At 41.8% G+C, this 144,179-nt stretch overlaps 3 protein-coding genes across 19 annotated transcripts in view; 1 reads left to right on the forward strand and 2 right to left on the reverse strand.

Moving 5' to 3' along the window:
- Positions 1–2,340: 2,340 nt before the first annotated feature.
- On the reverse strand, positions 2,341–107,855 carry NUP98 (nucleoporin 98 and 96 precursor). Of its 12 annotated transcripts, none has more exons than XM_060105624.1 (35): positions 107,667–107,855; positions 106,883–107,028; positions 106,097–106,171; positions 93,740–93,834; positions 90,727–90,828; positions 90,443–90,619; positions 88,751–88,890; positions 87,210–87,317; positions 85,979–86,159; positions 84,207–84,370; positions 81,167–81,304; positions 79,134–79,221; positions 72,738–72,830; positions 68,441–68,581; positions 61,828–61,961; positions 58,792–58,979; positions 44,182–44,298; positions 42,434–42,732; positions 40,290–40,403; positions 39,431–39,569; positions 33,468–33,645; positions 32,519–32,683; positions 26,655–26,837; positions 25,764–25,920; positions 23,439–23,865; positions 21,872–22,101; positions 20,038–20,304; positions 18,840–18,997; positions 17,903–18,046; positions 16,988–17,130; positions 10,831–11,052; positions 6,982–7,223; positions 6,365–6,519; positions 5,202–5,313; positions 2,341–5,088 (listed from the first exon to the last, which is right to left on the reverse strand). In XM_060105624.1, exons 4-35 carry the CDS (start codon positions 93,813–93,815, stop codon positions 4,871–4,873), a joined length of 5,400 nt encoding a protein of 1,799 aa, XP_059961607.1. In that variant the 5' UTR covers positions 93,816–93,834; positions 106,097–106,171; positions 106,883–107,028; positions 107,667–107,855; the 3' UTR covers positions 2,341–4,870. The 12 variants fall into 12 exon arrangements, with proteins under 12 accessions (XP_059961607.1, XP_059961601.1, XP_059961604.1 ...); XM_060105618.1 differs by having other exon boundaries at positions 79,083–79,221; XM_060105621.1 differs by lacking the exon at positions 106,097–106,171 and adding an exon at positions 106,559–106,646 and having other exon boundaries at positions 79,083–79,221.
- A 14,651-nt stretch (positions 107,856–122,506) lies between these two features.
- PGAP2 (post-GPI attachment to proteins 2) lies at positions 122,507–136,597 on the forward strand. Of its 5 annotated transcripts, XM_060103738.1 has the most exons (7): positions 122,507–122,522; positions 125,472–125,647; positions 130,101–130,282; positions 134,170–134,422; positions 134,569–134,675; positions 135,293–135,401; positions 135,615–136,597. In XM_060103738.1, exons 2-7 carry the CDS (start codon positions 125,482–125,484, stop codon positions 135,743–135,745), a joined length of 948 nt encoding a protein of 315 aa, XP_059959721.1. In that variant the 5' UTR covers positions 122,507–122,522; positions 125,472–125,481; the 3' UTR covers positions 135,746–136,597. The 5 variants fall into 5 exon arrangements, with proteins under 5 accessions (XP_059959721.1, XP_059959719.1, XP_059959720.1 ...); XM_060103736.1 differs by lacking the exon at positions 130,101–130,282 and having other exon boundaries at positions 125,472–125,646; XM_060103737.1 differs by lacking the exon at positions 130,101–130,282 and having other exon boundaries at positions 125,472–125,646; positions 134,569–134,663.
- A 693-nt stretch (positions 136,598–137,290) lies between these two features.
- The window catches only part of RHOG (ras homolog family member G), a 12,383-nt gene continuing 5,494 nt past the window's right edge, over positions 137,291–144,179 (reverse strand). For both annotated transcript variants that reach the window (XM_060103726.1, XM_060103727.1), the window contains exon 2: positions 137,291–138,532. In XM_060103726.1, coding sequence (XP_059959709.1) covers positions 137,889–138,464 — 576 coding nt within the window. In that variant the 5' untranslated portion in view covers positions 138,465–138,532 and the 3' untranslated portion in view covers positions 137,291–137,888. The remainder of the gene's footprint in view (positions 138,533–144,179) is intronic.

Raw genomic sequence — 144,179 nt, forward strand, 5'->3', positions numbered from 1 at the left:
CAGGGCTTCCCTGGTGGTGCCGTGGTTGGGAACCCACCTGCCAATGCAGGGGACATGGGTTCGAGCTCTGGTCCAGGAAGATCCCACATGCCGCAGAGCAACTAAGCCCGTGTGCCACAACTACTGAGCCTGTGCTCTAGAGACCGTGCACCACAACTACTGAAGCCCGCGCGCCTAGAGCCCGTGCTCCGCAACAAGAGAAGCCACTGCAATGAGAAGCCCACACCCCCCAACCACCATAACTAAAGAAAGCCCACGTGCAGCAACAAAGACCCAACACAGCCAAAAATAAGATAAATAAATTTATTTAAAAAAAAAGAGTGGCAGATGTTGTAGGGATGGGTGTTGGGGTAAAAGATGCATTTTTCTTTCTGTACCATTTTCTTCAGCAGTTATTCAATCTGTTGGGGGCACAAGGTTGTCTTACCCTCAAATTACATTTAAAAGCAACATTTTGCAGAATACCTTTAGGCCAAAATAAAGGCTAAATTCAAGAGTGCTTCAAAACACATGGAAATAACACATACATAGAATAGACTGAAGAGTTACAGAAAAATTGGTATGTTTACCTGAGAAAATGTTGAAATATTTCTTATATTTAGTGTTTTAGGGTAAAAATGTTAATTTGAAAAAAATAATTCTAAAAGTTGGTGGGGGGCTTCCCTGGTGGCACAGTGGTTAAGAATCCGCCTGCCAATGCAGGGGGCACGGGTTTGAGCCCTGGTCTGGGAAGATCCCACATGCTGCAGGGCAAGTAGGCCTGTGCGCCACAACTACTGAGCCTGTGCTCTAGAGCCCACGCGCCTAGAGCCCGTGCTCTGCAACGAGAGAGGCCACCGCAGTGAGAAGCCCATGCATGGCAATGAGGAGTGGCCCCCGCTCGCCGCCAACTGGACAAAGCCGCGCACAGCAACAAAGAAACAAAGTAGCCAAAAATAAATAAATAAATTTATTAAAAAAAAAAGTTGGTGGGTTACTTTTAAAAAGCCATTTTGGAAAAAAAAAGTACCTGAACAACAACTGATTTAAGTCTCTATTTTGAAAATACTGAATCATCACATATAAAAAGATAAGGAATGTGCAATGATGAAACAGTGAAGCTTGGTCATGATTATTATTAGGTGGAAGGTTGATGGAAGCTTTAGAAAGGGTGAATCAGGCTGACAACACCTGAATCAACAATCTTAACATCACTAAAAGTGGAACAGCGAGACAGTGTCTTCCGTAGTAATGAAACACAGCACCACCTATGAGAAGGACCCTAAATCTAATCAAGTCTCTAGATCTAACCAGTGGTATATAGCAAGTAAGGGAGGTAGAAGCACAGCCAAATGTAGAAGCCCCTGGCCCTCTATGCTAAAGGACGAATGTCCCAGATACTTGATCAAATAAAGGGCATTTAAAAAAGGAGAGGGTGGGATGGGGAGGGTGGGAGGGAGGGAGATGCATGAGGGAAGGGATGTGGGAACAGATGTATATGTATGACTGATTCACTTTGTTATAAAGCAGAAACTAATATAAAAAAAACTTTAGAAAAATAAAGTTAAGTCATCCATAAAAAAAAAAAAAAGAGAGAGGAGAACTGTTAATAGATTAAAAGAGATTTAAGAGACTTATCAGCCAAATGCAAAGTGTGGACCCTGTTTAGATCCTGATTTAATTTAAACAAATCAACCGTAGTAAGATTTTACTTTTGAGACAACTGGGGAATTCGAAAATGCAGAGTATTAGTTAATATTTTGGAATTACTGTTATTTTGTTAGGTACGACAATGGTATTGTGATTATATTTATAAAAATTTATCTTAGAAATGCTTAGGTATTGATGAAATGATGATCTCCCTTAGAAATACCATGGTGAGGGACTTCCCTGGTGGCACAGTGGTTAAGAATCTGCCTGCCAATGCAGGGGACACAGGTTCAAGTCCTGGTCCGGGAAGATCCCACATGCCACAGAGCAACTAAGCCGGGTCGCCACAACTACTGAGCCTGCGCTCTAGAGCCCGCAAGCCACAACTACTGAAGCCCACGTGCCTAGAGCCCACGCTCTGCAGCAAGAAAAGCCACCACAATGAGAAGCCCACACACCGCAATGAAGAGTAGCCCCCGCTCGCTGCAACTAGAGAAAGCCCACGCACAGCAACGAAGACCCAATGCAGTCAAAAATAAATTAAAAAAAAAAAAAAAAGAAATACCATGGTGGTGCGTGGGTAGGAATAAGAATGGGGGTAAAGATTAAATAAGATTGAAAAACTGAGACATCATTTTATTTTTGCATGGGTGAAAATTTCTACAGTAAAAGATTTTTAAAAACCCTTAGGAAAGCATAAGAAATCAATGTTTAAAGCACAAATGAATATATTACAATACAGAACTCCAATAAAACTGTTAAGTCTGAGAGCTGGTTCTCTGAGACAACAAATAAAAAAAAATCTGAAATAGTTTCCTGGAAATACAAAGTAACAAAACGAGTCAAACATCTAAAAAAGAGCAGCTACGCCTGCAGGTCTGCTAATCCAACATTTAATCTCCAGACCTCTATTAACTTTGATTTTGGCATTATTCCAGCATTCTGCTGAGGAAATACTTACTTTGAACATTGTATGAGGTTGTGGATTCCACAGATCTGTTGAGATTTGAGACAACTGGTTCTTATTTTTATATTTTTGAGAAACTTAAATTTTTAAAAATGTTTCAGTGGGATTTTGAAATATCGAAGAGACGGCTTATCATCTTTATTGTTCACTTTAACTGGAAGTCTATTCTCTTTGACGCAAACAGCTTCTGTGATAAATATTTGACTTAGAGGTTTTTTTGTTTTTTTTTTTTAAAAGGAAATACCTGTCCTAAGAGGAAATACTGCCCATATTCACAGTGCTTAACATTTCTAAAGGCAAACCACTTCTAAAGCACTCACTTTTCACAAAACACCTCTGGTGAGGAACGCAGAGCAAATTCTTTGCTCTAAGTCCAGCAAATGCTCCGTGACTCACTTGCTCAGGTTCACAGTCAGTCAGAAATGGTGGGAAATTCCCAGCTGAGTAACCTTATCCTCAGGGGCCCAAATTAAAGGGAAGCCCCAGCCACTGGGAAGACCCACTCTGCTTGCTCATCTCATCGATGTCCCAGAAATCTTTGGCCTAATCCTCATTGGAAATTGCTCATATCTTCAATTTAACACAACCAACCAACCAATCAACCAACCAAGCAACCTACTCATCAGCCTCATTTGATCCCTCTCAAGCACAGCTCTGTGAAGCAGCAACATCAGGGATCATTATCTCTTTTACACAATGGAAACTGAAAGGTGAAGTGCCAAGGTTTAAAAACAAAAACCCCAGAGCAGAGAGGCTTTGAATATACCACTGGGCAATTTGAAACCCTGCCCCATTCCCCACTAGGAATCCAAGTGCATAAAAATAAATGTACAGCAGTCAGGATCCATCAATAATCACAACCCCCTCACCCCCAAATTGACCCTTATAAACCTAGCCTTTGATCTAGTCTGCAACTATTCTCTCATTAACCCACGGCCAGTCTCTCTTTAGACTGCAAATTAAACAAGGCCGCCATAAAGCTCCTTGGGACAAGAAGGCTCAAAACCACAAAAGGAAAGCCAATACCAGGAATACTATAAACATTTCATTTTTATTTATTTATTTTTTAAGAAAGTAGTTTCAGAAAAAGAGGAAAATAATCTAGGTCATATATATATATATATATATATGTATATATGTATATATATATATATATATATATATATATATTTTTTTTTTTTAATAAAACCCTTTCTGTAATCTTCATGCATAAAGACCCAGGGAGGCATGGCCATGTTGTCTGTGACAGCCCTCACACCAGCAGTCTCAGACCGTTACCTGGGGCTCCCCACAGCTGTGGGCAGCAGTGTAGCAAAAGCCCCCTGCCTCCCCCTGAAGCCCAGATCCTTGCCTGCCTCAGTGATGGTTTCACCTTCTGGGACTGTAAATGGAGGGTGGGAAATGCTCTGGGCTAGAGTGGGAGGGACAGGGAGGGCTACCCAACCTGCCATGTTTCATCCAAACTCTTCAGGCAAATCCAGACAGGAGGCCTAGCAAGATGACGGAAAAGTTCTGGGAGTTTCCCAGAGATGTGTGATCTGGTACAAAGAGTTCCTGCACAGGGAAGGTTTGGTGTTCACAGAACATTCAAGGCAGGAAGAACAATCAAGCCTTGAAGCCCCATCCCTCCATGGCAGGCACTCACTTCTACCCTAAATGGGTCAGAAGGACCCTGTTCTGCTTCCTAATTCAGTCCAACCCTCTTCTGACTCCAAAAGTCAGTGTTAATCAACAACCTACTTCAGAGACAGATTCTCCTTCCTTCTGTGGATAGTTCACTTGTTAAGGGAGGACAGTCCTAGGTCAACACATTTGTCCCATCACCTGTCCCACTCCTTCTAAAGAGTCCTAGTATAAAAGGGCAGAGTAGGAGTAGGGTAGCAGTTTGGCATCGAGAGTCACAAGATCCAGAATGGCTGAGGGAGGAAAAGCATTCCCTGGTTCTTAGGGGGTGGGGGAATTCTGCCAAAGGTGCTTTACCAATGCTTTACTGACCATTTAAAAAAAGAAAGGAAAAAAAAAAAAAAAGAATAGTCTTGAGGATGGTAAAAAAGAGACTTGGATCCTTTTTTGGGGGTTCCAAAAGCCCTTATGCTGTGTTTAGTATTAAGAAAACCGTGAACAATTGGAGGTTGCTGCTTGGGCAGCAGGAAGGGAGGGTGGATTCCATGGCTAACCCAGAGAATGGCAAATGGTGCCAATCAACTCAACGTAGGGGACCTCTGCGTAGTGAGTGTGAATCGGCATGTGAGTGTGGTTCACGGAGCCTGGGGCTCACTGGCTCCCAACAGTCAGTTCCCGCAGGTAGGACTGTGTGAGACTGCGCAGTTCCTCCAAGGCATAGTCCTCAGGCATGGGGAGCCGGCCAATGTGGGGAGCCAACAGGCGCAAAGGGACTCGCTGAGGGTCTGGCGTTGAGTCAGAGGTTGCATCAGGGGCATGCTGAAGGCTCAGTACCACCCGCAGCAGGTTGGCTACACGTTTGGCCATGTCTGGAGAAAAAGAACAGAGTAAGCACCAAAGGACTGGGGGTGAGGTGTGGGTATAATAATCATAAAGACAGGCAATGAACAGGCAGTTAAGGGGGAGGAGGCGAGAGGCTGACCTGACTGAGCCAGGCGATCCTTGGCATTGTAACACTGGATCTGCTCTATCCGGTTGCACAGTGAGGTCACTTTGGTATGTAACTGCTCTAGCTCATAACCTGAGCAATCCACCTACAAAGAAGCAGAGAAACCAATTAGGCCAAGAGGAGCTCCCATCACTCCAATCCTACCCATAGACTGACTACGCAACACACTGAAACAAGAGTGAGGTGAGGGAGGGGAAAACCCAAGAAGCTGGCCGGCAGTGCCATGTCACCACCATCCAGCCTAGTCGCTGAGGATAAGACAAGACCTTAGCAATTATACACAACAGGAAAACAATATAGTGTACCAGGCCTAGGATTGGGCAAGTCTTGAAATCACCATTCGTGAACCATGTAACGAGCAAGCTTTAACACTGCACCAAAAATCTACATAAATCTGGGTTCACAAACATGGTATTGATTTCTTAAGAGCACACAGTGAGAGGTGGAGCCCAAACCAGCACTTAAGTCTCCTGACTCCAACTAAGAATCAGCATTTAATTATGCAGATATTAACAGGAACTGTGGCTTTGTTAACAACAGAAATCAATTACCTTCATGCCAAATGTTATGTGAAACATCCTCACCAAATCTCTGACCTTACTTTATCTCTCAACCCTAAGCTTCCCATTTAAAACTAGGGGAAAAGGGGAGAACAAGGGGAGGAGACTGACTATGGACAAGCCTTAGGAATGTCCACTGTACACACTACTTGGCAATAAGCACCAAAACACATTTTAAAGTTTTGATAGAGCTGTCATAGTAGCTACATCAAATTAGCTTCATCAAAATATCCCTCCTGGGCTTCCCTGGTGGCGCAGTGGTTGAGAGTCCGCCTGCCGATGCAGGGGACACGGGTTCGTGCCCCGGTCCGGGAGGATCCCACATGCCGCGGAGCAGCTGGGCCCGTGAGTCATGGCCGCTGAGCCTGCACATCCAGAGCCTGTGCTCTGCAACGGGAGAGGCCACAACAGTGAGAGGCCCGCGTACCACAAAAAAAAAAAAAAATCCCTCCTACACTGACAGTGCTATCTCTGCCAATGAGTTTTTCAAGCCGTTGCTCAAGCCTTTGGAGGTCGCTATGGCTCTGTGGGCCAGAGAAAGGGGAAACTAGGCTGTGGTTTAAGGAACTCAGGTACCTGCTGTATATGATGGAGCATTTCAATGACCCGAATGTAGTCCAGGTAAACAAGCCCAGATGTTTCCCAGTCCTGGATTAGGCTGCTGCGCTCTGGGGGTGCCAGGTCTTCCAAGAACCCCTTCAGGTAGTCATAGTTCTCGTTAATAATGGCATCTGAAGAAACAAAATATTGACCAAAAGTGCACAGAGGAAGGACATGACAGAAAGGTCTAAGACAGGAAGAAAGGGAAAATTATGTTGGGTCAGACTTGAGAATGACAGTAGATATTTTGAAATTCTCTTAAGAAAACTGTGAAGAATTTCTGACTTCAGTTTCCAAAACAGATGTTTCTGGTGTTGCTGAATAAAACTCCCCAAATAAACAAAGAGCTTAACATAATTAGTGAATATCAAGAATATTCCTGGCAAATGGGAATGTAACAATATTGCTGTTGACCCCGCCCCTCACCCTTACCAAGCATCTTCTGCACAGAGAGCTTTTACAAAGTGTGATCTGATTCAAGTCTGCCATATCCTGTTCTGATCATCATTTCTGGCCTGACTCATCATGGGCTCAGAGACTGGAAGAATTAGGGGTAATTCCAGGAGACACAGGTCCTAGTCTGAAGCACTCACCAGAAGCTAAGTGTTGGATGACGAGTTTGTGGCAGCGATTCCAGTGCCCCGCTTTAAATAAAAAGAGGGCCTCCAAGTGCCTGTCGGATTCCATGTGTGCTCGCACTGCTTTGGCCTCATGAATCCACTCAGCAGGCACACAAAGCTTCTCGGTCAGGAAAAGCTCCTTAGCCCAAGATTCAGGGGTCTCCAACAGTTGGCAGTGCCGCGTAAGCAGCTCTCGAACAGCCTTCTCACGCATGCTATAGGAGGAAAGGTCAGTTGGGATAAATCTCATTCTCACTGATGGAGAAGGCTGCCTCAGACAGCTCACAGTGGTCCGTTAGGCAGTCTCTTAAACTGCAGGTCCTGACCCTTAGCGGATCACCTCAAACTTCACTTAAAAAGCTATCACACCAGCATTAATTTAAAAAATGAAACAGAGTAGAAGCACATTATATTTTCATGGTCAAAAAAGTCTGAAATTGAATACTCTTGGGAAGGTTGCCCACTACCCCAAAAACGTTCTCTCCTGACTCGGCTCATTTCTTTTCTTTTTAAAAATTTTATTGGAGATAGTTGGTTTACAATGTTGTGTTAGTTTCAGGTGTACAGCAAAGTGATTCAGTTATACATGTACATATATTCATTCTTTTTTAGATTTTTTTTCTCATATAGGTTATCACAGAATATTGAGTAGAGTTCCCTGTGCTCTACAGTAGGTCCTTGTTGGTTATCGATCTTATATATAGTAGTCTGTGTGTGTTCATCCCAGTAGGCTCATTTCTTTGTTTCCTTTCTCTAACAGGAGATGAAGGACTGGGATAGGGGAATTCTAGATCCACCGAGCACTCTGCAGTTTATTCCTAACCTCCACCCTGCCCTCTCTCTCACGTGGTCAATGCAAGAAAACAAAGTAGTTTTTAAACATAAGGTCTCTTCCAGGTAGTTTTTTCCCTTAAAAGTCATCAGCCTTCCTAATTCATTTTCTCTTTACTGCTAGACTTAGGCTAAACTCAATCTTTCTGCTCTCAAGGCCACTTAAATAGAGTCCTTCTTTGTCTGGGCCAAAGGATCAGTCATTTGAATTTCAGATCAAAGCTATTCTCCTCATCTTAGATTCTTTTCTCAACTCCTAGGTTTTTCAAAGGACTCCTAATCTCATGACAACTGCCTCCTTTTTTCCTCCCCTTTAGGAAATAGGATCTGCTTTCCCACAGCCAATCATCAATCATCCCATCAGCCAGCCTTTTACCATGCGAAATTTTTCATGAGTGTGTTTAAATAAACTCAGAGGAAAATTCTGGGATCATTTTGTTTCCTGGTAAGGAGCAAGAGGAAAGAGAAATTCCTTAAAAGTAAGGTTGTGCTGGATGCTTTATACTTTTAATTCCACAGTCACCTCTGAATAGAGATTAATATTTTAAAAAACTGAGGTCTAGAGAGTGTCTTTACTCAAAGTCAAAAGTGAAGTAAGCTCTACCTTAGGTCAAAGTGAGTACATGGTGGAGCCAGAATTTAGAAAGCTCTGACTACAAAACAACTTCTTTCTATGCCCTACGACATGACAGATAGTATAGTACAATGATTAAGAGCACAGACTCTGGGTGTCTTGAGTTGAAAGGCTCACTCTGCCATTTAGTATCTATGTGACCTTGAACAAAAGTTACCTAATCTCTCTATCCCTTGGGTTGCTCATCTATAAAACAGACAGTAAGAGTGTCTCATAGGTTCATTATGAGCATTCAATGAGTTGATATATTTAAAGTACTTGCATGAGATTAGATCACTCCCTAACACCATACACAAAAATAAGCTCAAAATGGATTAAAGACCTAAATGTAAGGCCAGACACTATCAAACTCTTAGAGGAAAACATAGGCAGAACACTCTATGACATAAATCACAGCAAGATCCTTTTTGACCCACCTCCTAGAGAAATGGAAATAAAGACAAAAATAAACACATGGGACCTAATGAAACTTAAAAGCTTTTGCACAGCAAAGGAAACCATAAACAAGACCAAAAGACAACCCTCAGAATGGGAGAAAATATTTGCAAATGAAGCAACTGACAAAGGATTAATCTCCAAAATTTATAAGCAGCTCATGCAGCTCAATAACAAAAAAACAAACAACCCAATCCAAAAATGGGCAGAAGACCTAAATAGACATTTCTCCACAGAAGATATACAGACTGCCAACAAACACATGAAAGGATGCTCAACATCTTTACTCATTAGAGAAATGCAAATCAAAACTACAATGAGATATCATCTCACACCAGTCAGAATGGCCATCATCAAAAAATCTACAAACAATAAATGCTGGAGAGGGTGTGGAAAAAAGGGAACACTCTTGCACTGCTGGTGGGAATGTGAATTGGTACAGCCGCTATGGAGAACGGTATGGAGGTTCCTTAAAAAACTACAAATAGAACTACCATATGACCCAGCAATCCCACTACTGGGCATATACCCTGAGAAAACCATAATTCAAAAAGAGACATGTACCAAAATGTTCATAGCAGCCCTATTTACAATAGCCCGGAGATGGAAACAACCTAAGTGTCCATCATCGGATGAATGGATAAAGAAGATGTGGCACATATATACAATGGAATATTACTCAGCCATAAAAAGAAATGAAATTGAGCTATTTGTAATGAGGTGGATAGACCTAGAGTCTGTCATACAGAGTGAAGTAAGTCAGAAAGAGAAAGACAAATACTGTATGCTAACACATATATATGGAATTTAAGAAAAAAAATGTCATGAAAAACCTAGGGTAAGACAGGAATAAAGACACAGACCTACTAGAGAATGGACTTGAGGATATGGGGAGGGGGAAGGGTAAGCTGTGACAAAGTGAAAGAGCGGCATGGACATATATACACTACCAAACGTAAGGTAGATAGCTAGTGGGAAGCAGCCGCAGAGCACAGGGAGATCAGCTCGGTGCTTTGTGACCGCCTGGAGGGGTGGGATAGGGAGGGTGGGAGGGAGACGCAAAAGGGAGGGGATATGGAAACATATGTATATGTATAACTGATTAAATTTGTTATAAAGCAAAAAATTAAAAAAAAAAGAAAGTACTTGCAACGGTGTATAAAGATATATAAAAGCATTATATAACAAAGTATTATATAAATGTTTTTGTTCTTAGTGTTATGCCATTCTGCTACCATTAACAAAAAACCTGCAACTTCATCTCATTCAAAGCACGGAGCAGAGGTGTTTCTCTGGTTTTTGTTCAGGACAAAGAACCAAAACATTACACATCTAAGCAAGCTTGTATTGGTAGATAGGTAAATACAACACTATCAAACTTGAGGGATAGGGGTGGGTGGATGGAAAGGGAAGGGCCAGTAAAGAAAAAGCAGGGGCCCTCCCTGCCAACCATGACTCCACAGATCCAACTCAGACAGCACTATTTCTGCATAATTCTAAACATGCCACATTCAAGGAATTTGTGCCTAGTTAATGGGGTTTCCCCACCCGGGCATATCTTTCCTTCCCACTTAATTATTTCCTATACCAATTTTACATGTACTTTGAATCTTATCTCTAGAGAGACTCAGAGATTCTGCAGTTCACAGAGATCTCTTCTCCCTTCTCAGATTACTGGGAGGCCTTATGATAAATAGCATAATTTGGCACTTAATCAAAGGCGATCTTCTTTCTAACGTGTTCACATGAATACAGAGACAGTCTGCGCTGCAGGTTGAACTGTCTTAAGGTTTACCACAAGGCTGGACCCAAAAATTCATTCTAAACACTTACTTGCTGAATTGAACCCTAAGAGACTGATTCCTTTGGCATTGCCCTGTAGCGCTGGATGCAACTAGTGTGTTTGATGGCTTCTCACTCACCTTGAGTTGTCAATGTGCAGGAGGACAAAGATGGCCCACTCCCAGAGCCCCTCACTTTCCAGCTGGCCAGCGTAACTGGCCTGCAGCACACCCTCACACTGCTCTGAGAGATGGGTGTAGTTAAGAGCCCGCAGCACCTCCCACAAGTGCCAGCTTAGACGGTAGTCCAAAGGATCTGCTGTTACGCTTCGAGGCTCCAGCAGCTGGTTGAGATCATAATGTCTGCAAAGGAGAATGTGCTGAGAGTTACCAAACCCAGCCAGCAGACCACCTGTACTGGACGAGTCAACTGTCTCAGCTACAGCTTACAAAACAATAAAGGCAGGCAGCTGGGAGCAGAAGCATCAGAAGCCTTACAGTCTTCCTCCTCTAGGTTCAGCCACATTACCAATCTACCAAAAACCAAGGCACCTTCTCTTCGGTGGCTCTTCTACCAGGTTTGCTGGTATTTGTTTGGTCTATTTTTACCATCCTGGTACAGGGAGTCTTCACAACTCTCTCCCTTCCATTCTTTCACTGTACTATCAATTACTTTTCTTAACCATTTAAAAAATACACGTTAATTCAAAAAGAGACATGTACCACAATGTTCACTGCAGCACTATTTACAATTGCCAGGACATGGAACCAACCTAAATGTCCATCAACAGATGAATGGATAAAGAAGATGTGGCACATATATACAATGGAATATTACTCAGCCATAAAAAGAAACGAAACTGAGTTATTTGTAGTGAGGTGGATGGACCTAGAGTCTGTCATACAGAGTGAAGTAAGTCAGAAAGAGAAAAACAAATACCATATGCTAACGCATATATATAGAATCTAAAAAAAAAAAAAGAAAAAAAAAAAGGTACTGATGAACCTAGTTGCAGGGCAAGAATAAAGATGCAGACATAGAGAATGGACTTGAGGACATGGGGTGGGAGGGGGAAGCTGGGGCGAAGTGAGAGTAGCATCAACATATATATACTACTGAATGTAAAATAGTTAGCTAGTGGGAAGCAGTCGCATAGCACAGGGAGATCAACTCTGCGACGTGCTCTGCGATGACCTAGAGGTGTGGAATAGGGAGGATGGGAGGGAGGGAAGATGCAAGAGGGAGGGGATATGGGGACATATGTATGCATATGGCTGATTCACTTTGTTGTACAACAGAAACTAACACAGTATTGTGAAGCCATTCGACTCCAATAAAGATCAAAATATATATATATATATATGTTATTTAGTATCTTTCAGGTTGTTTTACTATCTGAAGTTGCGGAATGCTACTTCACCTGTTTGTTTGAACAGCTAACTAGTCTTTTTTGTTATTTTATTTTTTTTAATTCAGTTTTATTTATTCATTTATTTTGGCTGTGCTGGGTCTTCGTTGCGGCGCACGGGCTTTTCTAGTTGTGGTGCATGGGCTTAGTTGCCCAGTGGCAGGTGGGATCTTAGTTCTCTGACCAGGGACTGAACCCGGGCCCCCTGAGTCGGGAGTGTGGAGTCTTAACCACTGTACCATTAGGGAAGTCCCAATAGCTAACCAGTCTTAATGATGGTTATTTCCTTCTGTGGCTCGTCAATCTTACTTTTGATTTTGTCTACAGTACGTATTATTCTTTACATAGAAATCCAGGTTCGAAAGTCTCCCTACAGACTTTCACGTTTTTTTTTTTCTGCTGAGAGCCCAGGGACTTCAAAGATTCTGGACCAATTTATGTGTTATGTTCTTAGCTTCCAAGTCCCAGACCATAAGAACAGTAAGAACTAAGATCCCACACCTACAAGTTTTAAAGATCTGGGCCTTGATTACCAACCAAAACTTTTCCCTTTCACCTAAGATCCCAGACATTTATAAGTTCCTAACACTTCCCCAAGTAATGAGTAGTTTTTCTTGACCGATGCTGTCAAACTGAACTCTGTGTGATGACGGAAATGTTCTATAATCTGCCTTGACCAATATGATAGCCACTAGCCACATATGGCTATTAAACACTTGAAATATGGTTAGTGTGAATAAGTAATTAAATTTAAAAACTAATTTTAAGTAGTATTATGAGAATAGCGGCCATTATACAGTGCAGTTCCTTACAGTTTATGTAAGGGTTTTAGTCATAGCAATTCTACCTTACATGAGAAGAATGCTTTATTATCTCATTCAGGCTTTGGTTTCTCTATTTCTGACACTTTGAGATATACGCTTTTCTTCCTCTTCCTTTTTTCTTTTTTTTGACATTAAAAAAATTGACATACAATAAACTGTACATATTTAGAATGTACAATTTTCATAAGTTTAAACATATATATACAGCTGTGAAACTACCACCAAGGTCAAGACAACAAGCATACCCATCACCTCCAAAAGTTTCCTTAAGTCCCTCTGTGATCCCTCTCTCCTGCCCCTCCCTACACCTACCCTTCCCAGGCAACCACTGATCTTCCTATCATTATAGATTAGTTCGCATTTTCCAGAGTTTTACATAAATTGGAATCAAGCAGTAGGTACATTTTTGGGGGTATTTTTTTTTCTCACCACTTCAAAAATAAGTAAAAGTATTTTGATTCACCATGCTGTTGCATTTTATCAACAGTTCATTCTTTCTTACTGCTGAGATAGTATTCCATTGTATAGATGTACCACAATTTGCTTATCTAATCACCTGTTGATGGAAATTTGGGTTGTTTCCCGTTTTGGACCTTTACAAATAAAGCTGCTATCAACATATAAATAGACATATGTTTTCATTCCTCTTGGGTAAATACCTAGGAGTGGAATGGCTGGATCATATGTATGTAGCCATATGTTTAACTTTTTAAGCCACCAAACTGTTTTTCCAAGTGCCAGTGTTAGTTTACATTTCTCCCCAGCAGTGTTGAGAATTCCAATTGCTCCGCTTCCATGATGACATGGTACAGATGTCTTAATTTTTAGCCATTCTAACAGATGGGTAGTGGCATCCCATGATGGCTTTAATTTGCATGTCCCTGATGTCTACTGATAAAAACTTTTCATGGGCTTTATATGTACGTCTTCTTTGGTGAAGAATCCCTTTAAATATTTTTCCCAATTTTTAAATTGGATTGTTTGTTTTCTTATTATTGAGTTCAGGGAGTTCTTTACATGCTCTGGATAAAAGCCCTTTATCAGATATATGAATTGCAAGTATCTTCTCCCAATTTGTGGCTCATCTTTTCATTCTCTTAACAGTCTGTCTAATGAGTAGTAGTTTTAAATTCTGTTGAAGTCCAATTTATCAATTTTTCTTTTATGGATTATGTGTTTGGTATCTAAGAAATCTTTGCCTAACCCACAGTTACAAAGATTTTCTTCTAAGAGGGTACTGTTTTAAGTTTGACAATTAGGTTTATGATTCATTTTGAGCTACATGACTAATAGAGATAACCAATGAAACCAAAAGCTGGAGACAGGGCTTCCCTGGTGGTGCAGTGGTTGAGAGTCCACCTGCCGATGCAGGGGACACGGGTTTGTGCCCCGGTCCGGGAAGATCCCACATGCCGCAGAGCGGCTGGGCCTGTGAGCCATGGCTGCTGAGCCTGCGCGTCCGGAGCCTGTGCTCCACAACGGGAGAGGCCACGACAGTGAGAGGTCCGTGAACAGCAAAAAAAAAAAAAAAGCTGGAGACAGACTAATCAGGAGAAAAAAAGAGAAGACACAAATACCAATATCAGGGAAGAAAGAGACACAGCCACACATCCTACAGACATTAAAAAAGAGTAAGGGGGGGCCTCCCTGGTGGCGCAAGTGGTTGAGAGTCCGCCTGCCGATGCAGGGGATACGGGTTCGTGTCCCGGTCTGGGAGGATCCCATATGCCGCGGAGCGGCTGGGCCCGTGAGCCATGGCCGCTGGGCCTGCGCGTCTGGAGCCTGTGCTCCGCAACGGGAGGGGCCACAACAGTGAGAGGCCCGCATACCGCAAAAAAAAAAAAAAAAAAAAAAAGAGTAAGGGGGCTTCCCTGGTGGCGCAGTGGTTAAGAGTCCGCCTGCCAATGCAGGGGACACGGGTTCGAGCCCTGGTCCAGGAGGATCCCACATGCCGTGGAGCAGCTAAGCCTGTGTGCCATGACTACTGAGCCTGCGCTCTGGAGCCCACGAGCCACAACTACTGAGCCCACGTGCGCAACTACTGAAGCCTGTGTGCCTAGAGCCTGTGCTCCGCAACGAGAGAAGCCACTGCAATGAGAAGCCCGTGCACTGCGACGAAGAGTAGCCCCCGCTCGCTGCAACTAGAAAGGCTGCGTGCAGCAACAAAGACCTAATGCAGCCAAAAATGAATAAATAAATAATTTACAAAAAAAAAAAAAAGAATAAGGAGGGACTTCCCTGGTGTCTCAGTGGTTAGAATCTGCCTGCTAATGCAGTGGACACGGGTTCAACCCCTGGTCCAGGAAGATCCCACATGCTGTGAAGCAACTAAGTCCATGTGCCACAACTACTGAAGCCCGTGTGCCTAGAACCCGTGGCTCCGCAATAAGAGAAGCCACCACAATGAGAAGCCGCGCACCACAACGAAGAGTAGCCCCTGCTCGCCACCAACTAGAGAAAGCCCGCGTGCAGCAACGAAGACCCAACGCGATCAAAAATGAATGAATGAATAAATAAATAAAAGAATATGGAAATGTTATAAAGAACTTTATGCTAATAAACTTGGTGACTTTGGTGAAACAGACAAATTCCTTAGGAAAAACAAACGAACAAAATGACTCAAGAATAAATAGAAAACCTCGACAGCTCTGTATCTATTAAAGAAACTGATTTTATAGTTTAAAAACTTCAATAAACTGGACTTTATAAAAATGTAAAACTTCTGTGCCCGTGTATTGGGAGAAAATAATTGCAAAAACATTTATAATAAAGGACTTGCATCCTAAATATATAAAGAACTATTACAACACAATAAAGAACTATTAGGCGAACCTATTAAAAAAGGGGGGGCAAAAGGTTTCAAATAGATTTCAACAAGGAAGATACATAGATAGCTGGTAAATAAGCACATGAAAAAATGCCTGCCACCATTAGGCATCAGGGAAATGCAAATTAAAACACAATTTTAGGGCTTCCCTGGTGGCGCAGTGGTTGAGAGTCCGCCTGCTGATGCAGGGGACACGGGTTCGTGCCCCGGTCTGGGAAGATCCCACATGACGCGGAGCGGCTGGGCCCGTGAGCCATGGCTGCTGAGCCTGCGCGTCCGGAGCCTGTGCTCCACAATGGGAGAGGCCACAACAGTGAGAGGCCCGCATATGGCAAAAACAGAACAAACAAACAAAAAAACCCAAAACCCCCCACAATTTTAATTATCTGTATTTTACCACAATAAAAGACTGTATTATTCTATAATTAATATAATTAGTTTAAAAGAAAGTATTTAAAGAAATGAAATTCTCGTTTAATTTCTTATTAAGCACACAAATGACACACCACTATGTGCCCACTAAAATGGTAAAATTTAAAAAGCTGACAATACCATGTTTTGAAGAGGATATGGAGCAATTACAGATCTTGGTGGGAATGCAAAATGATACAAACAGTTTTAGATACAAATGCTCATAGCAGCTTTATTCTTAATAGCTCAAAACCAGAAAACTGTCCATTAACAAATGAATAAATAAATAAATTTCTGATATACATATTAACATGGATAAATCTCAAAATCACTATGTTGGGTAAAAGAAGCCAGGCACAAAAGATAACATACAGAATGATCTCAATTACATAAAATTCTGTAACAGCAAAACTAACCTATAGTAATGAAAAGTCAGTCAGTAGCTGTCTGTGGTGTGGACTGATTGCAAAGGGACATGAGGTAACTTTTTGAGGGTAATGTAAATGTTACCTTGATAGTGATGGTAGTTAGATTATATTAAAACATATCAAACCACACACTTCATTATGTGTAAAATTCTATCTCATTAAAGTCGATTAAAATAATTTTTAGATTTTTAAAAAAAAATTTCATTTAAGTATAGTTGATTTAAAATGTGAATTTTTAGATTTCTAATTCCAGTTCCCATGCTCTTTGCACTCAATTACTGTAAGTTATATTTTGGTAATTTATATAGACTTACGGCAATCTGACCACATATAAAAGGGAAAGGACTCCTTAGGGCTCATGGAACCCTCGAGTGACTATAACATATGGCTCTGATTTACCTGTCACTATAGAGTTTTAGAAGGTGAAAGCAGACATCTTGAAGAGGTCTCTGTGAGTCTTGCTCCTCCTCTACCACAAAGCCAGAGTCCTCCAGGTATGAGGGAAGTGGGCAGCAGGCATATCTGTCACCCTCAGAGGTATTCTGAAGTTAAGAATTTGATAAAACAATACATCAGCTGCTAGTATGTTTCACTAGATTCTACTGTGTCTCAGTTACTCAGATGTGTATTAAGAATGGTGTGACATCCTCTAAAGGAGTGTTTCAAGGATTTTAAACTTACTTTGATCAGTGACATATTCCACCTGCCTTCAATGGACTGGCAAAGACCTCAGACAGCTCTAACCCCACCACCTTTCTTGCCACAATTCTTATTACATTCAATTTTTTTTAGTGTTCTCCTTTTCCTGACAAATATTGATAATTCTGGCAAATGATATCAAAGACAATAAAAATGAACAGTAAGAAAAGAACCAAATAATGGCATTAAAAATATTAATAATCCTTTAACCTCCAAATGGACAAGGAATATGAAATATAGTGATATTTAGAGGCAAATTTCAGACCTGCTAATTTGGGGCTACACTAAACACAAGGTCAGGCTGTATCTCAGGGAATTCCTGAAGGAATAAGACAGCATTAGGAATGAAGAAAAACCCTCCAATGTTGAGGCAGGAAAACAGCAGTAAGAAAATAAATTGTGGAAACTCATCGTACTAAACAAAATAGAAGCAGAAACTTGAAGAAGTTTCCCATTAGATTTCCTGTGTTCATTTCAATTCTATGGTACTTTTCAAAAAGTAGTTAGGAAAAAGTATTATGAAATGTGATTTGATGGTTTTTTCTCTGTAGTACTTTTCTGGCAAAACCAGAAATCCTACCAGGACTCTTGCTTGGCTATACTGGATACATATACCTGAAATGCTTCTTCATACATGCTGAGTGCCTTGGAAATGGAGGCTGTTGGTGGGAGCAAATACCAAAGATGGACAGCCAGGGACCGTTTCCAATCCAACTGTGAGCACACATTGATTTGCTTCTGCTCTGAGAGCTGCCATACCTACAGAAGACAAAATCACCATCACAGCTCTACAATATACATTACCTTGTTACTGGCCAGGCCTGCATGTTGCTCACTTACTCAAGTTGATTCTAAATGATTTAAATAGCAGTGTTAATGATCCAGATATAAAATACACAGTCCCTTGGTGGCAGGTGATAGGGTGGACTTAGACAGTAAGTGCTGAGAAGAGGTGAGAACCACTCATTGCCCACAGCTGCCAACTTTAAGATGTGAATAAATTCTGATCAGTGATTTCGTTTTTGGAAATTGACTTTAAGATGGCAAGCAAAATGGGTAGGCAGCAAGAAAACTGGCTTAAAGTAATTATGATACATCATTCATAAAATGGAAGAGAAGTGGCTATTAAAAAAAGAGAGGCCACACAACATGAAAAACGATCATATTCAGTAAATTAAAAAAAAAGGTTGCAGAACTGCTATATATAATTCATTTTATTTGACTATATAACAAGTGTAAATATACACACATATATGTCAAAATAGACTTAAAATATGTCTAGAAAGACAGACAATGAATTATGTTGTTTATCACTATGATATGGGATATGGTGAATTTTAACATTTTAATTTCTATATAACCAGTATTTCTTCCCCACAATGTACATGTTGTACGTTTAAAATTTGAAAATATTTCTTCTGAAAGTTAAATACAAGTTGCTTAGTTATACGTAACAGTGTACAATTTACAAAGATAGCTCTTTGCCTTAACCTCAAGCAATCCTGAATCTATGAGAAAGTTTATGTAAGTTTATGAGAAAAGAGGAAAATACCGGTTTTCCAGCCAAGAGGGCAAAGATGCGCAGTCTGTCCTCCTGGATGAAACAGTCAGCCTGGAGCTGATGCCAATCTACCAGCTGCATAGTAAGCAGCTCCCGGACCGACTGGCTGCCAACCAACTGGGATAAAAGAAGGGCAAGACGATGATCACCTACAAGAGAAACAGTTCTCCAGTGATACTGAGAATTTATAGACTTGGGAAAACACTTGGGGGCATTATTTTATTTCTTCTGGCCCTCAAGAAACACCTCTGACTGCTCTCTGCAGTAGTGCTAAAATACTGATCAAGAACTTAACATTTTTGGCTTGGGTAGAAAATCTTCAAAGTATTGTAGCTTAAACTAATTACATATAGATTATATAGTACACAGAGTTCAGTGTCAGATCTACTATTATTTCTGTGACCCTACACAAGGCACCTCAACTGTAAAATGGAGGGAAGTATCATTTGATTCAAAGGTCTATAGTGAAAACTGAGATGACATAAATGTAAACATGCCCAACTAGCAGGTACTATATAATGACACTGAGAAATGGCAAACTCAAACCTAGAGGAAAAACAAATGTATGATATAAAGAAAATGGTTGAGACTTTCACTCTCTAGAGTCCAGTATCTTTTAATAAAAAATTTTAAGTACAAAGGCTTGAGGCAATAAAAAAATTCTAGAGACTTCCCTGGTGGCACAGTGGTTAAGAATCGGCCTGCCAATGCAGGGGACATGGGTTCAAGCCCTGGTCTGGGAAGATCCCACATGCTGCGGAGCAACTAAGCCTGTGCACCTCAACTACTCAGCCTGCGCTCTAGAGCCCGCGAGCCTCAACTACTGAAGCCCGCATGCTTAGAGCCCATGCTCCACGACGAGAAGCCACTGCAGTAAGAAGCCCGTGCACCGCAACGAAGAGTAGCCCCCGCTCACAGCAACTAGAGAAAGCCCACGTGCAGCAACGAAGACCCAACACAGCCAAAAAATAAATAGATAGATAGATAGATAGATAAATATAATTTAAAGTTTAAGGTTATAAAAGGAAAACTGGAAGACAGTCCCTACCTATTCTGGAGGAACCGGCAATCTTCCCCGGAAGTTTATACTTAATATTTGGGTTAGAAGACAAAGGCAAACGCACGATTAAGGGGTAGGGACAGTGAGTAGGAAGTAGGCAGGGGTGCAGAGAAGGACGGTATGCCCTACCTGACTGCTGGGCCAGGGAGCAGGCCTCACTGATCCTCTTGCCCGTGAGGTAGCTGAAGACAGCCTCCACAGGGTTGTCTTTTCGGGTTAAGGAGACTTCCTCCTCAATTTGAGGTGCAGCTGTATGGGACAGCCAGCGAGAGAAAGCTCTTCTTCGCTCCAGAATCTGAATGTATTCAGTGGGCTCATCCAGCTGGCTGTCAAGCTCCTTCAGGTGGCCCCATAGAGCTTCACATAATGTCCATGTTAGGCTCCAGTGCTTCACAACTAAGGAAGGGACAGGAAAATAATGCAATGACATGAAGCCATACAATAACTACAGAGAGGGGATCACTTCACTGTGGCATTAAAAATACATAAATTAATAAATACCCCAAACAACAACTCAAGTTGATTTCCCTGAATCTGTCTCCACCTCACTCACCTGTGTCTTACAAGCTCCAGAGGTGTGTGGTATGACCGCCTGCTCACTCCATGTATCCATGGTATTTACATAACAAATGTAACTCCAGGCTCCTTTAAGCAGGTTCCTCTAGCCTAATTATGGCTACATATAGTCTCAAATTATAGAGAAAAATCCTCTAATTTCATCAAATTCTGTTCAAAAAATGCTTTAAGAAATACAAAGTGCTCTGAAAACTTGTGAGGGATTATTATCTGCTATAGGCACAGCCTAACATTTTAGTGAGCCTAAATGATACTGTTCAAAGCACTTAGGAGTAAACCAACTCTCATCTACACAATATACTATACAATAGTTACCACCTTCATTTTACAGATGAGAAAACTGAGGTACAGAGCATTAAGTGACTTGCTCAAGGTTACAGGCAAGATGTAACAGAGCCAGGATTCAAACTCAAGTAATCGGAGTCCAACTCTATACTCTTTTTTTTTTTTTTTTTTTCTTTTTGCGGTATGTGGGCCTCTCACTGTTGTGGCCTCTCCCGTTGCGGAGCACAGGCTCCGGATGCGCAGGCCCAGCGGCCATGGCTCACGGGCCCAGCCGCTCCGCGGCATATGGGATCCTCCCAGACCGGGGCACGAACCCGTATCCCCTGCATCGGCAGGCGGACTCTCAACCACTTGCGCCACCAGGGAGGCCCCAACTCTATACTCTTAACCACTAATGCTATTGCCCCTTACAAAGGAAAACAAAAAGGAAGCACTGTTTACCACCTTAAGCTACTTATAAGTATGCATTGGGAAGATGACTCACATATTTGAAGAGATAAGACAACTAGAGCAAACACAAATAAATGAACATAAACAATTCCCAAAACGTGTGATATGGAACATTCTAATAGTCCCCATTTTTCAGTAAAAGTGATGTGAAATGTTGTGTGAAACATGTAATTTTTCTACTACTTGAAATAGTAAGTGCCCAAATTAGAAAAGCCCTTTATGGAAGTACTGGTTCAGAAAAACATGATCAGAATCATTATAGAGAGGTAATAGTGAGAGAAGTCAGGAAGGGAAGTTATAACCACCAAAGTTGTTGGGAAGAACAAGTGGGACTTGAGTTGGACATGGAAGAATGGGTAGGATAGGTAGGATCTCTCTCCCCCTGTGTTCTCCGGGTGGGGTAAGGGATCTAATTTTATAAATCCACGGGATGTGACTGGCTACAGTTCCTTTGAACAGGGGCATAAGAGTAATGATAAACAGTGATGTGATTTCTTCCTGCTTGAGATTTTCCTCACCAACTCAACTACAGATAAGTGCAAGCTCAGGCATCACCACTACATTGGCACAAGGAAATTGTGTCCTCCTATGAACATATGCTCCTACTCCTGTTCCTGGGGCACCAAGGATTACAAGTATAGTCCATACTCACTTTGTGGTTCCAATAAATCTCCTGATGCTTCCTTAACCCAATCTGCATAGTCATGAATGATAGCAACTCCCGGATTGGGGACAATGAGAGGACACAGCTCATCCACATGGACAGTGCTATGTTTTAATTTAAGCTCCAGAGATGTCTGGTATAATTGCAGGTCTTCATCCAGCTTCTTCTGCCTCAAACTGAGTTTTTCCAAATGAACTTTGAATGGAGACTCAGTTAGGCTACAAGGGAAAATAACAAATAAGATAGAAAAGACAGATGGTAGAATTTTCCTACAATGAAACCTTTGTTTCGTTTTATAATTACAAAATAGGACACAAAACATTCCACTGTGATTTTAAAGAAAATTTGTTTCTTAATATCAAACTATAATGAACTTATTTGATATATATTGAGCAAATTACCTGACCCATGCATTCAGAATCCCAAGGCTTAAAAAAAAAAAGAATCCCAAGCCTTCTTAGGCCAGATTATAATAAGCATGGGAGTCAGTACAATTAGACCGGGAAATGGCTTCTGCATGTATATGGATACTATGAAATCCGATAGTCAAAAGCTACTGTGGGACACCCATTTCTCAAAACATACTTAACTCATTAAGTTATGAGTTATCAGTATCAAAAGTCATGAGGCTAAGCTTACAGATACTAAAGAACTGACTCTCAATTAAGATGAGCATACAGTTGACCAGCCTTGATCCAATTTTTAAGACTGACATTAACAACCTCTAAAATATCATGACATCAATGGATAACCTGGGTTTAGGATCAATATTCCTAATTGTGAGGTACAAGAGATGCTGTTGTTTTTTTATTTCTTCAAAATCAACTCTAAAAACTAATAATAATAGGTGATCATAGTCACTTAATCTGTAGTAAAGGTAGCACAGTTTGTTACAATTATGAAAAGTAAATAGAAAAATGTTACAAATTTTACAAAAAACTGTATGCATACTATGTAATGACTACCAGAACACTATATATATTTATATATATATATAAAATCAGTACGGTAATATATAGTATATAAAGTATATACAGAACTATAATCATACATATGTAAATATTAATGGTGGGAACTGTGTAGAGATATATAACATGTATAATTATCAGATGTCATCTTATTTCCAAATACTTGTGTATGGATTATCCACAGTTCATACGTTTACCTTATTAAGTCTAAGATACAAGGAATGTGCTTTAATGAGAATATACCTCACTTATGAAGAAATTACCAATATCTAAGTGAGAAAATAGAAAAATGACTAATGCAACAAAAAGGATGAAAACTCAAGGAATGCTGCAGCATTAGCTTTGAGTCTGTTACTTTTCCAACTAAAGTTTAACCATTAGATAATTATTCTATACTCTTCATACCTTGATGGTACAAATGGAGCTATTAATCATTTTAGTTTTTAATTATACAAATAAAATTGTGCTAAGAATATATCTAGAAAGATCACAAAGCAGGGCCCTGAACATGGGTCTCCTGGTGATGAAAAGCTTTTTCTCACCTACCATGTTGCCCTTCTCAAAAAGCATAAGAATACGTGACTCACGATTTAACAGCTACTGGATTAGGCAGGAATCCATATTCCATAGAATCAGCAATCTGATGATTTTCCAGTTCCTGAGGGCCACTCAGCTGTTCTCCACTATTAGCAAGAGTCCAGTTGGGGCCCCAACCAACCCGAAATGAGCGTCCCATAAATAGGGCCAAGTCCATCAGGAGTTTCCCCTTTCCATAGGTGACAGACTTTTCAAGAGGGACTAGGCCTGGTTGTCTGCGTGTACCCACTGTTTTCAACTGAACCTCAGGGGCTGGGCTGGGCACCGTAAACACAGAGGTCAGGGGTGGAGGGACAGACCAAGGGGATGTGGATGGAATATTCATCAATGACGATGTTCTGGGAGTGCGACACTCTTGTAAAGAGGCACTTGGTGAAAGAAAAGTTCCACTTGCAAATTTTGATTGTAGTAACCCACCTACTCAAATAAGGAAAAAAAAAAGACTATTAGAAAATACAGTCTGTTGATGAACAACAACAACCATCAAGGCTGAAATTATAGTTTTATTAAGCTACTTAAATCAGATATAGATGACCAGGAGCAGCTTATATCAGACTCTACAGAAATTCCTCTTTCACACAGGAAATCAAGGCAGGAATTCTAATGATGATGATGTCACCAACAATAACAACATTAATAACACTACTACTACTACTACTACTACTACTACTACTACTACTACTACTACTACTACTTAAAAAAACTGTCTAGCACTTATCTGCAGCAGACTCTATATAAGCCATTTATATACACTGTTTCATTTCATCCTTCAATAACTTTAAATGAAGAACATTACAGTCCTCACTTTATAGATGGGAAAACTGGGCTCAGTTAAGTGACTTGTCCAAATCCACAAAGCTACTAAGTGGCAGGACTGAGAGATAAACCCAGCTAAGTCTGACACCAATGCTCATGCCCTTATCAGAATGCCAAATGTAACCTTTCTTAGTCAATATAAAAAGTTGGTAAGATCAAAAGTCAAATCCATATCACTCCAGTGCTCAATGTCAGACTTAAGAAAACAGAAACCGGACTTCCCTGGTGGCACAGTGGTTGGGAATCCGCCTGCCAGTGCAGGGGACATGGGTTCGAGCCCTGGTCCGGGAAGATCCCACATGCCGCGGAGCAAATAAGCCCGTGTGCCACAACTACTGAGCCTGTGCTCTTGGGCCCATGAGCCACAATTACTGAAGCCCGCGTGCCATAACTACTGAAGCCCCAGCGCCTAGAGCCCGTGCTCCGCAACAAGAGAAGCCACAGCTATGAGGAGCCCGCACACCACAACGAAGAGTAGCCCCCGCTCACCCCAACTAGAGACAGCCTGTGTGCAGCAACAAAGACCCAACACGGCCAAAAATAAATAATAAATAAATTTATAAAAAAAAAAAAAAAAAAAGAAAACAGAAACCTATCTGTGATTGCATATATGCCTTTCAGAGGCATCTTGTGATTGCATATATGACTTTCAGAAGGATAGTTCTTGTTATTTTTGCCTGTTTTCCAATTTTATATATTTCCTGTCTAAAGCAAGGAGTTAGTTACTGAAGTATGAGATTTTCATGTAGTGTTCATTACGGAAAAGCTTGCTATAAATGTTTAACTGATGCTTTATTAAAGTATTTTTAAAAAGGAAAGTTAACTAGGGTACTCAAAAGAAAAATAAACAAAAATAAACATTTAGTTTTTAAGGCAATATAACAAATCTCTTCCTGGTAGTTCCTCTGGCTTTCAAACTGTTTTGAAATTACACCTGCTGAACTCCTTTGTTGATATCAATACTCTACCTCCAATCCCACATAGTTACAAGCCTACTAGAAGAGATAAGAAAAGCTTTAAAAGGTACAGGTAACTGCTGTCCTGGGAATTTGGGAAGGTTTAGGGAAAGGTAGAAATCTGAAAAGTTTTGCACATTATAAGAAGCAACATTTGCCCCTAGAAAGCAATAAGGATAGTGTTAGAACTGCACAAAAAGAGTACAGAGCAAGACAACCTGCTGATTCCTCTAAGGTATGATTAAAAATTAGGAAATCTGAGCTTACTATTTAACCCACATTCATAAGCAAATAAAAACATGCCCCACAACAAAACAAATGCTTTTTTCCTCCATACAACTTCTGCATCTGCACCAATGACCATGTTTTTTAAAAACTGGCGCCACCTAACAGGTACATTTATAAGAGTACATTTCTGCTTGGCATCATTATGTCATATGCCTTTAGGGAGTTGTTTGCTAGAAAAGTCAACTCAGCTTAGAAGAAGATATGTGAAAAGCCAGACTTTACAGCTTTCTTGCAAAAGAGCATCTTTTACAGTACCTAATGAACGGGATTTTGATGAGTGAGTTGTTGAAATGGGGAGCCTGGGAGAACAGATTTCTTGAGACGTATCTGCTTTAGAAGGAAGGCGACTGAAGCGTTGATCCAGGACCATATCTACATCTTCTTCATCAGCAAGTAATGATGCTTTCATGATCTAAAAAGGCAATACCTATAGAATGAATGTGCACCCCCAAATCCAAAGGCCATAAAAGAAAAACGCAGTTTACAACGACCAATTTTTTAAAAAGCTCTGTCTCAGGCTGTGTCCAGAGCTAGTATAATATTTGTGTGACTGACTCTGTTCCACTGTATGTGCCTGAAGGATAGAACTTATATAAAACTCCTCTGCTTTGTATATACAATCTCACCAGAGGCTGCCATACAGCAGTTGCTCACATGTCTGCCGAATGAATTAATTTCAAAGTCAAATATAAGTCAAAGGCTAAATTCATAATATGACAAAAGGCACAGGCAGGGGGAAGCTGAGACAGAGCTTAAAGAAACTTGTAACTACAATAAAAATAAATAAATAAATAAACAAATGAACAAACAAAACTCCTGTGGAGCACTTCCCAGAGCTTCAAAACCTCTCTGTAAAGTAAATGAAATTAATATTTTATAGTGCTCACATTAAATGACTTGCCTAAAGTCACACACAGTAACAGTTACAAAACTGGGGTTAGAACCCAGGTCTTCTGAATCTCACTATAGCCTTCCTCCCACGAATGGGAAAACGATGCCTAAACATGGGCCATATTCCTGGTTTTTCTCATTCCAGCAACCACTCAACGCTCTTAAGTGATTAATGAAAGAAAAAGCCTGATGTTATGAAAGGAAGATAAATATTAGTTTGGATTCCTGTTGTAGTAGGGTGGGTTAGGACTTCACCTGTAAGACATGTGGATTAATTCCCAGTGAAGATGCAATGTGTGTTGAGGCAGACACAGGTTCCTGATCCTCAGGCACGCTTTCTTCTAACATGGAATCCAAAACTGGCTCCTGGGTGATATCTATCATGTCACTGTCCAGTTCCACAACCCTCCCTAACTGCTCCACCTCTGGGCTCTGGCTCTGTAGACAGCAGAAAGATCAGGGAAGCAGCATTAAACAACACCAAATAGACACAGAGCTTCTAGACCATATTTACTTTATTCAAAATACGATACAACAATATTAGATTCTGCCCATTCCATCATAATGTGAGGTAGCGTATTTGCTAAAGAGGATTTAAAAATTACCCCCAAATTCCTCTATTAGTACTTGGGATCCAAATGAGGATTCACGGAATCACCCTTTTTAATATTATGGTCTGGAGCCTGGAACCTAAGCCAGCATCCATACTGAACATATGGTCTTCTTGAGACAAAGATTACGCCTTACTTGATTTAGTTAGCAACTATAATTTTCTGATTTACAGAGGGTTACCCTGCCCTCACACTGCCTTGCAGTCAGAAGCCATTGGAAAAGAGAATAAAAGATACAAATATCAAAGTCTCCAGTAACTCTGCATTTTCTTAAAGAAAACATTTAGATATAAATTTCTAGTTATCACAAACACTATTTTGGGCCTGGAATTTATTTTTCAGGAGACTGAATCCTAAGGTTAGCTGGGCTGTACCTGTGCAGTATCATATCAGAAGACGAACGTGTACTCTAATTTCCCAAAAGAAAAAACAAAGTTCTATTAGGAACAATTTTTATCTGGGAATAATTCCTTTATGTTTAAATGTGTCAAGAGTTAGATTTACATTTATTAAGCAGTTTTAAAGATACAGCCATGATTAACAGTCTATGGTTTGAAAAGGTAAACATTCATAAAGCTGAAACACACTGTAAAACCGGCTCAGTGCAAATTCATTAAATATGTCCTAAACTTGCATATGACCTGGTTAAAATGTTAACAAGCGGCTAAGCCAATTTATGAAACATTCTCAAATCTAAAAGTTCTTCCAATTACTTTTCTTCCATAATCTCATCTGCAGATTACTAACCTTCCACAATTTTTGGCTTATCTTTCATGAGTGGCCTATTTCATGCTAAACTTCAAATGCATGCTATTGTACAATAGGTGGTTTAAAAAAAAGTTTCATGATTTCTTTGAACCAAGAAACAACCATTAGCATAACTTTTTAAACTTTAAACTTTATTTTTAATGGTATATTATCTATTACTCCCCTGAATTCCTTTAACAAATATCCTTACTAAAAGAATGACTATTTCCACCTATAACTGTAGAAAAGTTGAGGTGTTGGAAATGTGGTGAATTGCCACTTAAGTTGTGAACAATCCCCAAGGACTGCTCTAAACAAACTGGAGGCTAGATAATGGTTAAAAGACAAAAATGATACTATTTTTTACCTATTGGGGAGGCTACAGGCAGGTCTAACTACTTTTACGTTTTAAAATTCTGGAAAAAAAATTAAAAGCAGCCCTGGTGGTGATCCTCCCATTATAATAACATGAATCATGGGAACACTCCAATGCCCTCTGGTCTGTTAACTTTTAACCAATTCACTTTTAGGAATAGTTCTGAAATTCCCCATCCTCTGTCAACCTGTCAGGATACCCTCTTCTGCTGGGCTCCCATAACACCTTGTCTATACCTATTTTATACACTGTATCATGGTATAATTCCTTGTGTGTGTGTGTGTATACACACACACACACATACACACATACATATATATATATTTGACCCACCACATTGTGAAGGCTTGAAAGTAGAGATTATAGTCTACTATTTTCTGTATCTAACACCAAGCGCATTGTTAAATTCACCAAAACACTTTGTTATTTCTACTGGCTAATGCAGTGCCTGCCACTATTGATATTGATGTAGAAAAAGCTAATACCTGTGAAAGATAAGAAGGAGCGAGTATAGGTGCAAGGAAAGGAAGGAGGAGGAGGAGGGTTTCAATTTACTATACTATTCAACAAAGGAATAACAGTAACAGCAAGAGATGCTCACTTAGAACACTTTTAGGCAGTGGCAGGATTTCATCAAGTAACTAGATTAGAGACCTAAGGGACTGAGCCTATCTTTAAGAAAGCTAAGGATCAAGGTTTTATTTGCTTCATCCTCATGCATAGACTTCAAAGCTACTGTCATCTAATAAGTGGACAGGGGGAAGTGAATTTGAAACTATGAGGACCTGGTAAACTCCTAGAAACACCATGTGTGAATTTCATTTAAGTATATCTAAGTAATTGCAACAAACTACCCCAACAGATGTTATTTTCAGAGAAATCTTGGGAGATCAGGTGCTTCCTCAAAGCCAGTACTACAAAGAAAAGTAGACAATAAAAAAAACTGGTGACACAGAAGGTACCTGAGTAAGGAAAGAAGGGGGTAAAAAAAAAAAGAAGCCCATCAAATACTAAGTTAACAGACAAGATCTACAAAATGACTCTCTTTAGATATATTGAGGGTGATGTTTCATGACTGAAACCTTTAATGTTTTTAGAAACCTCCACTCTCCAGCTCAAAAGAATCTTCCTCATGTAAACAATACCCTAAAGATACAGCATCTCTTCTTAATCCAACAGATAAAGTAATGCAATGAAGTGAAATCAAGATACCCTTATTCAACAAAGGGTAAATATCCAATCCAAGGTCAAACCCATGTTTAAATAATTCATATTGTTCTCCCAGCCAAACAGCCTAATCCAGTATATAAGTACTACTATTGCCTGCCTCCAAAACAACTCGTTTTCTAACAGCAAAGAACGTTTTATATTCATTTTGCTGGAAAATCAGCCCTGTCAACAATACGGTGTTCAAGAGCAATCCCATGTCAGGGTCACAAGGGCCCATCAAAGTGTGCATGTTTCTACACATACATTCACGGATATTACTGCAGGAGGCATAGGATTCAATAACATGAACATCTGAAAAAGGCTTGTGGCTATAGAATTATTTTATATATAATATGTATAAATTACATAAATATAAATTAAAATATATATTGATTCACTGGCTAAGTTCTAGATACCTGCCACTTTATTTTTTAAAACAAGTAAACACAAGATAAAATGGAATTTTCTCCTAAATTCTAATCACTTTTTCCTTTAAAAAACTTTTAAAGTTATTTGAATGTACTCACCGAGTAAACAATGCTAAGTTTCTGAGCAAGTCAACTAGTGTGTCTTGATGGTACTGAACACAAGTTACATTTCAGTATAAAGCTTAGGAAAAAGCTACATGTCTCTCTACCTCACTGCTAAAGATCTGAAGTCTTTCGACAGTTTCGAAACGAGGCTACATATCTCAATCACCTGGGGGAAAGCATTTAAAATATAAATATGCCTGAGCCCCAATGCCAGATACATGGGCTCTCCAAGATATTGATGCAGTTGGCTGAAAACTGGGTCTTAGATCAGCATTTTAGAACAAATGTTCTAACTACCAAACAAATGTTTCTGCAACTGCCCTAATTCACCTGTGATGAAGGGTTTTCTGCCAACATTTTCTCTAACTTAAAAGGCATAGAGAGGGAGTTCCCTGGTGGCCTAGTGGTTAGGATTTGGTGCTTGCACTGCTGTGGCCGGGGTTCAATCCCTGGTCGGGGAACTGTGATCCCACAAGCCGTGCAGCGCAGCCAAAAAAAAAGGCATAGAGGAGAAGATTACATAAAAATATAGTTACCTTTCTGTTTTCTGGTTGCTTAGATTCACTTGCTTTTTTAGGAGCAAAGCAAGGTTTAAGAACGAACTGCAAAGAGGAGACTGAGGATATTATACAAAAGATAGCAGAATAAATGTAACCATTAAACAAAACTATATATCTTCCTAATGCCTTAAGGACCCCCCCCACCCCGCTCCGCTAAAGTCAGAGAACCTGAGATTGTGTACAGCAGGGGAAAGAAAGCTATAGCAGACTGAAGGAACACTGTATCACGGAAATCAACCCCTCCAGGGAGCCAAGTGACAATGTGAAGACAGTCATCTTGACACTGGGATGAGAAGATTGCTGTTTCCAGTTTATTCAGATGGCTCAAGTATTTTCCTCATGCTAAGTAAAATGTAGGTCCTGATGCTAATAACTCAAAAAACTGTGCAACCACTGGCATTTCCCCTAACCTCACTTAGGTCACTGGGCATTACAAAAGAAGAGTTCTCCAAAGACCCCTCTTACTGTTCTAACACATTAGCCTAAATATCTAAACAAGTCTACCCATTTCTCCCTTCTGGATCCAAAAGGTCAAAGACCACCCACTTCCTCAATCAAAGGAGATATCTGGATAAGATACCTATTCACTATATTCTCTTCGCCCATCTTGATCCTTACCACCTCTCCTTTTCCTAGAACCGTCTCCTGAAATTTTTTGGTCGTCAGTTTTTCAAAAGAACTCTCACCTACTGTAGTGCCATCACAGGAATTTATTGTTATCTCTTACTAGTTGTATTCTGGAAATTAAAGAGCCTAAAAACCACTGATGGTCAACATTACATAAATTTGCTCTATCTGCCACAAGATGAAGCTTTTCTTTTTCAGCTGTATCTTTAAGGAGCCTACATATTACTTTTATTGGCAGAAAAGAAGGCTATCTGACTCTTATCCAAAGAAATACATATACAGTATACTGCAAGATTGGAAAGAGAGATTATACAAAGCATATGATTTAGACAAAATGAATGTGGGTAACTGGAAAACCAAATCCATTTACAGCATTTCTTTAGTTCAGAAGAGATGTATTCTAAATAGAGGGGTATTCTAAAGGAAAATTATAAACATAAAAGTCAACATATTTCCCATTTCCCACTTATATCATACCCTCACCCTGTACGCGCAAACGTGAACATACATACACAAAAGTCTCCAAAGTGCCTCCCAAGAAATTATTTAATCAATCATAAAAACCGCACATTTCAGCAGCCATAAGAATTGTAGCATGGAAAATTCCAAAGGTCCTGCTTTTAGCAGCTGAGAGGTAGAGGATGCTTTACAAAGACATTTTATATCAAGTTGTCTTCTTTGAGATGAGTATGGCAGCACAGAAAAAAATTGCTATAACCTGACTGAATGTAAACAACATCCAAATGAAAGTAAAACTCTCTTATGAGTTGGCAAAGAAACTACCTGATATTTAAATTACAAACCTTTCCTTACAAGGACAAAAGGTTTATACTGGCTTAACAATACTGAAAAAGAGTGTGGTACAGGTAATTGCAATAAATGATGCAGCCCCTACTCTCCCCAAGCCAACAATTCATTTGTATTCTAAAGCTTTATGTATTTTCATAAAGATTATGTATTGTCAAAATACAAATATCAAGAGATTACCTGAAGTATAAGCAAACAACTTGAGAAAAATGGAGTTAAAAACCCTTGCAGAAAGCTAACCTGAACTTTTAAAAAAAACATGGAGGTAAAGAATAAGATTAAACTGCACATCAGGTAGTCAACAAAAGTCGGGTTTACTTTGCATCAACCCACACAAGCAAAATACTATCTTAAGTTGATCACTGAGCAGAGAATTCAGCAAGTCCAAATGAAGAGAGAGGGAGGTGTTTAAGAATGACAATCTGTAGAAGGAATGATCCAAACAGCAAGAGAATTCTTTGAATCTCTCAAGTAAACAACAGATGCCAGTACCACCTCATGCCCTCCCTTGTAATTGTCTTAACATGACTGCCAATACATTTGTACTCTTCAAAGTTCCGGGGTCATAAAACAGCTTTGTACTAGCTGAATGACTTGCTTTCAACGTCTGTATCATGGACTCCATTCAAATTCATTGTCCCGTCTCTACCTGGGGCGGAGGTGCTGGTTTGCCATTAAGAGCCATCTGGAATGGGGTGGCCTGGCCTGCAGGAGGTAAAGGGGCAGTCTTCAACTTCTTTGTACTAGTTTTGGATGGCCGTTCCTCCTCCTCTTCATCAGAATCCTGAAGGCCATACTTAGAAAAATGAGAGACCTAAGGAAGAGAAGAATCCAACAAAATCACTTTTAACACTGTTATATTCAGAAGGGCTTCCATTATACTTGCCCTTGCAATCTTACAGAATTAGCTTCAAAAAAAAAAAAAAAAGAGAGATCAAAATATTTAAAGCACAATGAAATGTCACGTATCACACTTTACTGTTTTTTTTCTACGATTTAGATGATGATTGGTGTACCAGTTGCTCATATAATTACTAACTTTCTATATTAATACAGGAAACCAAATCCAGAAGAGTCATTACTATTTTCGGTATATATGTATATATTGCGTGTGCGCGCACGTGTGTGTGTATGTACTGCCTAGTTGTTCCCTACCTACACAAGGGCCTTCAACAAGCTAAATAATCCAACTGGTCTAGAAGAGAAAGAATCCACTGGACTAAACTATCAAGGAAGGGAGGAAGTCAACCTCTACACACCCAGAAATCTTTAAAAGAATAAAAATTATTTAGGAAGAGGTGATCTACCAAGAGACAAAAATTCTGCCTGACGTCCCCAGTGATGCCACAAATTAGAAAAACACACCATAGAAGTATATCTAAATGGTCGTAAGATGGGGTGTAGAACTTGAATCATGTGCTCAAAAAGTTTATAATAGCTCCTTACTGCTCTGGGGTTTAATGAGATGTATAATTTGAAGTAAATTATGATGGATTTCTATATCTATTTCCTAATTTGTAGAAATAGAATTTAAAAAAGGATCTCTTCTAACACAGTTTATAACTACAGTTTATAAGAACTAGGTTAAATGACTATACCTTAAATACCCAAGAACCAGTTTCAGGACGGTACTCTTTGAACTGAGCTCCCTGTTTCCTTGAAACTGCTTCCAATCTTCCCTCATAGTTGATATCAGCAAGTCGATCTGGGCTCTTTATTAAACAACGAGATGTTTTATCTGTTGGCCAAACTCCATCCAATGTAACTTCAGCCTTCCTGTAATGTACAATCAAGTAAAGTGTAAATGTTTCATATTTATGACCAGAAAGCCAAGTAACACATATATACACAGCAAATAAAGGTACCTGTGTTACTGTGGAATTATTCCGCAGGTGTTTCATAAACTTGAGTCTTGTTGGCTCCTAGGTAGATGGGCTTAAGAGTAAGGAATTACCCCCACATCAACTAGCTAAATATCTGGTTCAAGAGTGTCAAACCCCACTTACTTCAAACTACCATGGTACACCAATTATTTCCAATCCGATTTTTTTAAAGTAAATTTATTTATTTATTTATTTTGGGCTGCATTGGGCCTTCATTGCTGCGTGTGGGCTTTTCTCTAGTTGTGGCAAGTGGGGGCTACTCTTCATTGCGGTGCATGGGCTTCTCATTGTGGTGGCTTCTCTTGTTGTGGAGCATGGGCTCTAGACATGCGGGCTTCAATACTTGTGGCTCACAGGCTTTGGAGTGCAGGCTCAGTAGTTGTGGCGCATGGGCTTAGCTGTTCCACAGCATGTGGGATCTTCCTGGACTAGAGCTCAAACCTGTGTCCCCTGCATTGGCAGGCGGATTCTCAACCGTTGCGCCACCAGGGAAGCCCCTCCAATCCGATTTTTTTTTTGTGGATGGGGGGCGGGGGGAGGAGCCTGCATTGGTTCTTCGTTGCTGTGCTGGGGCTTCCTCTAGTTGCGGTGAGCGGGGGCTACTCTTTGCTGCGGTGGCTTCTCTTGCTGCAGAGCATGGGCTCTAGGCACGCGGGCTTCAGTAGTTGCAGCACATGGGCTCAGTAGTTGTGGCACACGGGCTTAGTTGCTCTGTGGCATGTGGGATGTTCCTGGATCAGGGATTGAACCCGTATCACCCACACTGGCAGGCGGATTCTCTCTTATTGATTGATTGATTGATTGTCTGTGTTGGGTCTTCGTTGCTGTGCGTGAGCTTCCTCTAGTTGCGGTGAGTGGGGGCTACTCTTAGTTGTGGTGCGCAGGCTTCTCGTTGTGGTGCACAGGCTTCTCGTTGCGGTGACTTCTCTTGTTGCGGAGCACGGGCTTCAGTAGTTGTGGCGCACGGGCTTAGTTGCTCCACAGCATGTGGGATCTTCCTGGGCCAGGGCTTGAACCCGTGTCCCCTACATTGGCAGGCAGATTCTTAACCACTGCGGCAGGCAGATTCTTAAGCACTGTGCCACCAGGGTCCCCAGTCTGATTTTAGTAACACTTAAGCTATGCATCCTCGACCAAGTCCAGTGTTAACAGTCCAGTGCAAAGACCTAAGTCTTAGTGAAGGTCTCAAAGTGCTATTGTACATAACAACAACAGTAGTAATAGCAGCAACTACCATTAACAATGAATGCCTGCAGAGTGAGGTATTAGGAACATCACAGTATTAACCATTAAATAATGAGTGTGAATTGATGATAATAATGGTAATGTAATCCTTCTAACAGCAATATTTGAGATCAAGGACTGTGTCCTATTCATCCAGTATGCCTTGCATTTAGTACAGTGATTACCACATAATAACAGATGACTTTTTTTAACACTAATTTTTATTGTGGTTAAAAAGGTATAACAAAAGTTATCATCACCATTCTACTGTCTGTTTCTATGAATCTGACTCTCTACATGCCTCAAATAAGTTGACCCATACATTATTTGTCTTTCTGCAAGCAACTGGCGTATTTCACTTAGTATAATGTCCTGAAGGTTCATCTGTTCCGCAGCATGTGTCAAAGTTTCCTTCCTTTTTAAGGCTAAATAATATTCCACTGTGTGTACATACATTTTGTTTATTCACAGACACTTGGGTTTTTTCTCCCGTTTGGCTATTATGAACGGTGCTGCTATGAATATGGGTGTGTACATATTTTTTCAAGACTCTATTTTTCAATTCTTTTGGATGTATACTCAGAAGTAGAATTGCTGGTTCATTTTTAATTTTTTGAGGAACCACCATATACTCTTTCCCATAGCAGCTGCACCACATTTTACATTCCCACCAACAATACACAAAGGTTCTAATTTCTCCACACTCTTGCAAAAACATGCTATTTTTCTTTTAAAGTAACCTCCTAAGCGGTGTGATAACTCACTGTGTGTGTTTTTTTTTTTTTGCAGTACGCGGGCCTCTCACTGTTGTGGCCTCTCCCGTTGCGGAGCACAGGCTCCGGACGCGCAGGCTCAGCGGCCATGGCTCACGGGCCCAGCCACTCCGCGACATGTGGGATCTTCCTGGACTGGGGCACGAACCTGGGTCCCCTGCAATGGCAGGCAGACTCTCAACTACTGTGCCACCAGGGAAGCCCCTCACTGTGGTTTTGATTTGCATTTCCCTAATTATTATCAATGTTGAGCATCTTTTCATATGCTTGTTGGCCACTTGTTTATTGTATTTGGAGAATCATGTATTCAAGTCCTTTGCCCATTTTTAATTAGATTTTTTTTAAATGGTTGAGCTACAGAAGTTCTTCATATTCTGGATATATTTTTAAAATTAATTAATGAATTTATTTATGGCTGTGTTGGGTCTTCGTTTCTGTGCGAGGGCTTTCTCTACTTGTGGCAAGCGGGGGCCACTCTTCATCGCAGTGCACGGTCCTCTCACTATCGCAGCCTCTTTTGTTGTGGAGCACAGGCTCCAGAGGCGCGTGCTCAGTAACTGTGGCTCACGGGCCCAGTTGCTCCACGGCACGTGGGATCTTCCCAGACCAGGGCTCAAACCCGTGTCCTCTGCATTGGCAGGCAGATTCTCAACCCACTGCGCCACCAGGGAAGCCCCATATTCTGGATATTAACCCCTTATTAGATATATGATTTGCTGGCTTTTCATTCTGTTGATTATGCCCTTTGATGTACAGAAGTTTTAAATTTTGGTGTAGTCCAGTTTATTTATTTTTACTATTTGTTGCCTATGCATTCAATGTCGTACCCAGGAAATCTTTGCCATATATGTTGTGAAACATATTCTAAGAGTTTTATAGTTTTAAGTCTTATGTTTTAGGTCTTTGATCAATTTTGAGTTCATTTTTATTTATGGCATAAGGTAAGGGTACAACTTCATTCTTCTGTTGTGGATATCCAGTGTTCCCAAAACCATTTGCTGAAGAGATTGTTCTTTCTCCATTGCATGGTCTTGGCAACCCTGTCACCATTTAACCATATATGTGTGGGCTCTCTATTCTGTTCCATTACTCTATATGTCTGTCTTTATGCCAGTAACACACTGTTTTGGTTACTGTAGCTTTGTTTTTCAAGTCAGGAAGTGTGAGTCCTCCAGCTCTGTTATTTTTCAAGATTAGTCTGGTTATTCATGGTACCCTTGAGATTCCATATGTTTTAGGATCATTTTTTCTATTTCTGCAAAAGATGCAGTTGGGATTTTGATAGGGATTGCATTAAATCAGTAGACTGCTTTGGGTAGTATGGATATCTTAACAATTTTAAGTCTTCCTATCAATGAACATGGGATATCTATTCATTTATATGTCTTCTTTAATTTCTCTCAGCAGTGTTTTGTAGTTTTCAGTGTACAAGTCTTTTGCCTCCTTGGTTAAGTTTATTCCTAAGTATTTTATTCTTCTTGACGCTACTGTAAATGAAACTGTCTTAACTTCCTTTTCAGATTATTGTCAGCGTACAGAAACTCAACTGTTTTTTGCATGTTGATTTTGTACCTTGCTACCTTACTAAATTTGTTTATTAGCTGTAAAGTTTTTTGTAGAATCTTTAGGCTTTCTACATATAAGATCACATTATCTGGGACTTCCCTAGCATCCCAGAGGTTAAGACTCCACACTTCCACTGCAGCGGGCATGGGTTTGATCCCTGGTTAAGAAACTAAGATCCCACATGCCGCATGGCACGGCCAAAAAAATAAGTAAAAATTAAAAAAAAAAAAAAGATCACATCATCTGTGAACAGAGATAATGTTACTTTCTTTTCAATTTGAATGTCTTTTATTTCTTTTTCTTGTTTAATTGCTTTGGCCCGGACTTCCGGCAGTGGCAAAAGCAAGCATCCTTGTCTTGTTCCTCATCTTAGAAGAAAAGCTCTCAGTCTTTCACTACTGAGTATGATGTTCACTGTGGGTTTATCAAATATGGCCTTTTTATGCTGAGGTAGTTTCCTTCTATCTTTATTTTGCTGAGTGTCTTTATAATGAAAAGGTGTTGAATTCTGTCTAGGGCTTTTTCTGCACCAAGATGATCATGTGGTTTTCTTCCTTTGTAAGTGTTATGCATGACATTCATCAATTTTTGTATGTTAAGCCATCTGTGCATTCCAGAAATAAATCCCATTTGGTCATGGCGTGTAATCCAATCAATGCAGTGTTGAATTCTGTCTGCTAGTATTCTGTTGAGGATATTTACATCAATATTTATTAAAGATATTTTGGTCTGTAGTTTTCTTTTCTTGTAGCATCTTTGTTTAGCTTTGGAGTCAGGGTAATGCTTGCCTCAAAGAATTAAAAAGTGTTCCCTCAATTTTTGGGAAGAGTTTGAGGAGAATGGTGTAAATTCTTCTTTAAATGTTTGGTATAATTCACCAGTGAAGCCATCTGGTCCAGTGCTTGGGTGAAGCGGGCACCAGGGCAGGGCGCATTGACTACTAATTCAATTTCCTTATTAGTTACAGGGCTGTTCAGAGCTTCTATTTCTTTGTTTTTATTATTATTTATAAATTTATTTATTTTTTGGCTGTGTTGGATCTTCATTGCCGCGTGCGGACTTTCTCTAGTTGTGGCAAGTGGGGGCCACTCCTCGTTGTGGTGCGCGGGGCTCTCATTAAGGTGGCTTCTCCTGTTGTGGAGCACGTGCTCCAGGCACGTGGGCTTCAGTAGTTGTGGCACTCAGGCTTGGTAGTTGTGGCTCACGGGCTCTAGAGCGCAGGCTCAGTAGTTGTGGTGCACAGGCTTAGTTGCTTAGCACATGGGATCTTCCCAGACCAGGCTTGAACCCGTGTCCCCCGCACTGGCAGGCAGATTCTTAACCACTGCACCACCAGGGAAGTCCCAGAGCTTCTATTTCTTCATGATTCAATATCAGTGGGTTGTGAACATAAATGACTTTAATTATGGCCCTTTCACGTGGACCATATTAGAAGCTAGTATCTCACACTAAAATATAGAGAAAGAGTTAAGCACAGTCACAGCAGAAACAAGAAAAAAATAGTATTAAAAAGCATTTTCCGGGACTTCCTGGCAGTCCAGTGGTTAAGAATCTGTGCTTCCACTGCAGAGGGCAAGGGTTCGATCCCTGGTTGGGGAACTAAGATGCCACATGGTACGCAGTGTGGCCCCCAAAAAAAAGCGTTTCCCAAAAGTTTTTGGAAACTAACCAATTGGACCTGATGATATTAGGGAAAAGAAGTCAAAAAAGTCATACTATAGCATTTCTTTATCACTATATATATATTTTTTTCTTTTTTTTTGCAGTACGTGGGCCTCTCATTGTTGGGGCCTCTCCTGTTGTGGAGCATAGGCTCCGGATGCGCAGGCTCAGGGGCCATAGCTCATGGGCCGAGCCGCTCCGCGGCATGTGGGATCTTCCCAGACGGGGGCACGAACCCGTGTCCCCTGCATTGGCAGGCGGACCCTCAACCACTGCGCCACCAGGGAAGCCCCTATACTTTTAAATGAAAGTAGAGAAACAATAATCACACACACTATAGTAAGTCAAAGGGACAAGTTGCAAAAAAAATGTATATAATATGAATACATTTGTGTTAACAGAAAAAATTGTGATTTAGCTGATTATTTTTTAAATATGTAAATAAATTCATACCTATTTAGCCCTTCACCCACAGGTGGTTTTTGGTTATCATCTAAGTAGACAATCACTTCTTTCCTTCGGATATGCACAATGTCATCTAAATTTAGATTTGTCAAATTCACATCTCCTTCAAAATAGATTGAACCATAACCTATAAATCAGAGCAAACAGTTAAAAACTCATCCTGTACAGAGGGCAAATACCCATTTCATACTTCTAGTGATTATATAATCAGAAGGAGCAAGCAGCTTTAAACATTAATCAATATTCTAAATCACCCAGCAATTCCTTGAATGGGTTATTTCATCGATAATATGTATTAGAAGGTGACATCAAATACATTTATCTGATTTAACATGTGCATTTTTACAGCACTTAACATTATCCTCAAAATAGCCTTTTAAAATCTCTCCCCAAATATCTGTACGGCTGCTACATAAACAACCCTTAACACCTAGCCTGCAGTATGAATTAAAATACTTGAGCCCTTCTTTTAATACAGAAAGATGAGATTTTTCCCCAAGAAAATTTTATCTGTAATAACTTAATACTATGAAGTTGAACCTAAATATTACCCATCTCTTGTCAACTATTAATTTTCTCACTTAGTATTTCTTGCTGTTTACAGTATTTTAATTGTAGAAAATTGCAATGAGCCAAATACTTACTAAATACTTACAGTCTTTGTAAAGACTGTTACAAAGTTCTAGTCTTTTTGGTTACTTGTCAATCAAAGTGTCTATTCAGGCCAAGGTGGGTCCAAATGTAGGTAAAAAACAAATTTAGCTATCAAGAGCTTCCTTTACTTAATTACAAAAATAAAGTGAAGATCTCTGGCTTATACACTACTAACTCTTAAATTCACACTCACCTTTACGACCAATAGTGAAGTCAGAGACAATGCACTCTCCTTTTTCATTGGTAATTTTAGCTAGGTCATCCATGGATGGAATAGTATAGTAGCCAACCTTAGTGAGAACGATGCCTATGACAAAAGAAACAGAAAATACCAGTTGTGACTGACCTCAGGTAGAGGAATTTTCAGTAATATTTATTTCACTTTTTCCTTTTTAAAATTTTTCTACAGAATGGATAATTTTAAAAATTACCTGAAATAATCAGTAAATTATTATAAAAAGAGAAAATATATAGGAATAAAGCATTTTTCCAAGCTAGTTTTTTTTTTTTCAATCTGCTTTTCTAAGAAACACTATTCGTAAGAGAAACCAAGTGTTTTTTTAAAAAACCTCATGGTTAAGTAAGTTTGGAGAACATGCACAAGATAGTATATTACAGGTTCTGAAAACTCACAAAACAATGACATCTATTTACTTAATCCAGTGTTTCCAAGACTTATTTAACCACAGAACTTCCTTTTCATATGACACCTATTAACATACTTGCACTATGAAAGGCATTCCATAGAATACATTCTGGGAAAGACTTATTTTTTTCTTTTATTTTACACATGGAAGATGTCCAAACCCAGGTTTTTGGCTTATGTGGTAATTCGGTGGATTAGAGGTGGAGCTAAAACTCCAAAACCAATGCTTTTAGTTTTACATGTTATTGCCTTCTATAAACCTCTTGTATCTTTCAAATTTACATCCTCAAATTGAGAGCTAAAATCAAGATGAAAAATCCTACATGAGAAAGTCCCACAGTCAAATGGAAACTTAAAGGACTACATTGATGTTATTTTAAAAAGTGCTAACTAGGCAGATTTCTGAAGAAATCAAAGAAAATATAGCATGGGTATGCTTGTTCTAGTCACTCCTTGTTCCATTTATAGGAAGAGATCAGGCTAACTCGCTCTCTGAGAGGAAGAGTTTAAGGCCAATATAAGATCAAATTCCAGCCTCCAGCAATGCCCACTCACATGCTTAACTTGCTTCTCTATGGGCAAGTTTTAGAGGGTTGTTAAAGTGTCCTTGAGCATGGAATTTTAAATTGGGAGGTGGCAAAAAAGGTCAGTGAGAAAACTAGAAATAAAAAAAAATCTAGACTGGATATTTAAGATGCAGTAGTAGATGTCTAAACACAAATACAGATAACATAGGATTCTTAATGTGAAAGTATAAATTTGTTTCCTTAGGGCACCAAGTGACCAAAGATATATATGAAGGCAATAAGATAATTTAGATATAGAACAAGTTTACAGACACATCAAGACAAACTTTAAACTAAACTAAAAAAAAAAAAAAGACTAGGCAAAACTAATCTGTGTGACAGAAACGAGACTGTGGTTGACTTCTTGAGATGGGGACACAAAAGAACTTTCCAGGGTGAAAGAAATGCTCTATCTCTTGATTGAGTATATATATATGTCAAAATGCATTGAAATGAACACAAGATCTGTGTACTTCACTATATGTAAATTGTACCTCAGTTAAAAGGGGGGAAGAGGGAATGTAATGACATTTGTCAAAACCCAAATGAGATGTTAAGTCAACAGAGAAAAAAGGCAAACTTTAAGCATCCCATCAAGATACTTCAATCTTGTAGTTTATACTGTTTCATGGATTAGTGTGGAAAAACTAATCAGTTCACTGTTGGGGACAAAAAAGAAAAGCACAGAACTGAGGTGATAATAACCATAGCAACCACTAACATTTGAATGCCTATTCTAGTCAGGCATGGTCTAACTCAAATCTCAAAAATCTCATATGATAATACTGCTATAATTTTAAGTAAAAAACTAATAAACAATATGTGAGTTTATAAAGCTAGGAAAAATTATGAGGATAGTCTCTCTGGATACAAAATTTGGGATATTTAAACTATATCAGGATAATTAATAAAATGAATTTTAACTACTCCAAAGGTACAAAAAAAAGTGAATTCCAAATCAACCAAAGCATCAGTGAGAAGTGTTTAAGTGTTAACTTCCATAAAATGCAATAAAAAACATTTAGGAGTTCAGATAGCTGACTTCTATTATGTTGAAAATCAGTGACAAACAAGAGGTCTCATATGACTGGTAGGAGATTACTCAAGTGCCAATCTGAATCTGACCTGCTGGATGCATATGGTAAGTATTATTTTCTATTTCTTCTCGGTCATCCTGCAGTGACTCCTCATGAAAAGAGGCCTCTTCACTGCTTCCTTCCAGCCCATTTCGCAAGGCAGCACGCATGTTTAATGCAACAATGGTATCATCCACACTGTTGCTGCTGTTATGTTTATTTCCAGCACTCTCTGGGGTTTGAGGAATGGGTTTGGCAATAGGGTTAGTATAAAAACGTGACACAAGAGAATCATCATCTCCATCCTGCTGATGGTTTTCATCGACTGGTTTGCTCAGAAAACTGAATCTGAAAAGGGAGAAAATAAATACTATCTTAGTCCCTTGAGTAGAAATAGTAAAATGGTAACAATCAAACATTGCTAGGCTTTTACTAGCATCTGGTGCTGTTCTAGGTAATTCCATGTATTAAAAATTCACTTAATACTTACGGTAAACCTGTAAAATAGGCTATCATTCTCTGTATTTTACAGAAAACTCGGACACAGAAAAATAACTTGCCAAGGTCACAAAGCTGTAAGTGCTAGAGTTGGGATTGTAACCCAGGAAATCTGGCTGTAGATTCCACGGCTTTAACTGACCTATTTTCATGAATGAACGAATCTGAGCATCACAATATTTAGTTAAAAAGGGGGAAGGGGGGTGTCTACTATGTGGGGTCAAATATCAGTGGTGAATTTCAAAATAAAAAACTGAAAATTTAAAAATTTTGATATTATAATCAATAAGGTATTAATGATTCATTTATGAAAACTCAAACTAAAATTTTATCCAAAGAGAAAAAAAACAGGAGGGCAAAGACATATATACAAGGATTTTTCATTGAAGCATTATTTTGAATATAGGAATACCAAAATAATCTAAATGTCCTCTAATAGAGAACTGATTGAATTACCTTACATTTACAATAATGGTTACAGACTCATTTAAAAAGAGGAGGCAGGTTATTCATATTGATACGGAAAGGTGTTTACAGTAAATGGAAATAAGCAGGTTACAGAATATTATTTCATGCATAAACTCTACAATATATAAGAATATATTTATAAATAAATTTTTAAACTGTAAGAATATATACTGAACTCTTAAGAATCAGTGTATACACTTGTACTTCCTCCTTTATATATTTCTATACTTTTTTATTTTTTTGGTTTGGTTACAGTGACTGTGTATCACTTTAACAACCCCATCCAAAATGACATACATGGATACCAAAATAGTTTTGCAGAACTGAATCAGAAAAATAATTTTAAGGTCTAAAGTACTCAAGAAGCAACAAAACAACATAACTTCTAGATGCTCATATGCTGTAATATTGGGTTGGCCAAAAAGTTCGTTTGGATTTTTCTGTAAGATGGTATGGAAAATCCGAACGAACTTTTTGGCCAAACCAATACTTCTAACTTCATAAAATTTCATAGAATGAATAAATTCTAAGCTCAGAATCTTTTCTTTTCTTTTTCTTTTTTTTTTTTTTTGCAGTACGTGGGCCTCTCACTGTTGTGGCCTCTCCCGTTGCGGAGCACAGGCTCCGGACGCGCAGGCTCAGCAGCCATGGCTCACGGGCCCAGCTGCTCTGCGGCATGTGGGATCTTCCCAGACCGGGGCACGAACCTGTGTCCCCTGCATCGGCAGGCGGACTCTCAACCACTGCGCCACCAGGGAAGCCCCTCAGAATCTTTTCTAAATGAGCACAAGGCCCTCTACCAGAAGTAACCCAAATGAGAATTCAGTTTACCTCTCTCCATTTTCTGGATAATCAGATGGTGAAGCTAGATCTTCTGAATCACGATTAACAGGAGAGAAGAGATTGTTATTGTTAAGGTTTTTCAAAACCAACTTCTTAATGCTCTTCCTATAAACAGAGACCAAAAGAAAAAAAAGAAAGAACTCAGGCACACATAATTACATCAAAGACTATCTTAAAACCTTGAGTGGAAAGGGGCACTCTTATTCAATTCATATATATCTAAAATTGACCTAACAAGTTCAATTCACCAACTTATCCCATAAATATATAACCAGAACACAAGGTCTCAAATATATTACACTCTGGTGTTTGGAAGAATAAGCTAAGCACATCAAAACCAAGTAGGAAATCCCCTAGAAAATACTCTTCCCTTTTTGAACTCTACATGTCTTTTCTCTCATTAAATACTTTTTCTTTTTTGGCAGTCAGGATTTATGACTGCTCCTGCATAGAACTTGGCACGCTGCCTTGAAGGAAAATAGGATAGATGTTTGTTGATTAAATGAGAAAGGTTTCTTTAAAAAAAAGACAAGAAAGAGGGGTAGAATCCCCTGATATCCAATGATGGAAATGACCATGAATACCTAAAAAGTTCAAGTTTGTGTACACTAGGTTTATTTAAGGCAACAACCTCTACAGTTTACCAGCTTTAAGTAGAAAAACCATATAAGAGATCTTAATCAACCTCCACTTAAAAAGTCACTGGATTACCTAATGCACTCCATTCCCTCTTTTAGAAAAACCAACCACTGGGAATTCCCTGGAGGTCCAGTGGTTAGCAATGCACGTTTCCACTTCGTGGGTTTGATCCCTGGTTGGGGAACTAAGATCCCGCATGGTGTGCAGTACATACAAAAAAAACAAAAACAAAGCAAAACAAAAAAACCCCACCAAACAACCCGCCTCCCCACCCCTCACCCCCACTGCCACCCTAAACCAACCACTAAGTAGGTAGGCCACTCCCTTATTTATTCTAGTCTCAACAACTGGGTTATATAGTAGCAAACATCTAGTGTTTGTTCCTTACCTATGTATGCTATTTATACTCCTTATAGTAATGATGTTATTGAATAAGTATTAAGTAAGCCAATGAAACAGGCACTTGACAATAAAAAATTATTATTTCCATGAAAAATAAAACTTGCCCTCCTATTAATGGTAGACTAGGTAATATAGACTAATTCTCCTAGGAAGGATTACCAGAAAACTCAGAGCTCTTTCTAGGCATTAAGAGCCAACAAGATAGTAAAAAATGACTGTACCAGCAACCTGGGGGGACAGTGGTACAGGGAGGTGTCCAATATTTTGGGTTGCTTTTCTCCTGGAGACTTCTTGGATCCAAAGGGAAGGCTGAGAGGCTGATGGTGAACTTGACAGTCTTGTGGGACCAGGGAGGCAGAGATGAGTCTAGAGCCACCAAGGGGCGGGTCACTAGAAAATGACACTTGTTTTGTGTTGGGACCTGAAAAGTCTCTACCCCTGGAGTTAAGAACTAAAAGTAAAAAGCACATGGTCCTAAGTTCAGCTATGACTCATCTCAATAAGCACTGTCATTAAAAAAAAAAAAAAAAAAAAACCTCTGAAGGTCAATATCATCATCCTCGAATTCCAGTTACTGCCACAGTTTTCTTCAAAGAAGATAAATGGCTAATAACCACATAAGATACACAACATCATAAAGGGAATGCAAATTACAAGCATGAGGTACCACTTCACCCCCACCAGAATGGCTGTTATAAACAAACAGACAAACCAGAAAATAAGAGCTGACAAGGATACGGAGAAAACTAAAACATTGTAAACTTCTGGTGGGAATGTGAAATGGTGCAGTGGCTATGGAAAACAGTTTGGCAGTTCTTTCTTTCTTTTTCCCTTTATTTTTTAACATCTTTAGTGGAGTATAATTGCTCTACAATGGTGTGTTAGTTTTGGCTTTATAACAAAGTGAATCAGCCATACATATACATATATCCCCACATCTCCTCCCTCTTGCGTCTCCCTCCCACCCTCCCTATCCCACCCCTCTAGGTGGTCACAAAGCATGGAGCTGATCTCCCTGTGCTATGCAGCTGCTTCCCACTAGCTACCAATTTTACATTTGGTAGCCCATGCCACTCTCTCACTTCGACCCAGCTTACCCTTCCCCCTCCTCATGTCCTCAAGTCCATTCTCTACGTCTGTGTCTTTATTCCTGGCTTGCCCCTAGGTTCTTCAGAACAAATTTTTTTTTTTTTAGATTTCATATGTATGTGTTAGTGTACGGTATTTGTTTTCCTCTTTCTGACTGACTTCACTCTGTATGACAGACTCTAGGTCCATCCACCTCACTACAAATAATTTCGTTTCTTTTTATGGCTAATATTCCATTGTATATATGTGCCACATCTTCTTTATCCATTCATCTATCGATGGACACTTACATTGCTTCCATGTCCCGGCTACTGTAAACAGAGCTGCAATGAACACTGTGGTACATGACTCTTTTTGAATTATGGTTTTCTCAGGGTATACGTCCAGTAGTGGGATTGCTGGGTCATGTGGTAGTTCTATTTTTAGTTTTTTAAGGAACCTCCGTACTGTTCTCCATAGTGGCTTTATCATTTTACATTCCCACCAACAGTGTAAGAGGGTTCCCTTTTCTCCACACCCTCTCCAGTGTTTATTGTTTGTAGATTTTTTTTTTTTTGCAGTACGCGGGCCTTTCACTGTTGTGGCCTCTCCCTTTGTGGAGCAAAGGCTCCGGACGCGCAGGCTCAGCGGCCATGGCTCATGGGCCCAGCAGCTCCACGGCATGTGGGATCTTCCCGGACCAGGGCATGAACACGTGTCCCCTGCATCGGCAGGCAGACTCTCAACCACTGCGCCACCAGGGAAGCCCTGTAGATTTTTTTGATGATGGCCATTCTGACTGGTGGGAGGTGATACCTCATTGTAGTTTTGATTTGCATTTCTCTAATGATTAGTGATGTTGAGCATCCTTTCATGTGTTTGTTGCTAATCTGTATATCTTCTTTGGAGAAATGTCTATTTAGGTCTTCTGTCCATTTTTGGATTAGGTTGTTTGTTTTTTGGATATTGAGCTGCATGAGTTGCTTGTAAATTTTGGAGATTAATCCTTTGTCAGTTGCTTTATTTGCAAATATTTTCTCCCATTCTGAGGGCTGTCTTTTCGTCTTGTTTATGGTTTCCTTTGCTGTGCAAAAGCTTTTACGTTTCATTAGATCCCATCTGTTTTTGTTTTTAATTCCATTTCTCTAGGAGGTGGGCCAAAAAGGATCTTGCTGTGATTTATGTCAAAGAGTGTACTTCCTATGTTTTCCTCTAAGAGTTTTACAGTGTCTGGCCTTACATTTAGGTCTTTAATCCATTTTGAGTTTTATTTTTGTGTATGGTGTTAGGGAGTGTTCTAGTTTCATTCTTTTACATGTAGCTGTCCAGTTTTCCCAGCACCACTTATTGAAGAGGCTGTCTCTTCTCCATTGTATATTCGTGCCGCCTTTATCAAAAATAAGGTGACCATATGTGGGTGGGTTTATCTCTGGGCTTTCTATCCTCTTCCATTGATCTATATGTCTGTTTTTGTGTCAGTACCACACTGTCTTGATGACTGTAGCTTTGTAGTATAGTCTCAAGTCCAGGAGCCTGATTCCTCCAGCTCCATTTTTCTTTCTCAAGATTGCTTTGGCTCTTCGGGGTCTTTTGTGTTTCCATACAAACTGTGAAATTTTTTGTTCTAGTTCTGTGAAAAATGCCACTGGTAGTTTGATAAGGATTGATTGTATTGAATCTGTAGATGCTTTGGGTAGCACAGTCACTTTCACAAGGTTGATTCTTCCAATCCAAGAACGTGGTATATCTCTCCACATGTTTGGATCATCTTTAATTTCTTTCATCAGTGTCTTCTAGTTTTCTGCATACATACAGGTCTTTTGTCTCCTTAGGTAGGTTTATTCCTAGGTATTTTATTGTTTTTGTTGCAGTGGTAAATGGGAATGTTTCCTTAATTTCTCTTTCAGATTTTTCATCATTAGTGTATAAGAATGCAATAGATTTCTGTGCATTAATTTTATATCCTGCTACTTTACCAAATTCACTGATTAGCTCTAGTAGTTTTCTGGTAGCATCTTTAGGATTCTCTATGTATAGTATCATGTCATCTGCAAACAGTGACAGCTTTACTTCTTCTTTTCTGATTTGGATTCCTTTTATTTCTTTTTCTTCTCTGACTGCTGTGGCTAAAACTTCCAAAACTATGTTAAATAATAGTGGTGAGAGTGGACAACCTTGTCTTGTTCCTGATCTTAGTGGAAATGCTTTCAGTTTTTCACCATTGAGGATGACGTTGGCTGTGGGTTTGTCATATATGGCCTTTATTATGTTGACGTAAGTTCCCTCTATGCCCACTTTCTGAAGGTTTTTTAATCATAAATGGGTGTTGAATTTTGTCGAAAGCATTCTCTGCATCTATTGAGATGATCATATGGTTTTTCTCCTTCAATTTGTTAATATGGTGTATCACACTGATTGACTTGCATATATTGAAGAATCCCTGCATTCCAGGGATAAACCCCACTTGATATGGTGTATGATCCTTTTAATGTGCTGTTGGATTCTGTTTGCTAGTATTTTGTTGAGGATTTTTGCATCTATGTTCATCAGTGATATTGGCCTGCAGTTTTCTTTGTGACATCTTTGTCTGGTTTTGGTATCAGGGTGATGGTGGCCTCACAGAATGAGTTTGGGAGTGTTCCTCCCTCTACTATATTTTGGAAGAGTTTGAGAAGGATAGGTGTTAGCTCTTCTCTGAATGTTTGATAGAATTCGTCTGTGAAGCCATCTGGTCCTGGGTTTTTGTTTGCTGGAAGATTTTTATCAGTCTCAATTTCAGTGCTTGTCATTGGTTTGTTTATATTTTCTCTCTCTTCCTGGTTCAGGCTCCGAAGGTTGTGCTTTTCTAAGAATGTGTCCATTTCTTCCAGGGTGTCCATTTTATTGGCATATAATTACTTGTAGTAATCTCTCATGATGCTTTGTATTTCTGCAGTGTTAGTTGTTATTTCTCCTTCTTCATTTCTAATTCTATTGATTTGAGTCTTCTCCGTTTTTTTCTTGATGAGTCTGGCTAATGGTTTATCAATTTTGTTTATCTTCTCAAAGAACCAGCTTTTAGTTATACTCATCTTTGCTATCATTTCCTTCATTTCTTTTTCATTTATTTCTGATCTGATCTTAATGATTTCTTTCCTTCAGCTAACTTTGGGGTTTTTTGTTCTTCTTTCTCTAATTGCTTTAGGTATAAGGTTCTGTTGTTTATTTGAGATGTTTCTTATTTCTTGAAGCAGGATTGTTTGAGATGTTTCTTGTTTCTTGAGGCAGGACTGTATTGCTATAAACTTCCGTCTTAAGAATTGCTTTTGCTGCATCCCATAGGTTTTGGATCATTGTGTTTTCATTGTCTTTTGGTATTTTTTGATTTCCCCTTTGATTTCTTCAGTGATCTCTTGGTTATTTAGTACTGTATTGTTTAGCCTCCATGTGTTTGTATTTTTTACAGATCATTTCCTGTAATTGATACCTAGTCTCATAGTGTTGTGATTGGAAAAGATACTTGATACAATTTGAATTTTTGAAAATTTGCCAAGGCTTGATTTGTGACCCACAATATGATCTATCCTGGAGAATGTTCCACGAACACGTGAGAAGAAACTATATTGTTATTTTTGGATGGAATGACCTATAAATATCAATTAAGTCCATCTTGTTTAATGTATCATTTAAAGCTTGTGCTTCCTTATTTATTTTCATTTTGGATGACCTGTCCATTGGTGAAAGTGGGGTGTTAAAGTCCCCTATTATGATTGTGTTACCGTTGATTTCCCCTTTTATGGCTGTAAGCATTTGCCTTATGTACTGAGGTGCTTCTATGTTGGGTGCACAAATATTTACAAATGTTATATCTTCTTCTTGGATCGATCCCTTGATCATTATGTAGTGTCCTTTGTCTCTTGTAATAGTGTTTATTTTAAAGACTATTTCGTCTGATATGAGAATTGCTACTCCAGCTTTCTTTTGATTTCCATTTGCATGGAATATCTTTTTCCACCTCTCACTTTCAGTCTGCATGTGTCCCTAGGTCTGAAGTGGGTCTCTTGCAGACAGCATATATACAGGTCTTGTCTTTGTATCCATTCAGCCAATCTATGCCTTTTGGTTGGAGTATTTAATCTATTTACGCTTAAGGTAGTTATCGATATGTATGTTCCTATTACCATTTTCTTAATTTTTTTTTTTTTTTTTTGCGGTACACGGGCCTCTCACTGTTGTGGCCTCTCCCGTTGTGGAGCACAGGCTCCGGATTCACAGGCTTAGCGGCCACGGCTCACGGGCCTAGCCGCTCCGCAGCATGTGGGATCTTCCCGGACCGGGGCATGAACCCGTGTCCCCTGCATCAGCAGGCGGACTCTCAACCACTGCGCCATCAGGGAAGCCCCTCTTAATTGTTTTGGGTTTGTTATTGTAGGTCTTTTCCTACTCTTGTGTTTCCTGCCTAGAGAAGTTCCTTTAGCATTTGTTGTAAAGCTGGTTTGGTGGTGCTGAATTCTCTTAGCTTTTACTTGTCTGTAAAGGTTTTAATTTCTCCATCAAGTCTGAATGAGATTCTTGCTGGGTAGAGTATTCTTGGTTGTAGGGTTTTTCCCTTTCATCACTTTAAGTATATCACGCCACTCCCTTCTGGCTTGTAGTTTCTGCTGAGAAATCAGCTGTTAACCTTATGGGAGTTCCCTTGTATGTTATTTGTTGTTTTTCCCTTGCTGCTTTTAGCATGTTTTCTTTGTATTTAATTTTTGATAGTTTGATGAATATGTGTCTTGGCGTGTTTCTCCTTGGATTTATCCTGTATGGGACTCTGCGCTTCCTGGACTTGATTAACTATTTCCTTTCCCATATTAGGGAAGTTTTCAACTATAATCTCTTCAAATATTTTCTCAGTCCCTTTCTTTTTCTCTTCCTCTTCTGGGACCCCTATAATTCGAACGTTGGTGTGTTTAATGTTGTCCCGGAGGTCTCTGAGACTGTCCTCAATTCTTTTCATTCGTTTTTCTTTATTTTGCTCTGAGGTAGTTATTTCCACTATTTTATCTTCCAGGTCACTTATCTGTTCTTCTGCCTCATTTATTCTGCTATTGATTCCTTCTAGAGAATTTTAAATTTCATTTATTGTGTTGTTCATCATGGTTTGTTTGCTCTTTAGTTCTTCTAGGTCCTTGTTAAACATTTCTTGTATTTTCTCCATTCCATTTCCAAGGTTTTGGGATCATCTTTACTATCATTACTCTGAATTCTTTTTCAGGTAGCCTGAACAGTTTGTCAGTTCTTTAAAAGGTTAAGTATAGAATCAATGTATGAGCAAACAATTCCAGTCCTGGATATATACTCAAAGGAATTGAAACTGGGACTCTGATACTTGTACACCAACATTTATAGCAGCAGTATTCACATAGCTAAAAGGTGGAAACAACCCAGAAGTCCATCAATAGATGAAATGGATAAACAAAATGTGGGTTAACCATACAGTGGAATATTATTCAGCCTTAAAAAGAAATGAAGTTCTGGGCTTCCCTGGTGGCACAGTGGTTGAGAATCCGCCTGCCGATGCAGGGGACACGGGTTCATACCCCGGTCAGGGAAGATCCCACATGCCATGGAGCGGCTAGGCCTGTGAGCCATGGCCGCTGAGCCTGTGCATCTGGAGCCTGTGCTCCACAACGGGAGAGGCCACAACAGTGAGAGGCCCGCGTACCGCAAAAAAAAAAAAAAAAAGAAGGTCTGATACATGCTACAACTTAATGAACCTCTAAAATATTATGCCAACTAATGAGAACATACTGTATAGCACAGGGAACTCTACTTAATGCACTGTGGTGACATGAATGGGAAGGAAGTCCAAAAGGGAGAGGATATGTGTATATGTATGGTGATTCATTTTGCTGTACAGGAGAAACTAACACAACATTGTAAAGCAACTATACTCCAATAAAAGTAATTTAAACAAATAAAATAAAACATTATGCCAAGTAAAATAATCCAGAAATGAAAGAGAATAAATTCTGTATGATTCTCTGTATATGAAGTATCTAAAATAGGCAAATTCTTACAGACAGAAAGTAATATAGAGGTTAAAAGGTTAACAGGTTTTTTCTGGGGGAAGAAGAAAATAGGGAATTATCGCATGGCAGGTACAGAGTTTCTGTTTGGGATGATGAAGTTCTGGAGATACTGGTGTTGATAGCTACACAATATTGTAAATATACTTAACACCACTGAACTGTAATTGTATGTAACATAAATTTTACCATTTTAACCATTTTTATGTATATTTTACTACAATAAAAATTAGTAAGTAAAAAAAAACACAAGTAATTCAGGCACACATTTGTAAAAGCTGTTAAATATTAAAATATATAAATTTAGGAAAACTGCAGATGTGTTCATGTATGTTTTTGTGATTTGGAGTTTAAGGAAATAAGGTAACTGAAATATCCAAACCAAATAAATCACTATGTATGTAGAAGACCTAAATGATTAGCAAGCTTAGTTTAATTTAATATCCCCAAACCCAACAATTATGGAATAAATATTATTTTCAAATACATATGGAATGTTTATGCAAACTAACCATATGTTGGACTATTAAAGGAAGCCACAAGTTTCAAAAAACTGAAATCACCTGAAGTACTTTTTTCTTTTGCACATAAGCTAGAAATCAGTAACAAAGAGATAACTTAAAAATCTCCATGTTAGGAATTTATATTCTTGAATAACCCCAGGCTCAAAAATCCCCATGAAAATCAGAAAGCATTTATCATATAATTATTTTTTGAACATTAAGAGTACTCCATATGAAAACTTGTAGAGTACAAATAGAGCTGAACTAAAAGGAAAATTTACATCTCTAAATGCATATATTAATATTTGAAAAGAAGGAAAGTTGAAAATAAAAGCTAAGCATCCATTTAGACAAAGGACAGAAAATTAAATAGCATAAAAAGAGGGGGGAATGGACCTCCCTGGTGGCACAGTGGTCAAGAATCCGTCTGCCAATGCAGGGGACACGGGTTGGAGCCCCGGTCCATGAAGATCCTACATTTGCGGAGCAACTAAGCCTGTGCACCACAACTACTGAGCCTGAGTTCTAGAGCCGGCGAGCCACAACTACTGAGCCCGCGCACCTAGAGCCCATGCTCCACAACAAGAGAAGCCACCGCAATGAGAAGCCTGCGCAGCACAACGAAGAGTAGCCCCCGCTCGCCACAACTAGAGAAAAGCCTGCGTGCAGGCAACAAAGACCCAAAGCAGCCAAAAATAAAATAAATAAAAAATTTTTTAAAAAAGAGGGGAGAAGGGACTAAAAATAAATGTTAGTGAAAATGATAAATAAAATTAAAAATTAATGAAAGAGGAATCAGACTCGAGAGCATCAATAATGCCAGAAGTTAGTTCTTTGAAGTGGTCAATAAAACTGGTAGATCCCTGACCACATTGCTAAAATGAGAAGGCACAAAATACCCACGTCAGGAGTGAAAACACAGACATCCCCACAGATTCTACTAAAATGAAAAAGACAGTAAGGATATTTTTAAACAACTTTATGCCAGTAAGTTTGGAATTTTAATGAGCTGAAATTAATATTATAAGAACATAACTTGTCAAAAGTGACTCAAAAGAATGATGGGGCTTCCCTGGTGGCGCAGTGGTTGAGAGTCCGCCTGCCGATGCAGGGGATACGGGTTCGTGCCCCGGTCTGGGAAGATCCCACATGCCACGGAGAGGCTGGGCCCGTGAGCCATGGCCGCTGGGCCTGTGCGTCCGGAGCCTGTGCTCCGCAATGGGGGAGGCCACAACAGTGAGAGGCCCGCGTACAGCAAAAAAAAAAAAAAAAAAAAAACAAACAAACAAAAAAAAAAAAAAAAAAAAAAAAGAATGAAAAAGCGGATGTCCTATAACTTTAAAGTCAATAATTAAAACAAAACACCTTACTACAAATAACACTTCAGACTCGTATCTTCACCAGTATCCAACATCTAATGGAAGGGGGGGACAAAGGCCTATCTTACACAAAGTCTTCCAGAGAATAGAGGGAATGATACAATTTGTGAGGTCAGCCTAATTTTTATACCAAAACTGGATAAGGAAATTATAAGACAGGAACATCCAAGCCAATCTAAATCAGGAACACAGCAGGCAAAAAAGTCCCGGACAAAATTTTACATGGTGAACTCTAAAAGAAAGTAAGTTGGGCTTCCCTGGTGGCGCAGTGGTTGAGAATCTGCCTGCTAATGCAGGGGACGCAGGTTTGAGCCCTGGTCCGGGAGGATCCCACATGCCGCGGAGCAACTATGCCCATGCGCCACAACTACTGAGCCTGCGCGTCTGGAGCCTGTGCTCCGCAACAAGAGAGGCCGCGATAGTGAGAGGCCTGTGCGCCGCGATGAAGAGTGGCCCCCGCTTGCTGCAACTAGAGAAAAAGCCCCCGCGCAGAAACGAAGACCCAATGCAGCCAAAAATAAATAAATAAATAAATAAATTAGGGGAAAAAGTGTGTTTTTTTTGTGGTACGTGGGCCTCTCACTGTTGTGGCCTTTCCCGTTGCGGAGCACAGGCTCCAGAAGCGCAGACTCAGAGGCCATGGCTCACGGGCCTAACCGCTCCACGGCATGTGGGATCTTCCCAGACCAGGGCTCGAACCCGTGTCCCCTGCATCGGCAGGCGGACTCTCAACCACTGCGCCACCAGGGAAGCCCGGAAAAAAAGTTTAAAAGAAAGTAAGTTACCAAACACTATCAGGATCTATGGAGAGGGCTTAGAAGCCAACATGAAAGGGTTCCTTCTGGCCAAAGAGCGAACAACCTGGTGATCACAGAAAATATTAGCTGCAGTGGATGGAAACACAGCAACAGGGGTGGGGTGGGGGGGAGGAGAGAAGATGGTTTAATCAAATGTTTCACATGAAGAACGTACAAGTAAAAAACAAGAAACTAAATATGAAACATAAAAACAGTGTGAGGCAAATGTGAAGAGGACTGGAATCAGAAATATCAAGGTGAGACAGGTACAAAGGACAGACACAAGAAGCCAAAGAACAGAAAAGTGTCGCACAATTTGTGAAAGCAAAACTATGTGACTTTGAACACCAGGTTTCATAAGTAAAAACAAGTGACAGATTCATGTATATTTCGCCATATTTACGTCACTGCCCTCACTTGGCTTATAGGAATATAGCAATATAGGAATAAGAGTTACTTGTTTGAACTTGTATTGAACTTGTTTCCCACAACCTTGCTACATTTATTTTAGTTCAGAATTGACATACAGTAAACAGCACATATTAAATTGTACAATTCCATAAGTTTCAACATGTGTATACGCCAGTGAAACCATCATCACAATCAAGAAAAACAACATAGCCATAAATACCCAGAAGTCTCCTCATACACCTTGTAATCTCTCCTTTCTATCCCTCCAAGACCTCTCCCTCATGTCCAGGAAACAACTTGTACTTTCCAGTATTTTACATAAATGGTGTGGTGGGGGGAGAGACTATCTTGATAAATACAAGACAGAACACCAATTGGTCAAGTCATGTTTGAAACAAACATTGAAAAAAAAACTGGAAAATAAATTTATATCCACTTGAAAAAAATATATGTGTATTTAAAACCAGAAACATATCAAAATACTCTCTCTCCCTGACAGTCCTCCCTATCCCTCCTCAGTTTAAACAACACATCCTCAGAGAAGCTTTCCTTCATCATTCTGTCTCTCCTACAGTGGCAATCTCTACTTCTCCTGTCACTTGTGATTATTTTGTCAACATCTCTCTTCCCCCATAGTTTGTGACAGAGGAATGTGTCTTGTTCACAGCAACTAAGCCCGTGTGCCACAACTACTCAGCCTGTGCTCTAGAGCCTGCGAGCCACAACTACTGAGCCCGCGAGCCACAATACTGAAGCCCACGTGCCTAGAACCTGTGCTCCACAACGAAGAGAAGCCACCGCAATGAGAAGCCCGCGCACCACAACGAAGAGTAGCCCCCGCACGCCGCAACTAGAGAAAGCCCACGCACAGCAACAAAGACCCAACACAGCCAAAATAATAAAAACCCCCACAACATTGTAATCAACTATATTTCAATAAGTTATTTAAAACTTAAAAAAAGAATAAACAAACAAGCAAACGAACAAGCATATAACTTGAATAGAGAATCTGACTTAATACATCAGGGGTCGCATTTAAATTCCCTTGGGAAAGGTGCAGTTTGTTTAACAAATGATGCTGGCATAACTGGCAGAAAAAAATAAATAAAAGAACATGGGGAGTTCTGACAAGAGAAAAGACGGGTAAAATTTAAAATAGGGTGGCCAGAGTAGTATTCACCGATGTGACATTTGCGTAAAGAGTAAGACAGTTAGCTATTAGGATTTATGGAGAGAAGTGTTTTAGGCAAAGGGAACAATTGGAGCAACGATCCAAAGGCGATAGCATGCCTTTCTTGTCCTAACAGCAGCAAGGAGATTATAGTGGAGTAGACAGTGAAGACAGTAGTAGATGTGTTTACAGAGGTAATGGAACGTCAGATCTTATAGGGCCTCATTGTGCCATTCATTGTAAGGAATTCAGCTTTTACTGGGTGAAGTACGAACCGCAATTGAGTTTTGGACAGACAGTGACATGGTCTGACTTACACTTCAAAGGAATCACTGTTATAGTTGTATTCTGAACAGAATGCAAAGGAACAAAGGTAAAAGCAAAAAGATCAGTTAGCAGATACTGCAGTAATTCAGTCAAGAGATGATGGTGCCTTGGGTCAAGGTAATTAGTAGCAGTGAAGGTGGTAAGAATTGGTCAGATTCTGGATAATTTTTAAAGGTAGAACAAAGATTTGCTGATGGCTTAGATATGGGATGTATGAAAAAAGTCAATGACGATTCCAAAATTTTTGGCCTGAGCAACTAGAGTGATAGAAACGCAATTACCTGCAACAGGAAAGGCTTTGGGTGGAACAGCTTCAAGGTGGAAGATCAGTTCAGTTCTGGACATGTTAATTTTGAAATAAATGTCTATTAGACATGCAAGTGGAGATGCTGAGTAGGGCTGGATATTGGATATAAGAGTCTGGAGTTTGTGAGAGAGGTCCAGGCTGGAGATAAAAGTTTGAGAATTAGACTACAGATGATCAAAAAGTCTTGAATTAAATTAAATCACTTTGGGAGTGAGTAAAGATAATGTGATCAAGAACTGAGCCTAGGGGCACTCCAATTTTAAGAGGCCAGGAAGAAGAGGAACCATCAAGGGAGACAGAAGGAGCAACCAGTAAGATAGGAACAAAACTAAAAGAGTGGTGGGTTCCTGGAAGCCACATTTCCAGGAAAGTAAATCAAGGAAAAGTGACAGGTAACCCGTGTACTTCTGATACATCAAGTAAAGACTGTTGAGAGCAACACCACAGAAGTAGAAGCCAGGAAGGGGATACCATATTAACAGCAAAACGTGTGCTTTCCCACTCCAATCCTCTCTATTTGTATATCATATTTGTAGATCCTAAGACCTGGTGAAATTGCCCTGAAAGTTGTTGATCTGATGACTGGACTAAAAAGGGTGACTCTAAGCTGAACAATTTGCCAAATGCTGGGGACATAAACATGAGTAATACGCAGTTCCTGCCTTCAAAATAATCCAGTGATGTTCTAAAGAAATGCATAAAATCGGACTTTCCATCTTTTCTGAAGCAGCTGCCACCATACTTTTAAGAGAAAAAAAGGAGTGATAATTTTTTACACTTTATAACATTCATAGACTAAGAACTATAAGAGATGAATTCCTACTTTTTCCCCCAAAGCTTTAAAAAAAAAAAAAAAAAAAAAAAAGCTTTCCTTTCTGATTAGAAAAGTATTCGGTATTTTAAAAAAGCCTCTGTGTGTGTTTAGCAATGCATCTAGAAAAATAAACAACTTAGAAATGAAATGCCCTGAAATTATATCTCCAGAAGTTAACTACTGTTGACACTTTGGTATGTATTTTTCTTCAGTTTTTTTCCCCCATGTATATATATTAACACTCTAATAAGGCATGTTTGCATACTTTAAGTATAATTTTCAATGTTTACCAACAACTCTTCTACATCTTTCCTGAATTTATTTTCAATGTAATTACTTATTATTTTATTAATATCTATATGTATAGGAATGAAAACAAATGTGTGTACATGTATATATATTTTTTCTTAACTAGTTTGGCCAATTTGAGTTGTAAGAAAACAGTGTCTTCTGCTTAAAATAATGTAAGCACTAGCACTAGCTTATCAAAAACAAAACCAAATAACATGATATAAGCAAAACTTGAAGGATGTTAACCAAAACATGTTATGTTAACTATGATTATCCCTCAGAGTGACCGAGTTATTTTTATTCTTCTTCATGATATTCTATATTTATCACATTAAGAAAAAAAATGTATATATAACATTTGTAGCACATTTAAGTAAACAGTTTTATACTTAGTTTATATTAATATTTTACATCTAATTTAACAGAAACTCACTTGGGCATGAATGCTCCATTGGCTAAGGATGGTTCATCGTCATCTAGCCCATCAAAGAGATGTGACTTGGCTGTGCCTGTTGTTTGTAAAGCCTTCGGTCGGACTCTAGTGGCAGGGCGGGGTGTCAGTTTATAATGCGTAGGTGTCGTGAGAGCCTTCTGGGCTGCTGGATTTGTTGGTTTCAATCTCTGAAAAACAAAAAAATCAAGGAAAGTTCTAGTTTAACTCAAATATGATACTGGCCTTAAAAATCAGAAGACCAGAGTTCACACCTCATCTCTGCCATTCACCTGCTAGATCTCTCTTGGAGTCTTGGCTCCCAGAACACAAGGATTTCCCACCCAACTTTGTATGTAAGTGTGAATGCTAATGTAACTGTCTTTATTTCTCTATAATTGATTTTCATTCATCTCCCCAGCCCCCATTTCAATGGGTTTGTCTGACTTGTTTCAAAATATAATTGAGATACTGCATCTGAAGTATCTGCATCTGAAGTATATTGTAAATCGAAATGTACTAACATATTAATATTCCTTGTGCATTTCTCTTCATCTTACAAAAGAGAATAGCCTGCAGTTGTTTTGCTTTCTAAAACAAAGATGACAATATTTACATTTAATTTTAAGAAAATATAATACCAAAATAATTCTAAGCCTAATTATTTTTCAATTAAACCAAAAATCTTATCCTTCAAGAAAAACTGAGACACAGCCATAAATATTCAACTTTTTTGCAATCTACATCACTATGAAAAAATGGATAGATATTAGCTCGCATTTATCCACCATTTAATAAACGCTGATAATTACCATGAGTCAAACACTAAGAATAAAAATAATACAATTGGGACTTCCCTGGTGGCATAACGGTTAAGGATCCATCTGCCAATGCAGGGGACACGGGTTCGAGCCCTGGCCCAGGAAGATAACACATGCCGCGGAGCAACTAAGCCCGTGTGCCACAACTACTGAGCCTGCGCTCTAGAGCCTGCAAGCCACAACTACTGAGCCCACATGCCACAACTACTGAAGCCCACGTGCCTAGAGACCATGCTTTGCAACAAGAGAAGCCACTGCAATGAGAAGACCACGCAACACAACAAAGAGTAGCCCCCACTCGCTGCAGCTACAGAAAGCTGGTGTGCAGCAACGAAGAGAGAAATGAAAGAAACGAAAGAAAGGAAAGAAAGGAAGGAAGGAAGGAAGGACAGAAGGAAGGAAGGAAGGAAGGAAAGAAAAGAAAGAAAAGAAAAAGAAAGAAAGAAATTTAAAATAATAATAATAATACAATTACTCTCCCTGATTTTTGAGAGTATTACAAGTTAGTGGAGGAGACATACAACTAAATTAATTAGTCTTCAGGTTGGTTTTGATGGCACCTTTACTATGTCTCCATAGCATCTTCAGGATGTTATACATTTGTTTTCCTAAACAGTATACATGGGATTATATAACCACTTGAAATAATAATATCTAAAATATAAAACCTATCACAGTTTATTCTTCTCTTCACAATGCAGACTGTTTACACTTCAGTATCAACATACCTTCCCAAATCTCTTTTGTTATCTTTCACAATTCTGTGCCTTTGCTTGGAATGTCTTGACCTAGATCTACCAACTTCTACATATGTTCTCAAAAAAAGTTAAACCTTACCTCTTCTGAAAACCTTTATCAAACTCACCCAAGAATCTATGCTCTTCCCTCTGTGATATTTTTAAATTTTTATTAAGATAAAATTCACTAACATAAAATTCACCATTTTAATGCATTTAATTCAGTTAAGTTATAGTATATTTACAAGGCTGTACAACCACCAACCACTAAATTCCAGAACATTTCCCTCATTCCAAAAAGAAATACTGTGCCTCCCAATTCCTCTCTTTATCTCTCTCTCTTTTTTAAACATTCATTTATTTTATTGTTTTTTTTATTTGGCTGTGTCAGATCCTAGTTGTGGCATGTGGGACCTTTTTAGTTGAATCATGTGGAATCTTTAGCTGCGGCATGTGGGATCTAGTTCCCTGACCAGGGATCAAACCCGGGCCCCCCAGCACTGGGAGTGCGGAGTCTTAGCCACTGGACCGCCAGGGAAGTCCCCTCTATCTCTTGGCAAGCATGTACTTTCTGTCTCTATGGATTTGCCTATTCTACACATTTTATATAAATAGAATCATGTGGCCTTTGCGTTTGGCTTCTTTGACTTAGCATGTTTTCAAGATTCATCCATGTTGTAGCATGTATCATCACTTCATTCCTTTTTATGGCTGAATGATATTCCATTATATAGACATACAACATTGTGTTTATCCATTCATCAGTTGATAGGCTCATCTCTCTATTACTGCATATATTATACTAAAGCTGAGTAAATTTAAGCATGTATAGGTCTGATCTTCCTCACTGGATAGCAAGCTCTTAGAGAATAAATTCTTGTTTACTTTTATTAGGTATCCTCAGTGCTGAACACAGTAACTAGTCAGACATAAATGGCTAAATAATAATTTCTGTATACTGAGCAACTTACTCTATTTCTCAACACTGAACAGAATTGCTATTCCCATTTTACAGATGAAACACATTCAGAGAGGCAAAAGGAGATGCCCAATATCTCACAGACTGTAAGTGGTAAAACAGGATTAAACCAACCAAAGACTACTTTTAATGCCACAACACAGTGAGCAGAAGATCATTTCTAGAACCTAAGAGATTAAGACAAAGCTATGTAGAAATCAGGAGAAAAAAAATTTGATTTGCCACTTAAGACATTATGATGTTAGAGAAATCAGCCTCTGTGAGCCTTAGTTTGCTCAACTATAAAATGAGTATAATATCTGCCTCATATCAGGGCTGTTGAAAAGTCTCAGCCTTCACTTCCAGTTCAACACTTATTTCACTGTCATGCTGCCTTCCAGATATAAAAATAATTTATCCCCTGGCCTAGTGAAAAGCATAAATAATGTGTCTTAGAAGTTTAATTACACCTAAGTTTCTCCTACTCTGAGAACAGATTTTATAGAAACATCCTTAAACTTACCTCTTCTTTCTTCTTAGGGTCTGACATGGGATTCCGGAAGAGAGGAGAGTCCCCAAAAGGTGAGTATGTCAGACTATTGATGTGCTGTTGGAGAACAGCCTGCTGGGCAGCAGAAGCATTTGGATCTGTCAAAGCTTTTTAAAAAAAGAAAAGAAAAAGCAAGATGTCAGTCCAAGGATCCAGTGCCTTAAATCAAGAGAACTTGAGATTCTCTTCAAAATGTTCAGACTCACTCAGTGGCATTACTGGTTGAGAGCAAGGGAGCAAACTGTGAAGGAAATCAACAATCAAATAATCTAAAAGGTCAAAGATATGTGGAGCATTTCATAAGAGACAACACACACAAAATTTTACTTAGGTGTTCATTATTGCCAATAATCAAAGAAATGTAAACCTAAACAACCTTGAAGAAATTTTATATCTAACTCATTATCTATCAATGGCATAGCTATATAAAAAGGGATCAGTCTGACTTCTAGAGATGCTGCAAATTGGTTTAATGTCTAAAACAAACAATATGACAGTACACAGAGCAAGTAATGTTTTTATATTTTTTAACCTAATAATTTTAATCATGAAAATCTAACCCAAGGACTTAATTAAACTAGAAAGAAAATAAAGACATATTTGTAAGTGTTCACTGAACACCATTATTATCTGTAATGGTCAAGACTTGGAAACAACCTATGTCCAACATTAACAGTTGTAAAAATCATGATTCATCAACATGGTGGATTAAGTAGTTGTTAAAAATGACAATATGGAAATAACAAAGTATCTTTGATTTAATTTAATAAGTAAAAAATTCCAGAATAAAAAATATTAAGTATACTGAGAATATAGAGGAAGAGGGTAGCAAATGAAAATGAAAATGGCTGTTAAGGCATCCTTATATTTACTATTTGCATTTGATATTCATATTACATTTAAGTAAAAACTGAAAGGAAAAAAAGATCACCCCATTTTCTTTCAAAGTGTAAGAACAGGGCTTCCCTGGTGGCGCAGTGGTTAAGAATCCGCCTGCAGGGCTTCCCTGGTGGCGCAGTGGTTAAGAGTCCGCCTGCCGATGCAGGGGACACGGGTTCGTGCCCCGGTCTGGGAAGATCCCACATGCCGCAGAGCGGCTAGGCCCGTGAGCCATGGCGCTGAGCCTGCGCGTCCGGAGCCTGTGCTCCGCAAGGGGAGAGGCCACAACAGTGAGAGGCCCGCCTACCGCAAAAAAAAAAAAAAAAAAAGAATCCGCCTGCCAATGCAAGGGACACGGGTTCGAGCCCTGGTCCGGGAAGATCCCACATGCCGCGGAGCAACTAAGCCCGTGAGCCACAACTACTGAGCCTTCACTCTAGAGCCCGCAAGCCACAACTACTGACTCTCTGTGCTGCGACTACTGAAGCCGGCGCACCTAGAGCCTGTGCTCCGCAACAACAGAAGCCACTGCAATGAGAAACCCGCGCACAGCAAAGAAGAGTAGCCCCCGCTCGCTGCAACCAGAGAAAGCCTGTGCACAGCAACGAAGACCCAACACAGCCAAAAAAATAAAGAAAGAAAGAAAATAAAGAAATAGAAAAAAAAAAGTGTAAGAACAGACGTCATCAGACAGGAACAATGACCTACAATTGTACACGGTAAAAAGAAAACAGCAACAAAAAAATCTGCACTGTACCCTGATTGATGAAGAAACCTCTTCAGAAGATAAATATTTCAAAAAAAAATACTGATAAAAAAATCAAATCACACAAGTTACTTTAGAAATAAAAATACGTTTTCCTTTATAAACATTTAAAATAAGGCTAAAGCCAAAATATAAGATAATCTATGGAAAAGAAGTGCCACAAACAAAAAATTTTGAAAAATTTAATACAATGGAGCAGAGTGGGGGGTGGGGGAGTGGAGAGACAATAGCAGCATCAACAACAAACCCAAAACAGACAGTTAAAATAAAATTAATGAAAAGAGGTAGATCCACCATAGTCAAATTAAGCATTCTTAAAACTGGATGTATTCACTAAATACTAAAACACTGTATGTTGATATTTTAGGAGAGGGTACAAATTTGCTCAGGATTGTGAAACCCAGAGATGTCAATTTAATGATCATATAGTAAAGCATCTGTATTCAGAAAGTTCCTAAATCCAATTTAAGACTACTGGTGAGAAAAAAATACAGAAAAGTAGCCACCCAATAACATAATGTTGTTCTGTGGACTATTCAATAAGACTAAAAAATCCCTGGATATTCTTAATGAACTCTGATATTCACTAGTCGGTTTGTTACCTGATAGCCAATTATACACTAAAAAAACACTGATCAGGGACTTCCCTGGTGGTCCAGTGGTAAAGAATCCGCCTTCTAATGCAGGGGACACAGGTTCACTCCCTGGTTGGGGAACCAAGATCCCACATGCCACAGGGCAACTAAGCCTGCGCTCCACAAGTACTGAGCTCGCGTGCCTCAATGAGAGAGCCTGCGTGCCGCAAACCACAGAGCCCACGCGCCCTGGAGCCCACACACCACAACTAGAGAGAGAAAAACCCGCACGCCACAACTAGAGAGAAGCCCACGCGCAGCAACGAAAGATCCCGTGAGCTGCAACTAAGATCCAACACAGCCAAATAAATAAATATTTTTAAATAAATTAATTAATTAAAAAAAAACACTGACCAGCACTAGCTGATCCCACCATATAACAAGTATAGGTCACCCCTCCTGGGTATGCTCAAATAAAAATTCCCTCAACAAATTCAAACATACATAATTAGGAAAGTGTGTGAGAATGTCTTTATTTCTGTATGTTTAAATATGAAATCTTCTCTGTTAACTGAATTATTTCAAATAAAATACAGAAAAGAGAGCTGATAAGTTAGGAAAAATAAGAGAATAAGCAAGCATAAGCGCTAGTTAAGCTATCATTTACTGGTGTTATATTCAGTTCTGGTCAAAATAATTTGAAAACATACTGAAAAACCGTATCATGACCAAATGATTAAAGAGATAGAAAAAAGGTATAAAAATCAAGTCTTTTGAGACCAGAAGAAACTGATACTTTATCTGAAAGAAAGGCAATAGGTTACCACAAAGAAATTGTAGGAGACTTGATTTTGCTTAGCTTTAGGAGGTAGAAGTAGAACTACTGGGTGGAAATTCTATAAAGGCAGGTTTTGGTTTCTAAACAACCTGAACAAAACAATGGACTGGACTAACCTGTAAGGAAGCCACCATAGCTGAGGCTTTTAAGTAACGGACTCCCACAAGCTCTAAAGCACCTTATAACTAAGACCCTGTGATGCAAAGATGTACATTCTAAATCAATACAACTACATTTAAATGAGCAGAAACACTACTGTATATAACTGTAATATCAAATTCTTGTCAGGACCTTTTAACTGGCTTTGGGAAAAGATGGATTATTAAAAACCATTCAAAAGCTATCTATGTAAATAGCAGGTTATGGTATTTATGCTACCTCCTACTAAAATCAAAACTAAGGAAAACAAAATTTGAATATAATTTTATGATAAAACTGATTCTAATTTTCACAGAGAAATTAGAGTTCTAATTCACCTCTGCTAGCTCCAAAGACCTAACTAAAATCTATGGATAAAACAAATTAAAATATCTACACAGCCCACAATGACAAAGGATAGGAAGGTAGTAAATGAACAGATGAGAAAATATAACAAATGCCTAGAAGAAAGAAATGGACAAGCAGGAGAGAGTAAACCATATCTTGGAGTACACTCAAGGGGGATTACAGCCAAAAGGGGGGACTATCTGCCTGAAGCACAGAAAGCTGAGAGATTCAAGAAGAGTAAATTTGATGAACTGAGACTGTGGAAGGAGAGAAGAACCAATGCAAAGCATATATACACAACAACTACTATACCCTGTCATCCTCCTAATCCCTGATGCTCAACAGATAAGTCAAAATATCAGATAGAGTTCCTCTGATGAAATCAAGTTAACAAGGGCAACAAGGGGACCTGTACCAGCCCAGAGCTAAGAATGTGATATTCTAACATTTAGAGGACCCTTGGCTAACAGCTGGTTCCTGGGCTACTTATCAAATGAAATCTACTGACGAAAAAGCTCTACCCAGATACACAAGTTGCCAGTGAGATTTTTATTATTTTATTCTTAAATATGACTGGAAAGCATCACTGAGTATTAAAGAATAGGATCAAAACAAAAATAATCCTGAAAATTTAAGGAACAGAAGAATTCTAAAAAATTTTTTAATGCCAATTAAATTCAGAGTTTCAAGAAAAAAACTGCATCTAAGAACTGGATGCTTAAAAAAAGGAACTTCCAGAGAATGAGAAAGACAATAAAAAAAATCCAAAAGGATGATTCAGAAGACAATTAAAAAAAAACTTCTAGAAAGTAGAAACATGGGTGAAAAAAATCAAATGTTAAGACAGTAAAGGTCTAGGAATTCCCTGGTGGTCCAGTGGTTAGGACTCGGCGCTCTCACTGCTGGGGCCCAGGGTTCAATCCCTGGTCAGGGAACTAAGATGCCGCATGCCTCGTGGCGTGGCCAAAAAAGAAAAAAGACAGAAAGGATCTAAGCAAATCACTGAAATTTCAGAACAAAGGGACAATCCTAAATGGTTGTGGGCCTAGGGGGAACAAGTCTCAAGAATCAGAAAGGCGGGCTTCCCTGGTGGCGCAGTGGTTGAGAGTCCACCTGCCAATGCAGGGAACACGGGTTCGTGCCCCGGTCCGGGAAGATCCCACATGCCGTGGAGCGGCTGGGCCCGTGAGCCATGGCCACTGAGCCTGCGTGTGCTCCGCAGCGGGAGAGGCCACAGCAGTGAGAGGCCTGCGTACCACAAAAAAAAAAAAAAAAAAAATCAGAAAGGCATTAGACTTCTTATCAGAAATGGTTAATCTAAGAAGTATCGTCAAAGTTCTGAGGGTGAAATATTTTCACACCAGATTCCATAACAGTAAAGTGTGTGGAACAAATGAAGATGTTTTCAGAACTGTAAGTAGTCAAAGTTTACCTTTCATATCCATGTTACTTGAAGACACATTCCAGAAAATTTAGGAAATAGATAAAGAGGAAAACCCTATATCCAGGACATAGCAGTCTCCACTGAGTAGACTTGAAGGGAATATACTAGAGCAATGCTGAAGACCTAGGGAGTAATCAGAGTTCATACTGCCGCAGGAGGACAGAGAGATCAAAGAATGAGGTATCCACGGTAAAAGAATTCTAATACTACCCTTAAGAATTTGGACTAGTGTTAAGAAGGTGATAAGGGCAGGTAATGTAATGCAAGGGAAAAAAATAATTAGAAGTTCCAGGCGAAAGAAAAAGCTGTATGAGAAAAATTACTTGATTAAGTAGCAATATTTTCACAGTTATAATAAAATGCTATGCTCATTTGAAACTTAAATTTTTCTTTCCCCAAAGGAAGAAGACAGTAATTATTAGGAGAGAGTACTTTTCAACTTTATCAATACAAAAATATAAAAAGGGCAAAGAAATGAGAGAAAAAGAAGGGTAAGGAAGAGCACTATTAGCCTCACTTGACCAAGGGGACTCAAGAAATACTATCTCCTAGTTGACAGAGTAAGAAAAAGTATGTAAGGACATGGCTTAAATTTGCAAAGTATGTAAGGACATGAAAATTTGCATGGCTTCTCAAAATGTGAAACATGGATCATGATAGTACAGGAGATGAATTTAATGGTACAGAGACTCACTCCTTCCTTCTCTCCTTCCATTCATCCATCTCAGTTACTCTATATCTGCCAGGTGACATCAGTTTTTTATTTTTGGTAAAACATAATTTTCTTAAAAAAAAAAGATAGATATTTAAGTTACAAAGTAAGTTAATTTTAAATTAGAAATAATAACAAAGGTGGCAGGCAGATATAACAAAAACTAGGAAGGGGTATTCAAACGAATGAAGTATGAAAAACACTTTAATAGATAAAACTAAACTTGTGGGGGACTTCCCTGGTGGCGCAGTGGATAAGACTCTGCGCTCCCAATGCAGGGGTCCTGGGTTCGATCCCTTGTCAGGAAACTAGATCTCACATGCATGCTGCAACTAAGAGTTTGCATGCCACAACTAAGGAGCTGGCAAGCCGCAACTAAGGAGCCTACGAGCCGCAACTAAGACCTTGCACAACCAAATAAATAATTTTTTAAAAAAGTCTCAAATCCAGCTACAACAACAACAAAAAAACCCCCCTAAACTTAGGGAATTTAGTAAACAGATATATTGGGAGAAGTGAATAAAAAACAGAGGTGATAACTGAGCTAAATTCTCATCTACCATTAACAAGTTAAATATTGATATATGTAGACTTAAGCAAAACACAGCAATATAAGCACATCATTTAGAGATATAAACTTACATGCCACATGAATTAAAAGCTGTAACAAAAGTGGTTTCTTTGCGGGAGTGAACCTAGGAGTGGGGAAACAGGGAAGGCCAGGACCTATTACAAGCCCTTCTGCACTACATGATTGTTTGATGACCTGTGTGTATATACCGCTTTGGTAGGGACGGGATAGGGTGGGGTGGAAAATCAAGTCAGCAAGTTTAAGTATTAGCAAGAAATAAACTGAGTAAAGGCTTCTAAAGTGACTGACACTTACCTACTGGGGCCTGGGGGGCTCCGAAGCCCAAAGTGGCTGTTGTAGTATTAAATCCAGGGGCCCCAAAGGCTCCTGTACCAAGAGGCCCTCCAATCTTAGGTTGGTTGTTCCCAAATAAAGATGCTTGTCCAGCACCAAGAGCTATGGAGACAAGAGGAAAGAAAAAGCGCCACAGAAGATCCTTTGGATGTTACGCCAGAGAGGTCAGTTACTTAAAAATGTAATACATTTGGAAACTTCATAATAACCTCATTTCAACAAAAAATCTAATACAGTAAATGCTAACTATATGCCAAGAACTGTTGAGTACATCATATATATCATAGGCAAAATACTTAACCTCTCTGTGCTTCAGTTTCCTCAACTATAACATGAGATAATAATACATAGCTTAGATATTTATCCTACGATTAAAATAAACACATATTAAGCACTGAAGAGGTCTGGTAGATACTAACATTCATTAAATGTTAACTACTATCATCTCATTTAAACTTCACAAGCCTGAAGCAGGAACTATTGTCCCTATTTTACAGAAGAGAAAATGGAGGGTTTAATAATTAGCTCAATGTCACAAATGTAGTAAGTGGTGAAACCAGAGTTCACACCTCGATGCATCTGACAATACAACCAGGGCTCTTAATTGCTACTCTATAGTAAAACAGATTTCTAAAGAATTTTAAAATTGTCAATTCTCCTTAAATTTCAACATCTGCAAATCAAAATACTCAACTGAACCAATTAAAACGTCACCTTTTTGACTAACATGCAAGTTATAGAAAACCAAATCCAATATATCTTCTTTGAAGAGCAAAAAGTAACACTTTCAAGTATACCATCTCATGGAAACTATTTCCAACAATTTTTTTTTTTGTTTTATAAAAAGCTGAATGCCTTGTGATGAGGTTACTAAACAGATTCAAGTTTCAGCCTAAATCTGTGGATGGAATAAGAACTTATCTTCACCAGGGAGAAGGCCGCTGAAGAAACCTGTAATGTTTTAAAGCTTAATGAATCTTGCTTATGGACTGTGTTGTTGGCAATGATTTTTAAAGTGTAAAGTGGGAAGAATTTAGTTTTTTTAGGATAAGTTATTGGCATAAATTAAAAACATTTTTCCATCCCTCCCCCCACCCCAAAGAAAAAGTTAATGGCAATTTGGAAGATCTGAAGTTCTTTTTAACATACCAATGCTTCTTGACAGAGATATGGTTTACCAGGAAAATCACTTCAAACATATAATACTTGGAGGTCAAAAATATCGAATGGAAACTGTCTTGAGATTGCAACCCAAAAAAAAGGATAGCAAGTTTACACTCAGAGAATGCATACAATATAAATTAATGAGGGTGACTCCTAAATGGACAAAGCATTCCTTAACTGTCCAACGCTCACTAATAATAATAAGATAACAATATAGCAATGGGATTATTTCACCTTAAAAAAACCAGGTTTGAAACAGGGAATAAAACTTCTTTTAAAGTTCCAACCCATTAGAAACTGGTGAAAATTCCAAGAAAAACTAAAATTATATTACTCCCTTTTAAAAAAAATTTGTTTATTTATTTTTGGCTGCATGGGTCTTCATTGCTGCGCGCGGGCTTTCTCTAGTTGTGGCAAGTGGGGGCTACTCTTCGTTGTGGTGCACAGGCTTCTCATTGCAGTGGCTCCTCTTGTCGTGGAGCACAGGCTCTAGGCACGCAGCCTTCAGTAGCTGTGACACGTAGGCTCAGTAGTTGTGGTTCGTGGGCTCTAGAGCGCAGGCTCCATAATTGTGGCGCACGGGCTTAGCTGCTCCGTGGCATGTGGGATCTTCCTGGACCAGGGCTCGAACCCGTGTCCCCTGTGTTGGCAGGCGGATTCTTAACCACTGCACCCCCAGGGAAGTCCCTATATTACTCCCTTAAAGGACATAGTTTACAGTAAAAATTTCAGGATTCTTCTTTTGCCCCCAGAGAACAAAACCTCCTTACCCCTAAACAAAGGCTTAGATGAAACCTGAATATATAAAATGGATAAAAATTTCTGTTCTGGATGGGTGTGTATTTGCATTAGCCCTGAAAGAAGAATCATGAAACAGTGTAAAAATCACTATATTTCATAACCTACAAAATAATAAAAACATGTATTTTATCCAGATCAGTCTTATATTATGCACAAATGGCTTTTTATACTTAGTGAAAGGACTTACACAAGTTGAGGGACATTCTTATGTATAATAATGTCAATTTATGAATTGTGTTATATTTACAGGTAGTTGCAGGAGTCATAAGGAAGATATCCTGGTGGCACCATGGTAACAGTGGTCCTAAAAACTCCAAGGATGCTCAAAGAATAAATAAAAATGGTTATACCTCATTGAGATTTTCTAATAAATGTTAGAATTTAATTTTATCTATGGTACCTATTAGCTTTGGGTAGATTTTTCTGTGTATATCTTAGTGTAACAAACGTTACTAGATGTACCCTTAAACTTATGACTTCATGGAAAATTTTAAGAACTAAAACTTCTTAGTATTGTTACTAAGTAACTACCAAGAAAATGGCATACTATTGATAGTGCTGACAGTTAATACCTGTGTGAAACAAGAAACTGATGCACCCATGATTTAATCATACACCAAAGGATAATATAAAACATTTTACACTAAGATTGGTCACTTAAATCTAGGTGTACAAAAAAGTTATGTATTTGTACACTTAAGGTTTCTACAGTCTGCTACTCATGAAGTACCCAAAGGCCTATGTTACATGCAAATGTACTTCTGTTGAGGTATGAGTTTGAATCTCTATCATTCAAACCAAGAACCTAGCTACGTAGGAATACCCTCTTAGCTAATGACCCCCTAAAACACAGTCCAAAGCTACAATGTTATCCTAATTGTGATACCATGAAACGCAGAATTCATTAATGTGGGTATTTATATCTGATAGTCTCCAGACACATTCCTCTCAGAGCCAAAAGTCTGCTTTAACAGACATGACCACCAAAGAATTTCAATAATGTGTACTTAGTGATTCACAATTCTCGTTTCCCTACATGATCTATTGCTGCTAAGGTGGGGGTGTAAAATTCTTTATTAATTGTATTTGGCTTTTAGTTTATATGGGCAAAGCATGAATGAGGATTATATAACAGCAGTGAAAATGAGATTCATTGTCTGTGAGGTACAGCTGTTCAAGGAAAACCGAATATATTCAAATAAATAAAGAGGTTGAGGTATTACATTATTGTGGAACAGAAGAAAACAGCATGAGGAAAAAAGTTATAGACCACTTTATAATCTTAGACTACAGAATAAAGCACTGCTAATCATAATCTGAAAGGCCCAGAAGCCAAAGAGAAGAGAATGACAACTCTGACCACATAAAAATAAAACTTGTACATTAAGATATCATAAAATTAAATGATAAACAAAGATTGAGTGGAAATATCTGGTAACAGACATTAGAGCAGCATCTTATCCCAGCTTAGGTTTATGGTTCATAAGCTGTCTAGCATCAAACTACCTTGAAAAAGACCACACCAAAGTTAATTTTCCTTCTGGGATTAGAAGAGAACATGATGTCAGATGTTATATTCTGCTTAAGTGTAAGGATCACATCGTACAAAAAACTACAGCTTTTTAGTTTTTATTTCTTGCAAAATATATGCAGTAGAATTTGAGTAAGCTCAAAGGCTCAAGAAGTTTACCATACAACCCAAAAGAGTTAATATCCACAATATATAAAGCGTTCTCAAAAATAAAGAGACAATGATCAACAATGATTATGAATAGAGAACTGAAAGATTCAAATGTCCAGTAAACATACACAAGGGTATCCTTCACTGGTAATCAGTGAAGTGTAAATCAGAACATACCAACTTCCACTGTCAGGCACACAAAGATGAAGAAGCCCAACAATATGGAAAGGGTATGAAAAAATGAGCACTTTTATAAAATATGAGCAAAAAAGAAAACTGGCATTCTTTTTGGAAGGCAAATTAAAAATTGGCAAGACTGACCAAAATTCAAAATATGTGTATCTTCTGACATAACACATTAAGTACTGAAAATCCCAGGTAGACCAGAACTATCAGAGGACAAACATTTGTACAAAAGGAACAGACAGCCTCTAAGATAAATGTGCCAGGTTTCAAAATCTGGTAAAGCATATGGGAATGTTTTCTAAATCCATTTGTGAAAATGAAAATCTAGGCTTCTTATTTCCATGTATATGATCAAACAGAGGTCTTAAGTTGCAGCAATTAGATTTAGTTTTATCACTTCCTAAATCTTATGGTACAGTTCCTTACCTGTTCCAAATCCTGCACCAAGCCCGGCTCCCAGAGTTCCAGGTCCTGGTTTACTTCCAAAAATGCTATTCCCACTGGTATTTGTGCCAAACCCTAGAAGGACAAAAGAATGAGTGGACTGTACATTAACACAACTCTCAATGTCCTGTACAAGGGAATTTAAAACAAAGCAGTCTGGCCCTAAGTTTTGCATCCCTTCATTTTTTGATATTTAGAAATCCTAAATGGTAGGCTAATTTAATTTTTAAGTTTAAGTAAGTATAAACAGATCCCACAGTCTTCCTATTTACTCAATTAATTTTAGACTTGAAATATCAATTCAATATAGGATAATACCCAATATTAAAGCAAAGTGATTGTGCTTGAGCTTGGGGAACATTCCCTTCGTAAGACTCAAAGCCTCCATTCTATGTTTCATGTTTAATTAGTAGAAGAAAAATTAACCCCCCCAAACTTTCACTAAAAAATAAGACAGTCAACAAAGACACTTCACTGAACCTAAAGGTTCTTGCTAAGAGAAGATTACCTATAAAAATCTTTACAGCAGCTTTTGTTTTGAACAGATGGACCTTGTATGAATAGTAATGTGTGGCTGATCACACATGAGGAGCTTTAATGGAGTCAGACTCAATCAGCTCATAGGAGCATTCGAAGACTCAGCTAGTTGACATTAAAAAGAGAAGATAATCTATGAATAACCTTTCTTGAATTGAATTGTTTCATTATCGGAGATGATGGAGAGTTGAACAAACCATCCTTTTTCACTATGACCCAAAATTTAGAGAAAACCCTGTGATTCCCCTCTAAAATCCACAAGTCTCCCCACAAAGACACCTACACATCACATTACTGCTATTATTTCTCTTTTGTTCAGATGTGTGCAGTTTCTGTACTCCTTTTGGAGCTAAATATCAACAAATGATAATGAACATATCATTAATCTCTTTTGATAAGAGGAAAAAAACCCCAATCACTGGCCAGCAAATCCTGTTTGTGGTACACCTGAAGTCTTTTAAAAAGGTATCATGGAGGTGAACAAGTTCAACATAACAGAATAAAGGAAGTGTCTTGGAATATATGTCAGTGTCACCAACTAAGATTATACTTTGTCATGCCAATATTTGAATTTATATCTGAATGAAAAATGTCAAGAACAAAAGTTAAAGAATTAAACAGTTTGAAAACATATTTCTAATGTCATTTAAAAATCCAAGCAAGTAACCTGACTTACTTTCAATACATTTAATTCATGCATTAAGTCTTTTCTTCAATTCTCCTAACAGCTATACCACAAAAAGGGAGTACTGCCCACTCAAGCACAATCAACTTCCTTTAAAGAAAATAAAACCAAAAAACAAAAAACCCAGAAAATGTACTTGGAGATGTTGTCTTTCTGAGTTAAAATTTAACCAAAAAGGACCTTCCAACCCCATAAACAGCAGAAAACAAGATACTAGTGAACTACCTCAAACCCACAGGAGGGAAGTAAGTCCCAACTTACACTGTTTATACCACACATTTCCACAGATTCTTACTGACAAAAGTTTATCAACTCTGTTATTTCAGAACAACTTTAAAGTAAAATTAAGAACAATTAATTGATTAACAGTCAATAATTTATGACAAAGGAGCCAAGAACATACAATGCAGAATGGACAGTCTCTTCAATAAATGGTGTTGGGAAAACTGGACAACCACATGTAAAAGAATAAAACTGGACCATTATCTTACAACATAAACAAAATGGATTAAAGACTTGAATATAAGATCTGAAATCATGAAACTCCTAGAAGGAAACAAAGGGGTAAGCGAGAAAAAAAAATTTCTATCTATATATTATGACAGATGTTACTTAGACTTATTGTGGTAATCATCTCACAATATATCAAATATTGGACCATTACATTGTATTGGGTGGGCCAAAAAGTGCCTTCAGTTTTTTTTTTGTGGTACGTGGGCCTCTCACTGTTGTGGCCTCTCCCGTTGCGGAGCACAGGCTCCTGACGCGCAGGCTCAGTGGCCATGGCTCACAGGCCCAGCCGCTCTGCGGCATGTGGGATCTTCCCGGACCGGGGCACAAACCCGTGTCCCCTGCATCGGCAGGCGGACTCTCAACCACAGCGCCACCAGGGAAGCCCCCCTTCAGTTTTTTAAGTACAAAAAAAGACATATTTTTCATTTTTACCAAGAACTTTACTGAACAACATATTCACCCTTTTGTTCTGCTACCTTCTGACATTTTCCAGCCAACTTCATAATTCTATCTTCCCAAAACTTTTTATCTTTTTGAGCAAAGAACTGTTCCAGGTGCCTTTTACAGTCTTCCAGGGAATTGAATTTTTTTTCCATTAAGAGAATTTTGTAGAGACCGAAATAAATGGAAATCTGAAGGTACAATGTCTGGTGAATACGGTGGATGAATCAGAACTTCCCAGCCAAGCTTTAACAGTTTTTGCTTGGTCATCAAAGAAACATGTGGTCTTGCGTTATCCTGATGGAAGATGATGCATTTTCTGTTGACTAATTCTGGACGCTTGTCAAGTGCCGCTTTCAGTTGGTCTAACTGGGAGCAGTGCTTATTGGAATTAATTGTTTGGTTTTCCGGAAGGAGCTCATAATAGAGGACTCCCTTCCAATCCCACCATATGTACAACATCACCTTCTCTGGATAAAGACCGGCCTTTGGTGTGGTTGGTGGTGGTTCATTTCACTTGCCCCAGGATCTCTTCCGTTCCACATTGTTGTACAGTATCCACTTTTCATTGCCCATCACAATTTGTTTTAAAAACGCAATGTTTTCATTACATTTCAGTAGAGAATCGCACGTGGAAATACGGTCAAGAAGGTTTTTTTCATTTAACTTATGTGGAACTCAAACATCAAAGCGATGAACATAACCAAGCTGGTGTAAGTGATTTTCAGAGCTCGATTTTGGTATTTTGAGGATGTCAGCTATCTCCCGCGTGGTTTAATGTTTACTGTTCTCAATTATTGTTTCAATTTGATTGCTATCAACTTCAACTGGTCTACCCAACCGTGGAGCATTGTCCAGTGAGAAATCTCCAGCATGAAACTTCGCGAACCACTTTTGACACACTGATCAGTCACAGCACCTTCTCCATACACTGCACAAATTTTTTTGTGCGTTTCAGTTGCGTTTTTACCTTTCTTGAAATAATAAAGAATATGCCAAAAATGTTTTCTTCCATCTTCAATATTAAAATTGCTACACAAAAATTCACCAATTTTGATAAGTCTTTTTTCAAATGCATGCTGTCACATACAATCTAACAAAATTGTTTTAAATGAAGTTAAAGACAACTAAGTGCTATTAGAGCCATCTTACGAAAAACGAACTTTTTGGCCCACCCAATACATCTGAAATATAATGTTACATGTCAATTATATCTCAATTAAAAAAAAAACGCTTAAAATATCAGATGTCTATGTACACAAAGAGCTCAACTCTCCCCTTAACCATGTAGCATGAGGAACCAATAATTTATTACCAAGTACCATCTTATCAATACCCAAAAGATCTTGAACCTCTTTAAACTGCTCCTCACAAGTGTTGACATCCTGCTTGTAATTTCTCTCCTGAAACAATTCTATTCATTCACTTAACCTTAAACTAGTCCCTGTTAGGAATAATTACTAAGAAAATTAACTGATGACTCTAAAGAATGACTTAAGGATGTGGCAACATCAATTGTAGATGAACCTTTTCACTCTGTGGATTAATCACCATCATAACGAAACAATCCCATACTGGATAACGTGCAACCAACAATGATATGATACTACAAATCTTTGTGTAACCTTATTCCATTTCCAGATTTGTTATATGACTCATTTCCAAATCAGAAGATCATCTCTGCCCACAACAACAAAGTTGACAGCTTCCCAAGACAAAAGGAACATCAAAGAAAGTCTTAGTTAGATCTGGATCTCACTGGGGTGGTAATGGAATGACAAGCTCACCCAAGAGTAAAACAAAACTTGCCACCCTGCAACCCCTACTTGTATAGGGAATCTTTCCTCTCAGAGCCCCACTTATTCATTAATAAACTTTTAGTGAGCACCTAGTCTATGCCAGGTACTAGGTCAACATTAGGATTTAAAAACAAAAGACAATTCAAATTCAGCACATAAGTAGTGAGACATATCAAATAAAGATGAGAGTTTTCATTTTCAGATCAACAGCCTACATAAACACCTTGTCAGATAGAAAATATATTTAATTCTGAACGTGAAGTATGCTATCAAAAAACATGCATTTTCTTTCTTTTTTCTTTCTTTTTTTTTTTTGTGGTACGCAGGCCTCTCACTGTTGTGGCCTCTCCCGTTGCGGAGCACAGGCTCCGGACGCGCAGGCTCAGCGGCCATGGCTCACGGGCCCAGCCGCTCCGCGGCATGTGGGATCTTCCTGGACCGGGGCACGAACCCGTGACCCCTGCATTGGCAGGCGGACTCAACCACTGCGCCACCAGGGAAGCCCTACATGCATTTTCAAAGGGAGTAAAATTACTTCCTAAAGGGCAGAAAAAAGAGATATAAGATTGTTTATGGCCTTCCAAAGGTCCACAGTACATAAACAGACACAGTATATATGTGGTATTAAAATCTCATGGGGTGAGAAGATAATTTTTAAGAGGAAAAAGGTCTACAAAGTCTCTCTGGGGAAGAGGGAGTGACTGATTAAAAAAAAAAGGGCTGAAAAACACTGATTTAACCCTTAAGTATCTTTCCCATCTTACTTAATAGATAAGAAACAAATACACAAAATTTGATATTCATGCTAACCAAGTCCACTGCCTCAAAACCATTCCTTCATCAAGTACAGCCAAAAAGAATTATAGGTAGAATGATAATCATTACTAGGAGTGAATGAACAACCCAACAAAAGGGGTTATAAAACTCAAATCAAAACATTAATTTAGGAATTGGTACCTGACAAGGACCTATCTCTCTCCTTCACATAGTTCATATTTCCATGAACACATATAACTTTCCAATGGATGCTTAATGTAGCCTCTTTCTCCAGTACACGATCATTAAAAAACCCGCTGAAGGGCTGCTCTGGTGGTGCAGCAGTTAAGAATCCACCTGCCAATGCAGGGGACACGGGTTCGAGCCCTGGTCCAGGAAGATCCCACATGCCACGGAGCAACTAAGCCCGTGTGCCACAACTACTGAGCCTGCGCTCTAGAGCCCGTGAGCCTCAACTACTGAAGCCTGCAGGCCTAGAGCCCATGCTCCACAACAAGAGAAGCCACCACAATGAGAAGCCCACGCACCGCAAGGAAGAGTAGCCCCTGCTCGCCACAGTTAGAGAAAGCCCGTGTGCAGCAACAAAGACCCAACTCAGCCAAAAATAAATAAAATAAATAAATTTATTAAAAAAAAAAACTCACTGAAAAACTGTAACTGCTGACTTATGGCAAATGACCATATGTTTGTACTCATCTCCCACTAGATATCCAGAGCCTAATGTTGCATCTGGCACATGAAATCCTTAAAACGAATATTTCAACCACTATTTCCCTTGGTAATGAAATGAACTTTTCATATATATGAAAAGTTTATCTCAAAATATGTTGAATTTGTTTGAAAACTTAATTAGGTAGCTATAAAAGACAGTTAAAATAATAAGAATTAATGTTTCTATTAAACGAATTTAAAATTTTCCAGCATATCTCTGAAAAGTAGTATAAGGTTTTTCTGTTATTCAATCTTACATATATTTCCCAAATTTCTTCCAATGAACATGTATTCAAAAATACACACAGCTATAGGAAAACTAATGAACAATCCCCCAAATCAGAGGCTTCAACTTCCAATGAGAATCATTAAATCTCAAAAAAACAACAAAACAGAACACAAAACAACAACAGAAAGTTAAAAAAAGAATCATCTAATCTCATCTGTTTACTACTTCCCTGCTTGAAACCTGGCCTAACAGAATGCGTTATCTAAAGCAAATGTGTTTTACTTATTGTTTCTCAATTATTGGTGAGGTAATCCAAAGAAAATGATTCCTTATTTTGAAAAAAATCTACCTCCATTAGAGAACCAACATTCTGCACAGTACTGCTACTGCATGTGCTGAATGCCCCATTTTATCCAAAGCAGGGAGTCAAGAGAATATAAATTAGTTAAGGCAATTTACATACATCTCTTCCAGGCATCTCAACCCAAGTCCTTGATTTCCCTTTCCCTCTGGAACCTCATATCAAGCCACAGCTTACCTGAGAATTTTAAAATATTCCCAATAATATGAATCAGGAGAATGTGTGGTATAGTCAGTATAACTTTAAGAGAGTCAAACCTGCTTTTTATATGTACCAAAATTGGAAGTGTTTGTATTGGTTCCTAAAGTCAGGGTTGGTTTGTTACCAAAGAGCCCGCCACTGGTTGTACCAAACGAAGGAGCACTGGTTGTGCTGGTTCCAAATGTAGTAAGCTTGTTATTGCCAAACAGGGTCTAAAAAGAACACAACACAGGAAAATATTAAGTAGTATAAAGATACACTCCAAACAGGAAACAGAGGTTACCTTAGGTACACTGGATTGAGTGTGTGGTAAGGGAGAGAACATGTCATAATTTTTATAAAAAAGGTATAAAGAAGGATGAATAAGTATCAGAAAAACATACTAATCTGAGCAAGATTAACAAGACAGAATGCTCCTGGCTTGAGAAGTTAATGGTAACCCCTCATCAAACATAATATTTCAGTGAGACAAAGAAAAAAAACAACAACAACAAGGCAATCAACTATTTTTTACCTGGTAACAGAAACATTATCATGTATTTAATGTGCCAGTAGAAAGAGTTACAGTAAAAAGTTTAAACATGCTACAACATGGATGAAACTTCAAAACATTATGCTCAGTAAAAGAAGTCAGTCACAAAAGATGTGACTCCATTTATATGAAATGTCCAGAATAGGTAAATCCATAGACAGCAGGCCTGAAGTGACTTGGGGGAAATGAGAAGTGACTATTAATGGGGATGACGTTTCTTTTTAGGGTGACAAATATGTTCTAAAATTGACTATGGTGATAGCTGCACTACCTGTGAATATGCTAAAAACCACTGAATTTTAAACTTTAAAAGGGTGAATTGCATGGCAAATGGATTATATCCCAATAAAGTTGTTAAAAAATAACTTTCTGAAGCATTAATTTTCTCAATTTCTCACCTCAAATAAGAAATAATAGATTTCAATCTCCATGAAAACAACCACATGATTTGGTGACTTTTCCTTTTTTTTTTAAACTGAAGTTCAAAGCTTGTTATAATGGGTACATAATACAGACATATAGTTTCTCTAAGTGGTATCTACTATTGTTTTTTAGGTCAAGTGTATTCCTATATAGTAATTTTTTACTTAAATGACTTAACAAGGAAAAAAAATTCAGTTAAGCCTCCAGTGGCATGAAGACCTTCAGAATACCAACAATTTTAACAACTTGATCACCACCAAAAATATTTAATTAACAAATACGATACCAACTTATCACCCAAAATAGAAGTTAGAAATAGGAATTTAAAATTACTTGATTTGGGGCTTCCCTGGTGGTGCAGTGGTTAAGAATCTGCCTGCCAGTGCAGGGGACCTGGGTTTGAGCCCTGGGCCAGGAAGATCCTACATGCCACGAAGCAACAAAGCCCGTGCGCCACAACTACTGAGTCTGAGCTCTAGAGCCCACGAGCCACAACTACTGAAGCCTGCGTGCCACAACTACTGAAGCCCACATGCCTAGAGCCCGTGCTCCACAACAAGAGAAGCCACCACAATGAGAAGCCTGTGCACCACAACGAAGAGTAGCCCCCTCTCCTCGCAACTAGAGAAAGACCACGCGCAGCGGCGAAAGCCCAATGCAGCCATAAGTAAAAAAATATTTATTTATTTAAAAACAAAAAACAAAACTGATTTTAAGAGCAAAAGCACCTCAACTTAAACTCAACAATTTAACGGGAGTGAAATTTTACTAAAAGAAGTAAACTCCACACAAGTATTGAAACAAACAAGTTTTAAAAAGAACTTACTTTTTGAAAATAAACCTATTATAAGTTGCCTATTTTTAAGTTACCAAATAGCTTTCAGTTACTATCAGTATCAAATCATACACTATAACCCAAAAAAATACTTGCAGACTTTTCTTTCATTTTTTTTTAAATTCAGCATTCCTTTTTATTTTTCTTTTTTTTTTAATTAATTAATTTATTTTTTTGGCTGCGTTGCGTGGCTTGTAGGATCTTAGTTCCCTGACCAGGGATTGAACCCAGGCCCATGGCAGTGAAAGCACTGGGTATTAACCACTGGACCACCAGGGAATTCCCCAAAAGACAGATTTTTTTTCTTAGAAATTCCTTTAACAGATTTATACACATCTTCAAGTTACAGTTAACTGCAAAAACCTACCGAACCAACAGCACCAAATCCAGTACTGGTCTGCCCAAAGAGACCTGTTCCTGTTCCAAATGCTGTCCCAGTGCTGGTGTTTGTAGCTGTCCCAAAAAGACCTCCCGGCTGTGAGGCTTGGGTTACTCCAAATAAACCCTGTAAAAGGTAATCTAGATTACAAGAAAACCTACAATAGTCAGTTGTCTTTAAAAGTCTTAGATTATTAATAATAGTTGCCATTTTTTTAAGTTTATGTGACAGACATTATGCTAAATACATAGAACATTTTTTTTCTTCACAACAACCCTGAAAAGCAGGGCCCTTTTCCAAAAGAAAATAAGGCTCAGAACAGTTAAAAACTTGCCCAAGATGTCACAGCCCCTAAGTGGCAGGACCAGAAATTCCTATCTGTATCTAAGCCTGATGAGCAACACAGTCCTGGACAGCTATAAAGACTTAGTATACTAACTCTTGTGCTCTAAGAGATAACAGGGTTGCCACACAGAAAACAAAATGCCATGACAGGGTGCTTCATTTTCAGTTATGCCAAAAGAACGTATTAATACTGAGCTGGGGAATGGACTTTGAATCAAATAGCTGAAAATAATTGGCTGAAAATAATCAAGTTAATCTGGACAAAGGCAGTAGTGTAATGTTAAGTCTTCATTTGTTATGAGAAGCTCACAATTTCAAATAAGCAAAGTTTGTATCATCCAATGTTTAAAGATTTTTTTATGCATTAGTCAACAAAAGAAAAATATTGCATTAATGGGCTATAGCTGAATTGAGAATTCAACGTAGTGTTTTAAACAGCTTTATTGAGATATAATTCACATACCATAAAGTTTACCTATTTAAAGTGGACTATTCAGTGGGTTTTTTCTATGTTCAGTGCTATGCAACCATCCCCACTCTAAATTCAGAAAATTTTGATCACTCTAAAAAGAAACCCTGGACCCATTAGCAGTCACTCCCCATTCCTAGGCAACCAACCACTAATCTACTTTCTGTTTCCATAGATTTGTCCATTCTGAACATTTCATATGAATGGAATCATACAAAACGTGGTCTTTTGTGAATGGCTTCTTTCACTTAGCATGCTTAAAAGGTCCCTCCTTGTTGTAGCATGTATCAGTACTTCATTCCATTTTAACGGCTGAATAATAGTCCACTGTATGGATATACTGCATTTGTTTATCCCTTCATCACTGATGGACATTTGGGTTGTTTCCACCTTTTAGTTATTATGATCAGTTGTATACAAGTTCTCGTGTTTTCATTTCTCTTGGGGGAAATACCAAGGTGCGCAACTGCTGGGTCATATGTTAACTCTACATTTAGCATTTTGAGGCATCGCCAAATTTTTCCAAAGTGGCTGCACTATTTTATATTCCAAACAGCAATGCATGAGGGTTCCAATTTCTCCAAATTCTTGAAAACATTCATTATCATTGTCTCTCTTTTTGTTTATAGCCTTCCTAGTGTGGATATGAAGTGATATCTCACTGTGGTTTTGAAATGCAGTTTCCCTGATGCCTACTGATATTGAGTACCTTTTCATGTGCTTATTAGTCATTTATCTTCTTTAGAAAAATGTCTATTCAAGTCTTTAGCCCACTTTTTAATGGGCTGTCTTATTATTGAATTATAAGAGTTCTTAATTGTTTGGACACAAGTCCTTTGTGAGATACATGACTTGAAAATATTTTCTCCCATTTGCAGGTATTCTTTTTGCTTTCTTGATGGTATTTCCTTTGACCCACCAAAGTTTTTAACTTTGAAGAAGCCCAATCTACTTTTCCCTTTTGCTGCTTTTGCTTTTGGTGTACTATCTAACAGATCATTGCCTAACTCCTTTTCTTCTATGAGTTTTATAGTTTTCGCTCTTACATTTGATCCATTTTAAGCTAACTTTTATAGTTACCACAATTGTATAAAGAAAAGGTCCAACCTCGTGCTTTTGCATGTGGAAAACCATTATCCCAGCACTCTTTGTTGAAAGATTCCCTCCATAGTGAACTGTTTTAGTACTCTTGTTGAAAATCAATTAACCATGAGGACTTGTTTCTGGACTCTCAATTCTAGTCCTCTGATTTTATATGTCTAGCCTTATGCCAGTATTACACTGTCTTCATCACCCCAGCTTTCTTTTCTTTCAAGACTGTTTTGGCTATTCTGAGTTCCCTTCTATTCCTTTTTGAGTGTTTTTATTATGAAAGGTTGTCAAATGTCTTTTCTCTACCTACTGAGGTGACAATATGGCTTTTGTATTTTATTCTACTTTATGGTTTATTACATTAATATGAAAATATGTTGACCCAACCTTCCTAGGATAAATCCCACTTGGTCACAGTGTATAATCCTTTTTATATGTTGTTGAATTCAGTTTGCCAGTATTTTGAAGATTTTTGTGTCTACCTGTACTTTTTTTTTTTTAAATCAGGCAAAGTATCTCTAATTTTAAAACCAGGTATATCCCAAGGATTCTAATCAATAAATCATACCTCAAATTAACCTTTAATTTTATACTTCCCTAAAAAAGTCCCTAGAAATAAACTGCTAATGACTATAAGGACTTTCTTGTCTACTATCTGGACAGAAGTAGCAATTATGCAACATGGCTCTAAGTTTTAGTTCTCTCTTATTTATTTTAATGAACTAAACTTCTTTGCCTGACTCCACTTAAGGGAATGAGCTGAAAGAACCTTCTGAAATAGAGCCAGTAGTTTATAAATATTTTCTCCTATATTCTGTAGAATGCCTGGAGTCAATGTCCTAAAGGTATAGCTTCAGGACGGCCAATTCTAGCACACTAAGCAGCAATTAGTGATGAGAAAATATGTCCAGAAAGGATAAGTGACTTGTTCAATAGCCTCTCATTAAATACAGAGTAGAGTCTGGACTAGAATCTATGTCTTAACTATTCAAAGATTTTGCTCTCTTCCCTTTGCTACACATACCGTCAACCCTTAAGAACTGCAGTAGAGATAGAACTTGTTAATTTGACATGATTAGAAGCCTCATTACTTAGCTCTACAAATAAGACTTGTTTCCTTACCATGGTGTTGGTGCTTGGCTGCCCTAACGTGTTGGTATTACCAAAGGAAAAGCCAGTGGTCTGGGTGGTTATGGCCTGGGCAAATGGTTTGCTGAAGAGGCTGGTAGCCTGCTGATTCTGTTGGCCAAAAAGACCACCTGGATTTGTTCCAAATCCAGTTGTACCTTTCAGGAAAAGAAAAGGAAAAATAAATGGCAGGGGGAAATGCCAAACCTCACATTATCTAGTTACTTCAATAGTCTATGTTACTGATTATATATCTAAATTACCCTACATTCATTCATTACTCAAACTGGATAACCACTTCATTTTCCACCTTTCTTCACATAACTCCAGATTTGGTTCAGACTCTACTTTCTACAAAAATACTGACCCGGGCTTCCCTGGTGGCGCAGTGGTTGAGAGTCCGCCTGCCGATGCAGGGGACACAGGTTCGTGCCCCGTTCTGAGAGGATCCCACATGCCACAGAGCGGCTAGGCCCGTGAGCCATGGCCGCTGGGCCTGTGTGTCCGGAGCCTGTGCTCCACAACGGGAGAGGCCGCAAATAGTGAGAGGCCCGCGTACCACAAAAAAATAAAAATAAAAAATACTCTGACCCCAAGAACCTGGGCTGGGCTAAGTAATCTTCCTTTGTGACCCCATAGCTTTTGGTCTATTTTTAGACACTTAAAGTCTTAAAGACACTACACTTAAAGTCTATGTGTGTATTTTTAACCTTGTTAGACTAACTTTTTCTTCAGAACAGGGGCTTTCTCTTTATAGCAATATATCCAGCATAGGGTGTGACACAATAACAATACTTAATAATGGCTAAACTAAATCGCAGAATACCAAAACTGAAAAGAATGTAAATGCCACTTAAACGTGTATTCATTTGTGTATTTGTGTATGTAACTCTATAGAAGGCTACCCCCCAAAATGTAACTTTTGCTTGTTTCTACAGAAGCAAACTGGTGGCTAAGGGGGGAAAAAAGAAAAGACCTTTGGATATGTACGTTTTTGTATCTCATGAATTTTAAATCATATATGTATATTACTTTTGCAAAAATAACACTTTTATAAAGTAATTTAGTAATCATCTTAGACTCCCCTCTTTCACATCCCACATAAATCAATCCATCAATAAATCTCATCGGTTCTACATTCAAACTGGCTCCAGAATCTGACACTTTTACCATACCATAGCACCATTCTCTGCAAGCCACATCATCTCTCATGTGGATAGGGCAACAGCTTTTCTACCTGATTTGTTTCCACCCTTGCCCCCATACAATCTACTCTTAATACAGCAGCCTTCAGAATGATCCTTTATTCATAATCACATGACTTATCTAAACCTTCTAATGGCTTCCTGACTCAAATAAAAATTCAGATCTTGACACTGGCCCACAAAGGTCTACAAAATATATTCCCCTATATCCTCCAGTACTTCCCCTTGTCCTCTCCCCTTTGGCAAAAACTCAGGATTTCTAGACTTCTAGTTTCCTCCAACTGGAATATTCTTCCCCCAGAAATCTGTACAGCTTTATGCTTCACCTTCTTCAGACAGGTCACTGATCAAACACCACCTATCAGTGAAGCCCTTCTTAATCATCTGCACTTAATACTATATTTCTCCCCACCCCCTGCAAACATACCAGGCATTTCCTATTACTCTAGCACCCCTGAATCATTTTTCTCCAGAGCACTTAAGCACAAAAATGACAGTTATGTTTTACTTTCAGTTGTCTGTCCCTCCTCAATATGGCCCAATATGATGTCAAGTGCTTACTAGTTCCAAAGCCTGTTTTGTTCTGACCATAGGCAAAACCTGAATTTGTAGTGGAAGAACTGAAGAGTCCTGTTGCACTGGAGGTGGCTGGAGAAGACCCAAACAAGCCAGTCGTGGTACCTGCTCCCACCTGGTTCTGCGGGCCTTTCCGGCTGGCCTGATAATCCTCTAAACGAAGTTCCTAGAGTAAGTGAAAACATATTCCAAATTAATATGCAGCCAAAAAAATTATTTAGGAGGCTAAATACATGAATTTAGTATTCAATTTCTATGTTCACATAGGAACCATGATTAAAAAAACAGAAAACTATGGAATGGTTAACTTACTATCATTACAGAAAAACATTTTCAACAGTGTATAATGGATATTAAAATCCATACCATAATTACCATAAAACTACAGGCCAAAGGACCAACCATATCTTAATTTCAATTTTCTTCTATAGACAATAATACTTTCATTTAGACAATAATCTTGTCTACTCCCACCCCAAATGTAAAGATTAGCTGATTAAAAGATGGACGATTCTGAGGCATTCAGAAAACTTAGGAAAAGAAGAGATAAAGTTTAACAGTTTTGTCTCACAAGTAAGGGTGTTTCTGTATACTCCAAAGAAGCAAGCACAGTTTGGGATGTAAAAGAAGCAACAGCAACAACCAGAGATAACAGTCAAAATGTACAACGAACTATCACACAGCAACGATAATGAACAACCTATAACTTTACACAACAACATGGATAAACATCACAATGTTGAAAGACAAATTTAAGAGTATGTAATATAAGATCCCATCTATGTAAAATTCAAAAATGGGCAAAACATGGGCAGTCAGGATAGTGGTTACCTTTGGAAGGGGAGGATTGTGACTTTGGGGGCAGGGCCCAAAGGGGACATCAGGGATGCTGATAATGATTTACTTATTGTGTTGCACACTTACGACTTTGCATGAGTTTACTAAAAACACATGCATGTGCACACACTGCCCAGTGTAGTATGAGCAACAGCCAATCAGAACAGACTATTAGTAAAACTATACCCGTACATACAAGCTGAATATCATCCTTGCCTACAACAACAAATATCTATAAATAATATATTAATAAAAAAAATAATTTGGTTAATCTTAAATTTTTACATAAATCCTAAAAAATAATCAAAAACATTTTAAAAAGCTGCTTCCCAATAGAATCAAAAGGTTAGGGTGATACTCTGCAATGCATTTTACTGACCTCTAGGGACTTGCTTTCATATTCTTTCATAGCAGTAATACACTGGTGCTTGGTACTGATGTTAGTGCTAACTCCAGCTTTAACCATAGTATCTGCACCAGTTGGAGGCTGCAAAGGAAGATAAAGGAAAATCTGAAAGTCTAAAGAAAACGTTTAAGTTCAAGCTTTATAACCCTACTCTCCCAGACACAATTCTTCAACGACCGAACTCTATAACCAGTTCCCTAGGTTCTTTACTTAACGGGACAGTTTTAAGAGTGCTTGATTAAATACATTGCATTCCTGATCTCTCCCTGTATCAAGGTTATCTGCAAAAGTCAATCTCAGAAAGCTATCAAAAACCCAGGGATTAATCCCATAACCAAGCTATCCAATTATCTACTAAAATACACTTAATAATATATGCATAAGGGAAGCTTTATCCAATTTACCCAATATATACATTTAAACCTCTGAGTTCTAATTCCTACTCTGCTCTGAAGTGTCTGCTTTGTGACTGTTGTTGCATTCATGAAATATGGAAGCCTGGTTTTTCCCCCTATAAGCTTATGAGGCAAAAGGCACTAGTAACTAAAGATTTCTACTTGTATTGTTAGTTTTCTCAGTTACTGTACTTTCCAAGAGACAACACACAGCATTTTTCTCTATCATTTATATTTAACTTTATTTTAAATTCAGGATTCTAAATTCAGTATTATGAATTCACCACCCTGCCTAAGAAATTCTTCATTTTTCTGGACGAATTTTAACAAGTTTTGCCAATCCCTATTTTTGCCAGAGATTTCCATTAGACTAACTGCACTGCCAGCCTATCCTAAGTATCTCCAAAACAATCACATCAAGTAGTATCTTACATCAAGTGGTATTCCATGTATTTTCATAAACAAAATCTTTCATTCTAACCCTCTATCCAACTTCTCTCAAAAAAGCTGAAAACACAAAACTCATTTGCTTCATTTTTCCATTTCACCAAAAAAAGTTTTATTTCTAATTGGCACACAGAAACTGATGAGTTATTCCATACAGCTCCTTAAGGAGGCCCTATTTTCAATGATTTTTACAGTTTGCCCCATCATTCCTTCTTTACTTCTGTAAAGAATGGTTGACGATTCAGAGGCCAGTTATGAACACAGTAAATACAAGCTCAACCTGATACTTCTTTTCTTCTGGCTGCACCGCAAGGCTTGGGGAATCTCAGTTCCCTGATCAGGGACGGAACCCGGGCCACGACAGTGAAAGCCTGGAATCCTAACCACTAAGCCATCAGGGAACTGTAATCAACTACTACTGTAATCAACCTTGTAAATACAAATTTAATTGGTTTGAGCATAATTCAAATATAAATTATAATCTAGATTTATGTTTCATGACTCTTCCTGTCTACTATACAACTATTCCCAGATATTGTTCTTAACACATATTTCAGGAAGAGTGAGACTAAGCTATGCATAACTGGAAAGAGAAGAAATTTTATGATTCCTCCTACAAAAAAACATACAGGAGACAAAAATATTCCACAAAGATCGAAAGACAATACTTACGTTAAACTTAATAGTAGTCCCAGTAGGAGCAGCTGTAAAACTACTTGGCCCAAAGAGGGAGCCAGATGTGCTACCAAAAGGATTAGAGGTGGTATTTGTAGTTCCAAAAAGTCCCCCGCTGCTGGTACTTGTTCCAAAATCTATAAATTAGAAAGAAAAATGGGATGGTAACAGTAAGGAATTTAAGAATCTGTAAGCTATCTTGGAATTGGCCTGTGGCATTAGAGCAGCATTACTTCCAAATCCTCAGGTTTTCTATCTTTCAAATCTCCCTAGCAAGTACCTTCAAACAGGTATTTCATACAGACACACACAGTTCTAGGCTCACAACTTTGAAGTGAAACAAAATCTGAATCTTTAGTCAGCTAAGTGTCTGTAAAGTCCTTGGGCATACTTAGACAACAAGTTAGAAGAAATAGTATTCTGTTTCATTAAATATTTTATCTTATTTCTCTTGGTAGGACCAGATGCTCAATGAACTTGTCTTTCTGACAATGCCTTACCACAACAGACCTGAACAAGAGTCACAGTATATTTTATTTACATATATTATTACAAACACCCACATATAACCAAAAAGTTTAAAACAAACAAATGGTCCCATTAGGGTAACCACACATAGGTTAATATAAAATTTCACCCAGAAAAGTAATTTAGAAAAATTAGTAGGCATGTTGGTCATTTATAGAAATAAATCTACTTTCCCAAATAACTGAGTTAAAAAAAATTACATAACAGAGAATTTAACTGTTATCTAAGGAATGTATTTTTCAAAATATAAGACACTACTTCTAAAGAAATTACACATATGGTACCAGAAATAGCAGTAAGCAATACAAAGTTATTTGCCAATATTTAATATTAAGTGACATCCTAATACCAAGTTAAGAGGAATGTGATTTCTCACTGGCAGTCAAACTATTTCTTTTCTAAAAACATGTCCTAATATATAAAGTAAATAGGCATATCTCTTTTGAATTAGTATTTTAGATTGCATCTTATATCGTCATGGTTAAATATTTCAACATCACCTCAAACAACTTTCCCTTTGTAAAATACTGATAGCTGGCTAACTTACTTATTCTACCATACTAGTGCTGGGAATGGCATCAACTCACAGGGCACACCTGTGCACCTAGCAGTGTTTCTGCCTCAAAGAACTGTGTGGTGAAGTATCCCTGGGCCACATTTAGACTTAAAGAGAAAGAAGCCATCCATTAAAAACACCTGCCATGGCTAGGGAATGGAGGAGTAACCATGTCACATCCAGTACTTACCATTCCTGCTTCAGTCTCTTCAAACCAAAAGCGAAACAAAGGCAGGAAGGTGCCCCTGCAGTATGCTACAGTTAACTACACATACTTCTCCTTGAAGTTCTCCCTTCTTGACACCTATGACAGTACTCTGACCCGGCTTTTCATCTTACTCTCTGGTCATTCTATATCAGGTACCTCTTCCTCTGCATATTCCTTAAATACCAGTGCCCCTCAGACTTCCATTCTTGAAGAGATGTACCCCTTCCCTTCCAGCCTATTAAACTTTTCAATACCATTTTGAAGTTTTCCTCTCCCCATGTTTTTGCTATGTGGTGAGAAAAGGAGGTGGGTGAACACAGGGAAAAGAAGAAGAGAGAACACATTCAATAAGCAAATCAAATTGTTAGATGTAGAAATCCAATGATTTACTACTTACTCCCAAAGCCTGTTGGTTTATTTTGTGCAAAGGCATTGTTTTGGGATGAGAAGAGACTGGTCCCTGTGTTTGCAGTTCCAAACAAGCTGTTTGATGTTCCTGTTGATGTGCCAAACCCAAAGCCACCGCTTGTGGAGGTAGCTGGCTGGCTAAATGAATTGGTACCAAATAAGCCTCCTGGAGAGATAGAGAGGGGAAAAAATGGGTTAAACAGACTGGAGTCACTAAGTGAAGCCCTATACCAGCTATGAATAAACCAACTGTATTCCAAATAAAGCCCCTACCTGGTTTGGTCTGTGAATTTCCAAACAGGCCTCCGGTATTGTTGCTAGAACCAAATGCAGATGTTCCAAATGCCCCTCCACTAGTAGTGCCAAAACCAGTATCTGATAAAGCAAAATCCAGGGTCAGAATAAAATCTAAACCAGGTGGCCCAAAAAAAGAGGATTTTAATATTTCTTAACATTCTGCATTTGAACAGGACCACTGGTCTAATCCAAAAACTATTTTTTCAAAATTCCATCAGACTACTTATAACAGAGCTGATATTAAGCCACACTTTATTCATTGTCCTGGGTAAAGTAAGGAAACTTAAAGTTAAAAAGCTTATAACTTTTCAATAAGTTAAAGATGTTGATAGGTTTAAAAAAAAAGAGTGCCAAGCTACTATGAACTACAGACAAAAATAATCAAAATTTGGGTTTCCTGGTGGCACAGTGGTTAAGAATCCGCCTGCCAATGCAGGGAACATGTGTTCGAGCCCTGGTCCAGGAAGATCCCACATGCCACAGAGCAACTAAACCCGTGCGCCACAACTACTGAGCCTGCACTCTAGTGCCCACGAGTCACAACTAAGGAAGCCCATGTGCCTAGAGCCCGTGATCTGCAACAAGAGAAGCCACCGCAATGAGAAGCCTGCGCACCGCAACAAAGAGTAGCCCCCGCTCACCGCAACTAGAGAAAGCCCACGCACAGCAATGAAGACCCAACACAGCCAAAAATCAAAAAAAAAAAAAAAAAAAAAAGAAATAAAAAACTGTTAAAATTTTCTCCAGACACCGTACACTCCACAGTCTCTGGGATGAATGGTCCTTAATTAGAGGAGCACATCAGAATGACCTGGGAAGTTTTCAAAATACACATGTTCAACTTCCAATCCCAGAAATTCTAATTCCATAGTTCTATGATGGGATATATGTATTTCGGGAAAAAACCTCCAAGAGTGACTCTGAGATAAACAACAAGGTCCTACTGTATAGCACAGGGAACTATTAATGTAATCAGTATCTTATAAAATAAACTATAATGGAAAAGAATCTGAAAAAATATATGTATGTATAACTGAATCATGCTGCTGTACACCAGAAATTAACACAACATTGTAAATCAAGTATATTTCAATTAAAAAAAAATTTTTTTAAGTGACTCTGGGGGCTTCCCTGGTGGCGCAATGGTTGATAATCCGCCTGCCAATTCAGGAGACATGGGTTCGATCCCCGGACTGGGAAGATCCCATATGTAGCAAAGCAACTAAGCCCATGCACCACAACTACGGAGGCTGCGCTCTAGAGCCCATGAGCCACAACTACTGAGCCTGTGTGCCGCAACTACTGAAGCCCGCGCACCTAGAGCCCATGCTCCGCAACAAGAGAAGCCACCGCATTGAGAAGCCCACACACACCAACAAAGAGTAGCCCCTGCTCACCGCTACTAGAGAAAGCCCACGCGCAGCTACAAAGACCCAACTCAGCCAAAAATAAATAAAAATTTAAAAAAAGTGACTCTGGACTTCCCTGGTGGTCCAGTGGTTAAGAATCCACCTGGTGGGCACTCTTGGTTAAAAATCAAGAACCTAGATATATAAAATAGTTTAAGAAAAGGTCAGGAGACACTTGTAAAAATTTTCTCTAATATTTTTGTTAGGCATGATTGAGGTTTGGTAGTTATGTTTTTTAAAAACCTTCATGAATTAAAGTTCCTGGGATTTCCATTAAAAAACTGTTCAGATGCTCCACTTAAAAAGAGAGGGATAGGGCTTCCCTGGTGGCGCAGTGGTTGAGAGTCCGCCTGCCAATGCAGGGGACACGGGTTCGTGACCCGGTCCGGGAAGATCCCACATGCCGCAGAGCGGCTAGGCCTGTGAGCCATGGCCGCTGAGCCTGCGCGTCTGGAGCCTGTGCTCTGCAACGGGAGAGGCCACAAAGGTGAGAGGCCCACGTACCGCAAAAAAAAAAAAGAGAGAGGGATAAAAACAATATCGGGAAAATGCTGATAGCTGAAGCTGGGAAATAAGTACATGAGAGTTCGTTATACCATTCCTTGTGTTTTTGTGTTTTAAGTATGAATTTTTAACAAAAAGTTTAAAAGTGAGTGAATAAGGGTGCTATAGGCAACTAGTGCCATGTGGAGTGGAAGGGGAAATGGATCTCGAGGGCTGGTGGGAATTAGGGACTCTGACATTTTAACCGTTGTTTCTTATTCACAGAGCAAATCTCAGAGCAGTTATTCAGTAACTGCATTTTATTTTATTTTTTTTGGCCACGCAGCATGAGGGATCTTAGTTCCTCGACCAGGGATCCAACCCGGGCCCCTGCGGTGGAAGCAGGGCATCTTAACCACTGGAATGCCAGGGATGTCCCTCAATAATTGCATTTTATTTTTTAAAAGATTTATTTATTTATTTTTGGCTGTGTTGGGTCTTAGTTGCAGCACGCGGGATCATCGCTGCAGCTCGTGGGCTCTTCACTGTGGCAAATGGGCTTCTCTCTAGTTGTGGCGTGCAGGTTCCAGAGCATGTGGGCTCTGTAGCTTGTGGCACACAGCCTCTCTAGTTGAGGCGTGCAAGCTCAGTAGTCGTGGCACGCGGGCTTAGCTGCCCCGCGGCATGTGGGATCTTTGTTCCCTGATCAGGGACTGAACCCGTGTCCCCTGCAGTGTAAGGCGGATTCTTTACCACTGGGCCACCAGGGAAGTCCCAATAATTGCATTTTGGACTTCAATATTTAAAAAAGGATTTCCTGGTCTGAATATTAGTAACAACATTATAAATTTCTGCCAAAAGAGCCAATTAATAACAATACTTTAAATACCTTCTACTGATGATCAGAAAACCATGAAAACTCAGAACTTATTTCTCTTTTTTTAGAAAATTTTAACAAGATCATATCCTGGTCATTTTTCAAAGTTATTATAAAGACCAAAGCATAAATTAATTCCTATCTAAAACTACTGGAGTGGATTTATTCTTAATAATAGCTTAAGATTTTTCTCCCTCATTTGTTATTTTTTAAAACTTACTCTGCCCAAATGTGGAAGCTGTGCCAAAGCCACCGGTGCCACCCCCAAAGGGTGTTCCAAATGACTTATTAAACATCTTCAAAATCTTCAGAAAGCTGGAAATAAGAAAAAAATTATCACTTTGTAAAGACCACAGAATGCAATGGAATTTTTTCCAGAAAAATGTATCATTCTACAAATTTAGTTAGGCCTATTCAAACTATAGCATAACATTCACTCTCATTCAATATCCTAAAGCTCTATGTGATAAAACAGACTTCGTAAAATTGAGCTGAATTGAATTAGTATCATAATGTGAAGTTAAACTTCATATCCCATCAACAACCATCCCTTTAAAACAATGTTTTTCGACCTTTTTAAAAAACCTAAGCCTCCCTTTAATAAAGATTTCAGGTCTACTATACCAGATTTTGGTATGTCCCACGTAGTAAGTTATGTAGAATACCCATTAAAAATTACAAGGATATTCTCTTATCCCAACCACCTGAGAAGCTAAAATTTTTGTCAGGCTTTAGTTTCAACAGTTTCCATTGTAAAGTTTTTCCCCCATTTGTTTGTATATAAAATGATGTAATATTGTTCTTCAAACTATACACATCTCCTCCTCCCATCTCTAAATCCCAGAAATTCTGGTGCCCTGACATTCTTTTTGAGATTACTTCTTAACACTACTCTGTATGGTCCCCTGCTTATCTATCTTCTACCTCTCCTGGGAATATTACAGAAAACCTTTGGTCAAAACCCCCACTGCATATGAATGAGTCCTCTCCAGTATCCAAACTACACATCCAGTCACACTTAATGAATCGGATCAAAGTTCCAACAAGTACAAAAATGAAGTTTGATTTCCCCCACCTAGATCTGAATGAAAACAAGGTAAAGGTATAGTTAACTAAAAAAGTAAACACTTTCCCCCTCTATAAATTTTCCTTAAACTTAGGACATCTGCTACCGCTTACCTGCCAGCAGACAAGAAAATAATGAGTAAACTACTTTAAATATGAAAACTCAGAAAACAGTCAATCATGCTTGTTTGGATTTTAGAACAGGCATGATGGCTTTTTTATTATTTATACATAATGAAGTAGTTTTTTTCTTCTAGTAAAATCATACGCCTCATTCATATAATAGAATTAAACGTATCAATAACATGTTGAGGTGTGCCTCACCCACAATGTTCCAGTGTCCCATTAGCACTTTGGTATTCTAACATCCAAAACATTTTGTGCAACGTTGGGAAAAAGGTGAAATAAGAAATGCTTTTTATAGAAAGCAACATTCTTCCCCGTGTTCCCCTAGAAAAAAAATTCCAGCACTTAGTTCTTTATCCTAACATCCAGGAATTTAATAACTCCTTCAATTAAACAAAGCTCACTGAAACCAGTGGTTCAAGAGGGCCACATCAGAATTATATGGCAAACTTTTCAAAGTACAAGCCTCTAGGTCCAATTCCAGAAGTCAGAAACCAAAATGTCCAGGATTGGGATGTAGACATTTGCATTTTGAAAGGCTCCTCAAGTGACTCTAATGCATTCCCTTCGAACTGGAGGCTATACTTCAGGTAATCATCATTTCTCTTTCAGTAATGAGACCTGCTTGAAGTTTCCTGCCTTCCCAATTTATCAGGGGTCACAAAGTGACAGACTGGACCTTTACCATATTAATTGGTGACTCTCCCTTCCAGGGGAAATATTCTTGGAAGTACTATTGTTTTGCTTTTCAACAGTTCATTCAGAATTGACAGTTATGCTAGGGGTAAGATGTCTGGACCAACTCATTTTGATTGTACTCTCTCTCACACTGCAGTCTTGGGTCACAGCCCCTACTAAATCCACTTTATCTGCTGACTAAATTTTTTGACCTGTCACCAGTAAGGTAAAAACTGAGTTGTAATATTGTTATCATGCTAAATCTGCCATTTGTTTTCTTATTCGACCCCACAAATAGCAATCTATTCGTGTAAATCTGACATCTTCCATACAGCTGGCATGTCAGGATTCAAAAGCCTAGTTAATAAGTTTTTCTCTATGAAATTTGTCCTCATATAGAAGATTTTAGTGTTAATTAGGGTTTCAGTGGCACTAGGTTCTACAGACCAAATCCACAACTTCTAACAACCAAAATTTGATTTTAAAGTCTTATCCTAACATAAAAACCTAGTATCACACATATATTCCACAAAGGATTTTAAGTAGTAATAAAATATCCTGAGAAACACTTCACAGTTTACAAGCCCTTATATATTATCTCAACAACCCTAAAAGGATGGTATTATGCATCACCACCTGTATTTTACAGTTGAGGAAACAGGATCAGGTGTTCAGCAAGCTTCCCCAAGGTCAAAGAAGTGATAAGTGGTAGATCCCCAGTTTAACCTCTGACTTCCCATGGACACCTTCAATCCTAGGATGGAAGATACTAAGAAACAAGCAAGAACATGTGCCGTATATTAAGGAAATTCACCTTTCCAGACCCAAGAACAAGGACAATACAGGGACCAAATCCAATTTAGACTCCTGGAAAAAAAGCTTCTCACTCAAGCTCAGCCTATCTTTTTGGTTCTGGCAAGGATGAGCCTGGTTTAGCCTCAAGCCTGATCACACTGGGATTCTAAGTGTTTCTTAAAAAACTATCACCATGGAAGCAAACCAAGATTTTGGAAACAGCCTCATTATTTTTATCATGATCGTTAGAAATTAAAGAATGGCTAATACATTAAACCCTTTGCTCTTCAAACAAATCAATTTCCTGAATATGCTACGACATGTCAGTGACTCATGAAAAATGCCCCACTCCTGCCCTTACCAAACAAGGTACTAATTCATTCTTCAAAACCTAGTTCAAATGACATCTCCTCTATAAGCCTTCTCGAACTCCCTTTAGCAATTAGTCATTCCTTTGGGCTTCCATGGCACATTATGATTTGTTTACACATATCTATCTTGACTCTAGAGTGAACCAGTGATAACACCAACTACACAGATCTCCCTTTGGGACTCAAGGATTTGTTGTCCCAGCTGCTGAGAAGTACTACCAAAAGATTGCCCTCGGGCTTCCCTGGTGGCGCAGTGGTTGGGAGTCCGCCTGCCGATGCAGGGGACACGGGCTCGTGCCCCGGTCTGGGAGGATCCCACATGCCGCGGAGCGGCTGGGCCCGTGAGCCATGGCCATTGAGCCTGCGCGTCCGGAGGCTGCGTGTCTGGAGCCTGTGCTCCACAACGGGAGAGGCCACAACAGTGAGAGGCCCACATACCGCAAAAAAAAAAAAAAAAAAAAAGATTGCCCTCAACTGTCGGCCCTCTTCAGAACTGCCCCTGCTGAGAGCTGCCTCACCCAAGGTCAGATCATCTCCGGAGGATAGACCATATCCAAAAGCCAGGCGCCTTTGCTCCACCTTAGGGTAACTCTGAAGGGTGATCCTAGCTTCATACTCTCCATGGATTGGCTGAGGCCTTCATTAAGATACTATCACAATTCAATGTCTTCCTCAGCTCATTTCTGCTTCATTCTCTCCCACAGGTGGTGATCCCAAGCTCACTCTCTAATAAAACTCATGCAGGATTATCTCCAAGTCAGTGTCTGCTTCCCAAGGAAGTCAACCTCTCAACCTCCCCCGACGATCCCCTCAATACGTAATGAACTCCTCTAAGGTAGGAATAGTACCATTTGTTTACTATTCCAAAACCTAATAATGGGTCTGAAACACAGATGTACTCATTTTCTAAACTAATGATAATCATCATGAATGTGCCTTTAAAACACAGTCTAAATGATCAAGTTACTTTATTTTTTAAAAAAAATATTTATTTATTTGGCTGCACCGGGTCTTAGTTGCAGCATGCGGGATCTAGTTCTTTGACCAGGGATCGAACCGGGGGCCCCCTGCACTGGGAGTGTGGAGTCTTAACTGCTGGACCACCAAGGAAGTCCCATGAACAAGTTACTTTAGAAATACCTTCTAACTTAAAATTATGCTAGATTAATTCTCACAACAAAAGGAAGCCATGAAAGCAAAGATTCTTGATAGAATTTATCATTTAATTCAGAAGTTGCTAAAGGGAAGAGATCACAAAATGGCTGGATACAACCAGCAGACACTTCTTTGGCCTGTTATATATACATACACACATACATACACACACACACACACACACGGTATATTATACACATACATATGTATTTTGAAATGTTTATGTGTATGTATATATATATATAGAGAGAGAGTCAATCTAGCTGATAACATTTAAAATAGGGATATGTCAGAAAAATGATTAAGCAGACTAGGACTATAATCAATTCATGGCAGTAAGAGTCTGGAGCTTAGTAAGAACTGTCTCTTTTGGTCATAGCTATACTCTCTAATGTGCCACAACACCCACCCAGTATCATTCATCTCCATCAGCTGCCTGGCCCCAACAGGTTTTGAGTTTGTAACTTCTGATATAATCAGAGAAAGAACCCACACATTAAGAACTCAAGGAGCATGTAAGTGCCAAGAAATAAGAAGTCAAAATTAGGTAGGAAAATGGGCGAGAACTGTGAGGAAAAATTCCTGATGATTTAGAATGCAAACTAGGCCTTAAGGGATTAGAAAGAGAAGAGAGGGAAAGCAAAGCATAAGAAAGGTACACAGGTAAGAATGGTTTGTGTACCTCTCCTATCTGGCCTTGTATCTCAACACCAAGCCCAGTTTCCCTCATATGATAAACATATAATAAATGTACTTAACAGTTTATTATGTAGTGATGTCATTAACATTAAATTACCCAGTTAAAGGAGTGAATCAGAGCATTCTGCTAAGTATGTACCCAGAATATGGTGTATCAAGAGTAAGACACCAACAGAACATTTGAACAAAGTTACCCTATGAGAATTATTTCAAGTAAAAGATGTTTAATGAAAAAAAGGAAGTTGAAAAAGATGTATTTGGCAGATTCTTTCTGTAAAATAGAAAAGGTAATACACTGTTATTTATGGATACATATATACATAGTAAAAATAAAAGAGGGAGACTAGTTAGTAAAATAGATGAAGGTGGTTGCCTCTGGGGAGAGGAAGGGAAATGAGCCATGGGGCAGAGATTCAGAGGACCCAAACTTTTCTGTAATGTTTACTTCCTCTATTAACAATAACAAGAGATCTAGAGGATGCAGATATTTGCACTAACTCTCTATTTCCATTAAAAAATCTATTCAAAAAAGGGAAAGAAGTAATTCTAGAGACTGAAATGTGTGGAACTTCTAAATTCATTCAAGTTTAAAGGAATAGCACATATTCAAGTCTTCATCCTTTCAAATACATTAACCTGGCCCAAACTGAAACCTTCCTAGAGTAAATAATACTAGCTAACATTTGAGTTCCTACTGTGTCCCAAGGGCTGTTCTAGGTGCTTTTTAAAAAAAATTTTATTCATTTATTTTTGGCTGCGTTGGGTCTTCGTTGCTGTGCGCGGGCTTTCTCTAGCTGTGGCGAGCAGGGGCTACTCTTCGTTGCGGTGCACAGGCTTCTCACTGCAGTGGCTTCTCTTGTTGCAGAGCACAGGCTCTAGGCATGCGGACTCAGTACTTGGGGCTCGCAGGCTCTAGAGTGCAGGCTCAGTAGTTGTGCGCACGGGCTTAGTTGCTCTGCGGCATGTGGGATCTTCCCGGACCAGGGTTGAACCCCTGCCCCCTGCATTTGCAGGCAGATTCTTTTTTTTTTAATTAATTAATTAATTAATTTTTGCTGTGTTGGGTCTTCGTTTCTGTGCGAGGGCTTTCTCTAGTTGTGGCAAGCGGGGGCCACTCTTCATCGCGGTGCGCGGGCCTCTCACTGTCGCGGCCTCTCTTGTTGCGGAACACAGGCTCCAGACGCGCAGGCTCAGTAGTTGTGGCTCACGGGCCTAGTTGCTCCGCAGCATGTGGGATCTTCCCAGACCAGGGCTCGAACCCGTGTCCCCTGCCTCGGCAGGCAGATCCACAACCACTGTGCCACCAGGGAAGCCCTCTTTTTTTTTCTTTTTTAAACTAACATCTTTATTGGAGTATAACTGCTTTACAATGGTGTGTTAGTTTCTACTGTATAACAAAGTGAATCAGCTATACATACACATATATCCCCATATCTCCTCCCTCTTGCGTCTCCCTCCCTCCCACTCTCCCTATCCCACCCCTCTAGGTGGACACAGAGCACCAAGCTGATATCCCTGTGCTATGCAGCTGCTTCCCACTAGCTATCTATTTTACATTTGGTAGTGTATATATGTTCATGCCACTCTCTCACTTCATCCCAGCTTACCCTTCCCCCTCCCAGTGTCCTCAAGTTCATTCTCTATGTCTGCGTCTTTATTCTGGCAGGCGGATTCTTAATCACTGCGCCACCAGGGAAGTCCTAAGTGCTTTTTAATGCATTCTCTTATAAACCTCCCAAAAATCCAATGAGGTAGTTATTCTTATCCCTATTTTACAAATGGGGAAATTGAGACAGAAATAACTTGCCCAAGATCACAAAGTTATTATTTACTCCAGAAGCTATGCTCCTGGAGTCTAGAGTCCAGTCCTCCTTAAGAAAGAACACTGACAACTAAAGGGAAATGACTTTACATTCATTACAAATAGGGAACCTATAAGACCAAAATTTGGCAGTATTGATCCAGCACTATCAGGAGAAAGAGACACTTCTCTGGCAAACATGGGAGTTCTAGTCACCAGGAAGGTAATCTCTCTTATGGACTAACAATTTATACGGTATCACCATGGCCTCTATGAACTTTCCTACAAAGATTAACCACTTCCTCTATGGATGGACTGACTTACACTCGTTGCAATTTTTTTTTTGGTATAAGACATATTTAGAGGGACGTCCCTGGTGGCGCAGTAGTTAAGAATCCACCTGCCAATGCAGGGGACACGGGTTCGAGCCCTGGTCTGGGAAGATCCCGCATGCCGCGGAGCAACTAAGCCCGTGCACCACAACTACTGAGCCTGTGCACCACAAACAACTACTGAAGCCCACACGCCTAGAGCCCGTGCTCTGCAACAATGAGAAGCCCGTGCACCTTAACGAAGAGTAGCCCCGGCTCCCTGCAACTAGAGAAAGCCCAGGCACAGCAACAAAGACCCAATGCAGCCCCAAAAAACAGTGTCTTTCAACCATTTCAATGTATTCAATTTCCCCTTAAAATTAAAAAAAGACATATTTAGAAAGAAAAAATAAAAATGAAATAGTGCTATACAGAAAGAGACAATGTCCTTAAATTGACTGTTCTCTATGCTCAATCTTCTAATTAATAATTCAGACTGTCAGATATAAGACAGAGGTAGCCTTAATAACAGGTTAACAGTAGCCCAGTATTCTCCCACTGTCTCAACTAAAGCTCAATAAACTGATGTCCAATTTTCGTGAGCTTTGTGAACTCTGGGCATAATGACAAAACTGTTTTCTTCCAGAAAAGTGGTGGACAGGCCCTGAAACATGGTAACACCCAGTCAACTGCCAACTTTAAGTGCTATCTGAATGACTAAGCAAGCTTGCTGCTCTCTGACAACAGAAAGTTACACAAATGGGAAGTAATTTTTTCTTTCCACTTCACTGAGTTCCTTTGTATCAAACTCAGTGAAGAGCAAAAACACTAAATATCTGTTAGACAAATGGACTAGTATAGGACTTTCCAGTTTACAAAGTACTTTTTCATATAGTCTCTCATCTAATCTTCACAAAAGTACTTAAAAAGACAGGAAATATAATCACAGATAAACTGAATAGAAAAATACTAATTTTTGCCTTGGATGAGAGAGGAGGGATGGGAGTTGGGGAGAATTCCAGGTAAAAGAGATTGGCCTACTTTTTTTTTTTTTTTTTTTGCTGTACGCAGGCCTCTCACTGTTGTGGCCTCTCCTGTTGCGGAGCACAGGCTCTGGACACGCAGGCTCAGCGGCCATGGTTCACAGGCCCAGCTGCTCCGCGGCATGTGGGATCCTCCCGGACCGGTGCACGAACCCACATCCCCTGCATCGGCAGGCGGACTCTCAACCACTGTGCCACCAGGGAAGCCCTGGCCTAATCTTAATCACCTAATAATATAGCCCAGCAAAACTATCCACTTGTTTTACAGTATCCTTCCTATGATTGATCCCCAGATCAAGCCATTCCCCTTGTTAGAACATTCATTCTTCTCTCTAAATACTATGTTCCCTTTTCTTTCTAAAAATTGCTACTCAGGCCTCACCTGCTTCACATGACTGTCCCAGATTAGACCCTTCAGACTCTTATCAGTATAAAAATACTTCCCCTTCCCCTCCCCCTCCCCCTTTCCAACCCCTATTACGTAAACTAATGCCTCCCAGCTGTTTTTAGTTATGCAATATATTTGCTGTTAGACTTGCCACTTGAGTGTATGAGTTGTTTGCTGCCTTGGTAAAAAGCATCTTGATTTTACTTTATTTCCCCCATTCGTGTGTAAAATTAACTTGAAATAATCCACAGTGTCTAATACAGCTCCTTCCTCATAGTGCTGAGTAGCATTTTTTCATCCCCTTAACATAACACTCATTTTACAAACTGAAGTAGTGAAGAATACATTAGCTTTAGAGACAAATCTTTATTAAAAACTCTCCGCCACTTAGTATGTTTGCAGTTCTCTGTAAATCTAAAATTAATTCAAAATAAAAAGGTAAAAGAGGAATAAAAAACCGCTGCTACTTGCTACTGTGTAATTGTAGTTAAGTCATGATATTCAACCTCAGATCTCAATTTCTGTTGATACATCTGAACAATAGGGATTATACAGCCTACACCAAAGGACTGTTAGGAGGACAAAGTTGCCTCAAACTAGAGTTCCTCAAAAGCAGGTTTGTGTTTAGTTTTACAATATTTTTAATTAGAAAAATGTAATAATTTCCCCCCACTCTAAACCTTGATTGATCAATGGCTAGCTAGAACTCCATACATAATATGACTTATTTCCCAATACTTCAGTGTCATCTACTGACCACTTAACACAACTGTAAAGCACCACTGCAAACAATGAAAACAATTACCTCCCCACACAATATACTGAGTCACTCTGGATCATTCATTCACTTCTGCTCATTTCACATCTCTAGCCTCATTCCCAACTACTCACCTTTTTAATTTACAAAACCATTTGCCTATTTCTTAAGAAGCTTATTCCAGCAAGAAGGGTTCGGTGGGCAGATACTAGTAATCTTTGTGTAAAAGAAGCACATGGAAGTCTAAACAAAGGTGTGATGATGAGTGACTCCAACACGTATTGAAGGAGGATGAACTGTTCCCTTCCTGAACAGATTAATTCAGGCATTCGATTATTTTCCCCTTGATCAGTGGTTTTCAAATAGTTAGCTATGGAACCCAGTCCATAAAACAGACATAAGCACAAAAGCTGCCCTGGCTGAAGTAAAGAGGGGTGGAGGCACAGTAGAACCCCATCAGCTGACCCTTTCAAAGAAGCTTACAGCTGTATGAACCAGTGTGAAAAATCACTGCCCTAGATTAGTGGTTCTCAAAGTGTGGTCCAAAGGCTCCTAGAAGTCCCCAAGACCTTGTTTGAGGGCCCAAGAAGTCAAAACTATTTTCATAATAATCCTAAGACATTATTTGTCTTTAAAAAAAAAAAAAACTGTGCTGACCTCTACACCTAGAACCTGAGCATGAAACAAGACAATGGCCCCAAATTGTATAGTCACTGGATTCTTCACTGACACCCAATTATAGGACACACAAAAATCCACTTTCACTTAAATGTCCTTGATGGAGCAGTAAAAATTATTGATTGTATTAACGCTCGACATTTCAGTTCACATCTTTTCAATACTCTGTGTGATTATTTTGGGGGACGAAGTGGGAAGTACTCAAAAGCACTTCTACATATTGAAATAGAATGGCTGTCCCAAGGAAAAACACTTGGGTGATTACTTTTGAGTAGAAAGCTGAACCAACTGTTTTTTTAAATGGAACACCATTTTTATTTCAAAGAATAAATGACAAACTATGGTTACTTAGATTTGAAGAGAAAATTGGAATCTTGAAAACTTGTGTACACCACTATGAGCTTGTCAACTTCCCAATTCTTAAAAGATTTATCTGATGAAATGGGTGGAAATATTAGCAACTGTAAATCTGTCAACATTTGGAAGAGCTGCGTAACTCAGTACACCAATGATTCCTAATAACCAATATATAATGTCATAAAGTCATGCACAGGTAAACAAACACCCATTCAAAGTGCAAGACAGACCAATGAATTTTAATGTTAACATTGTACAAGAGTTCAACGATATGGTTTCAGATTCCATGTTGCAAAAAACCTTTAAAAAGGTTTGAGTGTACTGTCAAAGGAGAAATCTACAATTTTTTGAAGAGGTTATTAAAACACTCCTTTTTCCAAATACTATGTATCTGTATGAGGCTGGATTTCTTCACATACTTCAACTAAAACAACATACCAACCATCTGAATGCAAAAGATCCACAAATTCAGTGCCTTCTATTAAGCCAGACATTAAAAAGATTTGCAAAAATGTAAAACGATGCCACTGTTGTCACTAAATTTTTTAGTAACTTTTCATAAGAGTATTTTTTAAATCAATAAATCTTTTAAATATTAGTTTCAGTTTCTAGCTGTCCGGAGTGTGCAATAATTCTTAAAAGCATAAAGGAGTCCCAAGACCTCAAACTTTGAGAACTGCTAGACCATTGCTAGAGCCTCCTTCTAATCGTCTGACTCCAGTTTCACACTTTCCAATTTACCCTACTACCTCCCAGCTTAAACTAACTCTTAGTACCAGACTTAGTTAATTAGACCTATACTTTAAGAAATCATTTTTATTTCTCTACTAAAAAATTACAATTGTTTCGCATTACACTGAATTAAGTACAAACTCTTAAAATGTGGCAAATAATTCTCAGTGTTTATTAAATTCTCAGAGTCAGTACAATGGGACAAGACCTCCGATTCATGTGGCAGGTCGTGTATCAGTGAAATGGAAAGATAACGGAATCACAGAGCATCACATTTAATTATATCAATTCAACTACAAGCTCTTTTTTGCCCTCTTCCACAAAAACAAATAAATATTGCTCTATTTACCCAACGACCTATCTCCTTTCAAACAGGACTTTAATTTCTCCTGTCCCAGAGAAACGGAGATTACCACAGAAGTGAAAGGAGAAACTAAAGAAAGTGACTCTAGGACTCTTAGCTTTTCAGCTTCCCATACCAGATTCTGACAATTTAAGGGTTTTCGAGAACAATTTTAACCAGATGCAACTTATTAGCGGACTCCACAAGCATAGACCAGACATGATAAAGGTAAGATTTTTTTTTTACTGAAATACTGGGAACGTTTTCTCTAGAGCAGTGGTCTTACTCTGGGGCAGTTTTGCCGCCCAGGTAACATGTGACAATGTTTGGAGACATTCTTGGTTGTTACAACTTAGGGAGGGGGTGTTATGAGTACCTTATGGGTAAAATACTACAATACACAAATGCCAAATACTTAGGTTCAATTCCAAACACACAGAATGCACCAAGTTCTTAAGAAACGTTGTTTACATACTTTGTCTCTAATACCTACTGGCAAATCTCTAAATTTCTTAATCTCCTAAGCTTTGGACAAATTGCATAATTACAGATGTGCTCTTTATTTACTGGAAATTAAATATCAGTACTACTACCCCTTTCTTCCTAAGGTTAATTGCTACTATAAAAAATCACAATAGGGCTTCCCTGGTGGCGCACTGGTTGAGAGTCCACCTGCCGATGCAGGGGACATGGGTTCGTGCCCCGTTCCGGGAAGATCCCACATGCCGCAGAGCGGCTGGGCCCGTGAGCCATGGCGCTGAGCCTGCGCGTCCGGAGCCTGTGCTCCGCGGCGGGAGAGGCCACAACAGTGAGAGGCCCGCGTACCGCATCACAATAAAGTAATATTACTGATTTTTTCCAAGCTATGAACTTGGTTCCCTAAAAGTTGTGTTTGTTCTTAGTTATCCAGGAGCAAGTGGACATGAATAAGTCAGGTACCAAAGTACCGTGTATCATACGAATGGTGTGGGTCCTCTTATCTGGGCCCCGTATTTCAGGAGTACACAAATACCCAGCCTCTTTATAGACTATTTTTAGGCTTAACTCCTCCATATTTGTTTATCCATTCAGGCAAGCACACTTACTGCGGGCCTACTCTGTGCCAAGAAAACTGAATACAAAGTTAAAAAATTTTTTACCAGTCTAATAAAAAGACACAGCTAAAATACAAAATGATTTGTGCTATAAATAAAGTATCAAATAAGTGTTATGGAAGCTTGCAGGGGAAAGAACGCCAGGAAAGGCTTCCCAGAAGAAAACATGTCACAGAATACATACCCTGTTCACCTCTTAGCATTAAGACTACAGTTCTCTTCTGCTCTTACACCCATTTTTCAGTTTTTGCTTTGTCATCTAAACAAGAGGAAAGTGACAATCTGACTTATGTGAACAGACCAAAGTGGCCTTCATCAAATCTCAATGAAGAGTCAAAAAATAACCTTATCAAATTATTTCCCAGTACCTCCTTCCTGTCCAACTTCTGGTTTGTTTTTTAAATATCCTAACTTCTTCGATCAAGTTCCAAACACACCATCTGTCACTCAGTCCACAAGTGTTTCCTTCTGAATTTATAAGACTGTCACAGGGGATGATCACTGCTCTTTTCTTTCTTTCTTCCAGTTAGCTTCTTCTCCCAAAATAGTTTAATTTTCTCATTTCATTCTACTACAATTTTCGAACTCAGTAAGAGAGGAGCTCTGAGTTCCGAGGTACAAGAAATACAAAATGACTGCTGTGTACCTTTCTAAGTCTTGTCCATATTTCTGGTTTTCTGTTGCTATATTGCTGTAGTTCGTTAACTGGACTCTTTCTTCTGAGTCCCCAGCAGCTGCCACAAATAAAAATTTCAGACCTGGGACAGGAAACTAGCCAATGACATGTAGTCTTATCGATTCATTTCCAATACATAACATAACTAACATTCTTTAACCAAAGTATAAGTTTAGTTCTCATGGTCTAGTTGAACTAATGAAGCGTCTGCCTTATCACGAACAGAGCTGGTAGTAACTAAATCGGAAACGCTACTGAAGACTAGGTCTGCTCCTAACTATCCAATGTCCCTACCTTAACGCCTCCACTCTTCCAAAGGGAATCCTCAGTAATGGGAAGCTGGAACAGCCAGGGAGGGCAGTGTAGTAGAAAAATTTCTACACTGAGTCAGATGTAGCACTGGCTAATCCTGTTTCTTCTCTGGGCCTCGGTTTCTCCACCTAAAAAAACTTGCATTTAATGTAGAGTAGGGGGATTGGCTTAATTTCTAAGGTCCTTATGGCGATAGCAATCCAAAAACCTCACCTTGTCTAGCTTTACGTGGAACACGTGGGAGAACAGAAAATAAGCTTTCACTCCATTAAACTGACCTTAATTCTCAGATACTGTTTTAAAAAGGTAACAAACTCCCGACCCACTCACCCTCCCCTGGGGCTACAAATTTCCCCTTGGAGAAGCCAAGGCAAATAAAGCCCATCCCGCACGATAGTCAGAGAAGTGCTGGGAAAACCGTACTCAGGGTCTCAAGGCACTGCCCCCGCAAAGGGCCGGCCCACCTAACCACCGCCGGGCAAATGAATGAGTACAACCAGCTAGAGGGACGCCCCACAACGTAGGCTGCAACGCGAGACCCCCGGGCCCAGATCCCACCGATAACGACTCCTTCCCAGAGCCCGAAAAGCTGGGCCTTGGGGCCGCAGGGTCGCGGGCCCCGCCCCCTGCCTCAGGGCAGAAGGTGCGCGCCCCGGCGCGAGACTGGGACGCGGAGAGGGCCTGGGACTCCCCGCGAACCCGCCCGCCCTGAGAGGAGGAGGAGCCTGCCGGTCCCCGGCCGCCACCACCCCGGCTACCGACTTACCGCGATGCGGTGGGGGACGGGAAGTGTCAGGAGTGAGGGCCTAGGCCCGTCTGCCACCCGCCGCTCAGAGAGCAGCGCGCGGCCGCCACGAAACCGTCGCGGCCGCCACGAAACCGTCGCGGCCGCCACCACCTCCGCTACCGACCGCCGCTTCGGGCGCAGCGCGCAGAGGGCCAGACTGCGTCACACGCCGCCTGGCGTCAGAGACTCGCTGCGGGCGCTCCGCCCTCGCTGTCTGCGCATTGGCAGACACCGCCGCCACTCTAGGCCCGCCCTGTTATTTATTGGACCTAGAGTCTTTTGAAACCGAACGTGAGGGCTGTCTTTGGGAGACGGGCGAGGGGGAAGAGGAGGGACGGAAGGAATTAGGGGGAGGAAGCGGGAGGGGCAGTGGGAGGGACATGAAGTACCGCCCCTCGCCGCCGCGGTTGGCTGGGAGATAGTCGTGACGTCACAAGAGCCCCTAGACGTAGGCTGGTGAGTGGCTACGTCGGGCGGGGGGTGGAACAAGAGTGATGACGCTATGCGGAGGCTCCGCCCCCTTCTGTGGAACGGAGAGACTCGGGTTGCTGATGCTCGGGCCAATCAGAGTGAAGCTCCAGGATGGCATGGTAACTATTCTACCCTTCCTTTTCCCCAGTCCGCGGGCTATGACGGGAAAGCTCCCCCGTCGTCTTGCCTTTACTTCCTGGCCAGACCACGTGCGGAGCTGGAGGGACCTCCTAGGAGGTCTATCTGCGCGTAGCTCACCTGCAGCTGCTCCGAGGCCCCAAAACCTGGCTTCCTTGTCTCCTGACCCATGCCAGCCCCAACACAACCTTTCCCTCTCTGAATCCCTAGAATGGACTTTAGGAACATTAGAGGTGCCTTAAGGGAATGGCTCAGCTTAGAGTTTGGTACAAATGACAATTCTTGGAACTTCTTTCCCACCTGCACTTTAGGAACCCCTACTTATTCTTAAAGTCTAGTTGAAATGTTCCCCCTTCTCTGGGATCTCTCACAGCTAGTTGGAGTAATACTTGGGCAGGCCTCTGTTACAGCCTTGTTACTTTGTATTCTGTTTTTTACTTTCCTATCTTCTGGTGCCGGGCTCTTGGAGGCCAGAGCTTCATTTTCAAGTTGGTGTTCCTTTCCCTCAAGGCCTAGCCCAGAGCAGAAGCCTGATATCTCAAGGGGGTGGGTTGAGCATGTTCTAGAAGCTAGATCTAGTGACTGTGGGTCCCACACAAAATAGCAGGGACTGTGTTCAGAAAGCAAAACCTATTAGGATTGCCACTCTACCACCCCCTCCTCCTGGGACATATCTACAAAATTGAAATGGGCCCTGCCCAAAACATGGATAAACTTAAATCACTCTGGGTTTTCAGTGGTGGCAAGGGATTAGAGATAGTCAAAAAGTGAACACACCATTGTAAAGCAATTATACTCCAATAAAGATGTTAAAAAAAAAGTGGAGTGATCTGGTAGTAAAGGTAAAATAAGATAATGGATGGAAGAAACCTAGTGCATTGTAGATGTTCAGTAGATGCTTGAAGGAAGAAAAAAATAAATATATGGATGGTCAAATAGTAAAGCTAAACATCTGACTCCAGACACCTTTCCCCAACTACTCCATCCAAACATGACTCCCTTCCCTCCACCCTCCCTTGCCTATGCTCAGCATCAGAAAGTCATTAGGTCTCCCTGGAGAGTTACAGTAGCTTCCTCACTGCCCTCCTGAACCTTTGATTTCTCACCTTCCAATCCTCAACCCCAGATCTGTTTAAGCCTCTCCTCTGCTTATTTATTCTGATGTCCCTAAGGCCAGCCACACAGCATAGGTGTACATTAAATGTTTGATGCATGAATGAGTGAATTATTTTCTTAAATAGAAAAGAAGTATGGGACTTTTGAGTCAGAGAACCCTGGGTTTAAATCTGAGCCCAACCATGTATTAACTGTATGAACTTCGGGCAAATTTCTTAACCCCTCTGAACCTCAGTTTCCTTTTCTGTAAAATGGGGATAATAATTGTACTTGCCTCACAGAGTTGTGAGAATTAAATGAGCTGAGGCATATGGTAACTGGTACACAGGTACCCTCAATAAATGATAGATATTATTTGTATTCTTTAAAAATATTAAGGAATTCCCATTCTAAATATTCTAAGACATGGATTCTGACACAGAAAAGGAGCTCAGAATTATGTCTTGTGTGAGTGAGTGTATTCAGCCCAGAGTACTAGCAGGTGTGCGGGAGCTGGGTCCCTTAAGTAGTGTATATTTATTGGAAGACTGGAGGGAGAGACACTGGACAAGGAGTGCTCCAGGGAGGAATTTCCTGTGATCATGGTGATTTCTAAGTAGAAGGACCTCTTGTTAGGTACTCTGGTTGGCATGTGGCCTACAAGCTCATCATTCCCAGGGACTTCTGCCCCAGGAAGGACTTCTTTGTGGACCAGGGCTTCCTAAGCCCACATACTCTTACTCTGCCTAATTCTCATAACATCCCCCCCCTTTTTTTTTTTTTTGCGGTACGTGGGCCTCTCACTGTTGCGGCCTCTCCCGTTGCGGAGCACAGGCTCCAGACGTGCAGGCTCAGCGGCCACGGCTCACGGGCCTAGCCGCTCTGCGGCATGTGGGATCTTCCCGGACTGGGGCACGAACCTGTGTCCCCTGCATCGGCAGGCGGACTCTCAACCACTGTGCTACCAGGGAAGCCCATAACACCCCTTTTGATTGTCATCATCTGCCTTCTTCCCCTCTAAAGCCAAGGAATTTGGTGTATGTTCTCAAAAGCTTGCTGAGCCAAGCTCTGTCCTGGGCATTAGGGGCCCAGAGATGTCCACCGCTCAACACTCTGCCCTGGCCAAGAGAGACAGAGCTAAGTAAAGTCCATTTCTGTCCTGGAAGCTTCCAGTCTCTCTCACACATACATGCCCTGAGAACTCACTCTATGCAGCTCTGAAGGATTGATGCCCAGGGAGGATAGAGACCTGTAAGGACTGCAGAATTATAAAAGAACAAGAGACTTCCTTCCAGAGAGATGATTCTAAATTTCTTATATGGTACATTGGAAAGAGCAGCAGAGTTGGATTCAAACAGATCTAAGTTCAAGTCCAAGATCTGCTACTTTTTAGACCTTGCACAAATTATTTAACTGTTCTGTGCACCAGTTTCATTGTCTATAAATTGGGCACAATAATTTCTGTTTCATAAGGTGCTTGTGAAGGTCAAACAAGATCATGGAATTTGCAAAGGACTGGGCCCCTGTTTGGCACATGGTAAACATGCAGTAAATGTTGATTTCCTTCTTCTTTTCCTATAACTTGATAAGGAAGGGTGATGTTTATAAATGACATATAATTAGATTTATATAAATCTTGTGTGAATATCTGACTTAACTAGAGCATTTAGTCAATTGCATTTAATGAATTTACTGGTATATTTAGGATTTTATCTAACATTTTAGACTTTCTATTTGCCCCAGATGTTCTGTTTCTGTGCTTTTTAAAAAAATTTTTGGTTTTTTTGGTAAAAATAACTGCCATTTACTGAGGCCCAGCTCTTTGCCAGACTTTTTTTTTTAAATTGAGATATAATTTGCAAAATGTAACATTCACCCATTTGAAGTGTACAATTCAGAGGTTTTTAGTATATTCACAAGGTTGTGCAACTACCACCACTATATAATTCCAGAACATTTTCATAATCCCAAAAGAAACCCCAGACCCATTAGCAATCGTTCCCCATCTCCCCCTTCCCCCCAGCTCCTAGCAATTTACTAGTACACTTTCTGTCTCAATGGATTTGCCTATTCTGGACATTTCATATAAATGGAATCATAAAATACATGGCCTTTGTGTCTGACTTCTTTCACTTAGCATAATGTTTCAAAGTTTCACCCATTTTTATAGGAGAATAATATTCCATTTTATGAATATACCATATTTTGTTTATACAGTCATGAGTTGGATGGCATTTGAGTTGTTTCATCATGAATAATGATTATTCCATTATTCCACTATGAATAGTACTGCTATGGACATTCATGTAAAAGTTTTTTGTTTACATGTGTTTTCAATTCTCTTGTGTTTATACCTAGGAGTGGATTTGCAGGGTCATATAGTAACTATATTTAGCTTCTTGAGGAACTGCCAAACGGTTTTCCAAAGTGGCTGTACCATTTTACATTCCTGCCAGCCACATCTTTGCCAACACTTGTTATTTTCTTTTTTCTTTCTTTTTAAATTATAGCCATGCTAGGGGGTGTGAAGTGGCATCTCACTGTGGTTTTTTTTATATGTTTCCCTGGTGACTAATGATGTTGACCATCTTTTCACGTGCTTATTGGCCATTTAAATCTCTTTTCTTGCATACTTTTGGATTATTTCATTTTTATTCCTGCATCAGTTTGCAAATTAAATTCTTTTTCTATTATTTTAGTGATAGCCCTAGAAATTACTACATGCATGCCTAACTCACTAAAGTGTCATGCTAATCTATACCTTTATAGGAAGGGTAGAGTTTGCTGAGACAAGGAAAAGATGCATTCCATGCCAGATGAACAGGGAGAACAGAGATGTGGGACCAGGAAAGAGCTCAGTGTATCCACGGGTGCAAACTGGGACTTCATCCTAGAAGTGATAGGGGAGGGGCTTTACTGGTGGCGCAGTAGTTAAGAATCCGCCTGCCAATGCAGGGGACACGGGTTCAAGCCCTGGTCTGGGAAGATCCCACGTGCCACGGAGTGACTAAGCCCGTGTGCCACCACTACCAAGCCTGCGCTCTAGAGCCCGTGAGCCACAACTACTGGAGCCCGTGCTCCGCAACAAGAGAGGCCACTGCCATGAGAAGCCTGCACACCGCAATGCTCGCTGCAACTAGAAAAAGCCTGCTCTCAGCAAGGAAGACCCAACACGGCCAAAAATAAATTAATTAATTAATTAAAAAAGGAGTGATAGGGAACCTAAAGAATGTCTATAGAACAATGAAGATGTAATTATATTTGATGTCTCTGCCATGAAAAAGATCTCTGGCAAGAAAAAAGAACACTCCTCCTCACTTCCGGGTAAGATGGCGGAAGAGTAAGACGCGGAGATCACCTTCCTCCCCACAGATACACCAGAAATACAGCTACACGTGGAACAACTCCTACAGAACACCTACTGAACGCTGGCAGAAGACCCCAGACCTCCCAAAAGGCAAGAAACTCCCCACATACCTGGGTAGGGCAAAGCGGAGAGATTCCCGCACAGGGGAGCGGTGCCGAGCGGCACTCACCAGCCCGAGAGGCTTATCTGCTCCCCCGCCGGGGCGGGCGGCGCTGGAGCTGAGGCTCGGGCTTCGGTCAGAGCGCAGGGAGAGGACTGGGGCTGGCGGCGAGAACTCGGCCTGAGGGGGGCTGGTGTGCCACAGCTGGCCGGGAGGGAGTCCGGGAAAACTCTGGAGCTGCCGAAGAGGCAGGAGACTTTTTCTTCCCTCTTGGTTTCCTGGTGCGCGAGGAGAGGGGATTAAGAGCACCGCGTAAAGCAGCTCCAGAGATGGACGCGAGTCGCGGCTGAAAGCGCGGAGCCCAGAGACGGGCGTGGGACGCTGGGGCTGCTGCTGCCGCCGCCAAGAAGCCTGTGTGCGAGCACAGGTCACTGTCCACACCGCCCTTCCGGGAGCCTGTGCAGCCTGCCACTGCCGGGGTCCCGGGATCCAGGGGCGGCTTCCCTGGGAGAACGCACGGCGCGCCTCGGGCTGGTGCAACGTCACGCCGACTTCTGCCGCTGCAGGCTCGCCCCGCACTCCGTGCCCCTCCCTCCCGCCCGGCCTGAGTGAGCCAGAGTCCCCGAAGAGGCTGCTCCTTTAACCCTGTCCTGTCTGAGCGAAGAACAGACGCCCTCCGGCGACCTACACGCAGAGGCGGGGCCAAATCCAAAGCTGAGACCGAGGAGCTGTGAGAACAAAGAAGAGAAAGGGAAACCTCTCCCAGCAGCCTCAGAAGCAGCGGATTAAAGCTCCACAATCAACTTGATGTACCCTGCATCTGTGGAATACATGAATAGACAACACATCATCCCAAACTGAGGAGCCCGGAGTCAGTGCTGTGCCTCTGAGGTGGGAGAGCCAACTTCAGGACACAGGTCCACAAGAGACCTCCCAGCTCCACATAATATCAAACGGCAAAAATCTTCCAGAGATCTCCATCTCAACACCAGCACCCAGCTTCTCTCAACGACCAGCAAGCTACAGTGCTGGACACCCTATGCCAAACAACTAGCAAGACAGGAACACAACGCCACCCATTAGCAGAGAGGTGGGCTAAAATCATAAAAAGTCCGCAGGCACCCCAAAACACACCACCAGACGTGGACCTGCCCACCAGAAAGACAAGATCCAGCCTCATCCACCAGAACACAGGCACTAGTCCCCTCCACCCCTCCACTAGTAACCCACTAAACCAACCTTAGCCACAGGGGACAGACACCAAAAACAACGGGAACTACGAACCTGCAGCCTGCAAAAAGGAGACCCCAAACACAGTAACATAAGCAAAATGAGAAGACAGAAAAACACACAGCAGGAGAAGGAGCAAGATAAAAACCCACCAGACCTAACAAATGAAGAGGTAATAGGCAGTCTATCTGAAAAAGAATTCAGAATAATGATGGTAAAGATGATCCAAAATCTTGGAAATAGAATAGACAAAATGCAAGAAACAGTTAACAAGGACCTAGAAGAACTAAAGACGAATCAAGCATCGATTAAAAACACAATAAATGAAATAAGAAATACTCTAGATGGGATCAATAGCAGAATAACTGAGGCAGAAGAACGGATAAGTGAGGTGGAAGATAAAATAGTGGAAATAACTGCTGCACAGCAAAATAAAGAAAAAAGAATGAAAAGAACAGAGGACAGTCTCAGAGACCTCTGGGACAACATTAAACGCACCAACATTCAAATTATAGGGGTTCCAGAAGAAGAAGAGAAAAAGAAAGGCACTGAGAAAATATTTGAAGAGATTATAGTTGAAAACTTCCCTAATATGGGAAAGGAAATAGTTAATCAAGTCCAGGAGGCACAGAGAGTCCCATACAGAATAAATCCAAGGAGAAATACACCAAGACACATATTAATCAAACTGTCAAAAATTAAACACAAAGAAATCATATTAAAAGCAGCAAGGCAAAAACAACAAATAACACACAAGGGAATCCCCATCAGGATAACAGCTGATCTCTCAGCAGAAACTCTACAAGCCAGAGGGAGTGGCAGGACATACTTAAAGTGATGAAGGAGAGAAACCTGCAACCAAGATTACTCTACCCAGCAAGGATCTCATTCAGATTTGATGGAGAAATTAAAACCTTTACAGACAAGCAAAAGCTGAGAGAGTTCAGCACCACCAAACCAGCTTTACAACAAATGCTAAAGGAACTTCTCTAGGCAAGAAACACAACAGAAGGAAAAGAACTACAATAACGAACCCAAAACAATTAAGAAAATGGGAATAGGAACATACATATCAATAATTACCTTAAATGTAAATGGACTAAATGCTCCCACCAAAAGACACAGACTGGCTGAATGGATACAAAAACAAGACCCATATATATGCTGTCTACAAGAGACCCACTTCAGACCTAGAGACACATACAGACTGAAAGTAAGGGGATGGAAAAAGATATTCCATGCAAATGGAAACCAAAAGAAAGCTGGAGTAGCAATTCTCATATCAGACAAAATAGACTTTAAAATAAAGACTACTAGAAGAGACAAAGAAGGACACTACATAATGATCAAGGGATCAATCCAAGAAGAAGATATAACAATTGTAAATATTTATGCACCAAACATAGGAGCACCTCAATACATAAGGGAAATATTAACAGCCATAAAAGGAGAAATCGAGGGCTTCCCTGGTGGCGCAGTGGTTGAGAGTCCGCCTGCCGATGCAGGGGATACGGGTTCGTGCCCCGATCCGGGAAGATCCCACATGCCGCGGAGAGGCTGGGCCCGTGAGCCATGGCCACTGAGCCTGCGCGTCCCGAGCCTGTGCTCCGCAACGGGAGAGGCCACAACAGTGAGAGGCCCGCATACCGCAAAAAAAAAAAATTAAAAAAATAAAATTAAATTAAAAAAAAAGGGAGAAATCGACAGTAACACAATCATAGTAGGGGACTTTAACACCCCACTTTCACCAATGGACAGGTCATCCAAAATGAAAATAAATAAGGAAACACAAGCTTTAAATGATACATTAAACAAGATGGACTTAATTGATATTTATAGGACATTCCATCCAAAAACAACAGAATACACATTTTTCTCAAGTGCTCATGGAACATTCTCCAGGATAGATCATATCTTGGGTCACAAATCAAGCCTTGGTAAATTTAAGAAAATTGAAATTGTATCAAGTATCTTTTCCGACCACAATGCTATGAGACTAGATATCAATTACAGGAAAAGAGCTGTAAAAAATACAAACACATGGAGGCTAAACAATACACTACTTAATAACGAAGTGATCACTGAAGAAATCAAAGAGGAAATTAAAAAATACCTAGAAACAAATGACAATGGAGACACGACGACCCAAAACCTATGGGATGCAGCAAAAGCAGTTCTAAGAGGGAAGTTTATGGCAATACAATCCCACCTTAAGAAACAGGAAACATCTCGAATAAACAACCTAACCTTGCACCTAAAGCAATTAGAGAAAGAAGAACAAAAACATCCCAAAGTTAGCAGAAGGAAAGAAATCATAAAAATCAGATCAGAAATAAATGAAAAAGAAATGAAGGAAACGATAGCAAAGATCAATAAAACTAAAAGCTGGTTCTTTGAGAAGATAAACAAAATTGATAAACCATTAGCCAGACTCATCAAGAAAAAAAGGGAGAAGACTCAAATCAATAGAATTAGAAATGAAAAAGGAGAAGTAACAACTGACACTGCAGAAATACAAAAGATCATGAGAGATTACTATAAGCAACTCTATGCCAATAAAATGGACAACCTGGAAGAAATGGACAAATTCTTAGAAATGCACAACCTGCCAAGACTGAATCAGGAAGAAATAGAAAATATGAACAGACCAATCACAAGCACTGAAATTGAAACTGTGATTAAAAATCTTCCAACAAACAAAAGCCCAGGACCAGATGGCTTCACAGGCGAATTCTATCAAGCATTTAGAGAAGAGCTAACACCTATCCTTCTCAAACTCTTCCAAAATATAGCAGAGGGAGGAACACTCCCAAACTCATTCTACGAGGCCACCATCACCTTGATACCAAAACCAGACAAGGATGTCACAAAGAAAGAAAACTACAGGCCAATATCACTGATGAACATAGATGCAAAAATCCTCAACAAAATACTAGCAAACAGAATTCAACAGCACATTAAAAGGATCATACACCATGATCAAGTGGGGTTTATTCCAGGAATGCAAGGATTCTTCAATATATGCAAATCAATCAATGTGATACACCATATTAACAAACTGAAGGAGAAAAACCATATGATCATCTCAATAGATGCAGAGAAAGCTTTTGACAAAATTCAACACCCATTTATGATAAAAACCCTGCAGAAAGTAGGCATAGAGGGAACTTTCCTCAACATAATAAAGGCCATATATGACAAACCCACAGCCAGCATCGTCCTCAATGGTGAAAAACTGAAACCATTTCCACTAAGATCAGGAACAAGACAAGGTTGCCCACTCTCACCACTCTTATTCAACCTAGTTTTGGAAGTTTTAGCCACAGCAATCAGAGAAGAAAAGGAAATAAAAGGAATCCAAATGGGAAAAGAAGAAGTAAAGCTGTCACTGTTTGCAGATGACATGATACTATACATAGAGAATCCTAAAGATGCTACCAGAAAACTACTAGAGCTAATCAATGAATTTGGTAAAGTTGCAGGATACAAAATTAATGCACAGAAATCTCTGGCATTCCTATATACTAATGATGAAAAATCTGAAAGTGAAATCAAGGAAACACTCCCATTTACCACTGCAACAAAAAGAATAAAATATCTAGGAATAAACCTACCTAAGGAGATAAAAGACCTGTATGCAGAAAATTATAAGACACTGATGAAAGAAATTAAAGATGATACAAATAGATGGAGAGATGTACCATGTTCTTGGATTGGAAGAATCAACATTGTGAAAATGACTCTACTACCCAAAGCAATCTACAGATTCAATGCAATCCCTATCAAACTACCAATGGCATTTTTCACAGAACTAGAACAAAAAATTTCACAATTTGTATGGAAACACAAAAGACCCCGAATAGCCAAAGCAATCTTGAGAACGAAAAACGGAGCTGGAGGAATCAGGCTCCCTGACTTCAGACTATACTACAAAGCTACAGTAATCAAGACAGTATGGTACTGGCACAAAAACAGAAAGATAGATCAATGGAACAGGATAGAAAGCCCAGAGATAAACCCACGGACATATGGTCACCTTATCTTTGATAAAGGAGGCAGGAATGTACAGTGGAGAAAGGACAGTATCTTCAATAAGTGGTGCTGGGAAAACTGGACAGGGACATGTAAAAGTATGAGATTAGATCACTCCCTAACACCATACACAAAAATTAGCTCAAAATGGATTAAAGACCTAAATGTAAGGCCAGACACTATCAAACTCCTAGAGGAAAACATAGGCAGAACACTCTATGACATAAATCACAGCAAGATCCTTTTTGACCCACCTCCTAGAGAAATGGAAATAAAGACAAAAATAAACACATGGGACCTAATGAAACTTCAAAGCTTTTGCACAGCAAAGGAAACCATAAACAAGACGAAAAGACAACCCTCAGAATGGGAGAAAATATTTGCAAATGAAGCAACTGACAAAGGATTAATCTCCAAAATTTATAAGCAGCTCATGCAGCTCAATAGCAAAAAAACAAACAACCCAATCCAAAAATGGGCAGAAGACCTAAATAGACATTTCTCCACAGAAGATATACAGACAGCCAACAAACACATGAAAGGATGCTCAACATCTTTACTCATTAGAGAAATGCAAATCAAAACTACAATGAGATATCATCTCACACCAGTCAGAATGGCCATCATCAAAAAATCTAGAAACAATAAATGCTGGAGAGGGTGTGGAAAAAAGGGAACACTCTTGCACTGCTGGTGGGAATGTGAATTGGTACAGCCACTATGGAGAACGGTATGGAGGTTCCTTAAAAAACTACAAATAGAACTACCATATGACCCAGCAATCCCACTACTGGGCATATACCCTGAGAAAACCATAATTCAAAAAGAGACATGTACCAAAATGTTCATAGCAGCCCTATTTACAATAGCCCGGAGATGGAAACAACCTAAGTGTCCATCATCGGATGAATGGGTAAAGAAGATGTGGCACATATATACAATGGAATATTACTCAGCCATAAAAAGAAATGAAATTGAGCTATTTGTAATGAGGTGGATGGACCTAGAGTCTGTCATACAGAGTGAAGTAAGTCAGAAAGAGAAAGACAAATACTGTATGCTGACACATATATATGGAATTTAAGAAAAAAATGTCATCAAGAACATAGGGGTAAGACAGGAATAAAGACACAGACCTACTAGAGAATGGACTTGAGGATATGGGGAGGGGGAAGGGTAAGCTGTGACAAAGTGAAAGAGCGGCATGGACATATATACACTACCAAACGTAAGGTAGATAGCTAGTGGGAAGCAGCCGCATAGCACAGGGAGATCAGCTCGGTTCTTTGTGACCGCCTGGAGGGGTGGGATAGGGAGGGTGGGAGGGAGACGCAAAAGGGAGGGGATATGGGAACATATGTATATGTATAACTGATTAAATTTGTAAAATAAAAAATAAATAAATAAATAAATAAATAAATAAATAAATAAATAAATAAATAAAAAGAACACTCCTCCTCAACCCAGGAAGACTTTCCTAAGGCTGCCCAGGAGGCAGGGCAGCATTTGGCCTGAAATTGGATGCTTTTAGCACTGTTTCTGTCTCTGTCACTTTACCTACCTCCCACCCCCACCCCGAGCCATGTACCCTCTGCCTCCACCCTCTATTCCCAGCGGTCATTCTTCAAAGGCCTTTCTTGCAGTTCCTAAATCTCTTCTTGATATATCTAAGTCCTACCCATCCTTCAAAATCCAGTTCAATTAAATCAATCTAGCAAATATTTTCTGGACTCTTACTGTATGCTCATGCCTGGGCTAAGCTGAGAGATTCAGAAATAAACAGGTGGAGGTTCTGTCCTTACATGAGCTCCCAGGAAGGTCGGGGGAAACAGGCAACAGATTATTTTGCCTCATTGTGGTTAGAGCCCTAATAAGGGTGTGATGGAAGGCCATCCAAGGCTGCCTGAGGAGTGGGAAGGTGGGCAGATCATGGGGGTTAGGGAGAGATAAGGAGGAAGTTAAACAAAGCTCCATGGAAGAGGTGAGTGTAGTTAGAATGTAAAACAAGTGGTTGCTGGAGTAGAGGACGGCCACATCATGAAAGATATTGAACACCACACTAAGGAATTCGCCCTTGATGCTAAAAGCCATGAAGATTTACTACTTTGCCACAAGGGTGGGACATGATCAGATCTGTGTTGTAAGAAGAGCCAATGTGGCTAATGGGGAGAATGATGGAGAGATAGGAGGGCAGTGAAGGAGATCTCCTACAGGAAGCTTTCCTTGACAACTATATCCCACATTCACTTCCCCTCTTCTGCTCCCCACCTCTACACCGCCCTGTGCTCCTGGGGGCTGGAACATCCCTGAAAACAAATGCTCAGTCAGCTTGGGATATCTGGTATGTGTATGTGGAAAGGGGAGTGGAGCCGTGACTGTGGCTAAAGCTTGAAGATGGTGGTGCTGTTTCAGGCACAGGCCTCTCTGGGGTATGTCCAGGCACCAGGCTAACCAACCAGGAGGGAGGAGACACTGAAAGGCTTCAACAGCAGCAGCAGCAGCTACTTGGACAATGGACAAATGCCAGTTCAGCAAACACTGAGAGTCTCCTGAATAAGGTCGAGCCTAGATGCTTAGATGCTTGTTCAATTTTTTTTATCTGTAAAATGGCTTTCATCAAACCTACCTCATCAGATTATTAAGAGGATCAAATAAGAGAATTCATATATAGTCCCTGGCACGTAGTAAGAACTCATCTTTTTCTTCCACTTTTCCTCATATAAATCAAGTAGGTGATAGTCTTTCAAACTGACAGTGGAGGAAACAGATTCAGAGAGGGTCAGTGACAGCTGAGGTCAGACAGTTCAGAAAAGGCTCAATCAGGACAAATTCAGACTGTTGCTGACACATCTAGTTGTCATCAACCTGGCACACTGCTCTATTACCTCATCTAGTTCTCACAACAACACTATAATGTGGATATTCCTAAAACCATTTTACAGATGAGGAAACAGACTCAGGACTGTATGGTGGGGAAGTGCCCAAATCACCAGAGAATTAAAGGCCAGTTAGAGCACCTCAAGTTTCAGGCACTGGGGAGTAGTCTATAGGCAGGGAGAAGAGACCCAGCCTCAGGCAATGGTACTTAGAGCCAAAGGAACAGACAAGGGGTTAAGACTGGCAACAGGGGCCAGGAGCAGTCATGTGTGGGTTGGAGCTAGACAAAGAGCATCACGTGAAGCCCCAAGGAAGAAAACCTAAATCCAGTTATCAAAACTAAATGGGAGTGGTTCTTTCAGTAACAATCAGTTTTACTAATTGTTCATTTGCCCTGGGACTTTAAAGGCCGGGGTGGGGTGGGGTGGAGTGGCAGAATTCAAGTCAAGAAAACTATTTTTTTAGAATAAGACACCTTCCCTGTAGACTTGGACCCCCAGGAGTGAGCATGATATCTCTGGGTCCCCCACCATTGCCCAACCCAGGGCCTGTCACAGAGGGGGCCTAGCCTGAGTAAATGAACAAGAGTGGATGCATGCAAAAGGGCTCTGGCAAGTTAATCAAATTTGGGCCTTTGTTTTCCCGAATTAACAGTATATAGTGATTAAGGGGATGACCTCAGGTGCCAGACTCAAATCCTGGTTTCTGACACTTACTAGCTGTGTGAGTCGGTAACTCATCTTCTCTGTTTTCCATTGGTGAAATGGAGATATTAATAGTATCTACCTCATAGGGCTTTTATCAAGATTAAATGGGATAATATAAAAAAGTAGAAAAGTGCCTGGGACACCGGGGGTGCTCAAAATGTGCTAATTATTACTGTGGGGATTTAAATGGGAAAAATATGATGGTAACGGTGTCTAGGTCAGATGTCCTCCATCTGCTGCAGGTGCTCTGACAATCCCACATTGTAACTGTAGGAGGGATTACTGGTCCCTTCATTCTTTTTCCCCGTTGAAGTAGGATGATCTTTACAAAGGTAGCAGAGAGTCCTCCTCAGATTCCTTTAAGGGGTCAGTCAGGGTGGGGAAGGAACCTGGCTGGGGGCTAGTTTCTGGGGATCAGCCCTCTCATGGTGAAGAGAGACCAGGACTGGGGTGAGGTTGGGGGGCAGGAGATCCGCTCTCTGCATTTCGACAGGTGGGACAGGGCGCCCTCTCCTGATCAAAGGTGGGAATAGCTGTGGCCCAGAGTTTCTCGGGTGGGCCCCATGGGATCTCGCTCCCTGTGATGCGCTCTTCCCTTTGCTGAAATGCCCCGATTGGGCTCTGGGGAGCAAAGTTTGGGGAAGGGGCGCCGAGGCTGGGGCCAAACTGGTTTAATGTTTCAGAAGTGCGAAACTGGATAATTTCGTCTAGATTGGGGTGGGAGGTGGGTAGAGACTGGGGTCAGGAAATGAGAGAATTCGAGGTCCTGTTGAATTAATTTTATGTTCTTTCAACAGGTGATGGAACGCAGCCGAGAGGTAAGTGACAAGGTGGCTGATCCAATGTGTCAGACCCAGGTGTCCAGTGCTCTTCCGGCTGCCCCCATGCAGCTGGAATGAGTGGGGCTGACCAGTGCTGGATCGACATGGCATGAGGGGATGCCAGATTAAGGGGGACAGCCCGGGATCCCGGGCCTCAGAAGCGGGGAGGGGCCAGCAGAGGATCTGGGTGCTGTTTCCTTCCCAAGTTCCGCCCCAAGCGCGCCGGCCCCGCCCCCGCCGTTCCCGCTCCGACCCGTCCCCCACCGCTCGCCCCCCGGGCCCGGCCTGGGCTTCCCCCGGGTGCTCCCTGCTCCCGGACTGCGCCGGCGCGGCCTCCTCGCCGCCACGGCCTGGGTGAGTATGGAGATGGGTGTGCTGGACTGCCGGGCAGCCCCACTTGGGGGAGCTCGGCCACGCGGTCTGGCCTCCGCGGGGCCCGGCCCCGGGCTGTGGGGATCCTGGTGTCTGTCCAGGAACTGCTGCTGTGCCCGCTGGGGTAGCTGACCCCTTTCCCCTCTGCTCCCTGACAGGGGCCCGATGTTCCAGAGTGAGCTCTCCCTTCTTCACCCCGCAGGCACTCCTGGTCCAGATTCTTCCTTAGGTGCCCCAGGAGAGAGGTGCCGGGGACTTGCAACCCTTTAGATTAGTTTCAAATCCCAACTCTGCCAGCTATTAGCCTGTGACCTTGAGCAAATGTTAACCTCCCTGAGCCTCACTTGCCTCTTCTGTAAAATGGAAATATACAGGCTATAGCGCCTACCTCATAGAGTTGTTGTAGTGAGGATTAAAAGAAACAATGTATATCTAGTGCTAAGCAGGGTGCCTAGTACTCAGAAGGCACCCAGTAAGTGTGGATTTGGACTGGAAGCTGAGAAGATCTTTAAGGATCTTTGGAAATAAGGTAGGGATACTCCTAAGAAAGCAGTTTTCAGTTAAGTGGTACCTGTGTGGAAGTTAGAGTTGACTGGGGCTGGACAGCTGCCCTTCAGATAGTGAGCTCCCTGTCCTGAAGCCTGGGAGAGTAGAATGACCTCGTTGGTATGGCCTTATTAGTCATCCAAACCACATGATCCCCATGTTTTACAACTGTGAAAACAGGCCCAGAGTGGTTAGGTGACTTGCCCAAGGTCACACAGCTAAAAGGGAGGTTAGGCATACCTCCAACAGGTGGAACAGACTGTTCCTCAAACCTTCTTATCAACCCCTGCCTTGGGCACTGCCTAGTCATTCCCTGAGGATCTGGTCTTTGGTTTGGGTGTCCCAGTGATTCCTGAGGGATCCAGAGCAGCTGGCTTCAGGAAGGATGTTGGAAGGGGGGACTATTATCATTGCAACCACAGAATCTGGGTTTGGGCTGGGTGGGGAAGGTCTCTGGGCATGATCCAAGGACTGTAGGAATGTGCTTGAGTTGGGAGGGCCACGAGAGCCACTTCCACCGCTCCTGGGAAAGCCCCGGCCCGCAGAAGGAGGAAGGAGGTTGAGCAGTTTGGGGCAGGCTGCCTGTTGGAGCCTGGCAGAGAGGTGGGTGGAGGAAGCTGGATGAGAGGCGTATCCACCTGGCTTGTTCCGGATGCCATGAGGCCAGCCTCCTGGAGGTCAGGGTTCTTCCTGAGGGCGGGGCCAGGAAGAGCTAGGACTTGATCTCCAGGCAAGGTCCTGGAGTCCAGAAGGGCAGGTTCTTTATGTATCCGGAGCCAGCCCTAGTTTGGCAACTAGAAGCCTAAATTCTGAGGATGGCTTTCCCTCAGGTTCAGCATATGGCTTTGAGGAAAGACCTTCCTCTCTCTGTGTCTTGGTTCCTCTGTCTTTAAAATGGGAACAGGGCTGACTGACTCATTTATGTAAGATTTGGTTTTTTAGTTTTTTTCCTCTTATAGACAGGTACCGCTTCACTTTTCCCTCCTAACCTGACCTAACCTGACCTCTCTGCCCAGAGCTCTGGCCCAGAGAGCAAAGGGTCAAGGAAGGCGAGAGCTGCAGTTTCTGACACTGCGAGCCCTACATCTCCCCACTGCTGGCTCTTCCTTCTATTTGTTATGTGACCCTGAGCAGGGTCCTGCCCCTCTCTTGGCCTCAACTTCCCCTTCTATACACTGAGGGGGTCCGGGCTAGGATTGCTGGTATATACTTGGCTAGTAGTATAGTGCATGACCCTAGATATCCTCATCTGAGTGGGGGAGTGCGGTGGGGAGGAGCCCAGTCCTCAGGAGCCCTTACCTAGTCTCCAGAGGGGAGTGGACAGGCCCCTGGGCACTGGGAAGCCTCCAGAAGCTGACCAGGCAGCTCTCTCTAGCAAACAGCAAGCCCAGGCTAGCACCAGGCCTGATTCTGCAAAGCCTTTCACCCTCAGAGCATGTGAGGCAGCGGGTGGGGACAGGCAGGGGGTTGAGGTTCTGCTGGCTTCCATGGAGTCCTTGCTGCTGTGGACTGCAGTGCAGGCACACAGAGCACACAGAGCTGGGAAGGGCCTGAAGGTACAGAAGCACCCTGGGCCGGTGGGTGAAGCAGTGAGAGCTGATAGGAGGCCCTGAAACATGGAGGTTCCAAGGCCTGGGGGAGGAGATGGGCCATTCTGTTCACTGGGAAGTTTTAGGATTGGTTCCTGAAACAAGAGAGACTAGTTCAACCAGCTCCTGTAGTACTAGGCCTGTCAAGCCAGGCCTAGGGATGAGAAGAAGTTTTCCCAATCTATTCAGGCTTCATCTTAGCACAGATTTGGTTCATTGTCTTTCCTCTGAAATTGAGGGTGAATGTTCTCATGGGATTCTCAGTCCATCTTCCTCATCCAGGGCAGTAGCTGTCCAAGTTTAGGGGCTAGGTGGCTTCCTTCTCAGACTCTCCACCCCATAGCATAGCTAAGCTGAGGACTGAGCACAAGGGCTAGCTTCACCACTGAGTCCCAGCCTCACTACCTTGGGCCCTGACAGCACGCCACTCCATCCCCAGGTCTGACAAGATGTACGAGGTCCCACTGCCGCTGGATCGGGATGGGACCCTGGTCCGGCTCCGGTTCACCCTGGTGGCCCTGGTCACGGTCTGCTGTCCACTTGTCGCCTTCCTCTTCTGCGTCCTCTGGTCCCTGCTCTTCCACTTCAAGGAGACGACGGCCACACACTGTGGGGTAGGGCTTGTGGAGGGGGGCACTGATACCTCATATTCAGGCCCAATCAGATCTGTTTTGGATCCTGATTCTGTTGTAACAGGATTAGCCATCAAACATACTGGGCTGCTAGGGGGATGCCTGCAAATTGAGGTCCCAAGGACTAGTCTCCCTCCACCTTCCACGGAGGTCGTTGGGGGCCAGGGTCCCTGAAGTTGGGCAGCCCCAGGACCCCGAACCCAATCCTTAACTTCATAGAGGGGCCGATTCAGCAGCCCCAGGGTTTTCTGGGGGTCAGAGAAAAAAACTGGGCTAGAGGGCATTGGGGGATTTTTATTGGGGCACTGTGGGCTGTGCCTGTCTCTACGGGAATGTGATTATGTATATGTGCATGTGTTAACTGTGAGGGACATACTATATTATTATTATATATTATATACTATAATGGCTTTGAGTGGGGTATGTGTGTGAGAGAGACTATATCTGTGTCTGTCTGGTTGGGGACCTGATTATGTGTGTGTACATGTGTTTTCTGGGGTAGGCCCCGTGACCTCTGAGGTTCCATAGGTGACCATACACCCTCTTGGACAGGGATATAGGGTGCTGGGCCAGAAAGAAAGTTGTGAGAGTTCTTTCTCTGTATGTTATGGGTGTAAATGGGGTGAGACCTGTGTGGACCTTTGTTATCCTCCTAGTTCATCCACTGACTTTGTATATTACCTGAAATTCAGAGACTGAGACTCAGTTTTCCCATGTCTATCAGGGTTGCTAATTCCTGTCCTCCTCCTTCTCAGGGTTAGTGTAGAGCTCCAGGTGGAGGAAACAAGAAAGTGGTTTTGGAAATGTGAAGGGGGAGGAGCAGAAGGAGGAAGAGGAAAAGGAGATTGTCAAGTTGGAAGACAGGGCAGGAGAGGAAGTTAGCCAAGGGTCTCTAGGTGGGAAAGAGGCAGAGCCTGGACATGGACCCTTGAACTAGCCTCACAGAGAGAGCTCAGAAGGCCCCCAATCAGCTGAGCTTCCACCTTCCTATAAAGAGCATTTGCTTGAGAAAAAGGGGTACAACCAGAAGTGGGATCTGGCTGGCAGGCATGGGGGCCCACTTCTTTTATTCATATGACTTCAAGTTTTCCCTCTTCTTGATTTGTCAGTGGGTAGATGTGGGCCTTGAGTTGTGGGCAGCCAGCCTGGTGAGACTCAGGGCTGGGAGCTATCAGAAAGAACAGGACTGGAAGAAAAGGGGGTGACCAGGTGATCTGAGGGGGAAGATCAGAAAGGATCCATCCAGCAGCCTCTCCTGACCTAGTTCTCACCTTAGATAATGCACCAAATGTTCTATGACCCTGGCCAACTCCTCTTCATCCTGCAAAACCCTTCTCATGTGTCTCCTCCTCCAAAAAGCTTTCTGCAGCCTCCATTGGGCAAGCTTAATCACTCCCTCCTCCGGGTGCCCATAGTTCCAGGTGTTCTCTCTGATATAGTTCTATCACATTATATTTGTGTCTCTCTTCCCTACTAGGCTGGGAGCTCCTTGAAGATGGGCACTACATCTGAATCAGAAGGTATTTGTTGAGGGACTTCCCTGGTGGTCCAGTGGTTAAGACTGTGCGCTTCCACTGCAGGGGGCACGGGTTTGATCCCTGGTTGGGGAACTAAGGTCCCGCATGCCACACAGCGCAGCCAGGAAAAAAAAAAGTATTTGTTGAATAAATGGATAGGACCCCCCCCCGACACACACACACACACACACACACACACACAGACACACACACACACACACACACACACACCTCAATGCCCTGGGAAAAGGAAGGCATGATATAATGCAGTCATAGTCCATACAGAGAATTATAATATGTGTATGGCATATGGAGTTAGAAGGAGTAGGCTGTTTGCTCTGGTCCTCGTGGCTGGCTCCAGATGATAATGGGATCAGTAACCTCAGCATACTTATAACCCATTTTCAATATACTAGATAGGGAGCTAAGGCATAGGTAGCTGCTGGAGGGGTACCTGGCCTCTCTGGGGCAAGACTAGGCCTAGTGACCCCAGGGGTATTTTGTCCCTACTCCCTGGGACTACTATGATGGATACACCTGGGAATTTTCACATATACTCTGAATTTCTCACCCAGAGAATCCCAGGAATGGCCAACTGAGGAATGAAAGAAGTAGCCTTAGTCTATAATTACCAATAGATGACATTGCCTCTGCTTCCACATCCCCAGTGATGGGAAGCTTCTTTCCTTCCCAGGCAGCTGATTCCAAGGAGACTTAGTAACTAACAATTAGAAAGCTCTTTCTTTTTTTTTTTTGTTTTGCGGTACGCGGGCCTCTCACTGTTGTGGCCTCTCCCGTTGCAGAGCACAGGCTCCGGACGCGCAGGCTCAGCGGCCATGGCTCACGGCCCAGCCGCTCCGCGGCATGTGGGATCTTCCCAAACCGGGGCACGAACCCGTGTCCCCTGCATAGGCAGGCGGACTCTCAACCACTGCGCCACCAGGGAAGCCCAGCAAGCTCTTTCTTATAGTGAGCATATACCCTCTTTCTGGTGAATCTCTGTCCTGCCTCTGGCTCTGTTTTGGGACCCTTGGAGCTACTTTTTCCACCTGGCTTCCAGCCAGCCCTGCAGAGATGGGAAGGCAGTAATGGCGGGGGAGGAGGGTCCCCTGAGTTTACTCTTCTCAGGTAGCATAGCTCCAGTTCCTTCAGGCAATCCTTACAAGACATGTGCCCCTGGACTTGGCCCAGTTGATCACTGTTCTCTCCTAGGCCCTGATCTGGGCATAGGACTTCATATGGCCTGGGAAGTACAGCCCAAATCAGGACTGTTCTATTCCTATTACTGGCTGTTAGACCTCTGTTAATGCAGCCTGAGCTGCCACTAGCTGTTTCTGCACAGGTACAGGCTGGACACTGATACCTCATATTCAGGCCTGTCTAGATCTCTTTCGGACCGCGAATCTATTGTTTAAGATTAGCTAGCTCTCTGATGGGGCCCAACAAACATATTCAGTCCTGCTCCAACAGAAAGGGGCTAAATCCTATTCTGCTTTCTCCCTTTCCCTTCCCAGAAACCTGCCTACATGGCTGGACCCAACCCTCAGAAAGGTCCCCACCCCCATGTCTGGCAAAGGGATCTGCTGTGGGCCAACGTTGGCCACTATCATTCTTACCTTTGCAGAGTGTTCTGGGATTTATGACATGGCCTTGTTGGTCGTGGGAAGGCTGTGTGCCCGGGGAAGGCGTGGAGATCCGGGCTCTGTGGGTGGGAGGCAGGCCCTCGGGAACTGGGGGTGGGACACTCCAGCCTTAGAGCAGTCTCAGTCTGGCTAGAGCCCTCAACTGAAGCCCCGGATCCTTCAGCACCCAGTGTGAGTGTTGCTTAGTGCGCCTACCCCCACCCTGATTCCCTGATGCTGAGCTGGACTAGTAGACTAGGGTTCCCTTAATGGAGGGAGGTCTGAGTCCCCAGGGGAGATTTGGTCCTAGGCCTTTTAAAACAAATCTGCCCTCCAGAAGGAAGCCCAGCGTGAAGGGTCATGGTGGTCGGCGCAGTGGGGGTGGGGGAGGGAGTTCTCTGCCCAGAGGGAGAGGGAGCAGAAGAAGCCCAGCCACCTCAGTCTGGGTCTGTCCTTCTTGGGTCTGGCCCAGCACAGGAGACTCAACCTGAGCGGAGAAGGTTCCCATGACCCTCAGTTCCCGAAAATCTTGGATCGGGTGACATGGTCTTCTCAGAGAGGAAGGAGATAGAGGTCTGGGCCTCCGGAGGGACTCTGGTATCTTGGGGTCAGGGTACTGCTGGCCTGAGGCTTGGATCATTCTGAGGCTGGGGGTGGGATGGCTGGTAGCCTGTGGTCCCATTGAAGTAGGTTATGGGGCCCTCCCACTGTTCCTAGTTGAACTTGGGTGAAGAGCAGGAATGTGGTCAGACAGGGTCAGTGGGAGGGCTTGGGTCAGTCTGAGCCAAGGTCCTTTAGGTTACTTGGCCTGAAGAAAACCTTGACTTGGAGCCTTAAGCTATCAAGTGGCAAGAGGCCTTAGTCTTAATGTTTGATCCTAGCATAGTTATGGGCCTTGGTCTTCCCTTCTGTGGAATGGGAATAATAACCCTTCCACCTCTGACCCTTCTCCTGAGTGGGTAGGAGAGTCATGGGAATGAGGTGGGCCATCAGAGCTCCCAAGTCCAGGCCACTGGGAGCCTCTATTCTCTATACTCTTCAAGAGGTGAACCTATAGGACCAGTGTGCCAAGGGGATTCCTATGAGCTGACCCTGTCTCTCTGCTGTTCCTGCCCCATCTCCCTCTGTACCTCCTCTTCTGCACTGCTTTCCTTTTTCTTTTATGTCCTTCCTACTCTGCCTTTATACTCTGGCTCTTCCCTATACTCTGAAAAGCCAGCTCTGGAAAAGGCCCCACTTTCCTAGGCCCAGGTAACCCCACCAGGCCCCAAGTTGTGTCCCTTGCCCTGCCTGGGCACCACTCCCTACAGGATGTTCTCTGCAGCCTCCCAGCCCTTGGACCCCGATGGGACTGTGTTCCGGCTCCGCTTCACGGCCATGGTCTGGTGGGTCATCACTTTCCCCGTGTTTGGCTTCTTCTTCTGCATCATCTGGTCCCTGGTGTTCCACTTTGAGTACACAGTGGCCACTGACTGTGGGGTGAGTGCCAGGCTCCCCAGCACCTGGGTCAGGGCCAGGTCAGGAGATGGTGTTAAGGGTGGAATCAGACAGTAGGAGAGAAGGTGGAGGGACAGAGAGAGGGGAGAGGGATAAAAGGATGGTGGGGGGAAAGTCAGAGGTGGGGGGAATTTAGGGAGAGAGACTCAGGGAGAGTAGAGTCACAGTTCTCCAAGAGTAGAAGAGGATTGTAGAGGGTCAAGGGAGCAGAGGGGGCCTGGGGGAAGGGAAGAGAGTGGGAATAGGCAGGAGAGATTGCGAGAGGGAGGAGGGGGCTGAAGAAAGACCAGACTGGAAAGGAAGCCAGGACTGAGGAGGTAAGATGAGGCCAGGAGCCAGGAGAAGCAACAGGTGGCTTTAGCCCAGCCTAGGGGCCTGACCTGAGAAGACGCCCAGCCCTGCCCTGGCTTCTTCTGGCTTTGTTTCTCCTCTGGCAGTCTCAGGCCCCACAACCTATATCCACTCAGAGCTTTGCCAGCTAGAAACCTAGAAGGAGTTCCTGCCCCCAAGAGCAGTCCATCAAGCCTTTCTCGAGGGCCCAGGGTTGGAGGTTCTGTGTCAGAGGCATGGAATTGAACATGGACTTGCTCTTAGCATCTTATTCCTCAAAGAGACAGACCTAGGCACAGACAGTCACAACACTGTGAGATGAGATCCCTTCTGTGATAAAAGGGAGCACAGGGATGCTGGGCCCAGGAGAAGCACTTAAACTGGCTTGGATGCTGGAGACTTCCTTCCTGGAGGAGGGGGCATTGTTGCTGTGGGGTGAAGGAGGACCTTTGTGAGTGCCAGGCGGACAACTTTTGATTTTATCCAGAGGGCAATGGGGAGCTTTGGAAAGATTTTTTTTTTTTTTTTTTTCCTGTACGCGGGCCTCTCACTGTTGTGGCCTCTCCCGTTGCGGAGCACAGGCTCCAGACGCGCAGGCTCAGCGTCCATGGCTCATGGGCCCAGCTGCTCCGCAGCATGTGGGATCTTCCCGGACCGGGGCACGAACCCGTGTCCCCTGCATCGGCAGGCGGACTCTCAACCACTGCGCCACCAGGGAAGCCCTTTGGAAAGATTTTAAGCAGGGAAGGGACACGATCAGATTTGAGCTTTAGAAGACCATTCTGGCTCTTGAGTGGAGAACAGATTCAAGGGCAGGGGGCAAGAGTAGGGAGACCAGTGAGGAAGCTAGTGCAATAGCTCATGGTACAGGGGATACCAGAGCTAAGATGGGGGACTATGAGGTTAGAGAAGAGGGAATGGAGTCCAGAGAAGAGTAGCAAGTAGGATTGACAGGAATGGGAGTTTTTGTCCAGTTGGTGGGGAGGGGAAGTGGTGGTAAGGTATAAAGAAAAGTCATCCATAATTTCAGGGGACTTTTATCTGAGGCCAGAGGAATGAACCTCTAATGGTGAAACATGAGGTTCTATGATAAGGAAGTTTTTGGACCCTCTCCCTTTATACCATGTGAATTTCTGATCTACTGCCCTGCCATAGATCCACTGAGCCATGTCTTCCAGGCCAAAGGATTTCTATTCTTGGGGAAAGAGGTTATGTTCCCATCTCTCAGTACCCTTAGCTCTGGGCTTTTGGGGAGGTTTGTGGTGAGCTGTGTACCTGGGCTCTGATATCTCCTCATGTAGCTTGTTGTTGGCATAGTTGGTGAGTGGGGAACTTGTGTACTCGGAATGGCGGGGGTGTATATGAGTACCTATACCTGATTAAGCGTGTGTGTGTGTGTGTGTGTGTGTGTGTGTGTGTGTGTGTGTGTGTGTGTGTGTGTGTGTGATGAGGGAGGCAATCCCTGCTCTTAGACTCCTGCCCCCACCCTTAATTTGAGAGGAGCTTGTGAGGATGGGACAAGCAGCCACAGGGCCCTAATCCTCATCCTCCTGAGGCATGCCCCTAACTCCATGCCATCTCTACCCTTTACCTCTTTCCCAGCTTTAGTCAGGGCTCTGGGCCCTTGAATACTCTGGGCTCTCCCAGCCAAGCCTTAGATGTTGGTACTGTTCCCCTTAAAGTAGCTGAGATTGGGGCAGGAGTTTTCAGAATGAACATTCTAGGAAGTGGAGGCAACACTCCCACTAACCCTACTCAGGGGACCTACCCAGAGAGGCAGAAGAGTCAAGTAAGGAGGCTTGGAGGTCTCAGAAGTGTCCGGTCAAGATATGATTCCCACCTTTCACTCATAAGTCAGCCTTCCCACGTTCAGAAGCCACATAGATCACAGCCAACTTGCAGGCTTTTCAGGAAAGTTTGTCTTCTGAAAGCCATCGCTTGTACTCACTGTGTGCTAGACACTGCAGATGCCTTGCATACGTTATATTTAGTATTCACCATCCCCTGCAAGGTAGGTGATGTCATCCCTATTTTGCCAATGAGGAAATCAAAGCTCAGAGAGGTGAAGTGACTTGCTCAAGGTCAGCCAGCTAATAAAGGCAGAGCTGGGATGTAGACCCAGGTTTGTGTGGCTCCAAAGCCTCCATGTTGCCCTTCACTGATTACTCAGAGTGAATATCTGAGCCTGGTCTCAAGCTATGGTATCTCAAGCCATGGCCTCGATAGCATCACCCTCTCTCTGAGCGCTCTGCACTTAGCTTCCTCTGACAGTGCTGAGGGGAATCCATCTCCGTTTCTGTGAAGGCTCGTGAAGGCCCTGGCTGGTCCTGTCCCAGGCCCACCCCTGCCCTGTGAGCTGCCTCCATCATTGCCTGCCTTCCCAGCCACTCTGGAGACCCATTCAGCATCCCCACTGGGAGAAAGGAAGGGGTCTTCAAGAACTCCATCTCTGAAGACTTGTCCTGCCGTAGTCACAGTAGGGTCATTCCCTCTCTGGGTTTCAGGGCTCTGGCACTGCTCTGGCTCTTGTTGAAGGTCTAAAAAAGTCCACGGAAAGTGTGGGCAACAGACTGGTAGCTTCCGCAGCCATGGAATCTTTTAGAAATGCAGATTCTCAGATTCCAGACCTTCTGCATTCTCACACAATTCCAGGTGACTCATATGCATATTAAAGTTTGAGGCATACTGCTTTAGGCCCCTGAGTCTAAGAGATCCTCTTCCTATTCCTGGCCTTCCTGTTCCCATCGAAACTACTGTTCATCCATCCCCCATTCGCTCACCCTCCAAAATAAGCAACACACCAGTCCTTGCAGCTGTGTGATATTATCTCCTCCTTTCTCAGCTTTAAAGAATGACACTCCAGTTCCTTAAGGAATGAGGGAATTCCAGCCTTTGAGAAAGATGGATGAGAGAGATGCATAAGGACAGGGTCATTTTCTTAGACTACCCCAGGTTAGGAGCACCCATTTTCTTAAATGTGACCAGAGTGAGTGTATCTTCTGGCCCCGCTCCCCTAGGATCTCACAGCACCCTCTACTACCTTGGTGCCCCAGACCAGAAGGACAAGTGGAGCTGGGAGCGGTCAGGAACAGCTTAGCTGGGCAGTGAATCCAGTGCTGTGCCAAGGAAGCTCAGATGCTCTGTGACTCGTTTCTGTCCTTCGGACTGAATCTGGGTTGCTGGGCTCATGGACCCTCCCACAGGACCTTATCCATGTCACAGCCCTGTGCTGTGGGCTCAGAGAGCATCTGAACCTGCCTATAGCTTTCCCAGCCACCTGTAGGGAGGTGGAGGCGGTCCCACTCTGCCCCAGCACAAACCCCAGGCTGGCTAGGGAATGAGAACCAGGCACACTGGGGGCCCAGGACCTGGAAGGGGAGGTCTCCCTGGAGAGCTCTGGGGCTCTGAAGGAGGACGTCCTGGAGGGAGGGGACTGGACCAGAGCCTTCTGAGTGTCAAGGTGATTACACAGAGAGGAAGATCTCAAGGTGGGTGGGGCCGGCAGGGGGCCGGTGCCCAGATGGTTCACAACTCTCTAGGTGCCCAATTACCTGCCATCAGTGAGCTCGGCCATCGGTGGAGAGGTGCCCCAGAGCTACGTATGGCGCTTCTGCATTGGCCTGCACTCAGCACCCCGCTTCTTGGTGGCCTTCGCCTACTGGAACTACTACCTCAGCTGCGCCTCCCCGTGTCCCGGCTACCGCCAGCTTTGCCGCCTCAATTTCGGCCTCAACGTCGTGGAGAACCTTGCGCTGCTAGTGCTCACCTATGTCTCCTCTTCCGAGGACTTCAGTGGGTGCCCAGACGAGGGAAGGAGGAGCGGGGAAGGGTTCCGGGAGGGGATGTCCCTGCCCCCAACCCCCACCCCCCGACCTTATGGCGCAGGGCTTTGGGTGCTCCCTTCCGTGCGTGCTCCCAACCCTCCTCTCTCCCTCCAGCCATCCATGAAAATGCTTTCATTGTGTTCATCGCCTCATCCCTCAGTCACATGCTCCTCACCTGCATTCTCTGGCGGCTGACCAAGAAGCACACAGTAAGTCAAGAGGTACGGTCTACTAGTGGGGCTCCAGGTGGCCCAGAGGAAAATCAAGGACACTTGTCCTCAGGATGCGGGTAATGGTGAGGTGGGAAATGCAGTTCTTTTGCGAACTGGGGCTGGGGCTGGGCCTGGGGACAAGTGGAGGGTGATTGATCAGAATCTGGGGCTGTGTTTGGGTAGCATGGGAAAATGGAGAATAGAAGAGGTGGTGCCTCCAAATGGGAGTAGAATGAGGGGCAGCGCCCAGGCTGCAGCAGGAACACTGTGTCAGGGGTCTGTGGTCTGTAATAACTCTGGTGCCTCCCCCCGGCCCTGCCCCCCGCCCCCCGCCCCGTACTTTTCTTCTCCCCACAGCATCTGGAGGTGTTGGGTTGGTGGGTAACTCCAAGTAACTTTCACACTCTGTCCCCCTGAAGTGGGAGGGACAGGGACCCCACTGTGCCTTGGCCTCATTACACCAAATGCAGGGGTATGAAATGCCCATCATTCCTGCTGCCCCTGCCTCTGCCCCCCTTCCATGACCAAAGGAGGTAAGACACAGCTCTTAGGAGTTGGGGCCAAGAGGGGAGGCTGTCCGCACGTATCTAACAAGCTGCAGAGTGATCCGACAGCCCATCCCCTAGGATCGCAAGTCCTACACCTGGAAACAGCGGCTCTTCATCATCAACTTCGTCTCCTTCTTCACGGCGCTGGCTGCGTACTTTCGGCACAACATGTATTGTGAGGCTGGAGGTGAGGCCAGGCGAGGATCCATAGGTGGTCACAGTGGCTATGGGACAGTTGTGATGTTTTCTGTAATGTGCAGTATGGCAGTGGCAGTGGTCTCGGGGGCTGCCTGCCATTGTGTCCTTTGCGTAGTGATGCAGTGGTGGTGATCTATCAAGAGGCCCCTGGGGGGTAGGGAAGGAGGCTCATCACTCCCTATTCCTTGTGTCCTTACCACAGTATACACCATTTTTGCCATCCTGGAGTATACTGTGGTCCTGACCAACATGGCGTTCCACATGACAGCCTGGTGGGACTTCGGGAGCAAGGAGCTGCTCATTACCTCCCAGCCTGAGGAAAAACGGTTCTGAACCCTGCTCTCCTGCTGGGGAGGAGGCCCACTGCCCGGAAACTAGGGCAAGATACCACTCTGGCCTTCCCTCATCCCCTGCGTCCTCTCTGAGCCCTACTGAAGCTGGGGTAGAGGGGAAGAAGGGAAGAAAGGCACAGGACAAGGCTTTACCCAGCCCTACTGGCTTCTCCTTTCCCCCACCCCACGTGAAGGCACAGGCTCCTTCAAGCAGCACCACCCGTACCTGAGAAGCCCCAAGAAGCTGAGCTGGCAGGAGAGCTCCACCGTCTGGTGCTAAAGAAAGTCCTGATGTTCATAACCACCATCTGGTTCTTGGCCTTTACGTAGGCACCTCTCGCTGAGGTCAGGGACCACTGAGCAGTGGCTGCTACCAGAAAACCACAGCCATTTCTCCCCATGGGGTCATTCACTTGACTCATGTGTCTAATGATCTCTGCACATTCAGGCCTGTGACATTCCCCTGCTGAGTTTGCCCAGGTGTCCCAGTCCTGACTTCACCTCTGATTTGGTGTATGTCCTTCCCTATCTGAGCCTCCTTGTGTCCGTGTGGATGATGGGGGTGAGGGGTGGGAGGCTATATGATTTCCGAGGGCTCTGCCAGTCTGTGCTTCTCCCTGTGGAGGTGGTGTTCTGTACCCAAAGGATACAGAAAAAGCACTGGCACAGCATGTATTTCCCTTCCCTTCTGGAATCTCTGGTTTACAGACTCTTCCTCCTTGGCAAAAGGTGCCAGGTAGAGGGGACAGAGGCACGGATTCCTACCCCAAAACGGGCTCTCTGGTGTCCCCACCCCCCCCCCACCTTCCCTACTGCCTCAGGCCCTGTGCTCTTTTGGTTGTACATTTTATTTCAAAGGAAAATAAATTTTTTTGTTTTGCCAACAGTCTGGGCTAGGCTTGCTTGTTCGGGGGCTTGTCTCTTTAATGGAACTGAGGGGAGGGACAGGCTCCAGGATGGAGGGACTAAGTCCATGGTAGGCTATGATTCCATGTGGCATTCCCCACCCCACCCCCCGACCCCCTTAGGCCTGGAGTCTCCTAAGGCTGGTCCAAGCCTTGATTTGATGAGCAGGAGTGACTGAGCTATCCCTGTAATGACTCCAGGTCTGGAAGCTGGGCTACCTGGGAGAGTCTTGGGTTGAGGCGATGGCCTGAGTTCCAGCCCCAACTCTTGTCAGTAAAGAATTGTCCCCTTGAGGGTATAAGGGGACAGCTCTGAGATGCACGACTGTGAGAGCACCTACCTGCAGGCTGATGGCTCTCAACCCCTCCCTTTCTGAGTCCCAGATCAGGACGTTTTTCCTCATGCTTTGCATCCCAGTCTACTACAGAATATGTGGCTGGGCCCCAGAACAAGACTGGCCCCTCCAAGGGAGCCCAGAGCTTTGTTAGGGAAATTGGGGGGTGGGGGGACCACAATGAAGCCTATTGTCCCCTGTCCCCTCTTGCAGGAAACAAAAGGCTCCCAGTCTCTGGGGAGCCCTAGCCCATGCCCGGCCCCTGCCCAACCCCCCCATGCCCAGCACACAGGGAGGAGCCAGCACCACTGGAGACAGGAGGTTTTATTGATGCTGATGGGGGTAGGAGGGGCCCCCAGGAGCCCAGAGGGGGTGGGGGTGGGGCTGAGTCAGTCAGCGGATGCGTAAGGCCTGGGCACATGGGGGTAGGTTAGGGCACATTCAGCTTCCTAGGAGTCTGTGGCTCCTTCTCTGGGGAGGGGAGAGAGCATCTTGGGGGGTGGGGGGCAATTTGAAGAGCAGCGAGGGAGAGGTTAGGGATGGCTGAGAGCTCCTAACCTGAGAGAAGGCACCACAACAGGCAGCAATATCTGTGTGGAAAGCTGGATCAACCGGTCAGTAGGGGAACGTGGGGAGGAGGCACTGGGTTGGCTTCTTGGGGAGGGGTCCGACCTTGGACTGGGTGAGCTCTTGAGCATACCTGGTGTTCCCAAGCAGAGTGGGGCAGGGCCCAAAGCCCCTTTCCCCATGGGCCTCCTCAAGGAGAAAAAGGCATTCGGCAAGCCCCCTTGGCAAGGGGTGCCAGAATTAGTCCTTAAGGCACAGCTGGGGGCAGACAAGGCGCCAAGGCACAAAGGCACAACTGGTGGCGGGGCAGGGGCAGCCTCCAAGCTGAGTGCCAGGGTCACAAGAGGACGCAGGACCGCCCACGTTTGACGGGCGTGGGGTTGAGCACGGCCCGGACAGCCTCGGCAAACACTTCCTTGACGCCGTCCTGCTGCAGGGCTGAGCACTCGAGGTAGCGCACAGCGTGGATCTGCTTGGCCAGCGCCTGGCCCTGCTGCGGTGTGATGGGCGCCTGGCCCTGCTCCTTCAGGCGCCGCAGGGTGTCAGGCTGGGCTCTCAGGTCCTTCTTGGTGCCCACCAGGAGGATGGGCACGTCGGGGCAGTGGTGGCACACCTCTGGGTGCCACTTGTGCCGCACATTCTCATAGGAGGGCGGGCTGGCAATGGAGAAACAGATGACAAACACGTTGGTCTGAGGGTAGGAGAGTGTGCGGAGGCGGTCGTACTCCTCCTGGCCCGCTGTGTCCCACAGGTTCAGGTTCACCGTGCGCCCGTCAACGGCACTCTGGGCGCTGTAATTGTCGAACACTGTGGGGATGTACTCCTTGGGAAAGGCGTTGGTTGTGTAGCAGATGAGCAGGCACGTCTTGCCCACAGCCCCATCGCCCACCACCACACACTTGATGCTCTGCATGGTGGGTGCAGCTGCTGCGGTGGAGGCTATGCCTCCTTCCCCTTCTGGGCCCCTCTGGATGCAGTGACCTATGGACAGATGAGAGGGATACTCTTGGTTAGGGAGGACCCTATCCACTGGGAAGAAAGGATGGGGGCATACAGAGGGAAACCAGCTCCAGTTCTTTTAACCTGAACACCATCCTGCAGTCCCATCAAGACAGACCTCAGAGAGACAGACACGAAATGGGAGACAGGCCCTGAGACCACACAAAGATGCTCAGGGATAAAGAAGCTGGCACTCAGGTGTAATATATTATGTGAAGCACATACGTTCTGATGCCAGACTGACAAAGGTCAAAATCTGGTTCTCTTATCTCCTAGATGTATGACCCTGGACAAATTACTTAACCTATGTCTCATTTTTCTAATCTGTAAAATGGGGATAAAACAATACCTACTTCATTGGGTTGTTGTGAGGATTATATGAGTTAACTCATGTAAAGCATTTAGAACAGTGCCTGGTCATAATAAGCATTCAGTAAGTATTAGCTACTTTTATTTTTCCTCCAGGAAGTATAGACACAAAAGGAGGGTGTGCATGTGTAGGGATCTACCAGATCCTCTGTCAGATATGGACCCCTCCCACCGAGTACACTGGAGAGGGCTTCTAGCACAAGGCAGCTGTCCCAGGTCACTCTGAGATGCAGCCATAGGCGGAGCCTCTCCCAACTCAGGGCCCACCCTGCCTAGTGCACTGATGCTTCAACTCCAAACCTGACATCTTGGCTACTGAACGCAAACCAAGAGGTGCAATGAGAAACCTGCTGAGTAGGGGCACAATTCTCTAGACAGTTGCCCTGTCTCAATCCAGGGTACCCTGGGGATGGGGAAAAGGAGGGAGAGCTTACCCCATCATTCTTGGAAGCATGGGAAACCCTATCTGGCCACACATACCCAGGCTGGCAACTCAGTGTAGGAGAACCCTGGAGACCGAGCCAGGGCTGGAATTTGGTCTGGAATCTGTGTGTGTAATGATGAATGAGGCAAAGGCTGTGGCTCCCTTCTGCATCTTCTCTCAAGGTAGGGTGAGGCAGATCCTCCAAGCCCAGCCAAAAGGGATGAACAGAAGAGTAAGACAAAAACTTCATTTTCCCCTTAATCTTCTGTCCCTTTCCTGAGACCATGGGCTGTGCCTCTGAAGAACCTGAGGGGCTTCCAGACTCTTGGGTAGAGAACACAGTGCCATTAAAGCACTACCACTGAGAAGACATGCTGGAATCAGACTGGTCAGGGATTCTAATCACAGCTCCACCGACTTAGTCATGTATGATCTCGGGCAACATATTTAAGTTTCCTGAGCCTCAAATTTTCTCATCTGTAAGATGGGGATAATCTTGCCTGTTGGGTTACAGTTGGTCAGAGGATGAAATGAGCTAACATGTAGAAAGTGTTTGGCATGAGGTGTGGCACACAGGAAGTGTCAAATAAATAAGCTGCTGTAATTATCAGTGGGGTGAGTTTCAGAGGAGTCCTAGCTCCAGCCATCACCCTGGTCACCTGGGCAGCTCACAGGGCCTTTAGGTGAGGAACTGCTCTTCTGAGTTGTGGAAAAGAACAGAGCTTCCGGAAACCCTGTGATTATTTATACTGCTGTGGCAAGGGTCCTCCTCTAATTGGCTACTTCCTCTCAGCCATGGGGGACTTTTTCTAGCTAGTGTGTGACTTCCTTTCCCTTCTGCTCTCTCACGACCAGGCCCCTGCTCCCTGGGAGGGGACAGTCCTGTTTCAGACACACCCATATCTCTTTTAAGTATCCCCCACTCCACCCAAGCACCTTCACCACTGGCCCATTTTCTCCATTTCACTTTATACACAGCAAGACTGCACCCTGGTCTGACAACCCCTTACCCCCCAGCCTGACCTCTCAACCACTGGTTCCAAAGCCTCAAAAATCACATTGGGAGGGGGAGAGGGAGGGGGAATCCACCACTGGGAAGTGGAAAAGGAACTCCATGGTGTGGAACCTGCATAGGATCCAGGGCTTGGTCCCAGCTCCCTCCCAGGCCCCAGCTTCCCCTGGGACCAGCTGGGAGGGAAATGAGTTCATTCTATGAGGTTGCCTCTCTGGTTCACAATAAAAATATTTTCATCTTATTTGCATGAATAAGTGTGTGTGTTCAACCTCAGGAGAGAGGATAGAGAGCCCTGGGGTATGGATCCAGGAAGAAAATAAGGACCCTCTAGGGCAGTAGAGAATTTGGGATTGGGAGTCAAGAGAACTAACCTAAGTCCTAGCCCCAGCTCTGCTCTGCTGCTGACTCACTGTAACCAAGCATGAGGCACTTACCCTCTCTGAGACTCAGTTTCCCAATCCATGAACTGGAGAGAAAAACGCCTGTGCAAGGGTACTAAGTGGATGAGATGAGACATTAAGGAATCTGGGAGCAGGAGATAGGACGATGGGGATAGGAAAGGCCCGCACGGGATGGGGGTGGGAGGGCTGATCAGTCAGCAAGTGCGTTAAGACCTCGGCACGTGGGGGCAAGTCAGGCCACATTCATCTCAGGATTCTGTGGCTTCTTCCTTGGGGGAGAAGAGACAGCATCTTGGGGTGGCGGGTGTTGGTGCCATTACTTGTGTCCACTGGATTTTCTAGGAGACCCCAGCATCTCGAAAGCACGACTCCTAGGCCTGTAAATCCTCAGTTCCACACAAAGCAGGGGAGTGGGCATGGCAGTGTGACGGGGAACTCTTCCCCCTCAAGCCCAGCACTGGGCTGGCCCAGGCAGGAAGGCAAGGAGGGAACTCTGGCCGGCAGTCACAAGGCCCAAGAGACTAAAAGTACAGCTGGCTCCAGGCAGCTTTCTAGGGAGGGGTTATCAACCAGCAATCAGTAAATCAGCCCTCAAAGGAGCGAGGAGGGAGAGGGAAGCTTCCGGGCTGGCAAGGGAACAGGGGCTGACACCGGAAAAGGATCACGAGTGAGGTAGTGTCCAGAAACAAGCAGGGCAGAGGCAGTATAGTAGAGGGCCAAGAGCACCTGCACCTGAATCTGACCTCCTGGGTTCACCTGCCCACTCTGCCACTTGATTAAAAGCCCTCACAAGGTACAACCCTTTATAGATCACAATATAGATCATATTACATTTTTTTGATCCTTATAACAACTCACTGGTACTATTCCTATTTACAGGTAAGGAAACAAACCCAGAGTAGTTAAAATAACCCAACGTCACACAGCTAGTCAGCACGGGAGCTAACACAGACCCCGGTTTTGCAATCCAAAGTCCTATGTTTTCCTCAATGTGTCACGGAGCCTCCAAGTTACCCCTGAGCAGCTGACTTTGTGACCTTAAGCAAGTAAGTCACTTCCCTTCCTGGAACCTCAGTTTCTTCATCTGTACAACAGGCATGATAAAACTCGCCCTCCCTCTCTCAAATGACAGCAGTGAAGATCCTGAGCACAGGAATGAATGTGCTTTATAAATTCGGAAGTGGGGTGCACAGAGAAGGTGGCAAAAGCAGTCTTTCATACCAAGAGGCAGGAATCATTGAATATGCAGGTGTCTGAGTGGTGGCGGCAGCCCAATTCTCCCTCTTCAGGTCTAGTTCGGACCCTTATCCTCTCTCCCAGGACAACTCTTTTCTCTGAAATCCTATGGCCTGAACTGGGTCAAGTAAGTTCCCACAGCTCATTTAAGGAGGGCACATGCTAAAAGGTAGGGTCTAGCCTGTATCACGTAGGAAAAAGGGACGGTCAATGCTGCAGGGGGCCACACAAGGAGAGTGGCTTGCCTAGGGTTGGGGATCGACTGTGGCTTATTAACCAAGTCCCCCCCCCCTTTTTTTTTTAAAGAAAAGAGGCTTTCCCTGGTGGCGCAGTGGTTGAGAGTCCGCCTGCCGATGCAGGGGACATGGGTTCGTGCCCCGGTCCGGGAAGATCCCACATGCCGCAGAGCGGCTGGGCCCGTGAGCCATGGCCACTGAGCCTGCGCTTCCGGAGCCTGTGCTCTGCAACGGGAGAGGCCACAACAGTGAGAGGCCCACGTACCGCAAAAAAAAAAAAAAGAAGAAAGAAAGAAAAGAACTTTTGTTTAGTAAATAAATAATATTTGCAGATTGGTATAGTATTAACCATATTACAATGACTTGTTCTGGCTTTCGATTCCCAGCTTAATTCAGATCATGCCTGGTCCTTCATCTTGGCATTCAGAATTCTTCATAATCTGGCAGGGGTTTTGGAGTCAGATAGACCTGGGTTTAAATCCTAGTTCTGCCACGATGAGCTAGGTAATAGTACCAACCTTATAAGGTTGTTATACGGATGAAGTGAGTTAATGCACAATGTATATATATAAAGCAGGTGCTTGCAATGTAGCTCCCTGCTCCAGAGGGGTCTACATTGTCCTGTGTAAAGAAGCCAGGATCATTCTGGCCTCTGAACTTTTACTCTTGTTGTTCTCTCTGCCATTCCTCCTCCCCTCTCAAATCTTCCTGACTCAAGGCCTAGCTGGTCTCATGGTCCCACGAGGCTACTGAATTCTCCTTTCTTTGAGCTTCCACAGTATGGCCACCATTTACATCCTTCATTGGGTCTGTGTGACTCTCCTTCTCCAGTAGTCATCCATAAGTTCCTTAGCTTGTGGATGCCCCCCCAGCCCCGACCAATACTGAAGCTTGAGCTTCTCGACTCCCCTACAGAAAAGCTAAGTATAGAGTTTCTGACCTGCTTGCTTCTGTCCGTGTTACTGAGATCTGGATAGACAGGTCAGAAGCCCAGAACTGGACTGATACCCCCCCAGTCAAAACTGCAATGCTGAATCTTTTTGGACAGCAATGGCAGCCAAAAGCTTTGACTGGGATAGGAAAAGCTTTCCTCCCAGTAGCAGCTGGACCTGGCTGCCGCAGGGAGCACAGCCCATGGGGCTCACCCTGTCTGAGTGTAGTCCCCAGAGCCCAGCTTGTACCAAGTGGGGCCTGGTCTTGGGTGTGGCCCAGGCAGGCCCAGACTGGGGGAGGAAGAGGAAGCAGTGGATTGCCTGATTGCCAGATCTCCTGATTGCCAGATCTCTGTGGCCATAATAGCAGGGGAAGTGTCCCAACTGGGAGTGGAGGAGGGGAGGAATAGGCCCGAAGAGATGGGGGAGTGTGGAGGCAACGGGAACTTACTACAGCCTTCTAATCTGCCTCCCTGACATGGGGGATCCCCTTCTGCAACCCTCACTGAAACTCATTCTGACTGTAATCCATCACTCTGGGTATTCTGATCCTAAGTTCTGGCCACATCACCCTGATCCTCTCTACAAGCAGCCTCTACCTTCTCTTTCCCAAAACACATCAAGCAGCCATATTCACTGTCCGGGTGGGAATCCAGTATTTCTCCCCCATTTCCATCCTTCAACCCCCCACCCAGCAGCTCAGAAGACTCAGTTGCCTCAAAGGATCCCCCAGTTGGTCCTCGAGCGCCAAGCACCATTGCCACCTCCTTCAGGGAAGTTTTGTAAATCACCCAAGTCACAAAAGACTTATCCCATCCAAGGTCTGGTCCCATTTTCTCACAGGTGCATTATCTTAGTCACGTGGAAGCTGATCTGAATCTTATCTCTTGTCACTAGACTGGGAGGACCTAGAGGGCAAGGTCCCGGCTGATCTGTCTCCCCAGGCTGAGCACAGCACACAGTGGCTGTCAGTAAAAAGCTGAATGAACTCAATCTGTCCTTCATGTCTTTGCACA

The sequence above is a fragment of the Mesoplodon densirostris genome, chromosome 7, assembly GCF_025265405.1.
Source record: "Mesoplodon densirostris isolate mMesDen1 chromosome 7, mMesDen1 primary haplotype, whole genome shotgun sequence".
NCBI classification, from domain to species: Eukaryota; Metazoa; Chordata; class Mammalia; order Artiodactyla; family Ziphiidae; genus Mesoplodon; species Mesoplodon densirostris.

What these genes read in the sequence shown, in the direction of transcription:
- PGAP2 (XM_060103733.1), top strand. Translation starts at nt 122,635, where the DNA reads ATGAGGGGATGCCAGATTAAGGGGGACAGCCCGGGATCCCGGGCCTCA. An exon ending in TCCTCGCCGCCACGGCCTGG is followed by an intron (nt 122,880 to 125,471) that starts GTGAGTATGGAG and finishes CTCCATCCCCAG; the next exon opens with GTCTGACAAGATGTACGAGG. An exon ending in CGACGGCCACACACTGTGGG is followed by an intron (nt 125,647 to 134,169) that starts GTAGGGCTTGTG and finishes ACAACTCTCTAG; the next exon opens with GTGCCCAATTACCTGCCATC.
- NUP98 (XM_060105619.1), bottom strand. Translation starts at nt 93,815, where the DNA reads ATGTTTAATAAGTCATTTGGAACACCCTTTGGGGGTGGCACCGGTGGC. An exon ending in AAATTCACAGACCAAACCAG is followed by an intron (nt 90,620 to 90,726) that starts GTAGGGGCTTTA and finishes CTATCTCTCCAG; the next exon opens with GAGGCTTATTTGGTACCAAT. An exon ending in TTAATCCACATGTCTTACAG is followed by an intron (nt 25,921 to 26,654) that starts GTGAAGTCCTAA and finishes TTGCCTTTTTAG; the next exon opens with ATCATGAAAGCATCATTACT.